General features: G+C 56.9%; 1 protein-coding gene across 3 annotated transcripts; it reads right to left on the minus strand.

Moving 5' to 3' along the window:
• Positions 1–15,085: 15,085 nt before the first annotated feature.
• Positions 15,086–67,837, minus strand: ST3GAL1 (ST3 beta-galactoside alpha-2,3-sialyltransferase 1). Of its 3 annotated transcripts, none has more exons than XM_070392377.1 (9): positions 67,518–67,837; positions 51,136–51,288; positions 36,818–36,872; positions 25,499–26,378; positions 23,830–24,026; positions 22,662–22,841; positions 21,332–21,377; positions 19,219–19,338; positions 15,086–17,813 (listed from the first exon to the last, which is right to left on the minus strand). In XM_070392377.1, the coding sequence occupies exons 4-9, from the start codon at positions 25,808–25,810 to the stop codon at positions 17,640–17,642; spliced, it is 1,029 nt and encodes a 342-aa protein (XP_070248478.1). In that variant the 5' UTR covers positions 25,811–26,378; positions 36,818–36,872; positions 51,136–51,288; positions 67,518–67,837; the 3' UTR covers positions 15,086–17,639. The 3 variants fall into 3 exon arrangements, with proteins under 3 accessions (XP_070248478.1, XP_070248479.1, XP_070248480.1); XM_070392378.1 differs by lacking the exon at positions 67,518–67,837 and adding an exon at positions 58,226–58,267; XM_070392379.1 differs by lacking the exons at positions 51,136–51,288; positions 67,518–67,837 and adding an exon at positions 37,166–37,184.
• Between the last annotated feature and the right edge of the window lie 73,337 nt (positions 67,838–141,174).

Here is a 141,174-nt window from a genome sequence, read left to right on the forward strand (position 1 = left end):
CCAGTCCTCGGTGATGACTAAGGCCTGACCACAACCTCTGCAGAGAGGCCAAAGAGGAAAGTGGGTCAGTTCACGCCTTGGAGTTGCTCTGAGCCCTTGTCATGTGCCACTGTGGCTGTGTGATTAAGCAAATAACGAACCCTGCCTGCTCCCAGTTTCAAGTCCACAGCGGGGACAGTAATTGCACCTCCTTCCCTCTTTCATATCAACAAGGAGCTCCCCAGTATCTCTGCCTTAGAGGTCAGAGAGCGAACGTCAACTTCCACCTTCGTCTGGCGGACAAGGCAGCCCCCATTACTCACTGGAGTGACAGCAGAAAAAAGCAGGTTTCAATGAGGTCCAGAGTCCCCATAACATAGTGCAAAAGTGTCTGGGTTTCAATGTCACACCAAGAACCAGGAAGTGTAAAGGGACTGAAAATAGGTCACCAATTGATGGCAACACCATGATGACAGAAGTGTTAGAATTATCTGAAAACGGTTTTAGATCAGCAGTCCAAAAAATGGCTTCAGCGAGTAATTATAAACATGCTTGAAACAAATAAAAATATAGAAAGCCTCATCAAAGAAGTAGAAAGTCTCCGCAAAAAAAAAAAAAAAAAAAAAAAAAAAATAGAAGATATAAAGAAGAACACAATGGAAATGTTAGAACTGAAAAATATGAGTGGAATCAAAAGCCCAGTGCATGGGCTCAGCAGCAGAATTAAGGGATAACCCTAATCTCAGGAGTCGTCTTCACCTTCTGCCATGCACCGAAGGCTCCTGAAAACTGGGGACTAGGAGGGCCATCTCTGTACCCCAAAGGCTCAGCTCTGGGCCTGGATCATCTCGGTTCCACACACACACCACACACCACACACCATGCACCAATGTTACCCACAAGCCACACACATCACACACACACACACACACACACACACACTCCCTCCTCGACCTCCGGTCTACAGCAGGGAAGCGGGATAATGAGAGGGCCTGCGGGGTGGGGTGCAGGGCGGGGTGGGAGTTTTCTTACCTTCGGTTTCCTTTATCACCAAGGCATTTGATTGCATATTTTCAATAACGTTGCTCTGATAAGAGGCCTATATTCACTCCCTGTGTCTGCCCTGGCAGATCCCAGGACTCCGGGCTTAAAGCAGCAGCCATGCTCCCAGCTCGGGGGAAGCTCCCTCCAGCTGTGAGCAGGGCTGTTCCCCTGGGGGCTCTGAGGGACAGTCCGTCCCGCCTCTCCCAGCCTCTGGTGGTGGCCGCACCCCCCGGGGGCCCTGGGCTGGCTCACGCACCACCCCAGCCTCTGCCTGTCTTCCTGGGCCTCTCCTCTGCGCCTCAGCTCTCCTCTCCTCTCCTCTTACACACACCTGACGTGGGTTTAGGGCTCTACCTCAATCCGGCAAGATCTCGCGCAGACCTTACCCACACCTGCGCAGAACCGTCCCACACAGCCGCACCCCAGGTTCCGGGCGGTTGTATCTTTTGGGCTTGGGGACACCCTTCAATCCAATACGGTCCCCGGGCTTCCCCAGACTCCCAAAGGGGGCCTCTCTGACTATGACTGGTGACGCTGACTCAGCTCTCTGCCCCTGCCCATCCTGTCTCTGACGTGAGCGGGATGGTGGCCCTGGGAGATGCCAAGCAGGAGGGGCGGCCGCCCTCAGTGAGCTCAGCGGGGATCCGAGTTCTCTGTGGCCCCTTCCCCTTGGGTAATGGGGTCTCCTACTTGAGAGTAGAGGAGGGGTCTTATTGCCGCTGCCCCAAGCCCCCTGGGGACAGATAAGGAAACTGAGGCCCACAGTGATTAGCCTTCATGCAGGGACTCACTGCCCACCCTGAGGTCCCTGCAGGGACTCCTTTCTGGGTCTTTGTGTCACTGTGAGGGCCCCGGGTGAGAAAGAATGTCTGGTTGAGAAACTGGAAGGAGTTCCGTGTGGCCCAGCTGCCGTGGGCACCGAGTGAGGCTGACAGCAGACAGGGGCAGAGCAGAAGATGGTCAGAGGTCAGAGGCCAGAGGCCAGAGGAGCCCCTGCCTTCCCCCCAGGACCGCTGCCTTCCCTGCGATCGGTCCCTCAGCGGGGACCCTGCCACCTCCCCGGTCAGTGCACCCCTTCATGGAAGGCACCGGTGGGAGGAGCCACCAGAGCTCAGGTGGCCTTCTCAGAGGCACAGCCTTCCTGGGACCAGGTCTCAGAGAAGGTCACGTCGGAACCCCCGAGCCCCTCCCATCCTCTCTCTGCAACAGACAGAACCCGGATTCCGGGAAGGAGCCTGAGGTGCCCAAAGTCACACAGCAAGTGAGCGGCAGAGCAGGACCGAGCCCAGCGGCGCTCGGCCTCTGAGTGGAGCCCCCGAGTCCCCAGCGCTCACTCTGCAGGTGGCCAGCTGGTCTGCCACAGGGTTTCTTTGCTGGCTTGGAAGGACACAAACAGGGCTCTGGTTTTGCTCACAAGCTGAGATCTCCTGAGGCCGAGTCTGCTGGGCCCCTCAGGGTGGCCTCGGAGTGGGGATTCTGCGCATGATGTTCCTGGTGGGAACCTCAGGCCACGCAAGCCAGAGGCCAGGGGAGGGAAGGGGAGGGGAGGAGGGGAGGGAAGGAGAGGAGAGGAGGGGAGGGAAGGAGAGGGGAGGAGGGGAGGGGAGGCCAGGGGAGGTTTCTCTGGGTCTGAGGGCGTCTCCCCAACCCCTGGAGAGCAGGATGTGGCTCTTGGCCCTTGGTTCCAAGGGTACTTCTTGTTCTGAGTTGCTGCAGGAAGGCCCAGTGATCCCGCAGAACCTACTCTGTATCCCGGTCCCTCCTCTTCCGCTGTGTGGCCTCAGGCAGGTAGCTGGGCCTCTCTCTGCTCTGTGCCTCCGGTGTGCCCAGCTCAGGGTACACAGGAGTGAATTCCCCTCCTGCCCCCCACCCCCCCACACCCCCCCCCCCCCCCCACCTCACCGCCCTTCCCTTGGGACAAACAGGAACAGAGCCGCTGGGAGGGCTGGTGAGAGAACTCTCTGGCCCAGAGGGTGTGTCTGCAGTCTGGTTCTCTGGCCCCGGGGCTCCGGGAAGAGTTCCAGGCCTGAGAGCGCGTACAGATTCCTTTCCTCACCCACCCAGCCTCGGGTTTCATGGAAAACAAAGCAGAGAAGAAAAAAACCAAAGCGGCCTAACTCCGGATTCGGTCAGTTACTGCGCGGATTTCAAAGTCGGTGACAATGGGGGTCTGCGCTTGACCGCTATGCAGTGGTGTTGCGGAGAGATAGTCCCATCTCTCGGAGCCTCCCTTTCCCCCTCCTGTGGTCACCAGGGGTGGAATGACAGGCCCTGGCCCTGTGCTTAGGGACGAGTCCTCGGTCCTGGAGAGCAGACCATCGTCCTGGCCTAATGCCCAGGGCCGAGGGCGACAGAGACGGTGGTGCGGCTCTGGGCAGCCCTTCCTCACACTCGGCCACCTTGTGTCTTCTTGCAGCAGGTCTTGGCCCTTAGCTCTGTTTCCTCGGCAATCCAGAAATTTCTCTCACTTCTCCGTGTGATCGCTCAGCCACACCCTTGCTGGCTGGCGATCTTAGGCCGAAGGAGGCTTCCTGGGGCATCGGCTTTTCCCCTGAGCAAGGAGGGACCTGCTGGCTTCCGTCCAGGCTCAGACCTGCGGTGCCTTCTCCTCCTACCATAGCCTCTTCTTCCCCGGCCCGAACGGAGCAGGACGGGGCTTGGCCGTCCGGCATCCGTACCCCTGCATCTGCCAAGAGACTCTGATTTTCCATTAAAGACTCATTTCTCCTCACTGTGGGCCGGCTGCGGGGCCACGCCAGGGGGGGCGACCCCCTCCTGGCCGGGCTGGGGGCCTGTGGCCAAAGCCTGGCCCTTTGGATGCTGATCTCCAGCAGAGCGACCCAAGATGGAAAACTGGCCCAGCCACCTGCTGAATAAGCCCCGCCCCTTAAAGATGTCCGTATTCCTCACCCTGGGAGCCACCGCTGTGCCCTTTTACGCGGCAAAAGGGACTTGGTGGGTGCGACTAATGATTAAGTTCAGGATCTTGAAATGGACCAATGTGCTCACAGGGTCCCGAAGAGAGGAGGGCAGGAGGGTCAGAGACAAAAATCAGAGGTGCTCACGCCTTCCACCCTCCCCACCCCCGCCCCACTCCCAACCAGAGCTGTCTGCCTGAGAGAGAGAGAGAGAGAGAGAGAGAGAGAGGACGCATGGACAGGTCATCACTCCCCACCCACCTCGGGACGTTTAGGCCTCCCACCCCCCTTTGACGGCTGCCAGGCCCACACAGGCAGCAGACAGCAGTGGGCGAGCTCTGACAGGGTCAGTCCATTCTCCCACCTCCTTGCTGTGTGCCTTTGGGCACATGACTTAGCCTCTCTGGGCCGTTTCCTTGCTGGTCTGAGGGGTGAAGAGCACGCTGCTCGGGAAGCACCGAGGGACAACTCAATGCCATTTTGCTGATAGAGCTTAAATCAGTGTCTCTACGTTCGTGGACCCGCTAGTTAACTACTCTGAGGGAGAATCTAGAACGATCCTAGTTCCTTCCTAATCTAGGCCCCGGAGGCAGGAGCCTCTTCCTCCTCCTCTCCTTCACGTTTTCTCTTCTCCTTCCCCGCCGGCCGAGGAGGAGGCCACAGCTCAGCCTCGCTGGGAGCCAAGTGAGCCGGGAGCCAGGCTGCCCGCCTCCTCCCCAGGGCCCCCCAGTCCTGCCTCCCACAGAGAAGTCGGCCTCGGGCACCGGCCAGGTGGGCTGTGGCTTTTCCCAGAAATCTCCAGGCTGTGCCAGTCCTCCTGGAATCCGAACTGCCCTGTGCCAGGGGAAGGCCCGGCTGTGGTGCTGGCAGCCTCCAGGACCGCAGGCGGCACCGGGCGGAGAGGGGCGCGCGGGGGCAGGGCCAGCAGCCTCTCCAGAGTCCGTGATGAGGGCTGTGCCCTGGGCTCCCACCAGCGCAACGCGGAGCTGGAGGCAACGTGACCAGCTCATGGATAAATAGAGATTCATGCTCCCCCCTCTTCAGGCCATCACAGAAACACATGCAGGTGACACGTCAGATCAGTGAGGTTAGACATGCTAGTGCACATTGTGTGTGAAGGGCCTAGAACACGTTTTCTTAAAACCAGTTAGCGTTATGCACTGCTTTACAACCTCTTACCTCCTGACCCACTCATTCCACTTCTAGGGACTCACAGTCAAAAGGCCAAACCACGCCCAGCCAGTGTTGCTCAGTGAGCACCGACCCAGGAACGAAGAGATCGCGGTGCAATTCCTGGTCAGGGCACATGCGGGTTCGATCCCCAGTCCCATCGATGTTTCTATCTCCCTCTCCCTTATTCTCTCTAAAAAAACAAAACAAAAAAACAAACAAAAAGCAAACAGATGGACAGATGGACAGTTACTCATGTAGAAACATCACCAGCTCAGTGTCATTTGTAAGAATAAAAAAACTAAATGGCAAAAATGAGGGGATCAGTTAAATAAATACATGTTGGTGATTCCTCTGATAGCATGCTAAGTAGACTCTGAGATAAAAATTCTTATAGGACTCTACCAGCATGAGAAATTGTCCTGCTGAAGGGTTATGTAAAAATAACAAAATCTGAGGGTACATATACTACACGATTTAGTAAGGATACACATATACACACACACGGTTTTAGAAGAATACGCCGGAATGATAAACACGGTCATCTCCGTGGCCGGGCTATAGCTTTTCTCGTCTTTCTCACGGTTACCTGTGTTTTCCCATATCACATTGTACCGCCTTTATGTCACTTTAAGAGCAGAATATGCGTAGGTTGTTTGTTGAAGGCCCATCACCAGAGACACACAGTCTCATTCATTCACAACACCTGCCAGGTGCCCGCTCTGGGGGCTCCCGCGGCTGATGGAGGCCTGGAGACAGCGCCCGAGAGGGGCTCTCTGGTTAAGGCAGGGCCCACGCGGTACGGGCCCAGCGACACAGAACCCTAGCGAACCCCCTTTTCCTATAAAAAGCAGCAGATCTAGCTGCACACTCCGCCAACAGCTGCACACATTTAAGCCATCGGCCCGTGTGTCAGCTGACCTCACCTCAAGCCGGCTTTAGACCTGCCTACCTGGGAAGGACTCCAGGCCTCCCAGGGGGACGCTTGTATTTTTGGAAACCGAGCGGATCAACAACAGGCGAGAGCATTTCCTGCCTCTGCTCTTCAGGGACCTGGTCCTGACTTCCAGAAACCCAGATCCGACCTCACAAACCCTCCCTCGCCTCACCCCTCTTGCCCACATGTAGGCGGTTCTCTTTCGCCAGGAGGCCCGGCCGTGTAGATGTGAGGTTGAGAGCAGCGTATAGACCCCAGAGAGCCGAGTCGGAATTCCAGCTTCACCACCTACAAGCTATACCACCTCGAGCAAATCAGTAAAGCTCTAATAGCTCAGTTTCCTCATCTGAAAAATGGGCGTGACGCATGCCTCTTCCACAGAAATGGATTGTGAGGGCTCATCAATTTTAGTATTTACCGAGTTCTCATGGCAAGTGAGCCCCCAATGCAGAGGGGAAGAGGCTGTGCGGGAATTCTGCTAAAGAAACAAACCCCGCCCAGCTGGCGTGACTCAGTGGTTGAGTGTTGACCTATGAACCAGGAGGTCACGGTTAGATTCCCAGTCAGGGCACTTGCCTGGGGTGTGAGCTTGATCCCCAGCGTGGGGCGTGCAGGAGGCAGCCGATCAATGATTCTCTCTCATCATTGATGTTTCCATCTCTCTTTCCCTCTCCCTTCCTCTCTGAAGTCAACAAAAATATATTTTAAAGAAAAAGAAGAAAAAAGCCCCGATTTATGGTCTCTGCCGATTTCTGGGTGTAAATACTCCCACCATCATTGATTTGAAACCACCAAGTGTTTGGCTGGATGGCAAGATTCCTGCATATTTAACCCGTGGGTGTTAGGATCTGACAGTCAGCACACCATTTGCCCAGGAGGCCAGACTCGGCCAGGTCTTCAGAGGCGAGCGGTTTAGTGGGAGGAAACCAAGAGCTGTTTGCCTAAGATTTGCTGTGCATCTCCATAGAGGCTTGTGATGGCCCAGACAATTCCTTACTTTCTAGAAAACCTTTGCTCGCCATGGAATCCCCCGTCCCCGCAGCTAGGAGGGACCTAATACTATGTGTCGAATGAATAAATAAATGTCTTTAATAAAACACACAATGAGTGGAAGCTGAGTTCAGTGCTGCGATGGAGACTAACGGGGAATCCGTCTTTCTGAGAGGCGGCCTCTCTGAGCAAGACACATGCAAGAATTAAATGAGACAACACGTTCAAAGGGTGCACACCACGTCCACTAGGGAGCAGCCCCTGTCTTTGTCCCTGGGGGACACAGCTCATGAAGGTCCCGGCTCCAATGGGGTGTCACTTCCTGTCGCAGGACCTTGGCTTCCTGTGCCCCCCAGTATTGCCCTCTGGGGAGAACCTCATGGTGGCCCCGCCACAGCAACTCCCTGGACGGGGGTGGGGAGGGGTGAGGGGGGGTGGCTGGTCTCTCTATCATCCACGTTGCCTGTGGCTGAGCTCGGGCACCTGCACACTCCCCATCTGCTCTGGAATGACCTGGTCATCGGTGCCCAGCGTAGAGGACGGGGTCTCCTCTCCTTCGGGCCCTGGAGCCTGAGGATGTTGGGGGGAGCCTGACAGGCGAGGACTGGTTTGCGTGAGGTCGAAGATCAGTTCTGAAGACCTGTTTGGATTCCTGGCTGTCACCTTGGGCCAGTCCTCCCCTTGGGGGTCTCAGTTTCCTTTGCAGAGTGGACATGAGGCTCCGAGAGGCTGGGGGCCCCACGGTGGGGTGAGAACTGGGTCCTGAACCCAAGACCAGCCGGCTCGGGGCCCAGCCTCCACCCCTACCCCCCACCCCCACACCCACCGGAGGCCACAAGTTCTCTACCACGTGAGGTTTGCACCCCCCCCCCCCCCCCCCGCCAAAGTCCCCACGAGATCAGCTGTTTACGAAAGGCAGGTCCGGAGGCCTCCGGCCCCGGTTACTCATTACCTTATTAAATGCTGATACGGCAAACCCTCATGAACAGGCTACGGGTGCTAAGTCACCAAAAGGCCGAGCCGGACAAACAAGAGCCTTACTGATTAACCGCCCTGCTGTCCAGGCCGCCAGCTGCTCCGGCCCTGGGAGGCCAACACCTCAGCCAGGAGCAGGGACCAAAGGCCGGGCTTGTCTTCTGGCCCGGCTGTCAGGGCCGCTCAGCCTTGTCGCCCAGCCCTGGAGCCTCTGAAAGCTCTGTTTTGGGTGTTTTTCAGGGAAGGCATCCCCTGAGTCTCACTGAGGCCCGCGGTGGGGGTGGGGGAATGATGCTCCTCCCACTGCCTCCAGCCCGGCCATTGGGGGGCTTGTCTGTCCCCTGGACCCAGGGCCTCAGCTGCCACCTCTGCCCGGGCCCTCGTGCACACGGGCTCGGAGTCAGGGACACTGGCACACACTCTGACACCCCTAAGACCAGCCCTCGGGGCTCCTTGGCTTCACAGTTTCCATGAACAAGGGAAGGGACAGGTCCCCCCCCATCCCCCCGCCCCCAGAAGCAGCTGGCAGCTAACAAGAAGTCCCCGAGGCACTGTCCTGGTGGATGGCTGTATGAGCTCCCCATGGCCGCTGTAACAAATGGCCCCAGCAAGGGCCTCCTCCGGTGAAAGTCAAGGTGAGGGCAGGACCCCGTTGCTTTGGGAGGCTCGAGGGGAGGGTCTGTTCCCAGATCCCAGACTCGGCTGCTGTTCCCCGGCTCAAGGCACCACCTGGTCTGTTCTCACACCTGCATCCCAGACCCTGGCCCTTGCCCCAGAGTTACAGGATCCTGCGACTACACTGGGCCCGACCGGGGAAGGAGGGTGGTCCTCCCATCCCAAGACCCGTAGCTCGATCACCTCTGCAAACTGCCCCTCGCCAAGTGAGGTGACGTTCTCGGGGTTCTGGGGTCAGGGTGGGGTCATCCTTGGAGAGGGGCCATTATTCAGTGGGCTTGAGCTCTCTCTGCAATGATCACTGATGGATTCTTGGTCCTAAGGTCACCAAGCTTCCCTCCGACCCCCAGCCACAGGCATTCAGACTTGTCCTTCCTCTCTCTCTCTCTCTCTCTCTCTCTCTCTCTCTCTCTCGCTCACACACACACACACACACACACACACACACACACACCAGCCCAAGGCCTCTGTGAGGACAGGATACTTGGCTGAAGTTTGTGGAAAGCAGCGAAGGACCTCACCTTCCCAGCCATGCATGCAACTCTCAGATGAAGTGAGAGGCCCATTTTTAAGTTTGCAAGGCCGCCCCTCTGCCCCTCTCACTGCCATTTCCCTCCACGTAGAATCCAAATCACACGTGAGCCCTTTGGTTTTCTTCTTTCTCTTCTTTCTCCTTCTCTCTCTCCTCTCTTGTGCTTTTCCCCTCAAAGACCATTGTCACCATATCCCCCCTCTCACCTGCTCTTCTCCAGTGGGATCGCTCACCCTCCTCCGGCCAGTAGGGGGTGCTGCCTTCCTCTCCTCCACTGGCAGGCCTGGGACTCCCCCCAAATAGGAGGAGGAGGAGGAGTTGAGGTTTCTGCCTTGTGAGCTGGGGTGCTTGTTTTGGGAAATCTGAGCTGACCTGTAAGACATCAGCTTCCCCGAGACCACCATACTGCGAGGAAGCCCCGACCACACGGAGAGGCCGTGAGGAACGCCCTGGTCACCCGCCCCCTCTCTCCACGCTGAGGTGGCATCAGCCACCTGCTGTTGAGATGGTTCAACCCTCTGAGGCCGAGACCCTGACGGCCTGGAGCAGACACAAGGCCCCCTGCCGAGTTCTGTCCCAATTCCAGACCCACACGATCGGCCAGCAAATGAAAGCCGCGGCCTCACAGCGTCGGGTCTGGGATGCTTTGCTGCCCAGGGACGCAGCAGCTAGACCGTCCCTTCCCTGCTCCCAGAGGCAAAAGAGACCCCCCCCTCACCTTCTTAAGCCAGCAGGCCCGCCAGAGCTTGTGTGGGCCTGGTCTCCGCCCTTGGGGTCTCAGATTTCTCCCCAGCAAGGCTCCTTAAGGTGTTTTTCTAAACAAAGCTTCTCTCTGAGGGGTGTTTCGATGCCAGCAATTAAGATAGCAACGTGCTCTATCGCTGCCAGATTTCTGAGGGCTTGGCACACACGGATGCTCAGTGAGTGTTTGTTTTGAATTCCATGTTTCTTCTTTGAACTCCCGAGGAGCCGGAAGGTGAGCAGAAGGCGGGGTACAGGAGTCACTTTAGGATTCCACGAACAGGCTCACGTCGGACCCCGCGTCTGTATCAGGCAGGATCCAGCAACAGAAGACCCCGCCCGACCAGGAAGTTTAACAGAGGACATTGAATACAGAGAATTGGGAGCAATGGTGTCAGAAGTGTCGAGAAGACTTACCTGTAGGGTTGCCAGGTCAAATACAGGACAGCCAGTTATGTTTGTATTCAGATAAACAACAAACGCGCGCGTGTGTGTGTGTGTGTGTGTGTGTGTGTGTATGTGCGTGCCATGCAATATTTGGGACTATTTGTACTAAAAAATAATTTGCCATCTATCTGAAATGCAAATTTAACTCAGCTTCATGTATTTTTATTTACTAACTAGAGGCCCAGTGCACAGATTCGTGCACTGGTGGGATCCCTAGGCCTGGCCTGCACCCTCTTGCAATCCAGGACCCTGTGAGGGACGTCAGACTGCCAGTTTTGGCCTGAATCACGCAGGCCAGGCCAAGGGACCCCACCAGTGCACGAATCCATGCACCGGGCCTCTAGTATGCATATAAAATCTTTGGTTAATCTCTTCCCTCCCTCCCCCTCTCCCCTTCCTCTGAGATTCAACAGTCTGTTCTATGTTTCCATGCCTGTACATTGAGCATCTGCCCCCTGGTGGTCAGTGCACATCATAGCTACTGGTTGAACGGTCGAACGGTCACTTAGGCTTTTATATAGATACTAAACATTTTTAACCAGTTCTTAGGCCCTCACCATGTGTGTGGCACTCGTGTTGAGCAATTCATTTTCATCGTGTCCTTCAATCCTAACTAAACTACTAGGAAGAAGCCGTTCTTGTCCACATTTTACAGATGAGGACATTGAGGTTCGGAGACATGAAGAAATTTGCCCAAATCCACCCAGAACGCATGTGGCAGGGTCAGGCCTTTGCTACCTCAGGAGGAGGCACGTTGGCCCTGTGGGCAGGTGGGCAGAGGACAGAAGTCAGAACCACAGATAACATCAGCTCATCAGTGTTGGGCTGGAAGGCAGCCAGCTTGATCTGGGTGCACACACTTTGGCAAAGGAACCCTGCACCTACAATGCCTTGTCACCCTCTCTCTCCTGAAGGCATTACGTCCATCAGTTCCTTCCTCCCAACATGCAACACTGCCTCTGCCAGGCACTGTGCTGGGCACAGAGAACACAGGGGACCTCTGTGTCTCTCCAGGGAACGAGGCGGGTAGGGAAGCAAAGAGGGGCAGCTGGCCATGCTGGGGCCACTGGAAGCATGACGAGACAGGGGGTGGGGGTGCAAGGAGGGAGGGGTGACAGATCCTCCAGCCAAGGCTGAGCAGGCGGCCATGATTTCCCAGCGGCCCAGCAGGCTGCTCCTGCCCTGGTACTGCCAGCTGGTGCCCAAGTGGAAAAGAAGGCAACCCTCTCGCCAGGGGCTCAGAAGAGCTGCAGGTCAGGGAGGGGGCTGGGCTTGGTCTCCCAGGGGCTGCCCCGCCCCCCGCACCCCCGGGAAGAATTGGACCTCAGCATCCCCCAGGGCTCTGCTTTCTCCAGGCTCGGCCTCTCCGCCTCTGTGCGTCAGGACTACGGGCTCCCACTGCCTCCCAGACAATGACCGAGGTGCCGCGCCTGAATGTTCCACCTTTATCCGGAAAGGTCAGCTGCTAGAGGGAAGCTCGATCCGGTAACAGGAAGTCTGATTTCCAGGACGTTCCTTGCAATCTGGGCTCTATTTCGGGAACAATTCTATGGGCTCCGATTTCTTTAGAAAACTCAAATGAAACCCCCGCAGGCCAGCGGACAAAGGAAGGGCTCAGCGTTTCTCTCTCATTGTTCCTGGTCCTGATCCTCCCTCCCCCCTCACCCCCCTCTCTCTTTCCCTCCCTTTCTGACCCAAGGCCTGGCTGCTGGGGGCCATGTGACCCACCATCCAGACTGCAGGGGGACCCCCGGCCTGTTGGACCAGAGACCAGGCCCAGACGGTCTCTCGTCCCTCCCCAGCCCAGCCACGGAGGGCAGCTGGTCTGCTCTTCCTCCTGCTCCCAGGACCCCGGAGGCTCTGCCCAGGTCTCTCACAGCACACAGTCAGCCCACCTCACAGGCTCACTCCATCAAATGAGCACATTGACAAGGAACATTTTGTACGTGTGACTTTTTTATTTATTTTAAAACACTTTTAGCCCGGAGCGTGGCTCAGATATTGAGCATTGACCTGAGAAAGGTTCGATTCCCCATTGAGGCACATGCCCAGTTGGGGGCGTGCAGGAGGCAATGGATGGATGATTCTCATCATTGATGTTCCCCTCTCTCTCCCTTCCTCTCTGAAATCACACACACACACACACACACACCCACACACATTTTTAGATTTAGGTAAAATCCACGCAACACGTCATGGACCATCTTCAAGCGTGCCGTTCCGTGGTATGTCAACTTTTCACAGTGTGGTGCAACCACCCCTCCCCCTGGTTCTGGAACATTTCCATATGACCTGAGCCCGTTCCTCCTGTGCGGCCACCAACTGCTTTCTGCCCCTGTGCACCTTCCAGTTACGGGTGTTCTCATGGCATCGTGCTCTGTGGACCCCTGGGGTCTGGCTCGTTCACTCAGCAGGATGTTTCTACGGTGGGGGTGGGAAGCCAGGGACCACGGCCCGTGGAGACCTCAGCCAGTGCACTTGCTCGAGGTTCTCGCCTTTGTCCACTTGGGTCAGACTTTCTCCCTTGACCCAATTTTCTGGGCCGAGGGGCAGCCATCCCCTTACCTGTAGGGTGTTGGACTCTGCAACACTGAATGCCATGCCTCGTTAAGTTCTGGCCTTATGCCTGGGGGTGTGTTTCTCACGTGGTTTTCAAACACTTGCTGGGTCCCCATAAACCCCGGGTGGAAACTAATGGGCCGAGGGTGGGTGCACTGCGCCCCCTGGTGGCCACCATCAGTAGGAGGCCTGGTCTGTGCTCTTGGCCAGGGGCAGAAGGGAAGGTTTCCTCAGCTCTGGGCTCCGCCATGAGGAACAGCCCAGCAGCCCTTGGGAGCACATCATCGCCAAACGGCAGGGGCTGGGAGCAACGCCCGGAACCCAGGGTCCCGGCTCTGAGGGGAACGGAGGTGGTTAACCCTGACCCGGCGCTCCTGGGCTCCGCAGCTTGCTGTGGGAGTCCTGACTGCACCCCTCGCTCCCGGGTGAGTTAGTTCACCCCCTGAGGCACAGTGTCTTCAGTAGGTTCTCCTCTCGCCAGAACGGCTGCAGGATTCAGTGAGCGTAACGGAGGCGAAACGCTTGGTCCAGTGGGTGGCGTGCAAGGGGAGCCGTGGTCATTATAGATCGTCTCCACCTTTCACGGTGTTGCCACTGGCTCCTGCCCCTCAATTAGCCGGTGACTGTCTGACAGCAGAGACCTCGGCTCATCCATCTCTGTGCATCCTCGGCCCCAGGGGCCCTGGGTACCTATGTGTCCAATGAAATGTATGTGGACGTCAAGTATGTTCGTTTCCACACATTCCCACGAGGTAGACAAACCAGGGACCATCACTCCCTTCACGGGAAGGCCCAGGTCTGGATCCCCGCTGGATCCCTGGGGGTGCCTGGCTTCCAGCCACGCCCTCTCCTGGGGGTGGGGGTGGGGGACTTAGAAAGGGCGGGTATCTTCCGGCAATCCACAAATCTACGATACCTCCCTGCCTTGACCAAGTTCCAGGAAGCCAGCCCCACCGCTACAAAACACAAGGGGCAGGAGGTCTAGGAATCCATGGGGCCCTGGGAAGTTGAACTTGGACACCCACGGATCTGAAGGTGCCTTCGGGGCTTTCAACATCCGCAGCTAAGGGTTCTACACGAAGGCCCCAGAAAGGACGCGCCCAATGGGCTGATAGCAATCACAACCCTTTGCTTAAGGTGGTCTGGGTGCCAGGACCTGTGCCAGGTGATGGCATCAGCGGGGCTGCTGGGCCTGCCAACAGGCAGACTCCCCGCCCTGGCTGCTGAGAGGCACCTGGGGCAGGTACACCTATGGCGCTCCTTGTCCAGCCCCCGCCGGGATGTCTGGGTGAGGACCGTGTCTCTGTGGGCGCCCACTGATGTTTCTGGACTTCACGCTCCTCCCCACCAGTTTGTCTTGGCTGCACCGTCCATCTGCCTGTAGTACTTCAGCTTCTCCCCAAGGTCCCCAGCACCTTGCAGCACCTTCCCCCTCCCCTGGCAGACTTTGTTCATCGAGCCAGGGTGTTTGCAACTAACGTGTGCCCTTATCCTGGGACTTTAGTGACACGTGGAGCTCACATACAGCACCTGCCCTCTCTACTTCCTCCCTCCGCCTTCTCTCCATCACCTGGAACAACCCCATCCTGAAGGCCATGCATTCAGACACCTTGTGCCCAGTTTCCCAGCTCTGAGCGGCTTCTGTGAATGTCCCTTGTCCTGACATCCACGACTGGTCTCCAGCTCTGCTCTGTCCCCCCTCCGTCCCCACCAGCTTCCATTGCCTCGTGCTCCCTCCCTTCAGCCTGTCCCCTTCTAGGCTCTTCAACTCCTCCCCGCCTGCCTCTTCCCTCCCTGCACCTGGGGTGGCTGAGCAAAGGCGCCCGGCTCCACAGAAGGGGCCCCTTGCAATCCGTCACCTTCAACCCCCGCCAGGCCCTCCTGGCGGAACACAGCGCTGGCGTGTGTCTCCCCGGGCCTCCGGACAGGCTTTTCCCCCTGACCTCACCCCCTCGGACAGCTGACACTGCGGCCCCATTTCCCGGATGAGACCGCTGAGGTTCAGGGAGGTTGGGGGAATCCCCGGTCCTTCATCTTTTTAGGACTGAAATACCTGCCGAGTGGAACGGTGAAGGGCAGCGTGAGGGCCCGGCCCTCCTAGAAAAGCAACACACCCCAAACGATAAAATAGCTCTTTTTTAATTCACTGTGATTCAGATCATTGCAAACGTCCAACAATAAATAAGACGCAGCCGAGGCTGAGGATGGCGACTCGCTCACTTCACTCAAAACGCATCCAGGTCAACGCTCGGCTGTGAAACGTGAGAGCAAGGCTGGGTGATGGGGTGCGGGGGGTGGGGTTGGGGGGAGAAAAAGCAACTTTTAAAACACCAACAACCAACCAAACAAGATTGCCAAAAAAAAGAGGAAAAAAGTGCTCGGGAAACTTTGGCCTTGACATGACAGCGGCGTGACGAACATGAGGTCTATGCCGCGGGGGGGTGCCTGACCAGGCCCGGGCTAAAGCTGGCGCCCGCCTTCTCCCCAGCAGGGAGGTGTATCCGGGGTATCGGTTTGGCTGCAGGTGGCTCCTGCACAGGGCCCCCTGGGGGACCTGAAGGCTGGGGTGTTCTGAGCTCTCTGCCCCTCCCCTGCCGCGGCCTCTCCGGCTTCAGGCTCAGCAGTTTGCTGGGGGACCGGGCCTCCTTGTCAGGACCTGCTCTGACTTAGCCAAGCCCAGCGCAGCAGCTGCTGTTCTGACCGACACGCCTGGACACCCTCAGCTCGCAGGAGAGGAGAGCGCGGGAGCCGCCCACTGCTCCACTCAGTGACCACCTTCCTTCAGGCCTGTCCCTGGGACGGATCGGCCGGCCGCCAGACGCTGGCTGAGGTCCCCCCGTCTCCCATCGAGGGTAGCCGTGACCTCCAACCCGTGATGATGCGGCCTCACAGCCATTTCCGAGCCTTTACCACTTGCGTTTGGGAGGATGTTTGAGCTAGAACAGGTGTGTGGGGTGTTTAAAGCCTTTCTGGATCCTGCATCTTTGAGGCTGTGATGAACACGCCGGAGCCTCCCCAGGAAAGTGCTCGCATGTACAGACTCAGGAGAAGCCGTGGTGTGAGATTCCCGGGGACTCTTTCTTAGGAGGTGCCTGATACCATCTGTGGCCCCTGAGCTCCCACAGTTCCTCCCTCCCCATGTGCAGAGGGAGAAACTGAGGCCAGGAGAGCAGGTCCCCTCACACGCCACCGGGAGCAGCGGGGCCTTCGGGGAAATGCTCTCTCTGGGAAAAATGGTTTTCCTGATGACATGTCAGTAATAGAGCCAACGGCCGCGGTCCTCCTAGGCCTGGACCCCACATCTCGCCCGCCCCGAGGAGGTGCCCCTGGGTCTGGGAGAGGCCCAGCCAGGGGCTGAACCCAAATTCGCAAGGAAGTTGGGCTGGGAGAGAAGGAGGTACAGGACATTCTGCACACCCACCGACCTGACACCCCAGGACTTGCCCACCAGCGAGCCCCAAACCCTAGGCACCCCGAACACCCACAGAGCTTGCCGGAAGCCGCCCACCCCGCAGCAGCCGGGTGGAGCAGGAGAAAGTGAGTTAGAACCCGGACCACCAAGAGCCAGAAAATGCACACGAGGTCAGCTGAATGCAACAACAACCAATCAATAAATAATCAGGAGGGTGACGAGGAAGAAAGAGTGTGCGAATGAGGTATGACTGCCCCGCTCCGATGGCCACGCTCCCAGGATGCCCCCACCTCACCCCGGGACCCCATGCAGGTGGCCAGCAGGACCGGGCCCGAGCGTGGCCCTTGGGGAAGACGCTGGCTGGTGGAGACCCTCCCGGGGGCTTGGACGGTTACGGGCACGGAGTCTGACAGTCTGTGAACGTGAGAGACGTGCCAGGGCTGGTGCGCCTCTGGGAGGCCCGGGTGCCACCTGAGCTCTGTGCCACCTCGGGGCCGGCTCAGGAACCTGGAAGAGTCCCCAGCTGAGAGCGAGGGGGCGGCTGAGGTCTCCTTTCCTGAGTCGGGGTGCTGGCCTCACCTCGGCCAGGGCATGCATTTCTCCCCGAATACAAAGGCACATAGAAGGGGTCAGACCCGCCCTCGGGCCATCATTTTAACCACCGAGATGGGTCCTCGCGGGAACATCGTCTTGGGGAGAAGACGTCTGTCTGCTGGACTCGGAAACGCCTGCCCGAGCGTGAAGACCTTCGGGGGGAGCCTCTCCTGCCACCAGAACGAGTTCGGGGAACGGGGGGAGTGGGGGTTGCCACGTGCGAGGAAGGTGACGCCCGGCCCCTGTGCCAACACGGCCCGCATGGCTGTCCGGAGCCGCCCCCACTCGGAAACATCCAGCGACAATCAGAGTCTGGCGTCAGCCCCGGGCCCCCCAGCAAAGCAGTCTCTGCCCGTCCTCCCTGGGAAATGTCCTTTCTTTTAAAACAGGGGGGGTCTTCAGTATCTGCCCCTCCTCCCCCATCTTCCCGGCCGTATTCGGAGAACGGACGTCCCTCAGGTCGCCACCTTTTCCGGCCGGAGAGAGCCACAAGGGTCGCCCCACCCACGCCGGCTCTCAGACTTGCTCGGCAGCCCGGTGACATCGCTGAGTAGATGCTGTCAAATGTTGGGGTGCGAGAGGCTGGCCCTGGGAGCCCCCGGAACGGAAGGAACAGCCCCGGCGAGGAGGCTGCGCTGAGGTGGCCGTCCTCGACCCTTCACAGCGTCATCTCCCCTTGAATATCCGGATTTTGTGGATGGACGCCAAGGTGGTGGTCACGTTGGACTCAAAGTCTCCGTCGTGCACCCCGGTCTTGCGGAAAGCCCCCGCCGACGGGTTGTTTTCCCAATAATGGTGCCAGTTCCCTCTGCTGTCCGCCCCGAAGCCGTACAGGTCCACCTGTGGGGGCCAAGCAAAGGTCAGGGCTGGACAGCGGGCGGCAGGTAGAGCTGCAGGACAGGAAGCTGCAGGCATCCTGGCATCTGTGCACCCCTTTCCCAGGAGCGCAGAAAGCCTTCTCTAGGTTCCCGGGATTCCCAGGGGCACAGTGTTGAGTAAAAGTCAAGTTCGTGTGGGAAGGCTCAGGGGGAGGCGACTGCACGTGGGTGGTCCTGAGGGAGCGGGGTCTCACCTCTGGGGCAGTACAACCTCTTCTCCAATGATGGGGGAGCCAGGGAAGAGGAGCAGAGTGGGGACCAGGCTGCCCCACCCCCCAGCCCTGCCACCCCCTGGAGGACCCTGCAAATGCTGCATCCCTTCTCTGAGCCTCACTCTCCTCATCTGGAAAATGGGACCAAGAGCAACATCCACGGTGAGGCAGGGGGTCCTTTACTCCCTCAGGCTGATGTCCACCTGCCAGGAGCCCTCCCTGGCCAGCGGCGGGCCATTACCCGTGGCCAGTGTTTACTGAGCCCTTCTCCTGTGGCCCCTCCTGCTCCTCTGCCCTGGGAGGCAGGGAACAGCCTCGATCAGGGGTGGGGAACCTTTTTCCTGCCAAGGGCCCTTTGGATGTTTGTAACATACAGAATCATCAACTTAAAAATTAGCCTCCTCTGTTTGGTCAAACATTTCATTAACTCACCGCTAATGCCTGGGCAGGGCCAGACCAAATGATTTCTTGGGCCTTATACAGCCCATGGGCCAGATGTGCCCACCCCTGGCCTAGGTCAGGGACTGAAACCCGGCGCCACCTGGCGGATGTCAAAGGAGCTCCAGGGGGCGGGGCACACTCCCCAGGCTCTCTGGCAGTCAATCCTGGGGGCAGTCGAAGTCCTGGGTGCCTGGCTCCCACTCAGAGATTCTAGCGGGAGTGGGCGGGTGTGGCCAGAGAGCTGGGGTCTAGCTCTGAGGTGGGAGCAGCAGCTTACACAGGCCTCCTATGCCAACGGCTTTGTTTCACCCCCAAATCGTGCTTCCACCCATGGGTCCTGGCTCTGCCTGGGGAGCTCACACAGAATGAGCCAGAACGTGCTCCCGGGAAGGTTCTTGGAAACCACCACTCCTCCTTAAAGCACCCCCGAGAGAGGACTGCCAGGCCCCCGGGGGCTGGGGCAGGATCAAGGTCAGCCAACCACAGAAGCTCTCACAGGGGCTGGGGTCAGGATCAAGGTCAGCCAACCACAGAAGCACTCACAGGGCCTGGGGTCAGGATCAAGGACAGCCAACCACAGATGCTCTCACAGGGGCTGGGGTCAGGATCAAGGTCAGCCAACCACAGATTCTCTCATGGCTTCTCGGGAACAGTGAATGAGGGACCCTGGTGCCTGGCTTGGCCGGGAGGGGGGGGCCTGGGGGAGGGGCGTACCTCGTCACAGACGTGCAGGGAGAAGATGACCGAGAGGATGCCGGTGGACGGGTAGCGCCCGTGGCCCTGCAGCCAGCTGTCGAAGACGTACTTGATGAAGGCTGGGTGGTAGATCAGGATCTGTGGGGGAGCACATGGCTCTCAGAGAGATGGCTGAAGAAGGACACACTGACTCTAGGGGCCACATGCTTGTGGCCACAGGGACAGACATGATGGGAACAAGGCCCCGGCACCCAGGGGGTCTGCATTCTAGCGGGAAAAGACCGACAGGAGCCTCACTTGGGAAGTGACAGAAGATGCAGGGAAGAACTCTGGGACCAGGGAGAGGGATACAGCGAGAGAGGCAGGGAAGCCCTGGGGCGGGGGAGAAGGCTCACTGAGCAGGTGACTCTCACAATCACACGAGGCCGGGGCTGAGCGAGATGGTGCGGCTGCAGGCAAACTCATGCACGGAGCCACCCGTCCCTCTGGTCTGGGCCCAAATGGTCCCCAGTCCCTAAAAGGGCCTTATGTGCTAGCTTTTCCCCTTCCCCTGCTACAGATGAGGGAACCGAGGCTCAGAGAGGCTTAGCGACGTGCTCAAGACCACACAGCCAGTGGTGGCCGAGCTGGGGGCGTCCTGGTATCAGGCAAGGCCTTGGTGCTGCTACTCACGGCAGCTTTGAGGACAGCGAGGGGACTTTCCAGGCAGCAGAGGGTATGGGTGTGCAGGAAGCCAAATGCAACACTGCCCCTGACCCCGAGAGGTCTGGAGGGGGGCCTATGCTCGCCTTGGGTGACCCCTTCAGCTCATAGCCTGGCGTTGAGCCACTGCCTCCCTGGGAGGCCCTCCCTGCCATGGGATTCACAAGTGGCTCCTCCCCCGCAGCAGTACCGCCCCCCACGCTGGCGGGTGCTGCAGGCAGGGGAGGACCCCAGTTCTGCATGACCCCAAACCAGCTGTGGGTCCCCGGGCAAGTTGCTTGACCTCTCTGACCCCGATCTCCCCATTTAAATAAGAGCATGCAGGCCTGGCCGGCATGGCTCAGTGGTTGAGTGTCGACCTATGAACTAGGAGGTCAGGGTTCAGTTCCTGGTCAGGGCACGTGCCTGGGCTGTGGGCTTGATCCCCAGTGTGGGATGTGCAGAAGGCAGCCGACCAGGGATTCTCTTTCATCACTTATTTTTCTGGCTCTCTCCCCCTCTCTAACTCTCTGAAATCAATAAAAATTTCTCTCTATATATAAATGGATAAGTGACTGTCCGACCGGTAGCTATGACGTGCACTGACCACCAGGGGGCAGATGCTCAACACAGGAGCTGTGGCGCTGCAGTGACTTGGCAGCAGCAGTTCTCGGGTGGCGCATCCCAGAACCAGAGAGGAGGGAGCCCGATTCCGGGGTGTGTCACCCAAAAACTGCCCTCTGGCAACCCGGGACCCCTTGGGGAATGTCGGAAAGCTGGTTTCGGCCTGATCCCTGCAGGCCAGGCCGAGGGACCTCACCTGCCAGAGGACCCCACTCACTTTGCACACACCCTTTGAGCCACAGCGCCGCCTCAGGTGCGGCAGGCCGGGGAGGGACCTCCGGAGGTTGGCTCCAGGGCATCATGTCCGACCCATCTCGCCCAGTCCTGCCCCGCCGGCCACCTTCTATTTCCTTTCGATGTGCACGAATCCGTGCACTGAGGCACTAGTATTTAAATAAGAGCATGTGGGCAAAGGATCAGGGTGGTGGCCACTGCCCTGCCTTCATCCTTCTGCTCTCTGCCCAGGTTTTGGCCTACACACACCAGGAAACGATGGAGACATGGGTGAGGTCTAGAGACATAGGTGAGGTCTGGCTTTGAGAAGCTCACACAGTAGTTCTCAAACTGCAGCCCCTTTGGCACCCCTGGAGGCCTTCTACAATCCCAGGTAGATCTGGATGGGGGTGGGCGTTGGAGGGCTGCATCTGTGAGTCTCCCAGGCGATGCTACTGGCCTGGGTTCCCAGGGTAGGTCCCTCCAGCAGGGACTCCATCGGCCCAGCGCCCAGGGCTCTCTGAGGCCAGATGCTGGCAGAGGAGGGGAGGGTGCCCTCTCCACCACTTACCACCAGGCAGAGCATCACAGGTGAGCCCGAGCCGCCACTCACCTGATCCTTCTTCACTTTGATCTTCGAGGGGACAGGAATGTAGGTGCTGGGGAGAAAGAGCAGAGGGTCAATGTGGGAGGGGCCGGGCTGTCTACTGGCAGCTGGGGAGGGGGGTGACTAGAGAGGGAAGCCGGGCCAGGCTGAGCAGGTATACGCTTTCACAGGGGCCCCCAGCCACCGGCCCCTGCCACAGCCCTGCAGTGGTCCCTTACAGACACCAGAGGGCGATCTTGGCTCATTCAAGGACCTTCTGCTGTGTTGTGGGCCTTCTCCCAGAAAGGTTTAGGGGACTTGCTCCAAGCCCCCCCCCCACCACACACACACACACACACACACACACACACACACACACACACAGCCTGAAGGCGCCATGGAGGCCAGAGCACCTACCCCACGGCAGGGGTGCCGGCTGAAGAGGCCCACACTGCCTCCTTTTCATCAGGAGGGTCTAGGAGCCTCCAAGATGAAGGCCCCTGGCTTCACTTTGGATCTGACTCTGGCGCAACTTACACTTGGGAACCCAGGGACCAGGTGGAATTCCCCTGCCCGAGCGTCTCCCTCCTTCCCTCCCTCCTTCCCTTCTCCTGAGGGCACAGCAACTCCCCCCCCCCGCCCCCCACCCATCCTGCACCGTCCACACTGAGCCTCACACAGGCTTGGCCACCTGGACACGGAAACCACTTCTCTTCGGGAACAGAAGGGACTTGGGAAGGGGACAGGCGTGAGCCTGGCTCTGGCCAGAGTCCCACCCCGAGCACGTTGCCTGGCCAGCCTCGCGCCCTCCCTGGCGGAAGGGAGGCATGATCAGGACAACTGTGACGCTTCGGTCAGACGCCACGTGCCCGTGCGTGTGGTGTCGGGAAGATGTGCACACATGAAGGATGACTCGCGCCCCAGCCGCCATGCTCGGCACCCCTCCTCCCAGCTGCGCCCCAGCCCACCCAGCGCCATTTATGGTTTGGAGGCAGGTGGCTGTCACCACGAGGAGCACTCGGAGGTGAGGGGTGGGAGCTAAGATGCGCTGGGCCCTTTCCAGCGGCCCCTTCCCCAGGAGCTGTCAGGTTTCGGGAAGCACAGCGTGTGGCCCACTTGGGGGTCAAGAGGAGGAAAAGGTGGAAGTCCGGGTGTGTTAGAGCGATGGGAGGTGAGGGCCGGGAGATCGGAGGGTCAGAGGTGGCCTGTGGGGCGGGTGCATCCCAGGAGGAAGTGTGGGAAAGGACGCACTGCGGGGAACAGCATGAGCCAGGCTGAGGTGCAGAGAATAGCACGGCGGGCGGCCAGGAGGCACCTCTATGGTGAAGAGGAGCAGCGATGCCCCGGGGGGACCTACTGGGAGATGGTGCCCGTGGTGGTGGCGCTGACCACCCACTCCAGGTCCAGGGTCTTGAAGGGGACCAGCACCATGCTGACGTTCTCGGCCAGCTCCCGGAAGCTCTCGGGGTACACGAAATGGTGGGTGGTCTTGCTCCCCACATCGGCCTCGAACCCCGTGGTGGGGGCCTTGTTCATCCTGGAGGAGAAGGGAGAGAAGAACACGCATGGCTCACACAGTCCCAGATCCCGGGGGCCCGCTGGGACCTCGGGCCAGCGCTCAACTCCGCGGCCTCCCCCTCTGTGAAGTGGGGACAGCGAGCACACGGCTCGGGGGATCTGCGGGTTTTTCCTCTTCAGGATCTCAGTGCGCCGCGTCACCGCGCCACTGACCACCTGCTACTAGTGAGCGCGAGGCCCTGCCCTGGCCCAGGGACGCCCCTGGTGAAACTGCAGTGACGGCCGTGTCCAGCGGTATTTTATGGTCCAAGAAATCTGAGCACAGAGGACGGGGCCCAGGACACACAGCCACCACGGGCAGCCCCGGACTCTGGTCTGTCGGGCCCTGAACCTGACTGTCCCCCTCACCACGGACGGCCCCAGTGAGCCAGGTGTACGCTGAGGCTTCGGGAGGCCAGGTGAGTGGCCTAAGGACATACAGCCAGAGATCACAGGGACGGAAGATTCTAGAAGGCACCTGGGGATCACCAGCCCCTCCCCCGCACCCCCTCACTGCTGTTGTTTCTCGCTCTGGGCTGAGGGCATGGAGGTCACAAGAAACCCAGAGAGACGTGGGGCATCTTCCTGGAACATCTGTTCACTTGGTGACAGGAAAAGACAGGCTGCAAAACGGGATGCATTTCAAAGATCAAACGGGACTCTGTAAGTGAATCTTGCCGTCTCGCCAGGGCTCTCGGCGCCCAGCTCCGCCCCCTGCATCCAGAGAGGCACCTGCGCCTGTCTCCATCCTGCAGCGCAGATGGGGAAACAGGCCCCGAGGGTGCCGCGAGGAGCCTGAGGGGCTCAGGTAGGTCTGGGCACACCAGGCTGGGACCTTGACCTCCGGGCCCGGAGCCCAGGTGCCGCCTTCAGCCCCGGGGGTCTGGGGTGCACAAGGGGGGGGTCTGGGGTGCACAAGGGGGGTCTGGGGGTGCACAGATGTGCCTGGGCAAGGCCCGGCCACTCACCTCAGCACGAAATCGTGACTGTCGATGTGAGGCCCGTACCAGGACTCCCTCAGGTTGCCCGAGTTGCCCACGACGGCACAGCGCCGGCAGCCCACCGACTTCTTCTCCAGCAGGGGGTCCACGTTGTGGGGCACCACGTGGAACAGCTCCTTGAAGGTGTCATTCAGGTCATGGGGCTGCTTCTCCCGCTGCAGCGTCTGTGGGTGCAGGACAGGAGACAGGTGGGCCTGGCTGGGCGGCCTCTGGCGGGGATGTGGGGGGAGTGGGGTGGGGAGGGGGCCAGAGGGGGACCGGGCCGGGGCCCTGCCCCAAATCCAGTGACAGATGAATAGATTTTCAAATGTGGAGCACGCAGCCCGGCCATTGTGGCTCAGTGGCTGAGTGTCAACCTGTGAACCAGGAGGTCATGGTTCGACTCCTTGCCCGGGTTACAGGCTGGATCCCCAGTGCGGGGCGTGCAGGAGGCAGCCCATCCGTGGTTCTCTCTCATTATTGATGTTTCTTTCTCTCTCTCTCTCTCTCCCTTCCTCTCTCTGAAATCAGTAAAAATATACTTTAAAAAATAGGAAATAAAATAAAATGTGGAGTATGCATAAAATGGAATATCACTCAGCCATAGAAAAAGGAAATTTGGATACACGCTATAGCATGAGTGGACCCTGAAAAGATGCCGAGACAGAGGACAAATTTCGCGAGTCCCTCCCATGACGTGAGGCTCCAAGGAGTCAAATTCATAGGCAGAGAGTGGAACGGGGGTTGCCAGGGTCTAGGGGGCTGGGGCCGGGGGAGGGGAGTTGGGTACATAATGTCGGGGGGATGCTGGGTGCAGAAGGGTGATGGTCACGTAACACTGTGATGTATGCAATGCCACTGAGATGTGCACGGATAAATGGTCCAGAGGATGAATATTAGTTCATAACCATCAGAGGGAAACCATCATCCAGGATTAAGCACCGGCTTCTGCTCAGACCTCCTGGGGCAGCTCCAAGCTCCTCCACGAGCAACCACCCGAGACCTGGCAACCGTGCGCATCCTGACGCGGCCGGGCAGGGCTGGGCCCACATCCTGCCAGTCCGACAGGCTCCCAGGCCACGGGGCTGCCGCTGCCGGCTGGGGCTCACTCCCCGAAAACCCCGGGGGAGTGGCCGCAGCCAAGCTCCCCAGGAGGAACTCCCTCAGAGATCCCCACCGGGAGGGGCCCCTGTGCGCCCCAGCATTTCGAAGTGTTCGGGACCACAGTGTCCACACCGAACCCTCTGTTCTCATGTATATACAGCACGTCCTCAACAAGTAGGTTTCGTGTGTGTTTTAATCCTCACCTGAGGATATTTTTCCATTGATTTTTAGAGAGTGTGGAAAGAAGGGGGAGAGACAGAAACATCGATGTGAGAGAGACACATTGATTGGTGGCCTCTGCACCAGGGCCGGGGATTGAGCCTGCAACCCAGCTACGTGCCCTTGCCTGGAATCGAACCTGGGACCCTTCAGTCCACATGCCGACACTCTATCCACTGAGCAAAACCAGCGAGGGCAGTAGTTTTTGAATGAATGAATGAATGAATAAATGGCCAATATTGCGATTCCTGCAAAGCACCTGGCAGGGCCCCAGGGGTGTGTACCCAGGTGCTGGGACCCCCTCCGCACCCCACAACTCGGCCGGTGCACTCACCAGCCACCATGCGTAGGTGTCTTCGTCCAAGAACGCGTTCTTCGCGGTCAGCAGCGGCTGCATGGACCGGTTGAACCTCTCGTCGAACCAGGCCGAGACCCCCTGCTGGCCGACGCAGCGGGCGCAGGTGCAGGGCGGGCGCGAGAAGGCCACCAGCCTCCGGAAGCGCTCCGAGAGCTCCAGGACCAGCTGCTTGGGGAGCCAGGCGGTGGTCGCCATGGTGTGCGAGTAGCTCAGGAGGAAGGAGGTGAGGAAGACGAAGAGGACGAGGAGGGTGAGAACTTTGAGGGTCCTTCTCCTCAGGGTCACCATGGCTGCTCTCCCCACGAGGCTCCCCGGCGATGAGCTGCAGGAAATCACGCCCCACTCAGGAGGGACTTGGAAGCAAAATCCCAGAGATGGAGGCTCATGCACAAGGCGAGGCGTGGATGTCCGGGGGCTCGCAAGGCTCGCTCTGGTCAACTTCACTTCCGCCTGGCGACGGTCACCCTCGGGCACCGGACATCACCCTGGGACACGCGAAGGCTAAGGGGGCAGCAAATCTGTCTCTTGCAGAAAATAGAGGAGCCCGCCTCATCCGCGATCCTCGAACAGCCGATGATGTCTCTCCATGAAGCGTTAATCAAACGTAAGACCAGCGATCGCCTTTCCCTTCCAAAGGGGTGGAGGGGCGATGAATCTCTGTGACGGTGTCCTGTGCCGCCGGGGGGAGGACCGGGAAGAAAGGGTCACGGTGTGGGACCAGGAGGCCTCTTTGTCGCTGTCCTCCGGGGAGGATGTGTATGCTGATGCCCAGTCAGAGCTCAGTCTGACCACATGGCCATCAGAGTTGTGGCTGCAGACAGTGGGCTTGACACAGGCACCGAGGGTTGTCTGTCATCTGCCCAGAGAAGGAGGAAGAAAAACAGGATGAAATTCTATTACCTTGTTATGACATCCTGGCTGGTGTGGCTCAATGGACAGAGCGTCAGCCTGAGGACTGAAGGGTCCCAGGTTCAGTTCCGATCAAGGGCACATGCTCGGGCTGCAGGCTTGATCCCCAGTATGAGGCGTGCAGGAGGCGGCCAGTCAATGATTCTCTCTCATCATTGATGTTTCTATCCCTCTCCCCCTCTCCCTTCCTCTCTGAAATCAATAAAAAATATATTTAAAATAAATAAAAAGCAGCAGTTAATCTGTCCACTTGAGCCAGATTAACCTTCCAAGACTGGCTCTCTCTGCTTTCACCTGGCCAGCAGGGGGCGCCCACCCCTCTTACCATAGGAGCTGGTCCAAGGATGAGAAAGTGCCCCAATCCCATCCAATCAGAGGGAAACACCTCATTTTTGCAGGAAGGGAAGACATGGCTTCCTTTTGCTCTGGTCTGTGTGAGGCTGGGACGAGGAAGTCAGGGTCATGCTGGTCATTGTGTGGGCTCCTCGCAGGAGGGATGGCTGGGCAGGACCAGACAGGAGGCGTTAAATCCCTGATCCAGCCGCACCTGCAGCCCACCCTACGCTCTGACCTTTCAGAGACATGAGACAATAAATCCCCTTTATTGTGTAAAGCAGATTACTTGCAACTTGAAGCAACACAACTGAGCCTCAGCCCACACTTGCTCCTGCCTCTGGGCTCCGGCCCAGGCTGTCACCCTGCTGTCCAGAACAGCCTCCCGACCCTGCTCGGGTCTCACTCATTCTTCAGGCCCGAGCTGGCGCTGACGCCCAAGGGGAGGCCTGCCCAATCCTGGCGTCCGCAGAGTCCTGGCTCCATTCGGCCTGCTCTGTTTCCCCATCTGCCTCCTTCCTCCCGGCGGGGGGCTCCAGGAGGACAGGAACTCGGCCTCCCTCTCGGTGGCCCTGTCCCCTGGCACACCGTGGCATCGAGGAATGCAGATGCGAATGAGGGAAAGGCAAGGGCTGGCAATTCAGAGATCTGAGCTAGAAAGCACGGGCTACGCCCGAGGATTCTGCCTGTGTGCTGTGTGACTGTGGAGAAGCTACCTAACCTCTCTGGACCATTCCTTTGCCTGGAAAAGGGGCTGATAAGAGAGATTCTGCTCACTCTCGGGGCTGTCAATCAAGCAGCCACTCACAGCGCACGTGCTGGGCCCCGTGCTGGGCTGGGCCCTGGGTTAGGAGGTTGAGATCCAGCATAAATGATTCTAAGGTGGGAGCTCCGTGAGCATCTGGGAGAAAGAAGGCAGGTGGGCCTGGTCGGTGGGGGAGGGGGAGCAGGTGTGTATTTGGGGAGAGGGAAGCCATTCCTGAGACCAGGCTTTCTCTGAGGGACGGAGCCCACTGCAGGGCTGAGCTGAGCAGTGAGTGACAGGGCCTCCCTGCATAGGCCGTGGTGATGAGCAGGACCTGTGTCCCAACACCAAGGGCTGAGACAAGTTCACTTAGACAGATGCCTGTGAGCACGCTGAGGGAATGAGACGGATGACAGGCCGGTTCCCGCCACCTCCTGGCTGCGGTGAGCTACAGATGCTCGCAGCAGACACTGGAGCAGAAGGAGATGGAGGGTGAGGCTGAGCTGCAGAATCGGGACGAGGGAGGGGGGGCTTGGAGGAGCACGGCGACACCCTCCTCCTTCCGTCCGGCACGACCCAGTGGCACCATCTCCCAGGCCGGGGTGCCCGCTGGGCTCCCACCCACCAGCAGAGGCGCCTGGGCTGATAACAATTACCGCTTTCGAAAGCCCTGGAAAGAACTACAGTGGAAAAGCAAGAACGCCCCTGCACCCCGCCCCGGGCCCCAGGGAAGAAAGGAGGCGTGCGTGACTTCCCTGTTCTCTACTAAGCGGGGCAGCCCGCCACACACGGGGAGCGCCAGCCCTGGCTCCCTGGCATGGAACCTGGGCCAAGACTCCACGGGCCAAGTTCTCTGCTGCCAAGTGAGCCACGCCTCCCCAAACAAAGGGGGGGGGGCTCCCTGTCCGGTTGCAGCAGCGATCAGTGGTGACAGAGAGAGGGCGGCAGTGAGCTGCCACTAGAACTGTTTCAGTGCAGCAGGCATGGCTCCGTGGCTGAGTGTCCACCCCTCAACCAGGAGGTCACGGTTCGATTCCCGGTCAGGGCACATGCCCAGGTTGTGGGCTCCATCCCCAGTGGGAGGTGTGCAGGAGGCAGCGGATCAATGATCCTCTCTCATCATTGGTGTTTCTCTCTCTCTCCCTCCCTCTCCCTTCGTCTTTCTGAAACCAATAAACATACACACACACATATGTAAATATACATATATATGTATATATTTTTAAAAAGAAAGAATTGTTTCAAATACAGTGGGGCCTTGACTTACGAGTCTAATTCGTTCCGAGACCGAGCTCATTAAGGAGCTTATTAACTCAAATTACTCCATCAACTCAATGCAAAAAATTGGCCGAGTGATAGCTGGTATCTCAAAAAACTCGTTTAGTTGGGACACTCGTAAGTCAAGGCCCCACTATACTTGGAAAACCTACAGTCGCCCTCCCAGCTCCGCGTGAAGCCCCCTGCACCACGGGTGCCGGTGAAATGACTGAGTGAACGTTGCGGACCGGCGGTAACGTTAGCACTTGTAATACAGGGCCGTGGCCGCTGCCCGCCCTGTCATCCTCACATCAGCTGGGCCAAACGGGTACTCATGCCCCTTCCCCTGAAATGGCAAACTGAGATCCAGAGACGGCAAGTGGCCTGTGCAAGATCACACAGGGAGGTGGGGGCTGAGCCCACACTCTGACCCGCCCCTCTGCCTCCTCCTGGGTCTCGACGTAGCCATGGCAAACCCTTCTATTCCACCAATCCCTGCTCTCTCTGTTATCTGCTCTCTTGACGTTTCTTTTTGGGTTTGAAATCTGCTGTCTTTCCAACTTCTTGAGGTAGGTACTGCCGCCTGCATCCTCTCTTCTGCTGTGTCCGGTGCGTTTGAATCGCATATTACATCCATGTCAGTTCTTGTATCCTTCAGGTCTAGCATTTCCACCTGAGTACTCTTTGTCTAAGTGGTAGTTTTCCGGTGAAATTCCCCCTCTTGTCATCTATCTTCCTGCAATTAACTACCACAGGTTATTTTAAAGTCTGCGTCTATGCCTGTGACACTGGGGTAACTTGTGGGTCTGTTTCTACCGTCTGTTTTCTCTCTTTGGCCATGTGGTCTGGCCTTGGCGTGGTACATGCGGACACGGTGTCGGGCAGACATGCAGAGGCTCTGGCTGCGGCGGTCCTTATTCCGGGAGGAAGCCTTTTCCGCCTGGCGGGCAGGGGGAGCAGGGGCGCATGACCTTGGTCCCCGTGATGGTCAGGATGATTGGGCCTGCACCTTAGTCCCTGGGGATGACCGGGTATTTCGGGTTTGCGCTCACTGAGAAGAGAAGGCCCAGCCCTTCTCAGCGCCGTTCTCAGCGCATGGCTGGAATGCCTACCAAGGCGCCTCTTGCTTGCCCGCTGTGATCTCTCTCTTATCTCCCCTGCCGCCCTGGGAGATGGCCAAAAGCTCCGTCTAGGCTTTGAGCCTCGCGGCGGCTGCATTTGGTTCTTAGGCTCGGATCCAAGCACCTTACGTCCTGGCAGACGCCTGCAGAGAAAAGCGAGGTGCAGCAAGATGCGTCTCCCCGTCCTCCCGCGGGGCTGGGTTCTCCGATCTCGGGTTTCGGCTGACCTGGCCGTCCTGCACTCGGCTTCTTATCTGCTGTGTTTGCCTCCCCCGCCTCGTGAGGCCGCCCGAGACGTGGCCTCCGTTTCGTTTCTTCCTCCGTAAGCGTGGCACCGGCCTCGCTGCGCTGCACCAAGGGCCCGCGTCCCACCCGAGTCCGTGCGGGGGAAGCATTGAGGTGCCTGGCACGTCGCGAGTGCCCTGAATGTCGGGTTTCCTTACGAACGCCTTCCAGTGGTTTCCCTCTTCCCTCGAGCACGGGGTGCCCACGAACACCCCCGCCCACCCTTTCTGCCCCACTTGATTGACAGATGTGGAGGCTGAGCTCAGAAAGGGGAAGAGACTTCCAAGGACACACGGCGAGAGGGCTGCCAGAGCTGAGAGGAGAGCGGGCCCCAAACTCCAAGAGAGGAGAAGCCGCCCTGGCGTGGCGCTTCCCCGGGGAAGGAGCCAGGCAGGCACGTGGGCTGAGAGGGAACGAGAGGCAGGCAGAGCTGGAGGGGGGCCAGCTGCAGCCAGGGGTGGGTGTCCTTGGCGGGAGACCTTAGGGATGTCCCATCCCTCATCTGGACGATGGAGGTTAAAAGCGTCCCTGCCTCTGAGGCGGCCATGCAGAGCAGGGTTAATCCATCCATCTGCTACCGGAAGGACAGACGCCTCATGGAGGCTCTCTCTCTGCCAGCCATTGTTCTGGTCACACGGCCGGGGCCCAGGACAACCGCCGGCTGGTGCTGGGTTTTATCTCTATCTTTCAGAGGCGGCCACAAAGGCCCAGCAGCCAGAGACCTGCCAAGGAGCCGGAACTCCAGCCCAGGCGGGGCCCAGCGTGGGTGTCCCGTGGGGCTTGTCCCTGCCCTGAGCCTGGCCTCTGAGGGTTGGGAGAGGGACGGGGACCATCCCCACGCGGAGACGGGGGCAGGAGCCCTGCACGGGGTTTGCGTGCGGCCCAGCTGAGGGCCTGGCACGGCCCAGGGTGAGCCCTCCTCTCCTCGTCCAGTGCCCTCTCCAGCTGAGCCCCACCCGCTGAGTCACCCCGAGCCCCGCTGAGTCACCCCGGAGCTGGTCTCTGTGCTCCTGCAGCTCAGACCCGGATGGACGGGCCCTGCCTCCCTCCTCCTGGCTCGGGAAGGACCAGCTACAGCTGCAGCCACACAGGACCCTCCGGAAAAGAGCGTCGGAGAGAAGCCCACCCGGGAGAGGGAGCCCGAGAGGGGGCGTGGCAGTTCGCACCTGTCATCCCTGCTGGCCAGGGACCAGCTCCAGAGGGAACGCCAAGGGCCCTGGAGATACAACAGTGGCAAGCAGGTGACAAGTGCAGGGAGAGAGAAGGCTCAGTGGAGGTGGCCGTGGAGACGGGGGCTTTGACAGTGATGGGAGAGAGCAGAGAGAATGGGGTGAACCGAGCAGCTCCCCAAAGTCCAGGTGGCGGCACTGGGGATGGGGGCACCTGGCACAGTTACGAAAAGGAAGGTGCCCTTCAGAGCGGCCGCGGTGGGTGGGGGCAGGTCAGGGAAGCCTGTAGGAATGGGCACGCTGGGGTGAAGGCAATGGGGAGCCACTGATAGTCCGTGAGCAGCAGATGGTGATGGCACGGAGGCTGGGCTGGAGGGGGTGCACAGACACCCCTGGAGTCGGGCCCGCCTCCTTTGGGGCCTCAGTGTCCCCACTCCTTCCTGCGCAGGCTTGACTGTCTGCCACGCCCCCACACCTGCTGGCGGCTTGGGAAGAGCCTGTCTTGGGCTTGCAAACCCTTCTCTCCTCACCTGGTCCCTCTCGCTGGCTCCTGTGCGAGGAGCTGGAGGGAAAATAAAGGTTCCGACAGTACAATGAGGCTCAGGTCAGGCGGTTTGGAGGAGCGCCCCGAGGAAACACGACGAACACACGATTAACGGGGATCAGGGTCCTGTGACAGGAGCTGGAGACGTCCTCAGGTTCTGAGTCGCACAAAAGGAATTTAAATCCACCAATCTCCTCGTGTGTGTGGCCTGAGGGCGCTGCATGCAGACATCCAGGCAGCACTTGAAGCGTGAAATGTGGTCAGGAATTTAGGGAGGCCCGTGCTGGCGCGCCCAGGCTGACAGCTGCCCCAGGGGAAAAAAGGGGATGGCCCCGATGTGGGGGTGCAGAAACCATGACAAAAATAGACCATTCAGAACCCCACCCCAGCCGCCTCCCACCTCGTGTCATTAGCAGGTATAGGGGCTCATCACCTAGTGCTTACAGGACAGAGGGTCGGGCAGGCGCAAGGACCTGCTCAGGGTCACCATGGGGTCAGCAGTAGATGGAGGCAGCTGACGCAGGTCCAAGTGTGAACTGGGAAGAGGATGGGGGAGGGGGGTTGCAGTTCCAGCGCCGAGAAGCGGTGTGATCTTGGGCAAGCGACCTGACCACGCCACACCACGCATGGCCCTTGTGTACAAACAGAAACACAAGTACACGTGCCGAGGAGCGCCAGCGAACGCAGGCCACCGTGAGAGCTCTGGCCTGGGTGAGGGCCGGCTCCCCCTCTGTACTAACCCATGAGAGTGGCCGTCCCCGTGTACTCAGCCCCGAGGGAAGCTCTCGGAGCATGTCGAAGGGCGTTAGTCCCGTGAACTCACGGAATTGACCAATATGCCCATTTTACAGATGGGAACATGGAGGCCCAGGGCCGTACACTTTGTAAGGAGTGAAGCCCGAGGAGCCCCAGCTCTTCAGGGAAGTGTCCACCTCTGAGTCTCAGCCTGAGCTGGTCCCACAGCAGGAGCCCTGGCCGGAGCCCACCACTTCCCCCTTCCCGTGCCCTGTCCACACTGTACTCTGCTCTGCCTTCGCCTGCTCAAATCTCCAGCGGGTTTTCTCCACACCTGGATTGAAAACCAAGGTCCTGGCCACAGTCTGCAGGAGCCTGTAAGAGCTGGTCCTGCCTCCTGTCTGACTCTACTTTCTATGCCTTTGCTTTCTCTGCTCCAGCGACACCGGCCTCACACGTGACAACCACAGGACCTGGGCACAGGCTTCCAGCTTCACCCAGAATGCTTTGCACACAGATAGTGCGACGTTCTTTACTTAACTCGGGATGCCAGGTCGCCGGGCCTCGCCTCGGAGGAGAGACTTCCCCTGAACCTTCTGTACCCGATTCACAATGAGCAACCCCTCCCTGCACTTCCCCTGCTTTGTTTTCCCACATACATTCATGCGCAGCCGAAAAGATTCTCCGTGCAACTCGGCTCCCTGAGCTCAGAGACAGTCTCCTGTTCTCCGCTGGGCTGCTGGCAGAGTGAACTTCCATATTCTCTAATAATCACCGGAAAGGGAGGTATCGTCCCCACTTTACAGATGAGCAAACGGAGGCTAAGAGAAGTCCAGATGCCGTAATCTGCCTCACCTCACAGTGAGTAGGTGTTAGGCCTGGGATTCAAACCCAGACGCCTTCAGTGCCTCCGAGGGCCTCCCAGCCCTTCGCACTCTCGGTGAGCTGAGAACCCAAGGCCCCGACTGGTCTTCACCAGGATCACTGTTTAGGGCTGTGTTTGCAGCAAGAAGTCATGAAACATGAGGGAAAGGCTTGCTTTCGGCTCGCTGCACACGATGGATTCCCCCAGCTCAGTGTCCCTGGTCTATGTTGCAACCCATCACATGTGCCGGCATCTGTCTGGGCGCCGTGGCTGGGCCCCGAGGACTCCGGGGCAAAGAGGAAGCCGACACAAACCTGAAGCTCATGCCGCCGGCTGTGCCGTGAGGGATCAAATCCCTGGTCTGTGACCCAGGAGTCTCATGCCTTCTGCCAACGCCGTGAAACACTAACAGGCGAACTTAAGTGAGAAAAAAGTGAATCCCGGTTGGAACATCTTTTCTGTCCTGTTTCCCACATGTTGACGGATGTTACTATCAAGACAAGGTCCTTGCCGATCGAGTGGCCTCTCTGTCCCAGCTGGTGAACCTCACGTCCCACGTGCCACCTTCCCCAGGAACTTCCCTGTTCTCCCCCCGCCCCCCACTTCCCCAGAATTCACAGGAGGCTCCGATGTGTTCCGCGAACTGGGCCAGAAGGAAATATGATTTGATTTTAACAGGGACATTAGCTTTGGTTAGTAAACATAGAACATATTAAACCAGTGAATCTGGGGCAGGCACTGGGGAAAACAGAAAACAGAGAGAGGTGAAAGTGTCTTGACATTTGCATTTTTATGGCTGGAGAGTGAGCACAGCAAGAACTCTCTGGATTTCGGCCAAGTGGAGAATGCGGCCGGGGTGAGCCCGACCGTGGAGGGTACAGACTGTGTCTTATTCAGTTCGGCATCCCTGGCACTGCGCCCTCGGCCTGGCCCCGCCCGGGGGCTGCTTCCTGGGCACACAGACAGGCCCAGTGGTGCTGACGGAAGAGGGGCTTGCTGGTCGACCACCGGGCGGCCGCCTGTTCCTCGGAGAGAAGGCAGGCAGGCGGGCTGAGTCCAGGGGGAAGGAGCTCTGTGAGCGTTCCCCATGGCAAACTTCCAGGCGCTCGCCGGCCGGGAACCAGGCAGACCTGCTCTCCGGTTATTATTTTTCCAGCTGAATGGGGTTCAGTTAATGGAAGACTTAATGACGCCTTCTGGGCCCAGACAAGTTCCTGGCCCGGCAGCCACAGGTCCCAGATCAGGGAGAGGTGAGAGCCGCAGGGCGGCTGGGAGGCAAAGGGTCGGGCGTTTCAGCATCACGGAGGGACTTACGGGGGCCACACTCTCCTGCTGCCTTTGCCCCTTGGGGAACCGAGGCTCAGGGAGGAGAGGTGACCCGTCCAAGGTGGCAAACGAGTCTCCGGTGGCACCAAGACTAGAACCTGGGGATCTTAACTCCCAAAGCACATCCCTCCACCCCCCAGCACGCCCAGCCTGGGGGCCAGACAGGCACCGAACCGACAGACGGCGGGAGCAGTAGGTTTACAGCTGTGAGTAAGCAAAACCGAGTTACTCTCGTATTATTACTATTATTATTATTATTCCATTGTCTCCCACACGAGCAACTGTGAGCCTACACTGCCCACTCCGTCCCTGTGGGCAGAGACAGCAACAAGTGCTCCCAACACAGGAGCGGAGGTTCACGCTGGGTTGTGCACAGTGGAAGGTGGGGTCCTCGTGTGGAAAATCGGACGATTACAGTAACAATCTCACACCAGCCCTGCCCAGGGCCGCCCGGCCCCCTCTGCCCTCTGGAGCCTGTGTTGGGAGGGGGCCCCTCCCGGCTGAGCCCTGTTGCCCCCTGCGGAGGCTGAGCAGCTCGGCTGTCCTCAGGGAGGGCAGCGCAGAGTTCAGCCTGTTACACACTTCCCTTGGCTTCTGCAAAAACAACAAACTAAATATACTGCAAACCACACCGTTCCTCTGCGCAGCCACCCAGAAGGCGGTGAGCACGTGTGCGCCCTGCCGCTGGCTCCCCCGTGGCTGGGCAGGATGTGGGACACCCAGTGGAGGAGGGGGCACCGGGCCCTCCCAGTCTGGTTCCCAGACAGCCTGGGGCCCGGAGAGCCCTCCCTGGGATGGTAAAATGGCCTGTCAGCTCGTTCTTGAACCTGGGTGTGCGGGAGGCTCGGGGTTGGTCCTGACCAGGACACCCAAAGGTGGACGGGGTTGTTTTTCTCAAATGTCACCCACCCCTTCCCACCTCTCTGCTGCAAGGGCTCTGCCAGGTCAGCTACATGATCTGCATGGGCATCATCAAAGGCTCACTGCCTCCCGGCTGGAAGGGGCTGTGCAGCCGCAACTGTACCTGCTCCGCAGCCCACTGTACAGATAGGCAAACCGAGGCCCGGGGAGAGGTAGGGGCTGGCGCGGTCCACACGTTTCTGGGGAGCAGCTGCCGTTAACAGTGGGTTTCACATGCTCTGGAAAGTGGGTCTCACACTCAGGGAGAAGCTAGCGCTGAGCCAAGATTTCTGGGTGAGGGGGGGGGGTGGAGACCCCAAGCCCCGCTGTGGGCTCCCTCCTCACCCCCAGGGTGGTTTGGAAACCAGAGCCCTTCACACACCACACCCACTCCCAGCCTCCGTCCCACGAGGTGCCCTGAAGACTTCAGAGACCAACAGGCCGTTAATCTGCAGCCCTTCACCTAGGGGGCCGGCTCCTCCGCTAAGATTTCTCAGAAACAGCTTCTAAGAAACTTTCCAGGAGAAGAGTGGGTTTCGAGATGGGGACTCGGGCACTCCTGGTGACGGGCGAGGGGGCATGAGAGGCAGGGACAGAATACCGTCAGAGACACGTGGGCGCCTAACCGGAAGATGGGGGGCCCCACGCTGCACCCCGCCTCCACCGCCTGCCCTGCTCCCCTTCCTACCACGAAGTCAGAGGCCCCACTCTCTCAACCACAAAGAATCACCCTCCTCGAAACAGCCTGTAGCTGCAGCCTGCACACTGTCATGGGGGCAGAGCGCCTTTCTCCCGCGGTCCGGTCCGAGGTGGTGACTTTGAACGCAGCCAAGGGGGCCCCTGGGTTAGCCGGGACTTTCCAGTGATCCGGTGAGCACCCCATTCCCTGAACACTGCCCGACCCTGTGGCTTAGACAGGATTTCCTAGTCTGGGAGCCACTGCGACCGGTGCAGGGGAGACGACACCCCACAAACGCCACGTCAAGGGGCCCCTCATGTGGGGGGATGGAGGACGGTCATTTCAACACAGTTACCAGCAGACAAAGCAAGGCAATTGGCTCTGGAGCCAAAGAGAGCTGGGTTCAAATCCCAGCTCCGCCACTTACCAGCTGTGTGACCTCGGGGGAGCTCCTTAACCTCTCTGAGCCTCAGTTTCTTCATCTGAAAAACAGAAGAAGGAAAAAGCTCAGCTGCACCGCAGGGAGAGGGCGTGCAGGTCTCGCCCGAGAGCCCGCAGCGCGCTCAGCCCAGACTCCCAGGGCAACGTCAGGGCTGGCTGAGGAGACAGCGGCACCTGCACCGGGTGGCAGTCAGGGGACCCGAGCCTCGGGTTCGAGCCGCACACCGTCAATGAAAGCTCTGCAGCGCGAGCTCTCGCGGACCACTTCCTGCCCTAGGTAGGTCGGCGGGGTGTGCTCTAGTGCGGAGACCCTCCCGCCCTGGCATGGGCTCACCCCGAGGCAGCTCAGCTTCCCGCCGGACAGAGGAGGAAGCGAGGTTCAGGTCCCAGGGGACCATGTGTCAGGGCGGAGCCATCCTCCCCCCCCCCCCGCCCCCCAGCAGAGGCCTGTGCAGGGGCGGGAGGTGCTCAGAGAACTTGTCCGAGGTCAGAGAGGCCCTGGGGCTTTAGCAGGAGCAACCGGAAGCCACGGGTCCTTCAGCAAAGGCTCATGGGGGCCCAGAAGCTGACGGGCCCCGATGGGGATGCTGGTGACACACGGGAGATCAAGTCCAAGTTCTGGAAGCTCACACATCCAATCAAGCAGAGCAGTGGCATCCGCACACAGTGGGTGGCGGGAGGCAGTGAGTGAGCCAGCCAGGCAAGGACAGCGCGGGGCCAGAGGGACCGGAGTGCGGGCAGGGGAATCAGGGGAAAGTGGGTGCGAAATCACAGGCGGCAGGAGCCAGCACTCAGCCCGCAGGCGGGGCAGGGCCCTGTGAGCCTGAACGCTGCCGAGTCACAGGGATCACGTGACGGGATGAGGTCAGCGAGGGAAGTAAGGCCGATCGTGTCACCCTGGGAGGACAGTGGCTTGTCACCCAACCAATGAACAAAGGTGAGAGGCTGCTCTTGGGGTCCCTTTCTAGTCATGTCCTCTGGGCTGGCTCTGTCCCTGGGGAAGCCGCTGCACCCCTGTGCGCACGGGAGCGCCCCGGTTGACACCCCCTTTCAGTGTCAGAGGGTAAGCCTCGCGGAGAAACGTGTCGGTGGCCTTCTGGACACAGCTCCACCTTCCAAATGCTTCTCTGGGCTTCCAGGTGGAGGTGCCATCAGCCGCGGACAAGCAATGACATCGCGGCCCACAGTGCCTCTCACATCCACGCAACCTGGGCTGCGGGAGGCGTGGGGAGCACCTGCCGCTACAGGTGGGCTTCCGGAGGGTCGCTCGGCTGTCCTGGCAGCTGCAGTCCTGACACGTCCTTGCTGGGCATCGTGAAACGGATGCTGAAAGCGCCTGGAGCCTCCGTCTCCTCCTCCAGAGAGTAGGGACACTTGTGACCCTGAGAGTGGGTAGGAAGGTGGCTCCCACCCAGGCCGGTGTGGCTCAGCGGATAGAGCACCAGCCTGTGGGCTGAAGGGTCCCAGGTTCGATTCTGGTTCAGGGCACGAGCCTGTGCTGTAGGCTCGATCCCCGGTGTGGAGCGTGCAGGAGGCAGCTGATCAATGATTCTCTCTCATCATTGATGTTTCTCTCCCTCTCTCCCTCTCCCTCCCTCTCTGAAATCAATAAAAATATATTTTTTAAAAAGGTGGCTCGAAAACACGGCACATTCTGGGCACAGAGTCTGGTCTTCCCATTACTGATGGTGTCATGTGACGGCCCTCAGCCCAGAGGTGGCCACCAGAGCTGGGAGCAGCAAGAGGACACAGGACAAAATCCATCATTATCAGGAAGGACCGGGGACGGAGTAGGACTCCGAGGGGACCGCCCTCCAGTTTTCTTCCTGAGTCCTCACACTGGGTGGTTCCCGCAAACAATCGGGAGCCTTTTTAAACAGGATGTGAGGAGGTAAATGGGGAGCTGCCGCTGCAGCCGCCACAGAGGGCCCAGGAAGGAAGCCCTGGTCCGTCCCCTCTTTAGACGCCAGCACCGTCAGCCAGCACCCGAAGTAAGTCCCTTTGATGTACTGAACATAGCTGACTTGTTCTGGTCACTAATCACAGGGTGATTGTCCTCACTGAACACCTACTACGTGCTGGGCCCTTCACATACAAATGCGAACACTTACTATGATAGGAGCATAAACACTTTATGTGGCTCAAGCCCGTCCAACCTCCCCAACAGCCTTGTATTAGGTGCCCTCAGTGTCACTCCCTGGGCAGGTGAGCCCAGAGAGGTGCAGTCATTTGTCCAACGTCACACAGCAAGTAGATGACAGAGTCCATCCCTGCGTCCAGGTTGCCAGGCAACCATCAGGGTTGAAAGTGTTAGCTCAGCAAATGCACACCCGGACCTCCCTGGCCAGCAGTAGTTTCCTGCCCGCCGTGTGCGAGCCGTCGGCCGCAGACTGGCAGCGCGTCACCGTCTGGCCTGCGCCAAGCTCCCGGTCGGGCTTTCAGTGGAGCCATCCCAGGGTCACGTCTGGCAGCACAGCGGCTGGACAGCCCCATAGAGGAGGGTCCCAACGCCCCAGCCAGACCCGGGCCTCTGCCATTACAAGCTGTGTGGCTTCTCTGTCCCTCGGGGTCATGACCTCCCTGGCGACTTTTGTCAAGTCCCCAAATCCCAAGCCTCAGTTTCCTAATCTGTCCAGAGCTGCACTAAATCAGGATAAACTGTTGCCTCACGGGATGTTTCGTCTGCGGCATACAGCAGTGGACGGAACTGCCAATCAGCTGTCACTTTTAAAAAGCAGAAAAACCTCACACAAAGATCTGGCCTCTGGCTCCGCTTCGTAAAGGAAGGGAAGGTCCAGGAACCCTGGGCTCGCATTCTCTATCGCGACAATTCCCGGAGTCATCTCCTTTGGTCAGAACCTAGTCAGTGTTCTAGTCAGCCCCAGGCCCCACCACTCCCTACTGCCTTACCCAGACCTCTGTATCCATTGGTGTTACCCTGTGTGACCCCTGGACTGGGTGCTCTAAAGGTCTCCTCTGCTCCATGATTTCCCTGATGTTCCTCACATGCCCCTCGGTGCTGCCCTGCCACCCCCCAGGGTAGGTAGTAGAGGGCCACCACCTTGAGGCTGAGCCCTCCAGGGCTGCCTCCCACCGCCCAGCGGAGGAGAGAGGCCTGCCGCTGGCAGGGTCCCGATGGCCTGGTCAGCAGAAAGGTGATAGCTCCGCAGTGCACCCAGCAGGCCGCGCGCTCTCCACGCTGAGGCCTCCTATAATTACCTGCCGTGTGTAATAAAGCCGCATTTAGAAACCTTAGAAAGGCCCCGGCAAGGAGACCTTTTTCCTGGGTCATTTCCTGGTCCTAGAATTTCAGGTTTGGCCAACGCATCATCTGACAGTTTACTCTCCTCCAGCGAGGCTGACACGATCCGTTCAAGGTCCCACTGTTTGCCCAGCGCAGCGGGAGCCGAAAATAGAAGTGCGGGCTGCAGCCCCACCCTGCAGGCACCCTGGCGTCCTCCCAGTCCGTGGCCGCAGGTCAGGGAAAGAGACAGTGACAGAGCGGGACTGCAAGGGCCCTGCCCCCGGACAGCCACCGCTGCTCAGCCCTACTGCGCGCCCAGCTCTTCCCATAAGTGACCTCAGCGAGCTCCCAGGTTTCGCCCCAGATGTGCAGGGGCGCGCGCTTTGATCCCAGGGATGTCAGACTCCACAGCTGGATTTACAAAGCGGACCTTAGCCTGCTGGGCAGCCTGAGGGGCACAGAAAGGCAAGCAAGAGTGAACCCTGGGTGGGCGAGGGCCAGGCTGAGGCTCCAGCCAGCCCGGGGCTACCACAAAAGGCCACCCCAATGGGCACCAAACCCTCTTCCAGGAAGGGGCTCGCATGCAGACGGGGCGAGCTGCCCAAAGAGGCTTGTCATGTGTGACAACAAACGCCAGGGAGCTCGCAGGCCTCCACCACGGGGATGCCGCTCAGGGCCTCGCGGTGCGACAGAAAAGGCTGCGTCGCTAAGAACGCTCACGCAGAACAGCACACGGGGACGCCCGCTGTGCTGTGAACTGGGGATACCAAGGAGGCAGCGCCAGGACCAGTTACCGTGCTAGCAATCCAGGAACCGAAAGAGCAGCGGGAAACACCCACAAATGCTAAGGAGGTACTTTCCGGGAGGGGCGTGTGTGGGGGACATCCCCTTCCCCCGGGGCCTTCACACTTCTCTTTCTCTCTCTCTCTTTTTTTTTTTTGATTAATCCTCACTTGAGGATACTTTCCCATTGATTTTTAGAGGGAGTGGCAGGGAGGGGAGAGACAGACATTGATGTGAGAGAAACATCGATTGGCTGCCTCCCATTCGCACCCTGACCAGGGCTGGGATGGAGCCTGCAACCGAGGTACGTGCCCTGGACCGGACTCAAACCCCGGGCCTTCCGTCTGAGGGCTGACCCCTATCCACTGAGCCAAACCGGCCAGGGCTACACTTGTCTTTCTTTTCAGAATTTTCTTCAGCGGACAGGGCTACTTTTATGATTAGAAAATAAAACTACCATTAAAACAACAACTAAAAAATGGTGGCCTGTCAAAACCGTCTCTAGCACCCAGTGCTGATCGGGCCTCCCCGGACCGGGACCCAGTGCACACCCAGGGCTGTGCCGAATGAGACAGCCTCGCAGGACTTGGGCTTCCACTTCCCGAGGCTCAGGCCCAAAGCCGAGAGGGAACAATGGAAATCAACAGAGAACAGCAGCATGTGTGAGGATGTGGAACCAGCAACAACAACAAAAAAAAAAAAGAAAGAAAAGGAAAGAAAAGCAGACGGCTTCCCAGGAATAAGGGCTCAGAAACCCCGTTCCCAGACCCCAGGCTCCGGGGGCCCCGCCCAGCGGCAGGCCTATAGGATCCAGCCTCTCACCCAGGAGCCCAGAGCGGCCTTCGCTTGACTTTCCACGTGGCCCCATCTGGGTGGACCCCCTAGCACTGCCCCTGTGGGGACATGTCCCAACGTCATATACGTGAGACGCCACCGCTGAGAGAGGTCACTCAACCTGCCTGTGAGGCTCGGAGAGGTTGCCCACCTTGCCTGAGGCCACACAGCTAGCTGCTCAGGGACAGGGCAGGAAAGGGGGCGCAGGCCTTCTGTGTGACCACCCCTTCCCCGGGAGGCCTTTGCCCCTCACCGCGGCTGGCCCATGAGCCCACCCCTGGCTCCAAGAAGCCCGGGTTCCAATCGCAGCGGAGTCCGTGACTGCGGGGTCTTGCTAGTTCACCCCTAGGAGCTCCGGTTTCGTCAGTGAACTGGAGGCAAACCTCACATCGACCCGGGGGGGACACAGCGAGCCCGGGCTCCCGCTAGCACAGGAGCCGGTCCCCTCTGCCCCCTGGAGTGAGTCCTTCCCTGGTCTCAGGATGGGACCTCAGTGCACTGTCTCCTGCTCTGTCCCAGCCTCCTGCTCTGTCCCAGCCCAGCAGGGGGTACTGGGAAGGACAGCTGGACGGGAGAGGCCAGGACGGACTCTCAGGAGGACAGTCGGCTGTGCTTAGACATCTGGCGGCCCGTCTCCAAACCCCGCTTTCTGGCTTCACGGAGCCGGTTTCTGGCCAACAGGGCTCAGTTCGTGTCTAATTCCAAACAGGCGGCCTGAGCCCTGCCGCCCACCCCCCAGTCCCGTTCTCCCCGCCTGCTTCAGGGGCCCCAGCAAGCAGCAGGGGCCTCCTGGGGGGGGGGGGGCAGGCTAGAGGGGAGCTGCAAGGCCTCCTGGGGGAGGTGGGGTGCAGCCCTTCCTGGGAGGGGGCTCAGTCCCTCAGACACCACAAGGCCCAGACTGGGAGGTCCACTTGGCTTTCGCCAGAAAATAGGCAGCCCGGCTGTCCTGGTGCTCGCCCGTCACAGCCCATGTCACGTTGAAACAGCTGCACACACACCGCTGGGCCCTCCACGCCGAGAGACGGACAGCCCCGCGGTGAAGCACGGGGCCTCGGAGCCACGCTGACCACGTCTGAATCCCGCTCTGCCCGGTCCTTGCTGGGCCCCTGGGCAAACCTCCTCACCTCTCCGTGCCTGCCCCTCCTCTGTAAGGGCGACGGCGGTGCTGAAACCAGCCCTGACCTCAGAGCGACCCCACGCAGATGGGTCGGAAGTGAACGTAAACCACCTGGAAGAGTCATATCAGATCACATCAGCGTGGCCCCCGCCCACCCGTCCCGCCGTGGCCACTCGCCGGGGACTCCCTGCGGTGGGGCCCCCCGCTCCCCAGGTAAGAGGTATGGGACCACTCAAAACATATTTGTTTTGGGGGGTATTTTTGTTTGTCGGTGTGTTTTTAATCCTTGCCAAGAATTTTCTAATGATTTTTAGAGAGAGTGGGAGGGTGGAGAGAGAGAAACATCGAAGTGAGAGAGACACAGGGGTTGGTTGCCTGCCACACACATCCCGACAGGGCGTGGGGATCGAACCTACCACCCCGGGACGTGCCCTGGACCAGGAGTAGAACCCGCAACCCTCCAGTGAGCAGGCTGACGCTCTAACCACTGGGCTCGCCAGCCAGGGCTATTGGTTTCTAATGAGGACTGAATGAGTTATTACCAACCCCAGCTTCACAGATGAAAACCTGACGCACAGAGAGGTGAAGAGCTTGCCCAGGGTCACCCAGCCTGGGAGTGGCTGAGCCAGGACACAGACGCAGGCAGCGTCCTCCGGGCCGGAGCTGGTAACCAGCAGGCCCCGCCCACTGGAGCCTGCATTGAGCTGATGACCCGGCCCCCACTTTACAGACATGGCAACTCTCCCAGCTCTGGGGTCCTCTGGGCACAACAACCCCCGCCCGAGATCTGGGCTCCAGCAGATTGTTCTAGACCAGTGGTCGGCAAACTGCGGCTCGCGAGCCACATGCGGCTCTTTGGCCCCTTGAGTGTGGCTCTTCCTAAGCCTTGGGAGTACCCTAATTAAGTGAATAACAATGTACCTACCTATATAGTTTAAGTTTAAAAAATTTGACTCTCAAAAGAAGTTTCAATTGTTGTACCGTTGATATTTGGCTCTGTTGACTAATGAGTTTGCCGACCACTGTAGACCAAGGGGCGGAGGGTTGATAAGAGCTGATGAAGACGTGTAAGGCTCCCCAACCACGCAGAGCCACCGAATCCACGTGGAGGCCTCCCCAAACGGCTTGACTCATGTGCCGTTTGCTTCAACCAGGTCACATCGTCCTTGTCATCCGGACAAAACGGCATCCGCCACGTGGCCAGGGACCTCATTGCTGCAGGCTCCTGAGGTAACAGGCACGTGTCAGAGAGAGACAGAGAGAGCGCTGGGACGGCCAGGCAACAGGGAAACCGCGGTCGGGGCCTGCGATTCCAGGGCAGGGGTAACAGCAGGCGCCCCGGCCCGGCCCAGGGTGCAAACAGCCCAGCGTCCATTTCCGGGGCTTGCAACACCGCGCAAGATGCCAGCGCGGCCGCCGAGGAGGAACCACGACGCAGTCTGCAGCGGAGAGGAGAGGGTGGGGTGCACTGAGGCTCCGGGAGCAGAATGGGCAGGGCAAGGGGGGGCAAAGGGGAGTGAATGAGGAAGCGGGGGCAGAACCCACGTTTGCTGACAGCGCAGGGCATGGCGAGGGCGGAGCCCTCAGGGCCTCGCTGGGCTTCGTGCTCAGAACAAGTCAGCTGAGTATCAGCCGCATCGGGCCTTGCAGCCCAGTTGCCAGGAGAGGAAGCCGAGGTTGGGAGAGGTGAGGCTCGCCCAAGGCCACCTGAGTTCTGGCTCCTGAACCCACATCAGGCCAGTCCCAGGTCCAGGACAACCGTCCACACACTGTCCCCTCCCGGCAAAGGGGCTGCTGGGAGAGAGGGTAAGGCTGGGACCCTGCCTGCTCTTCTCCAGGCCCCAAGCCGAAGGAGGGGTGTGAGCTGTGGAGAAAGCCATGCATTAGGACCGGAATCCAATCTCCTCTCCTCTGGATGCCGTGCGATCTTGCACAAATTACTTAGCCTCTCTGGGCAACACTGTCAGCTGGGGAAGGCGTGGAGTGGATGAGTTTGACCCACCCTGACTCCCTCCAGCTCGAGTCCTGTGTGATGCACGTCAGCTTGGCACTGGGTCATGAACCAAGGCCCCGGTGTCGGGCTGCTGGGCTCAAATCCCGACTGTGCCCGGAAATGGTGCCCCTGGAGGAGGGGGTTGGGTTTACTGCCCGGGGACCCCAGAGAGCCCACCCGGCCCGAGCCCAGCATGGAGTGCTGGCAGGGAAAAGGCAGGGCCTTGCCCAGGTCATGAGGCTCAGAGGTTCACTGATTCATCCCCAGATCCTGGCTGCCCACCCCGTGCCTGGTGCGGAGCCGGGCACTGAAGCTCTATGGCAACACCATCACACCGGAAAATACTAACAATGTCCGCTGCCCGGCTCTAGGCTGGTGGCTCCGAGGGCAGAGCCTCCTGGGCCACGGTGGCGCCATGAGAACACGCTGCCACCAGGGGGCAGGCCAGAGTTGAGGGCGATGGGCCTAGGGGATGGCCTCCCAGGGAGGTGGCCCGGGAGTTGAGTTCCTAAGGGCAGCAGAGGACTTGCTGGGTGACGAAGCAGGGAGGGGCACTCCAGGCCTAGGACAGCCCGTCCACAGAGAGTGCAGGCAGAGGGCACATGGGGGTGCCCGGGAGCTCCGAGGGAACGATGGACAGGCAGCAAAGGCTTCTGGGGCAAACCTCGTGTGTGTGGGGGGGTCCTCATCCTGACGGGACAGGGCAGCCAGTACACCATTGCCAGGGTAGACGGAGTACAGGCTGCCGGGCCAAGGGGACCCAGTCCTTGCCCCGTGGGACTGAGCATGTCCCGTGGGATTGAACATGTCCTGTGGGATGTAGCATGTCCCGTGGGATTGAACATGTCCCGTGTAATGTAGCATTTCCCGTGGAATGTAGCATGTCCTGTAGGATTGAACATGTCCCGTGGGATTGAACATGTCCCGTGTAATGTAGCATTTCCCGTGGAATGTAGCATGTCCCATGGGATTGAACATGTCCTGTGGGATGTAGCATGTCCCATGGAATTGAGCATGTCCTGTGGGATTGAGCATGTCCTGTGGAATGTAGCATGTCCTGTGGAATGTAGCATGTCCTGTGAGATTGAGCATGCCCTGTGGGATTGAGCATGTCCTATGGAATGTAGCATGTCCTGTGGGATTGAGCATGTCCCACGGAACTGCACATGTCCCATGGAATTGAGCATGTCCTGTGGGATTGAGCATGTCCCATGGGATTGCGCAGGTCCTGTGGGATTGAGCATGTCCCGTGGAATTGCACATGTCCCATGGAATTGCGCAGGTCCTGGGATTCAGCATGTCCTGCAGGAATCTGACAGGTGAATGCCAGGCAATGTGCTGAGCACCAGGGTCGGGCAGGGAGGCTGTGAGCTTCTGAGTGCCAGGCAGCCGCCTAAGGACACCCACCTGGAGTGAACACACTGCCGGCTGCACAGCTGGTGGCAGCCGGGCCGCCCAGCCAGGAAGGTCCCCCTTTAGAGAGCCTTGGCTAAGAGGCCACCAGAGTGACCCCGCTTCGCCCACCCCGTGCCCTAGGTCCCCACATTCTCCATCGAAGGGAAACGAGGCACCCCACCTCTACCCCTACAGGGGCAGAACCCCAGCCAGTGTGCCAGCCTCCCTCTCCCTCTCTCACTTTCCCCCCCTCTCTCTTTCTCTCTCTCTCTCTCTCTCTCTCTCTCCCGCCCCCCCCCCCCAACTGTGTGCCCCAGGGAGTGCTGTGCACCCCTCCAGGATCTGTGTGAGGAATAAACCTTGGTTTGGGGGGGTTTAGTCCCCAAAGTTCCCTGGTGGCTATTTCTGAGGTGCAGCTACAATCACAGTAAGAACCACGAGGGCTGGTCTGGCCTCAACACGGACTCTGGCCGGGGAATGTCGGGAAGGGGGGAGTGGGTGAGGCTGCCACAGTCATCCGGCCCGGGCCCAGGTGAGTGCCGGGCACCCCTAGAGGATGCTGTACATAACACACTCGCCGTCGGGTCGCTAAGCGTTCCCACGTATATTAACAGGTTAATCCCATGCGGCTGGTGCTATCGTCATCTCTCGTGTCCATTTTGCAGATGAAGAGAGCTTAGGCGCTTGCCCAAGAGGGCACAGGAGTGGGATTTGAACTTGGGCCATCTGTCTTCAGAGTCTGCGCTTGTAAAATTACTCTTAAAATTACTCTGGGATTCACAGGAGGTGAGGCGGAGTGGGGATCTTGGCGAGGCCCAGGTCATGGTCAGCCTTGTCCCTCCTGCTATGGAATCTGGACTCTGCCCCAGGGCCATCGGTGACATAACCCTGAAAGGCGGACAGACACAGCTGGGCGCCCTTGGAGAACAAAGATCACTGCTAAAAGCCAGCTGTCCATCAGCCAGGCATGACCAGATAAAAACCAGTGTCTTGAGGGTGACTCAATCGATAAGTTTGGCTTGTGGAGGCACCTGGAAATTTCCATGCCCCTGGCAGCCCCCTGTGCCTGGGACACTGGCACTGCCAAGGCCTCTGGGTCCGGCCGCCAGATAACCGTGACGTCCACCCGCCCCTGGAGGCCAGCGACTTCCCACGCAATTCCCACTAGTCAGGGGCCCTGAGCCTTTCCCTTAGGTTGTCAAGTAAGGAAATGACCACAGACAGCACAACAATAGCCATCGGTGCAAATAAATCAAAACTATACCTTTTTGGAGGGGTCAGATTGGCAAAAATAGAATATGTTTTTATGTGTGGCAGAAATGTTTTTAATTCCTTTTTATAAATTTTTAAATTAATTAATTGTGTGTGTGTGGTGGTGGGGGGGCAGAATTGTAGCCATTAGTCTATGTGTGCCATGAGATGTAAAAGGTTGAAATCCGCTGCTGTAGGCAGACACGTTCTCCCATCTGGCAATTGGGGGTGCCCTATTCCCACGCTCACAGCCCACCCCAGTCCCCCCCAGAGTGTGGCTCGGCTATAAATACTACTAGGGGTGTCGCGTCTATATTTAGCGAGCATTTACTATGTGCCAGGCACGGTGCCCAGCTTTTTGAGTCATCGTCTCATTTAATCCTGACGAACCCTGGCAGGTGGGTGCTATGATCGTCTCCTTTCTCCGTCACCGACGGGGAGCCAGTCACGCAGCCACGAAATACCTGCCCAGCTCCGAGAGCTGCAGAGAGGCGGCCAGGAGGCCCGCCAGGCTTGTTCACCCCGGGGCCCACTCTCTTGAACCCTCTACAACTGGGGGCCCACCGTCCCTGGTGGGTGGGACCGGCCCCATTTCATCAAGAGAACAAAGTCGGCATTAGTAGCAGCCTTCACCGGGCCCAGCACTGCGTCTGTGCGTACAACCGCCTCGTTCATGTGACTGCCTCGCCACTGAATTACTAACATCTTGAGGACATAGTTCTGTCTTATCCTGTTTCACCTCCAGTGCGTGGCCTGGTGCCAGGGACCTGGGAGTGTTTGCTGAGTGAGTGAGTGAGTGAGTGAGTGAGTGAGTGAATGAGTGAGTGAGTGAATGAGTGAGTGAATGAGTGAGTGAGTGAGTGAATGAGTGAGTGAGTGAGTGAATGAGTGAGTGAGTGAATGAGTGAGTGAGTGAATGAGTGAGTGAATGAGTGAGTGAATGAATTAGTGAGTGAGTGAGTGAGTGAGTGAATTAGTGAGTGAGTGAGTGAGTGAGTGAATGAGTGAGTGAATGAGTGAGTGAGTGAGTGAGTGAGTGAATGAGTGAGTGAGTGAGTGAGTGAGTGAATGAGTGAGTGAGTAAATGAGTGAGTGAGTGAGTGAATGAGTGAGTGAGTGAGTGAATGAGTGAGTGAGTGAGTGAATGAGTGAGTGAGTGAGTGAGTGAGTGAGTGAATGAGTGAGTGAGTGAATGAGTGAGTGAATGAGTGAGTGAATGAGTGAGTGAATGAATTAGTGAGTGAGTAAGTGAGTGAATTAGTGAGTGAGTGAGTGAGTGAGTGAATTAGTGAGTGAGTGAGTGAGTGAGTGAATGAATGAATGGGAAGGAAGGAAGAACAGCCTGAACTGCCGTCTCCCCGTCTCCTCTCTTCCAGAGAAACGACCCTGCTCCCGACCCTGCGGCCCTTTCCTGAAAGGTTATCAGCTGCGGAAATTCCACCAGCTCCCACTGGGCCGCTCTATCTAAACTGTCAGGACTCCTCTTATCTCATCGGAATGCCTGGGTCCTGTCTGCTTCAGGGCTACTGATAGCAGCCACTGGGGGAGGAAACGTCCCAGTGTTAGGGAGAGCGTTCAAGCCTGGAAGGATGTTCGGGGACAAAACAGGCCTGGACAGGCCTGGTCTCCAGGCAGTGGGGGCCAGGCACCCCAGAGGGGGCCAGGCATCCTGCCTGTCCTTTGAGCAGCCACCTCCCTGTACCTTCCCCCTCACAACCCCTCTCGCCCTCACTGTTGATCTCTTTTCAGCACTGGATTGAGTCCCAGGAACACCTCCAGGACCATCACACCTAAGCCGCCCACCCCCCCCCGACCCCCGCCTGCCCAGCCCTGACATTCATACCTATTTTGTCCCTCAGCCTCTCCCCTCCCCCACTCCTTGCTAGGATGTGAACGCTCTGGGTCTTTGTCTGCCTAGAACAGGGCCTGGCACATAGAAGGAGCTCAGAAATCTTTGTTGATGCATGAAGCTAGCATTCATCAATACGAATTCTGCATCTCCCCTGGGAGCTGGGAGCTGGGGACACAACGTGTTCCAGGTAAAGCCTGTGCTGGACAGAACACCTGTGCTCACCCAGTTCTGAGGTGTCATCCTTACTGTGCTCGGGGTTCACCCAAAGTAAACCCCCATCCCATCCCTACACCTCTCACCCCACCATTCCACACTCTTCCGGGACTTCCAGACAGCGTATCTTTAGCTCATTCTCTCCCTCTCCTCCTTTCTTACCTCCTTGCCTCTCTCTTCAGCCCCCCGGGACCCTGCGGCCATTGTGGGGGCCCCACATGCCTCGTCTGCCTGGGACTGGGACGGGCTTAAGCTCACATCTTACCTACCTGGTTGCATACATAAAACTAGTAAATCCCAAGGCCCTAGTGGCTTGGTTTCTACATGGACTCACATACAGAGACCACAGGTCGGCTGCCCAAAGAGACCTTAAAAGTAATTCCATTTTTATAGATAGATAGGGAGGGAGGGAAATAGACAGATGTCCTCACCAATAATCATGTAGAATAGATCACACACACACACACACACACACACACACACACACAATCTTCCGCTGAGACCAGACTGAACATTCCAGGCTTTGCGCCCACACGGTCTCAGTGGCAACTGCCATGTGACAGACATGCCACAGCCATGCCTGAACCGCTGAGCGCAGTTGGGCGCCAATTAAACTTTATTTACAAAAAATGTCCACGTCACAGCGGTTTGCTGACTCTCCCTCCAGGACACCCCCAGGGGGCATCAGGCCTCCTGCATGGTGGGCGCTTGTCACAGAGGATGTCCCCATGCAGGCTACTGCTCACCAGTTTTCATGAGAGCTCCCTTTCCCTTTAGGAAAGAGAGGCCTGCGTTTCTCCCCGAGGGAGAAGGAATTCCCTCCTTGGAGACTATCCCACGAGAACAGGCCAAGTTACCAAGAGACCATGCAAAGGGGACACGTCCCTGCCCCCACCAGCAAGACCAGAAACCAGAAAGATAACACGGCTCACCCCTGCGGGGAAGGTTCGTGAGTCATTTATGTGCACGAAACGGGGGCCACATACCCAGCCCGACGAGCTCGGGGAGGCCTGCGTGGCGGCCTGGCAACCTCAGAGGCTGCAAGTACCCGCCTAGGATGGTCTGAAACGTAAACTTTCTGACTAAAAGTGGTTTGTGGCGGGTAGTCCTGTCCTAGGGCAGTGTTTTCCCTACCAAAGGTCCATCTCCACATGGACTGAGCCGGTCTGTGGTCTTTTTGCCTCGAGGATAACACGCCTGATAACAGGCCTTGGCCAAGACAAAGTCATTTCCCTTTTCCCAGCCCCTCCCAGCACAGGCTCTGCTCTCCGGAGACCACAGATCCGCGCATGGTTATCATGTTCACTGTTGACCGCTAACTTCCTACACCCCCCTGTGTAAGTACAAGATGCATGTGTCCATCATTTTACTTTTTACCCCATCCCAGAAGTCCCCCCGTTTGCTTTCTCCCGCCTCCCTAACCTATCACCAATGGAGTCCGTGTCACCCACTGACATCTCCTCCTTGGACTGTAATGTATGAAACAGGTGCAGAACTGCCATTCACCGGAGCACTGGCTCAATCCGGTGAGGTTTTGCTTCTGGGGAAGAGTCCTCAGTTTGGCCCAAATCAACTCACAAAAACTCTCTACAGGTGGGGCCGTTTCTTACGTTGACATGTACCTCAGTCGGTGGAGGGACTGTCCATCTCTGGTCCTCCGATGGAACGGTCCTGGCCACAGGCTCAGAGCGTCCGGCCACCGCAGCCCCTGGCGATGCCGGTGAGTCCTGTCGGCATTTCCAGGTCAGAAATGCTGAGTCTGAAGGTGGGGCCCGCTGGACGGAGAGAAGAGAAAGTGTGAGTGAGTTTGGACGCTCCGTGCGCCCACTGCCTTTTGAAGGTGAGTCAGGGAAACAGGAATTCACCCACTTCCCCGATCACCCAGGACTTCACACATCAAGCATTTCCTAAGTAAACAACTGTTTTCTCCCAGGCACAGACCCAGTGCCAGAGGCAGAGCGGTGAGTGAATCATAACCGATGCCCTCAAAGGGCTCAGCCAGGTGTAGAAGGTAGACAATGAGCCCGGCTGGTGTGGCTCAGGGGTTGAGCGTCGACCTATGGACCTGGAGGTCACGGTTCGATTCCCCGTCAAGGGCACATGCCCGGGTTGTGGGCTTGATCCCCAGTGTGGGGTGTGCAGGAGGCAGCCGATCAAGGATTCTCTCTCAGCATTGATGTTTCTATCTCTCCCTCCCTCTCCCATCCTCTCTGGAATCAATAAAAAATATATTTAAAATATCAAAAAAAGAGAAAAAGATGTGAAAAAGCGTGAGATCCGGGTCAGCACCAACCCCGCTGAGGCCAGACGGGAAGTGGCTTTGGAAGACAGTCTCTGGGGTCAGAACGGACTCCCAGCTGAGCTCTGACCGCGGCCCAAACGCTGAGACGTGTGCAGCCCTGGCCCTCCTGTCCGATCCCTCAGGAAATCAGCCAGGGCCACGCAGATCATTCCCCGGTGACGACCGGGCAGCTGCAGCCCCGACAGCTCAGGCGAGTCAACCTGCCCAGCATGACAAAGGCAGTCGGTGGTCCAGGACCCACAATGGAACACCCCATTCCTCCCCCGGGCTCAAGTCCTCCTCTTCGCCGCTGGGATGAGAGACGGCGGTAAGGCCCCAACTTGCTCACCACACCTCCTACGCACACCCCTTTGCCGTGGAGTTGATTTCTCCATCCGTTGACTCTGGGCCAATAGCAAATGGGACCCGAATAAAGGCTTAGAAAGTGCACATGCTCAGAACTTCCTGTCTCGCTGCTGGGAATGAACCACGCTTCTGCCACATTAATACCCTGAGCTTGCCCTGCCCCCGCCCCGGGAGGGTGAGAAATCACACAGACAGAGGCCCCAGGCATCCCAGCTGAGCCCCCAAGGTTGTCTAACGGAAAAGAAGAAATGCCCAGTCAACCCACAGACTCAGGAGAAATAACAAATGCTTGTTGATTAAGGCACTCACGTTCGGGGCTCTTTGTTATGTAGAGGAAACTAACTGATACAACCCTCAAGTTACCTGTACGGTGCTGGCATGTTAGAAAGGTCAGCCCGTGTGGGCGATGGTCAAGAGATGATGAGGACCGGAACGCAGGCAGGGCTGCGGGCAAACGGAGGAGTGAGAGACTCAGAGCTATTTTAGAAGTAAAATCACCAGGACTTAGCTACAGACTGAGCCCAGATTTGTCTCAAGGCAACTGGTGTTCACTATAAACAGATTCTATTTAGGGCTCACTGGTGGGGGCGGTTGTTTACATAAAAGATACACACAGCGGCCGGGGCGGAGCAGTTAGGGCTGCGTGTCCGGGGAAGGAGAGCTGGGGGAACGGGTCTCTTCTCCGTCCCTGCTGTTTGAAAGAAGAATGAAGGGTGGGAGGGGGGGCTCACTAACCTGGCTTGTCAATGCTGCCTCCTCCCATGCCAGCCCCACTCTGAGCAGCAGCCAGAGGCTCCTCCTAAACTGTCACCCAGACCTCCTCTTCCCTTCACAAGCCACCCCGTCCCCTGCCCCTGTGCCTTCTGCTCAGTCCTTGATTTCAGCATCCATGGCACTCCCCAGGGACACTTGCTGACCACTCAGACAAGGCGAGGCATGGCCACCACACGCTCCCAGAATAGAGCAGAGGTTCTCAACCTGTGGGTCGCGACCCCCTTTGGGGGGGTGAACGACCCTTTCACAGGGGTCGCCTAAGACCATCGGAAAACACATGTATAATTACATATTGTTTTTGTGATTAATCACTATGCTTTAATTATGTTCAATGTGTAACAATGAAAACACATCCTGCATATCAGATATTTACATGATGATTCATAACAGTAGCAACATTACAGTTATGAAGTAGCAACGAAAATAATTTTATGGTTGGGGGTCACCACATCATGAGGAACTGTATGAAAGGGTCGCGGCATTAGGAAGGTGGAGAACCACTGCTATAGAGATCCGTCCCACGGGGCCAGGAGTGTGTCTGCCCCCACCGCCACCCACCACCACCCACAGTGCACCTCCTGCCACAGGGGGGAGAGTCCATTACTATTTCCCCAATGAGAGGTCGCAGGCTCAGCTCTTTGAGGGTAGCTGGCTTTGGGGGGCCACGTTCGGCTCTTCCAGGCGAGGTTCAGCTCTTGAGAGTGGAGCCTACCTCTCTACTATACGTAATCAAATGAAGTCAAACTTCCCTTAACAGAGCACGAGGCTGGGACCTAGGTCCCGTCCCTGGGCACTGGGCTGGCCCTTAGGGCCTGAGGCTCACCTCTGAGGGGCTGGGCTCTGCCCTGTGGGTCTGGGCTCAATTCAACAAAAGAATCCATGTGTCACACCCCCAAGATGAATCTCTGAGACCCGCCTTCCACGTTCCAAGCTGGGTTAGGGACCTTGCCACCTGGGGTACGTGTAACTTCCTTTATTCATTAACTTATCTCATTTGTCTATCCCTTCATTCCTTCATTTACCAAGAACTTACTAGGTGTCAGACATCACCTCATTCTTTTATCTATTACTCTTACTAGACTGAGTGCCTTAAGTGTGGGCGGAGGGGGCAGTATTCTACTTATCACTAGATGTGCCCACCCCAAACCCCCTATGGGTATGGAGGACAATGACACATGAGTGACTGAATGAAGGAGTGAAGCTGGTAACTCTCTGAGTATCACTAGGATGTGGCTGATTTCCCACTAGCAGGAGCCTGTAGCTGATAACTGATAATTACTGGTAACCATGATAACAGCCAAGCCCCCATGCACAGACACACGTGTAGGGACGCAGCATAAGGCCTCAGGGGGAAACCCGTCGGTTAAATTATACACAGAGCCCCGCTCCCTCCCAACGGGGGCCTCAGGTGTCCGACTCCACAGCCTGGTACCGGGGGCCACCTGTGGCCTTTGGTTAGAGCCTTGGAGCAAAACATCAACCTGGAGCAATTCTGTCGTTGGCCTTCCTGGCTTTTAGAAATACAGTCGGCACCCAGCAGGCACAGCTCAGTGGCTGTGCATCGACCTATGACCAAGGAGGTCATGGTTCGGTGCACGGTCAGGGCACATGCCCGGGGTTGCTGGCTTAATCCCCTTTGTGGGGTGTGCAGGAGGCAGCCAATCCATGATTCTCTCTCCCGTGATGTTTCTATCTCTCTTCCCCTCTCCCTTGCTCTCTGAAATCAATAAAAATATTATATATATATATATATATATATATATATATATATATATATAGTTGGCAATTGCATTACCCCAACTGGCGAACTTACAACCATGGGACTCTTAAAGATAGGGTGCACCCAAGTGCACCCCCCAATCCCAGCCTCAGTTTCTCAGCTCCCCTCGCAGGGCCCTGGGGCGCTGAACTCACAGGGAAGGTCATTGTCCCACGACCTCCCCTGCTGGTCCCAGGAGCAGTCTCATCAGCTACTTAGACTCTCCTCGCCCTTTGCTTTATCCCAAGGGCCCTGAAAACTTTTCTAAACGCCACGTGGCAGCTCTGCGCCACGCCTGCCACGCCTGCCACGCCCACCACGTCCCAGGTTTTCCTATATTCCCCCGTTTCCCGACCCTTCCACGAGGACTTCCAATCAGAACGAAACTCTTCAAAACAGGTGAAGTGTGCTTACACACACAGCCCTCCAAGGAAGACGAATCTGACATAAACCCCACTTCCAGGGAGGCCCAGAAAGGTCCCGTGACTCTCCAGAGTCACCAAGGGGAAACCGAGCCCCAGAGAGGCAGGCTTAGGGGTGGCACGGCTGGTGGCTCCAGGGTGTGGCCCCTGGCTCAGTGCTCCGACCCGGACTTCAACCCGGAGACTCGAAGGCAAGGAAACTGTGCAGCTGGTGCACAGAAGATTAGGACAAATTCCAGTAAAAAAACAAAACAGTCCCCTCTCCCTTCTGTTCTGTATCCGCAATTATTCCTTCTCCGCCCTCTCCAGCCTCCGCTGTGCACAGCCCCTCGGGCAATGCGACGCCCGTTCCTGCCGGGCAGTACAATGCAGTCCCTCTCAGGAGAGCGTTCTCCAACCTCGTTTACTCCTGGGATGGAGCAGGGTCTAGAACAGGGGTGGGCAAACTTTTTGACACGAGGGCCACAATGGGTTCTTAAACTGGACCGGAGGGCCGGAACAAAAGCATGGAGGGAGTGTTTGTGTGAACTAATATAAATTCAAAGTAAACATCATTACATAAAAGGGTACGGTCTTTTTTTTTTTTTTTAGTTTTATTCATTTCAAACGGGCCGGATCCGGCCCGCGGGCCGTAGTTTGCCCACGGCTGGTCTAGAAACTAAACCCCCTCGCCCCAGCCAGGCTGCTTAATAAACCACCGCTTTCCCCTCCGAGCAGCTGTTCACAAGGCCCGGCCGGATACACCGCTGCACTTTACATTACAGGCCTCTCTCCTTCGCGGCCTCGGGCCTGTCATGGTCCCAAACGGGGTGGCCGCCTCCGGCCTTGCCAGCCAGGGGGGCCCGTCAGGTCTGGCTGCGTGAGTGCGGGAACAGCCTTTCTGGGTGTTCGTCGGCTCGCCGGGAGCATAGAACACAGAGCTGCTCCAGTACCCTGCGGGCTTGTACCGAGAACGAAGTGAATAGAAAAACAACATGCGATCACTTCAATAATGATAATCAGGCAAACGAGCAGTAGCAGGTACCGTTTCTAACTGTTTGTACTCAAAACCCCAGCTAATCCGCACAGCGGGCCTGCGGGGTGTGTACTGTTATTTGCATCGTTTTGCAGGTGCATGAATGGAGGCTTGGAGAGATTAAGGAACTCGCTCAAGGTCACAGTACAGAGTGGAGCCGGCAAGGTGGGCTCCACTGTCAGGCGGGAGTAACATCCGCACGTCCCCAGCGCCCCCTCTCCGCCCCCCTCCGGGCCAGCCTGTGCCCTGCCCCGGTGGGGACAGCAGTTCACTCCTGGGCTTGCCCCCGAGCAGCCACCTGTGTGGGGAGGGAACACAGGCACACGAGCAAGGAACCAGGCCTCCCCGGGCCCCGAGGGAGACGGTAAGTGAGCAAGTGGGTGGTCTCAGAGTCCGAGTTCCTGCCCACAACACAATGATCGGGGAGAATGAGGTCGAGACCGAGGCTGCCTGGCCCGGTCCATCTGCCAAGGGGACGGACCAGAAGGGGAAAGGGCACGTCAGAAGCTGATGGAAAAGTCTGGTGTGGCTGGGATGCCAGGCTCATGGCCACGCAGGGAACCGGGAATGCCGGTGCTGGCGCCGAGGGCGAAGGGAGCAGAGCGGAGCCGCTGGGATGGTCCCCTCCAGGGGAGGCCGTGCCTCCGGCCCTGGGGCCCAGGCTGAGGAAGCCAGCCCGCCCGCCCGCCGGGGCTGAAAATGAACCGGAGCAGAAGCTGGCAGGAAGTGGGTGTTTGTTCTCTGGCGTGCGCCCTCCCTCTCGGAAAGCGGCCAGCATGCGGGGCCTCAGAATGGGTGCTAACTGCTGAGGCCTGGCTGCTTGGCTAGGGGCGGTATTATTATTAACAACAGCTACCACGGAGCGGCTCAGACAATGAGGCCAGCACCCTGCTCAGCATTTCGGGTGCATGATTTCATTCCCTCTTCACAGCAGGCCTTGGAGGGTGGCAGGCCCACTGCCATTTCACAGATGTGGAGACTGAGGCTCCAAAGATAACGTCCTTTGCCCAAGGCCCCACAGTTAGAAACGGGCAAAGCCAGGGCCAAGCCGAAGCCCAGGTTTTCTCTGCACCACCCAGACGGGCTGGGCTCTATAAGGAGGTCCTGCCCACCTCGATCCCACAGGTTCGTGATGGGAGGGGCGGCATGGACCTCCGTGACGGGGCCCCCTGTGGTCACCCATGGCTCCCTGTGCCCTCAGTGACCAGGATGGACATCTCCAACTGGTTTCCAGTTTCTAGTTTCTCAGTCCCCAACTATAATCCGTCCCACAAGCCCGGAGAGACGGAGCCACCAGTTCTTACCTGGGAGCAAACACTCCACACAGGACGCCCCACCGTTCCCACCTGGGCTGCCTGCCTATGGGACGGAGGCCGGCGGGTTTTCCTAAAACATGGGTCTCCCTCACAGTCTCTGCCTGCCCTCTCCCAGGAAAAACCCGCGATCACGCCTTATTTCTGAAAGAGTGCCGGTCACGTAGGACCCACGGAGGGGGGGCCTCGACCTTTTCCTCTTCCTCCGTCCGGGCTCCTCCATGGGACCCATCCCCGGGCACCAGCTCTCTCCACCCTCAGCTGCTGTGAGCAGCCCCCGTCCAGCCCCCAGCTGGGCCCGGGGCGCCCCCAGCCTCTCCTGTGTCATTTAGCTCCATCTCCCCCAGCTGGGAGGGCGGGCAGGCTGTGCACAGAACACAGACGCCGCCTGCCACAGACCCACAGCGCATCGGATCCCGTGCTCTCCCCCCCCTCCCTCTGGCTCTGGCCCCCACAGGCCCCCTGCCCCAGGGCCCCAACAGGAGGCGCCCCCTAGGCCGGCCTCCCTGCTGGCGAGGAAGGAACGCTGGCGCTGAGAGGGCTCCTCGGGGCCTGACCAGCACTTTCCTCCGTGTCCACCCAGAACTGGGCTCCTTTCTCGGATTCGGGAGGAACTGTGAAATGTGTTTGTTTTCTAGGCGACCGCAGCCTCATTAGGGAGGCATGAGTACACACTTCTGAAGAAAGATCAGAGGAAAGAAAGAAGGGGGGAAGGGGAGGGAGGGAAGGAGGGAGGAAGGGAGGAAGGGAGGGAGGAAGAAGGAAAGAAAACATCTACTAACCACGGAACGCTTGGCCCAGAGGGGCGGCTGGTGTCCTGCAAAGTCTGTTGTGGTGAACATGACCCGAGGCCCCTGGGAACGGTCCTATTTATAGCGCTCTGAAACATGGCTGCTGAGCGGGGACTTTGTTCTTTCCGCCTCTCATCTGGCTCTCAGAACGAAGTGAAGGAAGTGGGAGGGAGGTGGGCTGGGGTCTGGTTAATGCAGGCGGCGAGACCAGGAACCTGCGCCTTGTGGGTGTGTCACAGGGGCACCTGGGGACGCGGAGGGAGGGGGTGCACCGCAGCCCCCCAACTCGTCCTCTTCCAACCTGGGGGACCTTAGGTCAAGTGGCCGACTTCAATGAGCCTTCGTGCGCTTACCTGTCCAAACACCTCTAACCATGACGCCCTAGAGCAGCGGTTCTCAACCCATGGGTCGCGACCCCTTTGGGGGTCGAACAACCCTTTCACAGGGGTCACCTAAGACCATCGGAAAACACATGTATAATTACATATTGTGTTTGTGATTAATCACTATGCTTTAATGACGTTCAATGTGTAACAATGAAAATACATCCTGCATATCAGATATTTACATGACGATTATAACAGTAGCAAAATTACAGTTATGAAGTGGCAACGAAAATAATTTTATGGTTGGGGGTCACCCCAACATGAGGAACTGTATTAAAGGGTCGCGGCATTAGGAAGGTTGAGAACCACTGTCCTAGAGCCTTTAGAAGGTTAATAAATGAGTCCAGAATGACCCATACGTGGTATTCCCTGGGCAGAAACTCGGGAGAGATTTATTTATTTATTTATCTAATATATTTTTATTGGTTTCAGAGAGGAAGGGAGAGGAAGAGAGAGAGAGAGAAACACCAACGATGAGAGAACCATGGATCGGCTGCCTCCCGCACGCCCCCACTCCCCCCCGCCCCACCCCCCACTGGGGATCGAGTCCAAAACCTGGGCATGTGCCCTTGACCGGAATAGAACCTGGGACCCTTCAGTCTGCAGGCCGACGCTCTATCCACTGAGCCAAACCAGCCAGGGCTCAGGGTAGATTTTTTTTTTTTTTAATATATTTTATTGGTTTTTTACAGAGAGGAAGGGAGAGAGACAGAGAGTCAGAAACATCGATGAGAGAGAAACATCGATCAGCCGCCTCCTGCACATCCCCCACCGGGGATGTGCCCGCAACCCAGGTACATGCCCTTGCCAGGAATCAAACCTGGGACCTTTCAGTCCGCAGGCCGACGCTCTATCCACTGAGCCAAACCGGTTTCGGCAGGGTAGATTTAAAAAAAAAAAAAAAAAAAAAAAAAGGACACATCCATGCCAGAATCCACAAAAACCAACAGGAACTTGCTCCGAGGAAATGGAGGCACAGAGAGGTTGAGTCACTCTCTCCAGGTCACACAGCCAGGAAGCAGCAGAGCCAGTGCTTTTATGGAGTGAATCAATGAATGACTCAGGAGATGAATCACTGAAGTCTTGTTGTGGGCGGAGGTTGGACAAGGGCACTGCTGAGCCTCCTTGCAAACACCAGGGCTGCCCAATTCCTTCTTGTTTCATGCTCTCTGAGTGTGCAACCTCCGTGGTTTGTTATTCAATTGACTCACACACCTCTCTCCCACCCCCTCTAGTAATGGTGACAGCTTAGGTATGACACCGTGGCTCAGGTTCGGAGAGAGATCTTTCACCAGGGGTCCCAGGGGCAGGTCCCGGGCCCTGCAGAAGTATTCCGATATCCAAAGCTGTCCCCAGGGCCGGCCCATCTCTCCTGCCCGTTTAGGTGCTTGTCATTACACACACATCGGTTTAACGGATACAGTCCTACAGCGCACGGAGCATGTTGGCTTCACTCCATCTGCTCCCTGCCATCAGCGGAGACAGAAAAGTAACAGGAGGCCTCATGTCAGAAGCAATTCTTCAGACCACTCAGGGCGGCGTGGCTTTCACTGGAGATTTCTATTAGGTGGTGGCGTGCCACCTCTGTCTTCTAACCAGCTCCTTTCGCTTTAATTTCCTTTTTTCTGCCCAACGACTGACGTTTAATACCAAGACCGTGCTTTAGACACCACCAGGAACACTCTCCACAAAGACACGCTTGCCTGTGGCAGCGAATGTGTTTCCCAAGCAGTGGTCTTGATCCATCACCCTCCCCACCAGGTGGGAGGATTAACAGCGTTTCCAAGGAGCAAGAAGAACAACACATCTTCCTCTCTCTTGTGAAGACGTTCCTGATTAAAAGGGAATTGCCAATGCTGCGACGGCAACTTCCCGGTCCCTTTTTCTTGGCGCAGGTGCCCCCGGGGCACCTGTCTAGGGAGTTGGGTGGGACTTTCCCCTCCGACGACCACCTTGCTGCTCAGGGTGCTGCCTCCGACCCCCTGGCAGACTCACAGTCCTGCCTGCACCCCCAGGCACCGCGGGGCTGTCCCCACTCCACTGACGCCAAGAAATAAGCGCCTGCCATCAGCCAGGCAAGGCAGGACGTGGGCATAAAAGCCAGCCAGGGTACCGCGGGCTAAATGAACCCACCCAGCTGGGCCCAAGTGGCGAGTCAGGGGAAAGGCCTGGACGCGCAGCCTCTGGGAGGATGCGGGCCCTGGGGACGCGGCTGCTGGTGGAACACTTGGGAAACAGTGTGTGCAGAGAAATCAGGACCTCCTTCCGAAGGGCTGTTCCAGAACTTGGATCCACTTGCTACGCCCATTGGGTGGGCCGGCGCACATCCTGGGCTGGGCTTAGGCCAGACACCCACTGTGCCCTGTTTCACATCTGCAACTCCGAGGGGGGCTGCCCCATCCTTCAGACTCCCCCCACACACTTCCCTACCACCCCCCGCCCGCCACACACACACACACACACACACACACACACACACCTCCTCCCACCCCCACCCCCACCCCTGTCTAGACACAGGATGATCCTGGGAGCTACACAGAGGGTGCCTGAGGTCTCCGGCTTCGGGCAGAAAAGGCGCAGTTAGGAACTGTGTGGCTCTGCCACTTGGCAGCTTTGTGACCTTGGGCGAGTGGCTTAACTCGGAGTCTCCGTTTTCAGGTCTGTAGAATGGGATTCGTGAAAAGGAGCAGTGGAGGAATGGTGGCCACGGAAGATCCGGGTAGAGAGAGAGGGGGTGAGTCCCTTCACCTGCGCCACCAGGAGGAGCCTCCTCCCAGGTCACACAGAAGAAGTGACCTGAGGGCCAAAGAGGGTCAGGGCTGCGGACGCCAAGGGCTGAGAAGGCAGAGGTCCCCGTTCCAGAGGCGTCTCAGCTCTCAGACCCCTGGGAGCTCTCTGCGGTCGGTACCACGGGGGTCCACTGCGGGAGGGACAGAGCAGGTCCCCACAGACTGGCCAAACAGTGTCAGGGTGTGTGTTCTGGGCTCCGGTAGAGCCTTCCAGAAAAAAGGGGTGCGTGTTCGTGTGCGTGCGTGCGTGTGCGTGTGTGTGCGCGCGTGCGCGTGTGTTTCCTTTTCTTTTCTTGCCACTGAGCCTTTCATTTCTGAAAAGGTAAAAGCCCAATTAGATGGATTTTTGTCTTTCATGTGGAGTTGTTTCAGGCTTTCTGAGCGTGAAACCCTATTTTGGAGCCGGTCCACTTCTCGCTGAGAGAAGCAGCCAGGTTTGCTTTGGTTCTGTTTTTTCTGGTTGGGTTTTTCTCAAGAGCCCTTGGCTAAGTAAATACACATGAAGGGGATTTTTAGTCAGTCAGTTCCGGCTGTTCGTGCAATGTGGGTCCAAATGGATTTCTTTCTTTCTTTTTTTCGTAGCAAAATCTAGTACAATGATATCTAGTTGGGCTGGATTTTCTTACAGGCATCTGGGGAAATTCAGAGAAAGTATTTTCTTATACTGTACACCAAACATGAACCTTCCCAAAGTCCTCTCTTAATTCTGCCACACAATTTGGAACTAATGTTCTTTTTTTTTTTCCTCAACCCCCCAGAATTGCTGTAGGTGAGCTTTAACTTGTATTTCACATGCTCTACACGGCTCCACAATCAGAACTGGTTAGAAAGCTTACGTATTCGAGAGGAGAAAAAGACACACACACACACACACACACACACGGTCAGAAGGAATGGTCCAAACATTCTCAGATGGTCTTGGGAAGAAAAAAACTTTTAACATAAAAATATTCAAATCGTCCTGTCTGAATAGTGGATAGGCGAAGAGGCCAGGCCGGCCCCCCACCAGCGCTCGGGAATGAAAACCAACATTTGCACAGTGACTCTGGCTTATGTTTCACATCAACCGTCTCGTCTCCAAGACAGATGAGGAAACCCAGATGCACAAAAGGCACGTGAGTCAGTCCCTGGGTCCTAGGTGACAACCTTTGGACAGAACCCTTAATACCAGGCTATTCTGCGTTTCATGAAGGACACGTAGGATCTTACTAACATCTTACCCTCACGAGGGGCGACCGAGCACAAAGGGTTGAGTGGAGCCTCCAGCCACGTGGCCCTGGGCAGGGAGCAGTTCTCCCGCCTCTGCAGCTACCCTTCCACCCCCACCCCCACCCCCACCCCGGGGTGGGCTCAGCTCTTGGTGGCACAGGGATCCTGGGGGCAGGCAGGACAGAGCAAGGTGGCAGTTTATCCTCCCGGCTCCTCCCTGCCGGGTTGAGGAGGGGGCTGTGTATCTCTTCCAGGGGCTTCTACCGGCGCCCACTGGCCAGTTCTCCTGGCTCCCCTCGCCCATCCCTCCCTCAGCCTCCTCTGTGATGGGGCCCAGGTTCCTCTGGCCTTTGGCACCCTTTCGGAGTCCCCACAAATGTCCCCTCCGCCGGCAGGTTTTGGGCCCCAGCGTCCCAAACTTCTGGGCTATCTCTCAATATCCCCGCTGAGGACTGCGGGAGGATGACTTAGCCAGGTGCTCGGGGAGTGGGGAGGGGAGGCGGGTGGGCACACGGGCGGTGGCTGCCCCCGATGCCAGGGATCCCCGAGGGTCCTGAGGAAGGAGCTGGCGGCAAAAGTAAATGCGGCGGAGGCTGTCTTCACAAAGGAAGGCTTTACTGCCCCCGGGCGACTTCAGCACGATGCCAAGCCTCTCACTGGGCAGAGTGAACTTGAGACCCAGAGCCTGGAGCAGTTGGGGGGCCCCCGGGAATGGAACCTCGGCGCTCACTGGGGCCCAAGGCTGGGGCCTGTGCTCAGATCAGAGCAGGAGAACACGCTCGGACCCTCGTATTCTGTGCACCCAGTGCCCAGGCCCGCTCTTCCACTGGCCTGTCCCACGCGTGTACATACATGCAGCGGGACTCTCCGGGAAGCAGCGTAAGGTCAAGATGACCCGTGGATTTCATTTCCCACTTTCTTGGGCGCCTTTACAGCGTGGGAGGGGCCTGGGGAGAGGGTCAGGGTTAGATCTCAAGGCAAAAGCTGGTCCAAATAGAACTCCTTTGAGTCGGCAGCTGCCACCAGCAAAGGCTCAAGAGAGGTTTACTGACCAGGTGACTCAGAGAGGCCCCTTTGGGGGGCGGGGGGAGGGCTGCTTGGTGGAGAGCAGAGATAGAGGCCTACCTGGCACAAAGCCCCCCACACACCCCTAGGCTCCAGGACCCTCACTGCCACCCCACCCTTCCTAGGGGACCAAAGGTTCCCACCAGCCAACTCTATGGAGATCCCCAATTTCAGGAGGGGTGCTGAGGAGTCTAGCCAGGAGAGTCCCCACCCTGTGCCTCAAAGGGAGGACACAGCCCTGAGGTCAGTCAGCAAGGAGGCTGCTGTGAAGTTAGCGTCCCCCGCTGGTGCAGAGCTGCTCGGAGCAGAACCCACAGCCCCTAGGAACCCACAGCCATCGCTGGCGCCTCCCTGTTCTCTCAGCCAGTGCCCAGGGGGTGCTGAGGCTGCCAGCAGCGAGGGGGGCAGATGCTGCTTGCCAAGGCCCTGGCCTCCCCCACCCTACCCCCACCCCCACCCCCGCACAGTGGTAAAACCTGGACAAGATGCGAGCACAGCTGTTTCCAGGCTTGTGAGGTTGTTCAAAGGCCGGGGGAGAAGGACCCTACTCATCCTGTCATTTATTTATTCAACCGAACGCTGTATGGTGGCATTCCTTTCCACCATATGCATGTATATGCTCACACACTCAGTTACATAGAACACGCATCTGTGAGGAAGTAGTAAGGGTCCCCTTTTACAGATATGGAAACTGAGACTCTGAGACACCAAGTCTCATGCCCCAAGTCAGAGAGAGAGAGAGAGAGAGAGAGAGAGAGAGAGGGAATGGGAGACTAGGTGAGCCCCAAACTTTACACCCAGATCTGGGCAGAGGCAGCGGGCATGAAATGGTGAACTAGGGTCCGTTTTTTAGCCAACCGCGGGTTTCAGAAAATGGCGGGGCCATGCATGGTGTTTGGGGGCAGGAAGAGAAGGTGAAGGGAGGCACCTGAATGACCCCAGGCACCCAGCTGCTGGCTGGCACCCCTTCTCCACCTCAGAGCCAAGCGCCAGTTCCCACCGCAGCCAGCAGGGGGCAGTGCACCTTGTCTTTCGGAACCTCTGGGCTCTCTCCAGCAGCTCTGGGGAAAGAACATCAGGAGGTTCTGCCAGCAGCTTCTAGGAATGGCCCCGCTGAGAGCCCCACATGGAGTGGGTGCTCAAGGCGCGTCAGACGCCGGAAGGGCTTGCCCAGGTAGAGTCATGTGTACCCAGCAGTTCAAATACAGCCGAGAAAGGGGTGCCCAGGCCCCTGCCAGTGCCTCCCAACTTAGAGGCGTCTGGAACAGCATTTGTACCTACTACATGCGGGTTGGGGATGACCCTGGGTTATCTCACCTCCCCCGCGGGAGAGAACCAGCCCCCAGCATGGCGCACAGCAGCAGAGCGAGAGCAGGCGCTCGCTGTGTCCCTGGGGGAACCCTCCCGGCACAAGTGCACTGGGCATGGCGGCCCGCGGTAGGCAGTTAGACACAGGAGCACAGCAGGGCCGATGGGCCAGGTACCAGCAGGTCACCAGGGCAGAAAGCAGCACCCCCCGCCCCCCCCGCGCCCCTCCCTCCCCCCCCCGCCGGCCAGCCAGATGCCTAGCAAAGGACTATGGTAGGGTGACCTTTCCCCCCTAGCATATTGCTGGTCATGCCCTAGAGCAGTGATGGCGAACCTATGACACGCGTGTCAGGTGACACGCGAACTCATTTTTTTGGTTGATTTTTCTTTGTTAAATGGCATTTAGATATATAAAATAAATATCAACAATATAAGTCTGTTTTACTATGGTTGCAAATATCAAAAAAATGCTATATGTGACACTGCACCAGAGTTAAGTTAGGGTTTTTCTAAATGCTGACACGCCGAGCTCAAAAGGTTCTCCATCACTGGGCTAGAGATAACATGGAGGCCTCAGTAGTATTTCAGCTCCAGGCCCAGACAAGCAACCAAGCCAGACCAGTGGCCCCGGGGCTGACGTCGGGACCAGCTGCACTGGATAATGAGCCTGCCCTGGAGCCCGCAGAGCCATCCGTGAGGCCCGGGACCCTGAGCGGACACACCTGGGAAACTGCTGGATCCTCTTATCGAAGTCTCCCCCCCGGGGACCGCTCCCCAAACCTCCATCCTTACTGCCCTGAGGACAGAGGACTGGCTCCTGGAGCGCTCCCTCCTCTGGGCCCCTTTCCCTCCTCCCCACCCACCCCCCAGGCACATTACCATCACCTTCCTCACTCCCAAACTCCTAGGGCCCTTCCTCTGCCTCTGTAGCTTGTATCCTCAGCCCACTTCTTCCACAAATTACTTCCACCTCTGTGACTTCCTAAACAAATGCTCTCCTTCTAGTTTGCTCTGAATTCCTTCCTAGCCAGAACTCCAGCACCGAGGCTGCTGAACCCTGGTCTGTCCGGTCAGACACCTGGTGCCCTTCGGCACCTACAACACAAGGAGGATGAGACAGGACAAGCGAGGGGTCCCGGGAGGTGAAAGCCATTAGGAGACCTAGGGAAGAGGTCAGGGCCCTCAGGGTCAACGCTGTCTCCCTCTACTGGACACAGGAGCCAGGGAGACAGACGCAATGACTCACCCAGCCCCCAGCCAGCCACTCTTGCACTTCTGGGCGCACATGTCCCGGGCAGAGCGCCCCCACCAGGCCTGCCGCGTGGTGGGTGCTGGCAGGGGCTCTCTGCCAGGAGGGAGGAGAGACCCAAGGGCTCCAGACAAGCAACAGAACCGAGGCGACCCATACACCCTTCCCCGAGCCCAGGCCCGGGTGTCAGACCACGGCACGCTGGCTGGGGGAGACAGATCTGTGCCCAGCCGGCGCAGTCTCAACCCCCACCTCAAGTTCAGCGGCGGTTCCTCTCTCAAGGTCAAGCTCAAATGCTCTCCCGCTGAGTAAAAGGAGCCGAAAGTGGCGCGGCCGTCCCAGTTCGGAATCTCACTGTAACCCCATCCGGGCGATCTGCCCCCGTGTCCGGGCTCCCGCCCCCTGGGGCTCTGCCAAGGAGCTGCCCCGGCCCCGCGCGGGTCACCCAAGACACTCAAACAAGTTGTTAACTTTTGTCCGGTTATTTCGCGGCCGCTGCGGCGCCTAACGGGGCGAGGGCGGACTCCGAGTTTCCAGTGGCACCAGCGCCACCCCTGCCGAGCTCGGCTTCGCCCACCCCAGTCCCTCGCGGCCCCCCACGCCACGTCCAGCTGCCCGGTCCCCGGCGCCAACTTCGCCGCCGCATCCCCAGAAACGCGGGCCGCCGGCGCCCCCTCCACGCGGGCGAGGGCCGCCTCGCGGGTCGGCGCCTGCTCGCCGCGGAGCGGGAGGCGGAATCCGGAGACCGGAGACCGGAGACCGTCCCGCGGCCGCTGGCCTCCGCGACCCCGGCTCGACTGGAGAGCGCCTGGGCCCCGCCGCTGGCGGGGAGTCCTCCCACCCGCGCCCCGCCGGCCGCTCGCTCCTCCCGCAGCCGCCAAGGGGAGATTCCGGCCCGGCACCCCGTGCAGGGTCACGGGGGCCGCCCCAGGGACCGCTGCCCGGGACCGGGCATAAGCTCCCCGCTGGGCTTCCGGCAGCTCTCCCGGGAAAAGCCGGAGACCCGGCGCCCCGGCCGCCTCCCCGACCCCCCGACCCGACCCCAAGGATCCCGGCGGCGCCGGGGCGAGGGCAGGGTCGCCCTACGCGTGTCTCCTTCCCGGCGCCTGGGGTCTCGGATCCCACTTCCAGGTCACACCCTCCTAGGCCCCTCCCCACCACTTCGGTCCCCGGGTCCGGGCGACCACCCCGGAGAACACAGGCGGGACCGCCCGAGCCCCAACTCCGCGGCCGCAGCCCCGCGCCCGGGCGGCGGTCGGCCCGGCGCGCGCACTCACCGCGGCGGGGGACGCGCAGGAATTCCCGCGGCTTCGGGCACGGGGGCTTCGGAGAGTGTCCCGAACGCGCGCCCCTTTCCCAGCTCACATCGCCCCTTCCTTCGCTCCCTCCTCCTCTTCCTCCTCTGCCTCCTCTTCCTCCTCCCTCCGGTCTTTGTCTTTGCAAAGTGTCGAAACTGTCTGGCATAGTGGAGCCCCGCCGGCGGAGGCTGGAGCCTGGAGGCGGGGAGAGGCTGGGAGCGGTCTCGGGAACACCTTCCCCCGGGTGTAACGGGAGGGGCAGGCCCGGCGGCCGCGATCCGGAGCCCTGGCGGCAGCGCGGGGCGGGCGCCGAGGCTGCGGGGCCCTCCCCTTCCTCCGCCCAGCGCCCGCCCCTGGGCCCCCGCGGCCCCGCCCCGCGCTCGGCTCGGCTTTCCCCTCTCTCGGGGCTCCCTGCAGCCGAATGTAGGGCTCCGCAGCCACGTGGACCGCAGCCGGCTCGGCCGAGGCCGGGCCCGGGAGGCGCTGGAGGCGGCGCGGGGACCCGGGCGCCGCTCGGAGAGGGTACGGCTCCGCGCCACCGCGCGCTTCGGCCGCTGCAGTAGATGGCAAGGCGAGGGCAGGGCGTCCAGGTGGCCGGGGGCCTCGCGGGGTCAGTCCCCCCCCGCCGCCCCCGGGGAGGAGGCTGCGGGCGCCCACCGCGAGGACGTGCGGTGCCCAGAAGAGCCCCCGTGGGGTGCACGGTAGCTACAAGGGGCCGGTCCCCCTGCTGGCGACTGTGCAGAGTCGCCCACATGCTCGAGGAAGTGGGAGACCCGAGGTGGGACTGAAAGAGGGGAAGGGGAGGAGCGAGGCGAGGCTGGGGCGCTGGTGAGGCCCAGCTGGGCCCAGTTCAAGGCCATCCCAGCTGGTCCCCGCCCCGACTCCCCTGCCTGCCCTCTCACTTCCTCCCAGATTCCCCTTCAGCCAGGTCCAGAGCAGGGGGACCTCACGCAGTGGCGGGCCCCAACGTGCCCGGGACCTTCCAGGGCCAGACCCTGGGGGCAGATGTGAGGATTGTGCGCCCTCCCTCCTGTATAGGGAGGTGGGGGAGCCGGGAAGGCTGGCTCAGTGGCCGGATGCCAGTGTGAGAGGCCAAGTGCTGGACACGGATTTAAGAGGCATTAAAAGCGTTCTGGTTGTGCAGGTCCTGTCCCCTGACCGGACTCCACCTCTTTCGCAACTTGTCTGAGAAACGCTGGAGGACAGAGGTGCAACTTGGAGAGGTCCGGCGGAGAAGTCAGGCTCCTGCAACCTAGGGAAGAAACCATCATTCCCGGAGATGCTGGTGGAGGCCTCCAGGCCAGGCGCTGGGTCGGGCTTTGTTTTTCTTTGTCCATGATCAGGTGTTTATTGCCATGATGCAAAGTTGGTTCACCATTCACAACTTAACTAATGTTCTACTCCACAAAAACAAAATGAAGGGTCAGAATCACATGAACATGTCACTAGATGAAGAAAAAGCATTCGATCGAGTCCAATATCCAGTTACGATAAGAACTTTCCGAAGAGTAGGGTAGGAGGAAGCATACCTAACTGATAATAAAGGCCGCACACAAAAACTCACAGCTAACATCGTACTGAATGGTGAAAAACGGAGAGCTTTTTCTTTCTGTTTTTCTTAAAATTGAAATTTTTTTTATTTTTATATTTTTTTTCAGTTACAGTTGGCATTCAATAGTACATTACTTTCAGGTGTACAGCATAGTAGATAGACATTTATATAAGTTGTAAAGTGAACCCCTGATAAGTCTAATAACCCCAACACCATAATTACAAATTATTGATGAGATTCCCTAGGCTGTACTTTACATCCCCATGACTGTTTTGTAGCTACCAATTTGTACTTCTTAACCCCCCCCCCCACCTTTTTCACATAACCCCCCAACCCCCTTCCCCTCTGGCTACTAGTATACAGACTTCTTCGTTCAAATACTGCGCTGTCACTCGCCCGGCACAAAGCCTGGGTGCAGAATCCCTAAGCTTCCTCAGCTCTTGTGCTGGAATTTCGTCATCTGCGACATTGGCCTACCAACTGTCTATCATGGAAAGTGGTTGTGGTGATTAAGTAAATTCATACACGTCAGACCCTTAACATGACCTCCTAGCGTATAGTAAGTGCTCGGTAAAAGTGGGCTGTGTCCATGATGGACTTCTCCAGGCCCAGAGACACCCAGTCCTGGAGATGAGGTGCTGGGGAACACTTCTGGGCCTTGGGGGAGAAAAGGAGAGATGCTCAGAGGAGAGAGAGGTGGAAGAGAGATGGATTTGAAGGGGGCGGGGAGAACAAGAGTCGGGGGCGAGGGAGACAAAACAATAAAACAAAAAGCATGTGAGTCTAAGAATTATGCAAAGAGTCCTGCCAAGTTCCTTGGGGGCTTGGGGCCCGGCCAAGTCTGCTGCCCTCTGCCAGTTTGAGAGAACAGCGTGGGGTGTTTAATGACCCTTATGGTTTCTATTTTGATTCTTGAGGGCGGGGTGGGCCTTTGACCTCCCTAGAAGCATTTCTCAGGCTTTGCCCTTTCTGAGATGTCAGGCAGGGTGTTCGCCCACTGCAGCTGGCATCCCAGGAATGCTTGCGTGTGAGGGAGGAGGGGAGTAGGGGCATGTATCAGGAGCATCCGCTGCTGCTCTGGCCAAGGCGGCATCGCCCAGCCTCTGGGAGCTGGGGCCTCTCAGATCAGCACCTGGACCCCAGGCTCCCGGGTCACTGTCAGCTCGAGTGGCGTCCTCAGCTCCGAGTCATCCTGGGAACACAAGGGCCTCCTCCTGCCGCCCTCGGGCACCGCTGCCCACCGCGCCCTGTTGGTGGATTTCCGTGGTTATATATCTGGTGGCTCTGCCTTCTGTGGACAGGGAATGGGTGCCGTTGATTGCGAGGTCAGATAATATCACGCACAGGAAAGCGACTGGGCAGTTTGGAAACTAGGAAATGCTGTAGTAACAGAAGACTCTCCTGGGGGCGCCTGGGGAGGGTCACACAGGGCCGGTCAGTGGCCCTGGATCAGCCAGCTGCTCCGCGTTGAAGCCAAGGACCTGGTAGCTCCCACTTCAGCCCGGGCCCCCCGCCGGTTCCCCTGGATGACTCCACGGTGAGACGGAAAGCGTCCTGAGAGACTGCGGTGAAACACGCATAAGTCATCGCCGTCTCCATGTGAAGCGCCGGCCCTCAGGCGCAGTGTTTATTTGGTGGGGGCGGAGGGGCTCTCTCCATCTCCCTGCTGGTACTGTGTGTGTCTCACGGGAGCGCGCCTCTCCCTGCCCCTCTTATCCTGGAGCAGCCACACCTGGCGGCCTGCACCGCGCACAGGAGTGTGCCTCAGGGATGTGTGGGTGCACGCTCCTCCCCTCCCCGCCGAGTGCCTCCCCACAGGCCCTGTCGGAGGACAACTGGTATTAGTCACCACTCGGGGTGTCTGCACACACAGAGTCCCCCGGGGGAGCCCCAACATTGACTCAGCGTCCCCCCTTCCCCTCCCCATGTTGTCAGAGCAACAGCGAGGCTCCGGGTGAGGCTGCTTAAGGAAATGGGTCCCAGCCCCCACCCCTCCTTGGCACCTGGGAGTGGAAAGACCCTGATGGGTCTGGTGCCATCTGGGTGATGGCGCGGAAAAGCCAAGGCCGCCTGGCTTGTCAGAGGTGAGCTCAGAGCGGCTGGCACGTGGCGCTGGTGTTTTGGACAGTGTTTTACTCAGGGCCCTTGGGGCCGTGAGGGACGGGCCCAGCTTTCCTTAAATAAAGAGAGGGAACGCGGGACTGTGCAGACTGAGCTGGAAGTAGGGAGAGGGACAGCCGGTCTGGCTTGGCCCTCTGGAGCCCTGCCACTGCCCCCCCTCATTTCCCCTGCGCCGCCCCCCCTCATTTCCCCTGCCCCCCCCCCCCCCTTCTATGGGAAGAGTCCTGCCCATAGGTTTTCTCTGTTAGGTCCTGGAGCGGGAGGCGGAGGGGGCGGGGTGTCTATGGCCCCACTCCCTCCACACCTTGGCAATTCCTTCAGCTTCACACCCCGCCCCCCTGCTCATCCACTGTGGGTTTTAGTTTTTCTAGATGAGGAATCTGATTGGCAGGCCTCCCAGGTCCTGGACCAACAACCCAACAGTGATGGGCAGCCCAGGCGGCATGTGCCACCTTGAGAGTAAAGAGAGCCACACAGGAGATTTCTCATCACAGAGAATGTAGGACGTAACCCCTGCATCCCCTTCCAGCCCTGAGAATCTTGGGGGCGTTTGAGTCCGCAGAACCAGACACGCTACACGACTCACACATCAGCGCCAACAGCCTGTGAGCCAGCGGGTCGGCGGGGTGGGTCTTGACCTCCTAGATGTCTTGGCCGGAATGTGGCTCAGGAAGGAGTAGACTTGACCTCCATCGGGACCAATGAGATAGAGAGAAACATATTGGGTTTTCTTAAGCGTGAGCCCTGGGGCACTCCTCTTTATTCCCAACTGCACCTGAGCCAGAAAGGGTTGTCATAACCCCACCCCGCACCCCTTCTCCCCGTGGCAACCATCAGCTGTCCTCTCTAGCGAAGGGTCTGGCTTGGTTTTGTTTTGTTTATTCGTTTGTGGGTGTGTGTTTTTCAGATTGCACATGGTATTTGTCTTTCTCTGTCTGACTTGCCTCACTTAGCATAACACCCTCTCGGCGCCTTCACGCTGTCGCAAATGGCAGGGTTCTATGCTTTTCGTGGCCAGGTAGAATGCCGCTGTGTACCTGCACCACATCTTCCCCCACTCACCTGCTCATGGGCACCGAGGCTGCGTCCAGGTCCTGGCGACTGTAGATAATGCTGCATAGGGGGGCGCCTGTCTTTTCAAATTAGTGCTTTTGCTTTCTTCCAACGAATACCCGGGAGTGGAATTGGCTCAGCCCAGAAGTGCTGGTTAAATCACACGTTCCTATGTCCTTCACATCGACAGCAGCAGAGCCTCCCGCGGGCCTAGGCTGCTGGACCCATCAAGGACCGTGGCCGCCGAACATCCTGTCTCAGATGTTACGAAGCCACAGGCAGTCGCGTTTCTCAGGACTGGGAGACGCAGGAGCACAGGTGACGGGTGGTGGAGACCACCTGACGTCCACCTGGGGATGCTGTGGAAACAAAAGAGGGACCAGGACGGAGCCCCGAGGACATGGCGACTGCCAGTAAATGCTTCTGGGATGAATAATTCATTCCGGAACATGACTCTCTACAGATAAGCTCTCGGGTCAGCGGTTTTGGAGTCCGGCCCCAAATCGGAAAGATCGCGGCGGCTGAGCCTCAGGTTTCTCCTGGAGCCACACAGGGAACCCTGAGCGCCGGCTGCTCTAGCATCAGCGCCACGAGGGTGCCTGCAGGAGGCCTGTTCTATGCGCCGGCTCCCGGAGCCACTCCCACCAGGTCGGTCGGTCGGCCTGCGGGGGTCCAGGCGTCCACCTGAAGGACAGCTGCCTGCTGTGACTAGCTCCAGGCGCTGGTGGGCAGCCCGGCACTCAGCCCGCGGCCACGAGGCCCCGTGGATGGGCTTTCCCATCAGAGGCCCTGGCTTCCCGTCCTGGCTCTGCGCCTTTGCCCCACCTGCCACCTAACAGTTTTCTTCTTTTGACACCAATGTTCTCGTCTGTACAATTAGGAGGCTGAGTTGGAGCCATGTTTTTAAACTGGTTGTGATGGGACCCGGGGTTCACAGGGGCGCCTATCTGCGTTCGTCCACTTAGCCAACCGTCATCGAGTGCTGGCTCTCCGCTGGGCCCTGGGCCGGATACCGGAGATATTACAAAATCAATGATCAATTATCATTATGAAAGCTACTTTGAGAGAGAAACAGAAGAAGGGACAAGAGAGGGAGCCCACGAAGGTGGCGTTGGTGGCTGTGTGGGTCTGCCGGGGGGGCCAGCTGTTCCGGGCATTGAAACCACTGACTCGGGTGGTCTCTAAGGGTCCTTGCAGCCGGAAACCTTTCGTTCCGTGATTTTCCTTTCCAAAGATTTTACTTCGGAGTCGGTCAAAATGGGCAGGACGCAATTACCGCCTTTGAAATCTGTCTGAGACACCAAGGCTCACAGATTCATTGTTAAAAGGCAATTGTGGGGCTAAAGCTTTAGGGATCAAAACTGTTTCGTCTCCTGGTTGTATGACATTTAAAAACCAGCCTCTTAGCCTGGGAAATGGAGCGAAGGAACAGAGAGGGCCGTGCCACAGCCCTGCGTGCAGGAGGAGGCAGCCTGCACAGAGGCGGAGGGCGGGGCTCTGCACTCTCCTACGTGGGTGGGTGCGGGCACAGCTGTCAGACCAGATGATTGACACCCTCTGAGCCTTCCACTTGTCATCTGCAGAATGGGCACATGGTACCTGCCTCTCAGACTCACTTGAAGGAGAAAGACTATATGTAAAAAATTACTCACTCGGTGCCAGATACTTAGTAAGCATTAAATAAATGATGGCCATTATTAATTTAAGTGTCTTTCTTTCTTATGCGCATTATACTCGTCAACATTCCTGAAAATGTTTTATAAATGAGAATGGAAAATTACACGCTTTGGGAGTTGCCAAATGTCAGGGCTCCGTGAAGCCGGCAACATCTCCAGGGAAGGAAGCCTGTGATTCCCTCTTCTCTAAACTACGTGCCCAATGGCTGTGGCCTCCACATTTTGAATTTGCCTCCCCACCCCCACCCCCAGAGGGAGAGCAGGTTATTTTTATACCAGCTGAAACCAAGCTTCAATATCTACATTTGGGATGTGTGTCCCATGTTTTAAAAGAATAAAGATGGCACCCATCTATGTTGTTGAAAATCAAAAAAGAGGCCCTGTGTTTTTTCTTGTTGTTTAGTTTCTCTGTGTTTTGTAGTTTAATGGATTACCTTTCCTTGAGACTAAACCTGCAAACATCTTTTCCCCCCTCTTTTATTTTAATTGTGGGGTTTTCTTGTTTGTTTGTTTTTATTGATTTGAGAGAAAGAGGAAGGGAGAGGGAGAGAAACATCCATCAGCTGCCTCCTGCACGCCCCCTAATGGGATCAAGCCAACAGCCCGGGCATGTGCCCTGACTGGGAATCGAACCAGCAACCTCTCCACCTCTTGGTGCATGGGAGACGCTCAACGAACTGAGGCACACTGGCCGGGGGTCCCCTCTTTTGATAGTGAAAACAACACAAGAATGTGTGCTTGCTGGAGGGCCTCTGTCACTCAGTGGTTTGTGCAGCTGCAGGTGTGAATGTGGGCAAAACGTTTAGCTTCAGCTTACTGATGTCTAAAACGAGGGCAATGATAGTATCGAGCCTCTCGGACCACTGAGAGGGCTAAATGGCCATCGCACGGGCCGTGCACAGGGAACGCGCACAGGAACTTGGCTAGGGCTATTTTTGGTATGTGTATTGACTGATTAAATATTTTCGTGTTGACATACATTTTGAACTGCAAACTCATAAAAGAGAAATTAATGTTTGCTTCTCGCACTTAATGACCTGTGTTTAATGATTCTGGAGGCAGCTAAATCTACCTCGAGGTCGTGTTGAAAACCATGGCCCCAGTTTTAAGAGACGTGACATCTGCTACTAATTTGAGGAGTCGATTTGGTAAAATCATTGACGTCATCAGGGTGCCTGAGGCCCGAGGCCTATAGGCAGACCTGGAAGGAGGCAGGATCCCATCAGGCAGTAAGATAATTGACGAGGAAGGATTCAGAACTTCATCCATGAAATCAGGTGACAGTATCTGTCCCAGTTAGGGTTAGGGAAAACCCCAAATAACAGGAACCAGGTAAGATTTAGTTCTGCCCGTGACAATTCGCAGGCTGCTGTGGCATTCGACAGTCAGGGACCCAGGCTGTTCCACCGCAGTGCACACCACCCACCCCTAATTTACCTCCTAGTCCAAGCTGGCTGCTCCAGCTCCAGCCATCGCATCTTTATTCCAGGCATTCAGGAGGTCGAGCATGCCCGTGGCCTTTAAGGACATCTCCTGCAGATGGCCCACACCACTTCTGCCTCCCTGGCATCCCCAGGCCACGCCCAGCACCTCGCTGTAAGGGACGCTGGTAAATGTAGTCTTTAACCCGGGCACGAGTGCTGAGGGAGATGGGACAATTAGCAGCCTGTGCTACAGGGGTTAAGGGGTTAGGTCACTCCGCTTAGATCAGGGCAGGAGGGCAGAAACTAATCCCACGTGCAAAAGTGTGGACTTGGAGATGCTTGTTGCCATAGTAACTAGAAAAAAGATGGAGTCTGCCAACTGTCAGGAAGGAAAACAGTTGTCCTTGTACCTCAGACCCTGTGTTCTGGCCAGAAATCTCTGGTTGATAAGCTCAGGTGCTTAGGATGGTACTTTCTTGTGATGTAAAAAACACACACACACACACTTGCTTATTCTCCTAGTGCTAAATGCTTTTCCACCGGGGAAAGTTTAGACCAGTGGTTCTCCACCTTGGCCGCACATTAGAATCACCTGGGAATCCTTTTAAAATCCTGATTTCTGGGCCTCATCCTCCGGAAATTCCGTGTCTTTGTTATGGGGTGGGGCCACAACATTAGTAACAAAGAAACAGAATTTCCGTAGGGTGGGGCCCAGAAATCAGGATTTTAAAAAGATTCCCAGGTGATTCTAATGTGCAGCCAAGGTTGAGAACCACTGGTGTAGACACACAGCGGGATGGGCAGTGAGTAACGGTGGTGGGGAAGTCAGCACGTGTTTGGTATCTGAAGTATGTGGTACAACAGTGAAAACAAGTGTTCCTTTTTGACATGTTACAGACATTAGCTTGAGAATGTCAACTTAAAATGTCACCAAGTAGTAGTTGCATTTAGACACGTAAATTGTCACTGGAAAATGTAAACAAAATATTAGAGAGCTTACCCCATTTAATTGTTCAGGGGAATTGAGAGTCTTTAAACCTCGTTGTGAGTTTAATTATTGCCTCACAACACGTTTTGGATACTGAGGAAGGCACCTGCCTATCACATCAGTTTAAATGTGAGGGTCTTTAATGAATTGTTGTCTGGGCCCATTGTTTTAAGCAATTTAGTTTTTGTTAAATATTGGAAAAGGGGCTCCTTGATTGTAATGGTTAAAATATAGTCTATGTTTAAAGAGACTGGCAAGTTGAATTGAGGGACCTAAAGAAAAAATGGATTTTTAAATGATTTTATAGCATTACATTTTAAAAAATCAACCTTAAATCGTTTTCTATGTGTAAAAGCTGCCTGATAATAATAACTCAAACTGACAGCTACAACTTTTTCCCTCTCATTATTAATTATCCCTAATGCCCTTTTATGTGAATAAAAGGAGAATTCCTTTTTTCCTTTAGTAGTGAAACTCTGTTTATGTCTTCGTTTGTTGCTCCAAGTTACACCTTATGGGGAGCCCAATTTGGCCCCTGTTTTGAGAAATGACTCTCCCTCCTTCCATGTAGTTTGGGGAGCCCACTGGTCAAGGGACCCGCCTCTTCCTTGGTTCCGAGGTGGCAGGTGTCACAGGCTAGTCCGGTCGGTCACACATGCCACCTCCCTGCAAGGGGGAGCTTCACCTCCTTCCCCCGGAGCACCAGCCTTCCCCGCCGGCTTCCTGTTCAGCATAGAAACAAAAAGGGCAGATTCAGAAACCAGATTTTGTGTGACCCTGGGCCCATTCCTTAACCTCTCTGAGTCTCAGTTTCCGAATCCATCTAATCAGCACCGTGTTAGCGTCCCCTTTAATGTTGTAAACATTAAGCAAGCACCTACAAAGCTCTTAAAGAATGACATATAGTAGGTGCTCAATGCATGCTTATTAGCATTAGTACCTAGTTGATGAGTTTTCCTTTCAATTATGTGAATGAACCCAAACTTTCCCATTCGATTCCTTTCATGTCTTTGGTTTTTAACTATGGACTATTTCTGTTCCTTGCAAGCACCGTTTTCTGGCTGAAATAACCCTGGTATAAAAAAAAAAAAAATTCCTGACCAGCTGGCGTGGCTCAGTGGTTGAGCGTCAACCTATGAACCAGGAGGTCATGGTTTGATTCCCGGTCAGGGCACATGCCCAGGTTGTGGGCTCAATCCCCAGGGTGGGGCATGCAGGAGGCAGCCAATCAATGATTCTCTCTCATCATTGATGTTTCTATCTCTCCCTTCCTCTCTGAAATCAATAAAAATATATTTTAAAAATACTCATCATTCTGGTTTCACATCTATCTATGTAGCCAGTGCACACGCACTCTCCCCCTTCATCTCGCCCTCCTGCCTGTAGCTATCCTAATTAATAATAATGAGGGTGAAATTACTTTCTCTTAGAATCCCACTGAGCAAACGCTGAGGGGGAGCTTGTGTTACTACTTGAGCAGAGAGAAGAATTCCAAAGAAGCTGGGGAGAGGGGAGAGGAGAGGCAGGCGGGGCGGAGGGGCATGTTGGAGGGCGGGTTGCTGAGCCGGTCCCCTCTGGTCTTGTTACGCTCAGGGACTGTCACAGGATCCACTGCACCAGGGTTGGACTATTGGGGAAGGCAGGAGGGAGAAGAGCGTGTTCAGTGGCTCCCATCCTGTCCGTCAAAGGTTTGGTCCCTGGGGCACCCTCTGTCCTGCAGGTTCTGGGCCAACCACACAGTGAGAGGCCTGGAGAGGGTTGTCCTGGTGGGAGGGGCTGGAGCCTGCAGGGTTGGGGTAGATACGTGCCTCTGGGGGCAGAGAGGGAGGCTGTGAGGAGCCGGGCAGGGCCTGGGCCCAGGTGCCTGCCTCACCTGCCCGGGGAGTTGTGGAACCCTCTTGACTTGCACATCTCCCGCAGTTCCCACGACTGTATTTTCCTCAGTCCCAGCTTGTCCTTGGCTGCGGGTCTCTGTGATTGGAGGCAGGTCTCCTCATTTCCAGCACTTTTCCATTATTAAAGGGATATTACGAAGATCAGATAAGCCAATAATCAGGAAAGGGGCGCTTCCAGGCTTACTCTGCGGGTTGGTGGGATGCTTTCCAAGCAGCGCCCCAAGGGAGGACGTCCCCACGCCAGCCCAGCCGTGGACAGGAACCCCAGCACAGACGTCACCTGGGCAGTGGGGGCGCTGCCTCCCACGGAGGCCACGCAGGTGGAAACGTCCGCTCACGGCGGATCCAGAAAGTGAACTCTCCTTGTTCCCTAACGTCCTTTTTGACAAAAAAGGGTGTCTTCGCAATTTACAAACGATGCCACTGACCGAAGACGGCAGCAGCAGCTGACAAACACTCTTCTGGGCCTTGCTGTGGCTCAGGCCTGGTAAGCACGGACGGTCTTTGATAATTTTGATAAAACACAAGGTAAGAAGATGACCACTTACGAAGCTCCTTTTTGGTACCAGTGCCTGCGCCAGGCGCTGTCCACCCATCAGAATATTGTGAACATATATTAGGTGCTTCTGATGGCCCAGACACCGCTCAGCGCGCTGTGCCGCGGGCTCATCCAATCCTCCCGGCAGCCCTGGGAGAGGAACGGGTGAGACTCTCTCTACTTTACAGTCCGGGAAAGTGGGGCTCTGAGAAGGTGAGTAACTAGCCCCACGTCGCACAGCTGTGGGGGTGGAGCTGGGATGACCCCTCAGGCGCCCGGCTCTGGAGTTCACACCCCATGCTCTGTACTTGCTGATGCTTGAGACTCACTTGCCCCTTATGTGGCCCCTGGGCAGCCAGGCTGCCATCTTGCCTGCAGGATCAGCTACCCAGCTGCCCCCTAGCCCTTGCCCCATCCTCACCCACCTCTTCCCACCCTATGGCCCTTGCTAGTGCCAGGAATATCACCCTTTAGACCCTCACCTGCCACCTTCTAGTCCCATGGCCCTGACATCGCCACCTCTCTGAGCCTCTGTGTACCGATGGGCACGGTGAGGGGAACCCTGCCTTTACCAGGGGCTGGGGAAGAGCAGGCAAACCCCGTAGGGAAAATGCAGAGAGTGGAGAAGCAGGCTTCCAGCTGCTCCGTGGAGAACAATGCAATCGTCAATGAGTAACGATGCAGAATAAACGCTGTGTTTTGCGAACTCAGAGCTATAAAGCGACTCTGGCACCCTGTACATCAGTATCAGGACCATCCCACTTTCCTCCTCATCCTCTGAACTCCAAGTGAGATTAATTGGTAACTTACCTGGACGCCCTCTGAACGCCCAGCCCAAATGCCCTCCTGCAGGAGCCAAGGCCACCGTGGGGACGGCGGAATTTGGAGGCAAAGCGTTTGGGTGGTTGCATAAGCTTCGATGTGCTCAAGAGTCCGGACCAGTCAGAAGTTCAGATAAACAAGTGACAACAGAGAGAAGTTGCGGCGTGACCTATGGCTCACATGATGAGCGGGCGAATCCACCGCCAGAGAGAATATTGATCTCATTGGGGAAGCAAAGTATTTTGTCCTGGTTTCCAGGCGGGCTGTTGGCTGATAGGCAAAGCCATTTCTAAGCTTCAGAGGCCAGGTGATGTTCTGAAAAGCTTGCAAGGCTCTGCGTTGATGCCACGCTTCGTAACGATGATCGTTGCTGTTATAACCTGTGTTTCCAGGGGTGACAATTCTCCCGGGAAGTCTGAAAGGCTACCCGTAGACAAATGCCCCCCATGCTGTTCTGGTGTTCAGGTCCCCGGGGCTCTTGCAGAAACACAGGTGACTCAGTAGGTCCAGACCGAGGCCTGTGACTCTGCACTGGAACCAGCTCGCAGGGGATGTGGAGGCTCCTGCCCACCAACCACACAGAGGAGCGGGGCCCTCTGCGCACACCTGTGGCCCTGCCTCCGGGACCGCCCACCCTCACCTGGGTGGCCTAGAGCACGAGGAGCCCCAGGTCAGGCCTAGGGCCCGTGTTTGCCGCGGGGCCTGCGGCACATTATTTTGGCTCCCAGCGTCTCAGCCTCGTCCCCCGTCCTGTGCCACAGAGCTCCGGGGAGTGGCCGACGAGATGACGTGTCTACGTGGATCTGAGTCTGATTACTCTCAAAGGCAAGTCCTCACTCAGGTCCCCAAGAAAAGCAGTTTCCTTTCCATCAGCTGCCGCACCCCTTCCTCTGCGGGGCTTTCTGGACGGCCTCAGGCCTGGTCCCAAAGGCTTCTAGAAGGGGTCCCCGGGTCTGCGTTTCCAGCAGGGGAGCCCCCTTTCTTTTGGAAAGCCTTGTTCGAATCTAGGGATGACTCCCCAAGGTTCTCAGGTCTGGGGTGTGACTACAGCGAGACGACGCTGTCCGAGTCCCTAACCCTCCCCACTCTTGCTGCATCGAGTTCTTTGCTGCCCGAAAGAGCTGCGTTTCATTCTCCAGGACACAGGCCCGGCTACAGGGAAGAGGGGTTGTGTGGGACTCCCTGTTGTTCGTCCCTGGTCCTGCCCAGCTTCCGGTTGTCCCGTTGTCCCAAAAGCCCCTGAACACGCCCCTCATTAAATCCAGAGGCCACCTGGACGGGCGGCAGACGGGAGCCGTTTTGGTCTATTTAAAAGGGTGACTCTTTCTAAAGAGTTGATGGTTCAAGAAAGTAGATGCTCCTCAGTGACCAGTGAGGGGGACGGGGACAAGCACCTGCCTAGGAGCCATTTCATCAAAGACCCCTCTGCGCCGGCCGTGGCCGTGGGGTTGACGCATGCTCCATCGAGTCCTCTCAACGGGCTCCCATTTCACCGATGAGGAAACCGAGCCTCCAAGAGGCAACTGTGCTGCCCCAAGATGACACGGCTATTACGTAACAGGAGCAGGTTAGAGGCTCCTGACCCAGCTCAGCACGCTGGACGCTTCCCACTGGTCATATCTGAGCTGGGATGGGGGTCAGGAGCAGGGCTGCCATCCTCAGTGAGGGGTGCAGGGCCTCCGTCACCGCTGGGGGCCAGACCCTGAGAAGCTCGGAGTGAAGATGGAGGTGCCCTCTGCCTTCCTGAGGTTTAGGATAGAGAGCTAAGATGTAGAGCCGGGGTGGGTACCTGCAGGACCCAGGTCAGGGCCAGTGTGGCTAAGTGACCACCTACGAAACGGTGAGTGGAACAGGTGCTGGCGGGGGCTGCGCAGCCGGGGGCCTGGGAAAGGCCCTGACATGGCGTGTCTCTCCCTGGTGGCTGCTGTGGGTGGGTGGCCTAGCCAGTCCCCCACCCATCTAGCCATTCCCGGTATTAACGTAAAAAAAACACATCAAACCTGTAAAGAATTGATTTGAGCCAAACTGTCGATAATCGTCAGGAAGCAGAATCTCAACGTATTGAGATAATGCTCTGGAGAATGGTGTGGTTTTTGTTTTTTTTTGGTTTGTTTTTGTTTTTACCTTGTTTTATAAATTACAATCAAAGAGGGAGATATAAGTGGGTCACAGGAACTCCATTGGTGATAGATTATGGAGGCGGGAGAAGACAAGTGGGGAAACCTCTGGGATTGGATAAAACATAAAATGATAGACACACGCTTCTTTTACTCATGTGGCGGGGGGGAGTTAACAGTCAACAATTAACTCAGTGACAATGAGGGAATGTGTGGTCTCTGCAGAGGGGTGCCTGTGCTTTGAGGGGCCCTGAAAAAGGAAAGATACTCTGACATTCCCAAGATACGTATGGTAGATGCAAAAAGGCAATAGGCTCTTTAAGGTAAAGATTGACCTTGTAGGGAAGATACCGGCCTAGGACGTGACTACCCACCGTAACTGCTTTTAGTAAAAGTTTTACTTTCAGGCCATCCTTTGTGGTTACTCTAGGTTTCTGAGTTTGCAAGACCGCCATGTAGGCCTTCCCTGAGCTGTCAGGTTAGCAGGTGGCCCCTTTTCGTCTACACTGGAGACAGGATCACACCTGAGTCGTTTTTAGACATTCCATCCTAAAATAAAGTCAGGTACCTACATGAATATTTGCTGAAGAAACAGCTGAGTGAGTGAAAGCAGCTCACTCCATTCCCCTGGGTACGTTTCAGGAAGCGGTTCATCCACTTTCAAACACATCTGACCCAAGCACCTCTCTGGCAGACCTGCCCTGGGCCTCAGCACACGTCTCCAGTGCTGCTGCCTGCTGCCTGCTGCCCTTCCCAGGTGCCTGACCACCTGCTGACCTTCCCAGGTGCCTGACCACCTGCTGCCTTCCCAGGTGCGTGGCCACCTGCTGCCTTCCCAGGTGCCTGACCACCTGCTGCCCTTCCCAGGTGCCTGACCACCTGCTGACCTTCCCACGTGCCTGACCACCTGCTGCCTTCCCAGGTGCGTGGCCACCTGCTGCCTTCCCAGGTGCCTGACCACCTGCTGCCCTTCCCAGGTGCCTGACCACCTGCTGACCTTCCCACGTGCCTGACCACCTGCTGCCTTCCCAGGTGCGTGGCCACATGCCGCCCTTCCCAGGTGCGTGGCCACATGCTGCCCTTCCCAGGTGCGTGGCCACATGCCGCCCTTCCCAGGTGCGTGGCCACATGCCGCCCTTCCCAGGTGCGTGGCCACATGCCGCCCTTCCCAGGTGCGTGGCCACATGCTGCCCTTCCCAGGTGCGTGGCCACCTGCTGCCCTTCCCAGGTGCCTGACCACCTGCTGCCTTTCCCAGGTGCCTGACCACCTGCTGCCTTTCCCAGGAGGATGACCACCTGCTGCCCTTCCCAGGTGCCTGACCACCTGCTGCCTTTCCCAGGAGGATGACCACCTGCTGCCCTTCCCAGGTACATGGCCACCTGCTGTCCTTCCCATGTGAGTGACCACCTGCTGTCCTTCCCATGTGAGTGACCACCTGCTGCCCTTCCCAGGTGCCTGACCACCTGCTGCCTTTCCCAGGTGCCTGACCACCTGCTGACCTTCCCATGTGAGTGACCACCTGCTGCCTTTCCCAGGTGCCTGACCACCTGCTGCCTTTCCCAGGTGCCTGACCACCTGCTGCCTTTCCCAGGTGCCTGACCACCTGCTGCCTTTCCCAGGTGAGTGACCACCTGCTGCCTTTCCCAGGTGAGTGACCACCTGCTGTCCTTCCCAGGTGCGGACCTTCTTGAAACACAGACATAGGACAGGCCGAGACAGTTGCTTTATTCTCTGCCAGACACCAGCCCATGTCAGTCAGGCAAATGGCATTTCAAACAGATCAAGTTCAGCAAACTAAACCCTGCAGTGAATTAGAAAAATCCTTTTGATAAAATAAAATAAAATAAAATAAAATAAAAACCTCTGGCTGAAGGCTGGAATGAGCAGGTGATGGTGGGCCAAATTCCATGGATTCCTGACAAATGTTTAGCTGACAATGAGGGTGAGGGGAGGGTGAAGGGGAGTGAGGTGGGGTATCTGCTAATCTGCTCCTTTCTCAAGGAGACGCATCCGGAAACCACACAGGCCCCTGGAGTCCAATCATTTGTATCCACACGCTCTACACATACACCTAGAAATCACGCTCATATGCATGTGTCTACCATTTATCTCCAACCACTAGACAGCGAGAGCATTTCCATCTACTGAAAATGTATAAATTATCTGTTCCCTTAAATTATAGATGGCGTACTGTAACAAGCCCATGAGAATGGCGAGTGCGTGTTAGAAAAGTGCAATCCTGTCTGCTAGCACCTCTCGGCTGCACCGTGTGCCACGCTCTGTGCTGGGCCTCACGCTCATTATCCCCTGCATGTCCACAGCGTCCCACAGAGTGGGGTATGCAGTGGTTTTCGACTTGCTCTCTTAAGATCAGAACCAGTTAAAAAAAAAAAAACCACAAACGTTCCATGGAAACGCCAATGTATGGAACAGATGACATTTGCCTATGAGGTCGCAGCAGACTGGCAACCTCCTAAGCCACACCCACTCCCCACCCCCGCTCGCACCCCCACCATGTGACAGGCAGGCACGGGGCCCTGGACACTCGCCAGCTGTGTACGTTGGGGTGAGTGGCTTAAATCTCTTGACCCTAGTTCCCTACCTCTGATGCCGCCCCCAGAGTTAATTGTGAGAATTCAGTGAGATAATGTGCTTACAAAAACAAAAGCAGGAAAACCTCCCCCGTGCCTGGAAGTGGGTGCGAACCACGATCTGAACGGGATCTGCCTGCGGTGGGGTTCGCCAGAGGCGTCGCTGGCGTGGTTCCCGTGGGAGCGATTGCATCCGGTCCTCGGTGCGGTTATGGGACAGGAGGAGGCCACGCCAGGCTGTGGTGTGAGTGCAGTCCCACGGAGGGTGCCTGTGGCTCAACCCCGCCGGGCCCTGTGGGGGATTGTGTGAGCCATACTCCCCAGCTGTCCAGCTGGGGCACTGGAGCTGGGGTACCGGTCTGATCTGCCAGCGCCCCTCAGCTCCAGGCTGTTTCGAGGCACTCGGCTGTCTGCACAGAACAGCCACGTGGTCTCCCGCCACCTCTGGGCAGTCCCCGTGGGGTGAGAGGGCCTTGCCGGTGCTGGTGGGAGCTGGTGGGAGCTGATGGAGCAAGTGGGAGTGAGAGCCCGCAAGGAGCCAGGTGCCTTGAAGTGGGACAGTTTCCCTGGGGGCAGGGGTGGGGCCCTGACAGCAGCATTGGAAGCACACACACCTGTGCCTCCTGCCGTGGATGGAACCAGGTGTGCCCGGAGGACAGTGGGAGCCACGGAGGACAGTGGTGGAACCACGCTGGAGAGTGGCGCACGTGGAGACAAGCTGGTCCAGGCCACGCCGGGCTGGATCCTCAGCTAGTGCCCGGCCTGCCGATGCTCACACCAGCTCTGTGGGCACCTTGGACTCCTCACCCCCATTTCCACACGGCAGCCCTGACGCCCAGACAGGTTGGATGACTGCCCTGGGCCCCAGAGCAGGCCAAGGCCAGAACAGACATCTAGGGCTGAATTTTCAGGTTCACTCACCACCCTGCCCTCCAATTAACCCGGGAGACCGAGAGCGGGGAGGGGGACTCCCGCCCGGCTAATTGGAAAGAGGTGGCGGGGATGGTTCCCGATCTGACCTGTCCAGGTGCTGCCCTGGACCTTGTCCAGCTGCCCAAACCTGGAAGCAAATGAGACTTGAAGGAGGGCCAGTCTCTTTTGTCCGCTGAATTAACCTGTCGACTCATTTCCCGTCCAATTCCAAGCTGTGGCCTAGTCGCCCTAATTAACATCATAAGCAAGGACGTGTCCGATGGAACGTTCGCATATAAACTTGTCCTCCAAACCCATTCCAGACACTAATCAGCCCCCGGGTTATCCAAGGGGCTAGTCCGCCAAGTTAGACCCTGGGACAGGCTCCGGCTCTCCCTGGCCTCAGAGATCAAGGCCGCCCATCACGTTATCTCCCTTATTAGTATCACCAGCTGCCGGAGGGGACTGCAGGACCGTCCATGGCTCCCCATTGTTTTAACCATTTAAAAAAAATTTTTGTATTGATTTCAGAGAGGAAGGGAGAGGGAGAGAGAAACATCAGTGATGAGAGAGAATCATTGATCGCTGCCTCCTGCGCCCCCCACACTGGGGATTGAGCTCACAACCCGGGCATGTGCCCTGACCTGGAATTGAACCGTGACCTCCTGGTTCATAGGTCGACGCTCAGCCACTGAGCCACGCCGGCCGGGCTGTGTTAACCATCTTTAAGTGTGCAGCTAGAGGCATTAAGCACATGCACCACCAACATCTCCAGAACTTTCTTGATCTTCCCAAACTGTCACGCTACCCCCACTGCATGACAACTGGCCTGCCCCCTCCCCCAGCCATGGGCAACGGCTGACAGTGCCGCTTTCCGTCTCTATGAATGTGACGACGTTAGGTTCCACCTGTAAGAGGAACCGCACAGTGTTTGTCCCTTTGTGTTTGGCTTATTTCCCTGAGCACAATGCCCTCAAGGTTCATCTGTGTTGCAACATGTGTCAAAATCTTTCCCTTTAAGACAAAACTATACCCCATTGTGCATGGATCCCACGCCGTTTACCCTTCTCACTTGCTTCCGCCCACTGGCTGTTGTGAATAATGCTGCGAACATGGTGTCCTCACTCTTTTATTATTATTTTGTTGCTGTTAATCCTCACCCAAGGATATTTTCCACTGATTCTCAGAGAGAGTGGAAAGGAGGGGGAGAGACACAGAGAGAGAAACATCGATGTGAGTGAGACACATCAATTGGTTGCCTCCTGCACACCAAGGTACCTGCCCTTGACTGCAATCGAACCTGGGACCCTTCAGTCCTTGGGCTGATGCTCTATCCACTGAACCATACTGCTTAGGGCCTTCATTCCATTTCAAAAGAACAAACAGTGGGCCTTGCTCCTGGTGGGGGGACACGCCTGACATTGGCAGGTGTGTGCAAGGGACTCCTGGGAAGGGCTCACTCTGCAGGGCGGGGTGGTTCTGACTGGCCTACAGCTGGTGCTGGCTGGGGCGGGGCGGGGGGGGGGGGGGGGGTCGGAGGGGGGGTTGTTGTCTGGAGAGCAGGACCCTGAGGGCTGGAACTGCTCTGTGAGACAGCGCCCAGCATCCCAGAGAGAGGAGCCCTCTCCCTCTGCAGCTGGAGGACCTGCTGCCCCCGCAGGACATGGGTGGGCCTCCCGGGGGTTCCGGGCTCTGCACCGAGTGGCCTGCATGGGCTCCTGGCTGAGGGCGGTGGCAGAGCCAGCCCGTCTGCAGGACAGCTTGCAATTACCGAGACCTTTGGCCCAGAGCACCCTCTCCATGAAGGGTTCCCACGGTTGGTGGGGGTATCGTTTCCTGCTTCTCTGAGGCCAGAGAAGCCAAAGTTGCTGGAGCCCTTGGATGGGTTTCCCCCGGGGGGGGGGGGGGGGGCGGGTCTGAGGTCCTCCGGGAGGAGGGAGAAGAGAGGCGTGTCCTTGCTGGCTTGTTTTCCATGTGCAGCTTAGACTCCCTGGAGAAGTGAGCTGTCTACCTACTGCTCCAATCTCTCCCCCTGCCAGGCCCCCTGAGGACAGGCTGGACCCTGGTCCCCCTGCATCCTTCCTGCACAGGAGAGAGCTGGCGGGCTCGGGGCCTGGCGCCTGCCCTTCCTGCTGGCACTACTCTCCCCTTGACTTTGACCTTGCTGGAAGGGCAGGCGGGCTCCTGCAGGAATCAGTGGGGCTTTTTCCTGAGAGAAAGTCCCCACTCAGGCCACTGTCAGGGCTGAGAGGCTGTGACTCGATGAGGTCGAACATTTGGGACCACCCAGAGGATTTTGTAAAGTTGTGGGGTTTCCTGGGGATCGAATCATCTGATGACTCTTGGTGACCAGGAGCACCTGGAGTGCAGCCTAGATCCCAGCATCCTGGGGTGTTGGGGACGAAGGCAGACCCAGCCTCTCCCCCGGAGGGTGTGGGAGCCAGAGACAGAGGCTGCAGGCGACTGTGCAGGACATGGGTGGGCCCATTCACCAGGGTCTCTGAGGACCAGTCGCATTCGGATGCCTGGGAGCAGAGGGCCCCGGGCAGCCCCAGCAGGGGGTGGAGCTTGGGCCTCTCTGCCGGCCACCTTCGCTCCTGTGGCTGCTGAGCCTGAGGGCCAGGGGCACTGCAGAGAGAGAGGGCGGCCTGGCCTGAGCGGGTAAGCGCCTGGTCCCAAGTCTGACCCAGTGTGTGGGATGGACGCTCCGCTCCCATATTACTCAGCAACTGCAGTTACTTCTAAAGGTGACCTCAGGGTCACGGCTCACCTGAGCTGTCACTCCGGGGTCGGGGAGGGAGAGAGGACAGGCCGGTCTGGGTGAGGCCATTGGGTAATTACGCCCTGCCAGATTTAGCTCTTCAATAAAGAATTACCAGAAAATTAAATGATGATCGGAAGGCATCCGTCCAGAGGAATCCTACGGTTTGTCCGCTTCCAGTTTTAGCCTCTGGGCTGTTCGACCTTCCGGTGTGTGTCTGGTCCCCGGGCTTTGGTTTGCTCAGTACGTAGTTTTCCCTCCCCGCTGGCCCACGACTGTTGCCGTGAGCTGTGTCAGGCACGGGGCACGCGGGGAAGAGAGGGACACGTCTGTCCCAGCTCCACGAGCTCCGTGTGGGGACCATCCGATGGGTGGGAGCCCGGGACCCTGGAGGGCAGAGTGCCTGGAGGCTCAGGGGACAGGACCTGTGACAGGGAGGGCGGCAGGGAGGCATCTTGGGAGAGTAGACTCTAAGCTGATCCTTCCTCTACAGGCAGAGCACACGCACAGGCCCGACGTGTGAGCCACAGAGGTGTGGGACAACCATTCCATCTGACCACCTGGGAAGTGAAAGGGGAGAGATAAGAGGGCACAGGAAGGACGGGCTGGGGGTGGGCTCCACGTCTTCCGGTGGGTCTGGCTTCAGATTCCTTTCTCGTGGAGGCAGGTTAGTCCCTTCTGATACAGACAGCAATGGGAGGTGCTGCCACGGCCAGAGGGCCAGCGTGGCAAGAGCTTGGAGCAGGATGCTGCGGGCTGGGGGGGCGAGGGGGGAGCGCAGTGCTGCTAACTCTTGGTGTTGGGGGGCAGGATGCGCCGCAGCCGCGTTCATCCAGGAGGGAGCATGGGTCCAGCTAAGGAGGTGGTGATGGGCAGGGAACTGAGGCTCAGAAGCAGACATCGCTAATTCTTTTTTTTGTTTTGTTAATCCTCACTCGAGGGTATTTTCCCATTGATTTTTAGAGAGAGTGGAAGAGAGAGGGAAAGACAGAGAGAAACATCGATGTGAGAGAAACACATCGATGGGTTGCCTCTCTCATGTGCCCCCACCAGGGCCGGGGAGCAAGCCTGCAACCAAGGTATGTGCCCTTGACCAGAATAGAACCCGGGACCCTTCAGTCCGCAGGCTGACGCTCTATCCACTGGCCAGGGCCAAGCACCTCTCGTTCTATTTGTAGAGGAGAAAAGTGGTTTCAGAGGTAACGGGAAACATATCTGTGGGCCCCAAATTAAATCAGGTCATTTTATTCTTAATCCTCTGGTTTCGGGAAAGGAGGAGGTGGAGAAAGGGGAGCAAAGAGGCAGAAAAGAACAGGGGGGTGGGGGGGAGGACTGAATGTAACTCCCGGGGCATGGATTCTGAGGGACCCCTCTGTGTGCTAATAAAAGGGGGGTGGCCCCGGCACAGACACCGGGGCCCCGTCTCTGGTTATTCCAACCGGTGGCTCAGCTTCCCAGGTTCCCTGAGGTACGACCACTGGTTTCCTGTCATCAGCGTCCTACCCCAATAGAATCCCAACGTGGCCTGTGCCGCCTCCATGTTCATGTGCTGCTCCCCCAGGACATCCTCCCCCGATGACCTTCAGGTGACCCTGAACTGTAAAATCTGAATGCTAGTCCCCTGACCCCAGAAATGTGGGGGGTTTGGGTCGTGGGTTTTTTTTTTTTCCTCCCACAGAGAGTTAGAGATTTGCAAATAAGCTGTAGGAGCAGCAGGTGGGGTGTCAAGTCACCGTCCACTGTGCTACTCGTTACTGTTTAATCCCGGCGCCCGTGTGTCTAATTGGCATTATAAAATGTCTCCGGGGAGAGAGCAGCCCCAAACACTTAGTAGCTGTAATGATCCTGGATAAAAATAATGAGCTGAAAGAAAGCCTGGCGTTTAAAAAAAATATGATGTTCCTTAAACGGTAAAATCTATTAGAAATAAATGGGGAAGAGCTCACGTTGAATGCACACCTTTTACGGGCCAGACACGTTGCCTGTATCCCTCTCAAAATCGTTTTCAAAACAGGACCTCGAGGTGGGTAAGATTGCTCCCATGTTTCCCAGGGGAAGATGAAGCTTCAGCGAGCGCCCAGGGTCACGCAGCTGTAAAGCAGACCCGTCTGACTCCATAGCACCCGCTCTTCCCGTGACACGGGACACGGGACTGACTCCAGACCAAGGGCATTGTCACATGGCAGGGGGCCAGCGTGTGGGCTCAGCTGCAGTGGAAATTCTGGTTGGACACAAGAAGGGACTTCCTGATCCTGAAGTGGTGGGACGGATGGACAAAGGACAGATGGCTTTAAGTTATTGTTTTGATGGTGATTGTAGGGCTTGGCCAGGCAGCTCTGTCATTATACTAATTACTAATTACCTGCTAGGCATTGTCATGGTATTTTCAAAAAGCAATTGCCTTCTGAACTGCTAAACCCTGTGAAGTGGGTGTTACAGTTTCTGTTTACATAATAAGGACCCTAAATCTCTGGGACCTACCGGACCTGCTGAAGGTCACGCCCTTGGAAGTCAACCCCGTAGGCCTGAGAACACATCCTTCGAGAAGTCAGGCAGGTCTGTACGTGCACTTTCTCCCACGATGACGGGGGCGGGGGGGGGGGGGGTAAGAGGGGATGGGGGAGGATGACTCCTCAGGTGTCCATCAAGGCTTTGTTTTCTAAAAGCAAGATGGCGGCAGTTCAAGGACAGTTTCCAAATAGCGAAAGGATGTCTGGGGATTAGATGTTGGTCCACTTACCAGGGCAGAGCCTGGTGAGGCGCTGATGCTGGTGGTGTTGGCGGGAGGGTTCCAGGAGGCCACTGCGCCTGACTTCCCTGCATCCAGGTGACACCGGCAGCCTCCGCAGAGGGAGGCGCCTTTCCTTCCGCAGGCCAGACAGGGCCCCGTGTCCCTCGGTGCCCGCCCCAGGCAGGCGGTCCACAGACGCCGCCCTCTCCACCGCTCGGGGTCACCAGTCCTCCCAAGTCCAGGTTCATATGCCGCCTCTTCTCAGCTCCGATGGCCACTGCCCTGATTTAGCCTCATCCGCGTCCTCCCTGAGCCTCTGCTCCCCTGGAATCAGTCTTCCACTTTGCCGCCAGAATAATCTCATTTTTTAAATTAAAAAAAAAAACTTTTTTTTTTTTTTTTAGTTTCTTATTCAATAAATACACACTCATTCTCAAAAAGCTGAAAGATGGGGAAAAAATCATCACAGAGAAAACCAACCTCAGATTCTGGGTTATTTTCTCCCAATTGTTCCGATGTGAACATAGCGGTGACAGCTGGAAATAAATGACTCTGCTGGCTGTCACTGGGGTGAAAGGGCCCTGGGGCCTAAGACACAGCACATCAGAGGAAAGACCAGGTCGTCCTCCCCCCGCCCCCTCCCAGAGGGAATCGGGGCCCACTCGTGGAAGTTCAGTACGTTCCTCCTGTCCGGCCAGAGAGGCCCCGAGACCAGCTGGAGAACCTGCAGTGAAAGACTATTATTCGTTTGCCATATTTTCTAGAATTCTCCTCTGCAAGGACATTACACTTCCCATGGACAGAAGGTTTGGCCGTGCGATTTGTTCTGGCCAATGGAAAGGACGTGGGGGTGGCCGGCCAGTGAAATGCCAGGAGAAGTGGTGTGCACCAGCTCTATGCCCGTTTCCATGTTTCCCGAGCTCTTCCGCCCCTTTGCATGGGTCTGTGTGTCCTGGACAGGGCTGCTCCTCAGGGCTGGAATGCAGGGTGTGGGGCAGACATGACCCCCACTTGCAGCTTGAAATGGACGTGACTGTGAGCAAGAGATAAACCTCTGCTGTGATCTGCCAAGGTTTTCCTTAGGGGGGAGGGTGTCATTCGTTCCTGTAGCACAAGCCTGAGGTGACTGGTACACTTCTGTTAAGTCACGCAAGATAGACACATAGACCCCGGGCAGATCTAAAAGCTGACGGTCAGGAAAATCCTACTAAAACGTTGAGTTCAAGGACATGTGTGGAGGGGCTATAAGAGCAGAATGTGCTGAGAGAGAGCATGTTCTTGTGTAAGTGGACGATACTCTGAGGGAGAAACCAAGGAGACGAGATACACTCTTGACCATGTGAGCCGCCGTCTATCTAGTGCTTCCTGCGAGATGATGGCTCATGTCCTTGGGTCGCCCCCCCCCCCCCCCCGCCCCCGAGTTCTAGAAGGCAGATGCTCACTGTCAGCCGCATTCTATAGATCGGGACACTGAGGCTGGGAGAGGTAGTAACTTGCACGCTCACACAGCCCTTCCACACAGAGCTGTATTTCAGACACGGGTCTCTCTCACTCCAGCACCCACCCACTCGGTCTCCCAAGGGTGACTCCTGGACAGGTGTCTGCAGGGCTGGCCAGCGAAAGGGAGCTCCTGGCCGAGTGGGGAGGCCGGGGATGGTGGCAAGATCCACCAGAGCGACGCGATCTTGCAGCCCCAGAAAGCACCGGTCTTCCTTGCGTTCTGAGGGAAACCCCTCAAAGAAAGCTGTGGTGGGTTTGTCACGGTTGCAAAGTCGAGATCTAAAATTAGAGGCGAAGTCAGAGCGTGCAGAAATGTCAACTACGTACACGCACATGCAAGGTTTTCCCCCCCATGGAACAGTAAAGCCGATCCTATCCGTTATAATGAGTTGGGGCGCAGGGGAAGGAATCCACGGGAACTAGTGGATGCCAGAAGGGGAATTTCTGGGAAGAGACGGGGGTCGTTCCCAGAACCAGGAGACGGAAGACACTGGGGCCTCAAGAATGTTGGAAGCGGGAGCCCGCAACCCAGCAGGGCTCTCGGGCCTGCTCCTGGCTCTGCTTCTCTTTAGAAAACAGCTCCTCATCCAGCTGCCGTCAGCCCTCAAGCTCCCACACCGTCTGTCCCAGCCACCTGGAGGGAGACGGCTGTTTCCTTTCCAAAAATCCGGGGAAAGGCTTTGATTGGGGTGCTTCATTCAAATATCCACGTGCAAGCCATCTACCAGAGCCCGGGGGTGTGGTCACGTGCACACACATGGCAGCCCCTCTGGTGCTGCTGGGGGAGGAGGCGGGAGGTTCTGCAAGAAGAGCTGGGGGCAGGGCAACCATCCCATAAGCACGTGGGCACCCAGAAGACGGACAAAACCAAAAGCCATAACAAGAGTGAACATAAGGGACCCTGCCTCCCAGTGGCAACCGACTGGAAGAGCCAAGCAAACCCCTTACCATCTTTTCCGCATGCACGTTCTGCTACAAGGTCCAAACCATTGTTGTAATGTACCCCATGAATCCCAGAAGGACGCCTCAAGAAGTCGAATTAAAGAGTCACATTTATTGCAACCCGGGACTATGAGGGGCCATTCCCAAATCTCATAGCGAGTAAGATGGTCACAGCTCCAAGGTTATATAGGCAACAAATCACAAAGGTATTGATTACATCCCAGGGTTTGGAATGAGGAACCTGGCTCGCAAAAAAGCAGTTTACAGGAGCAGAATTAAGCATGTTAATTATAGTTTTGGGTCTCGGGGTCACTGAATTGACAGAAATACATTATCTAGAGCCCTCGGGTCTGGAATGAGGAACCTAGTTTGCAAAAAGCAGTTTAAACGGCATGTTATAAACACATTATCTAGAGCCCTTGGGTAACCTGGGTTAAACTTAGGCATGTTATCTAAATTACAGTTTTGGGTCTAGAGCCCTCTGACCTTGGGATAACTGTGCTGTCCTTCCCAGCTGAAGGAAAAATGTGCTTTCTAAGACCAGTAAGATAACAATCAATGGGATAGTCATTCAATCCAATGGGATGATTTATACAATTTAGAAAATCAAAATAACCTGTCCATTGTTAAACAAAGCAAATAGGTACCATACTTCACCATATCCCATCGGCCAAGTTCAAGCACAGTCAGCAGAGACCGACTCCAGGCCTGAGGTGAGAGATGACAGGAGGAGGGGTTCACCATCCCACCACGGTCAGCCCTTTTCCCAGTGGAAAACCAAGCCCAAACAATACCCACAATTCCGGGCGTTGGTTAAGAATTTGAGAGTTTGCAGTGCGCACACTGAGAAGGGGAGGGGTGTCTCCAACACACTCCACTCAACACGTGACACCCCTACTTACACCCGTGCTGCCTCTTGAATAAAACCCAAACTCCCAGACTCCGTGCACGTGGCCTTCTGTCGCCAGGCCCTGACCTTCTGTCCTGCTTCCCTCCGAAATGCTCCCCAGAGTCACCTGATTCCAGTGTGTCCATCGGCTCATTGATTTACTGACTCCGTCGTTACACATTCACTCAGCCAGGCACTGGAGAGAGACGCATGGGTAAGACCTTCTTGCTGCTCGGGGGACCTCACAGCCTGCGAGGAGGGGAGTGAGTAACCAGGGACCGTCTACGGGGTGATATACCACGTTAAAGGGAAGCCTGCCAGCACGCAGAATCGTAAGGACAGTCTGCACAGGGCAAGAGTGGGCAGGGCACGTGGTAACTCGGTTTGGCTCCCAGAGCCCAGGGCCAGTGAATCCCAGGCGATGTCTGTTCCAGCTTCTCCCAGAACTCGCCCCCTAAAACTCCGTACCACCTCCATGCGACTGTCTTGGCTGACTCCTTCTTTAGCTTCCCCTGGTTCCCAGGAGAGGAGGTACCATTGAGACAGGAGTGTGTGCCTTTGCCTCAGGCCGTCCCAGCCCCTGCCCTCCTGTGCGGCTCGGTGCTGCCTGTGGGGATGGCTGGCGCACCCCCTCTGCTGTCCCCCAGCCCACCCACTCCGTTTCCATGGCCACCAACAGCGCTGCTTTCACCAGGCAGGCCTGCCTGCCACGCGTCTGGGCCTTTGTGCCGTTGTCAAAATTGACATTTCACTTCCCAGCTGTTGACTCGCCTTCTGTTCTCGCCTCGTGTGCAATTGCCCGGAGGATCTCTTTTCTTTGGGGTGCACTGCTTACCTGGTAACGAGGCCACGCTAGGAAAGAGCGCTCAGTCTGTGAAATTAATTACGGAGACAAGCAAGGCCTCTGCGGGGCTCTGCACCCAGGGCGTTCTGGCTGCAGAGAGAGGAGGTGCCAGGGGCTGGGTGAGCAGCTGGGGGGCAGGCAGGTCCCCCGATTCTGGCGGCACATGGGCGTGTGTGAGTTCCTCTGTGTGTACAGGTATGTTTACAGACACCCGTGGGCCTGGGGCCGTGTTTGCAGCATGAAGGTGACCGTGCGTGCTCCATGCTTCGGGAAGGCAAGAATTCACTCCCGCCCACGGTGCTGACCCATAGCAAGGGACACTGGACTCTGACCCCGTGCCCGGTTCTGAGCTGGCGCTGGGCATTTGAATGTGAATGAGCTGAGATTTCCACCCTCAAACGGCACCTACACCCAGGAGCAGGGTTGCTCAAGCCTCACATGATTGACATCTGGGGCCAGCGAGGTCTCTGCTGGAGGCAGGGCGTCTGGGACACAGCCAGATATTTAGCAGCAGCCTGGCCTCTCCCCTCGAGGTGGGAGTAGAAACTCCCGCTCCAGTGATAATCGCAACAGTCCCCCAGATAAGATCCTTAGTGACACAGGCCACGTCCCTCTTATCACCTAAGTCACACAGTCACGGGTTCTGAAGATAAGAATGAACCGTGTTTGGGGAGCCGGACTTAGCCTATGGGGGGTGGGGGGTCATTTCCAGAGCCCAGGGCAGAGGTGGGACCAAGTAGCCTGGCCTGGAGGACCTTGTCCCACCTTGTTTTATTTATATATAAATCAATGTATATATTGACTTCAGAGAGGAAGGGAGAAGAAGACCGAGACAGAAACATCAATGATGAGAATCACTGATTCGCTGCCTCCTGCACGCCCCCTACTGGGGATGGACCCGCAACCCAGGCATGTGCCCTGACCCAGAATCGAAACTGTGACCTCCTGGGTCTTAGGTCGACCTCAACCACTGAGCCACGCCGCTGGGCTCTTGTCCCCCGTGGAAAACTCAGAGGTCCCAGGCCGATCTGCACTGCTTCCCGACCTCTGCTCTCCATCTGGGCCTCTTGTCTCTGGGGCTGGGTCTCAGGAACCAGGCTTCCCTGATGCCACCCACCTGGGTGGGGGTCATGCCTAGACCATGCCCACGCTGGGGGATGAGCCTTCCGAGAATTCTCATTTGGAACCTTGAGACTGGCTGCTCTCGTTCTCGACCCCGCCCGCCCCCCCCCCCCCCCCCCCACTCATCCCCGACGTGTTCGTGTATCCACATGTCTTTTTAATGATTATCCATTAGGGGTACCAGTCCCAGGCACCATTTCAGGGCCTGGGGATACATCCGTGAACAAAACAGGTGAATGGGAAATGTGCAGTGAGTGCACATATGGCAGCAGGCCACACGTAAACATTCTTTATAGCTCCCCATCCCTTCCAATGGGGCCACTGATCTTTCCCTGTGTAAATCCAGCCCGTCTGTCTGTCCTCCAGAGATCCAGCACAGAGCTCCTTCCAGCCCACAAACCCAGCCCTGCCAGGCCTCACTCCACGGGGTCCACATGCCCGCACATGGAGGAGGATAGAGAGCCTGCATTCCTGGGCCTGCCTTCAAGGTCAAACACAATTTGATCCCTGCCTGCCTCTGGGGAGTCTCCTCCGTCCTGGCAGCTTCCTCTGCATTCCCATGCACCCCAGTGTCTCTGCTCCCGGGTCCCTCTTCCTGCAGCAAGACCAGGACTCCAGACCTCTGGCATCTACAGAGGACCCCAGCATCTTTGCCGGCTTCTGGGGGTAAATCTCTACTGCCGGGCGCTGGGCTGGGGGAGGTGTGGCTGCCCCAGGCGTTGGGGTCCTGGTCCTACATCCTGGGCTTGGGTTTGCTGATGGGAAGTGGCCAGGGGGGTCTGGAGGCAGCAGGACCTAATACATAGACAGGTTCCATTGCTGACTATCTCTGGTGCGACTATAAACGGGCCACTTCAACTTCTTCACTGGGGAAAGGGGCCAACATGAACCTCAGGGGCACTGGGTCCAGCCACCTTTGCAGTTGCTGGGCAAAGGGCTCAGTTTCTCCATCCCTGCAATGGAGAGCACCAGAGGGCCGCTGGGGCGAATAGAGCTCACAGGCAGGTGGGCGGCGGCACACGGCAGGGGCTCTATAAGTAGGGATTATTACTATTGCACGATTGTGTGCATTCTGCCACTTGTCTAAGCGTCTCCTGTCAGCAGGGCCCTTTACGACAGTCCTCACCTCGTCAGTGGGGTCTCCCAAGGTGCCCTGGAGCCACCGCAACCAGAGTAGGGGGGCTGTGCCTGCAGCAACAAGACCAGTCTGCCCGGGTCTGAGCTGGGACTAGCTACAGGCCTGTTTGTGTATATTCTGCAAACCGAGTGGAGGGATGGACTTTCTTGGCTGCAGCTAAACCACCCCACTGGGCCCAGGGCCTGCCCCATCCGTGCTCACTGAGTGAACGCGTTGATTCTCAAGTTCCGTTTCCACCGCACCCAGCGGTCATTCCCAGAACCCCCTGGGCTCCCGGCTCTGTGGTGGCGAGCACCCGAGGGCCAGGTGTGATTGGCATCTCTGCAGGGGGAGGAGATGGGGCTCAGGGGAGAAGCTCCTCCCACCAGACATGCTCTATGGAGGGCAGGGTGGGCACCCACAAGACGTGGGGGGAGGCCAGCCAGGAGCCGGGGATCAGCCCTTCTCCGGCCCTCCACCTACCCCGCAGACCCCCGCCCGGGAGGCTGGCACAGGAGCCAGTGGGCATGCACTCGGGGTGGGGGGTGGGGGGGGGACGGTGGTGGTGGCTGGGGCCTCCTCTTGTCTGTAATCTAAACGACATCTCTGTCTCTCAGCCTGGTGAGCACGGATTTCATTTCTTTGAAAACGCTCCTGGGGCATCAGCCACTGGGGAGACTTATTGCTGAAATGAAAGCTTCAGGAACGTGAAATTGGAAAAGGTCTGCAGGGGGAGAAGGGAGCCCTCGCCGTGGCGCAGGCCTGCTGTGTGGGGGACTCGGGGGTGTTCGTGGGTGACGATGAGGAAGGGGGCACGGTGCATACGCCACCTCCAATCACCCCTCTCACTGGAAGGGCCGCTGGTCCCCTTCTGGGCCTGACCCCGCCCCCACTCCACATGCATATGGAGAAGGTACATATCTTCCTACCCCCCAACCTCGGGCTTCTGTTTTTGGGGGAAAGGCAAGACTCTAGTTGTACAGAGATAGCAGCTGCCTTGAAATAGAGGCGCTGGGCAATGCTGAGAGGAGAGACAGGGGTTGGCCTTTAGGAGAAAGGAGGAGGCATGGAGCTTCGGGACAGAGGGTGGTGCTGGCTCTGCTGTGCCTCAGTGGACTCATCTGTGAAATGGGACACTGGTAACAGCACCGATTCGCCAGGTTATGATGAGGGTGTTTGGAAAGTGTCACCTGTTAGAACAATGCCTGGCGCTGAGCAAGTGTTTAAAAACCCTGTTAACTGTCAGTGTGAGTGAAAGCCAACAGGGAAGGACGGTCAACAGAGTCAGGCCCGGATGCTTGCCATTTGCACCCCGTGACAGTTTGAATATGAAGAGTATCGACTACACATCTTACATCCTGGGAGGTCACAGGAGGGTGTTCGAAATGAGGGACACACCATAGCCTAGGAGGACAGTGTTAGATTTTTATAACGTGCCCCAAACTGACAAAATGCCCCATTGCGGCATTCCGCAGAAGGGTGTCATTTAAATAGAGCCAGGCAGCCCGTGGCCAGCCTGTAACCCGCCCTCCCCGTCTCCCAGGTCACAGCTGAGGGCACAGCCTCGGAGACGCAGGGACGGTGCCCACAAAGCCAGGGCGGCCGGGCGCTTGGCATCTTCCCTCCGGAGCACAGAGCATTCGGAGGCGGGTGACCTCCCCCTAATTAGGAATATGGGGGCAATGGCGGCAGCGCCAGCTGGAAGCCGTGAGTAAATGAGCCCGTGCTCCAGGTGACTCTGCTGGGGTAGTGAGAGGTGCACGCGGTACTGAGCAGGAGGAAGACACACGGAGGCCTTCTCTCCTTCCTGCTCTGAGCCTGGCTGGTCCTGCGTCACCAGTGGCCCATCCTGAGGGGGGTGTGCAGGGTCAGGGTGCAGAGAGGAGGCGGCGACCCTGAGAGGGGCATGTAGGGGTCAGGGTGGAGAGAGAAGGAGCCCACCCTGAGAGGGGGGTGTAGGGGGCAGGGTGCAGAGAGAAGGAGCTGACCCTGAGAGGGAGGGTGTAGGGGGCGTGTCGGGGTCAGGGTGAAGAGAGGAGCAGGGTGGGAAGGTGATTCGAGTGGGCGGTGAGGGGAGATGTCTGGGCAGGCTTCCAGGGAGGCCACCTGGGCCGAGTCCCCCCGTCCCCCCACCAGGGCCACGGCCCCTGTGGCCCCGGCCTCCGTGCGTGCAGGCCGCCCACCTGGCCTGAGCCACCTTCCTGGTTAAGAGCTCAAAGGGCCAGGTGTGTCCCAGAATAGCTCTGGTCTCCCGTGACTGTGGAGCCCGCAGCCCGGGCGGCCTGGCTTTTCAGGTTTGCGCCCAGGAAGCAGGAGGAACGGCGAGGAGCCGCACCGATCCCTTCCCCACACCCAGCTGATGCTGACCTTCTCCGCTACTTCCTGTCTGCGTTTCCCTCTCAGTCTTTGCTTTGCCCTTTAGAAGTGATGCCCACAATCAGACCCCTCTCCGGCCTGCAGGCCACAGTGGGCGCTGAGTGGAGATTCACTGCAGGGATGATTTTTCCTCTTTTCTGTGAGAGCCGATGCCACAGGCCTGCCTGGTGCGGGGAGCAGGACTCAGCCCCATGACCCCTTCCTGCATCCACCCCAGACACTTCCCCGGGAGTTTCTGTGACGGAAAACACCGTGGTCTTTTCCAAACACCAAAGAGTGGGTCACACGCTTACTCTCGAGATGCAGACGTGTGATTGCAGAGCTCGGGGGTTTACGGGGAGAAACCCAAGCCCAGTGACCGAGGTCCTTCCGTTAAAAGATGAAACCTTCCCGGTCGGGGAGGAGAAGTAACTCCCTTCTACCCTCATTCTTCTAGTTTTCTGGCTGAACTTTTTTTTTTTTCGAATCAGGAAGGAAAGTTTGCTTAGAAAGTCACAGGTAGACCTGAGCCCTAGAAGAAACGGGTTCAGGAAACAACTTATAGCTAAAGAAGGGCCTTGGAGCTCAGGGGAGGGAAGGAGAGAGAAGACACACCTTGAGGGACCAAAGATGGAGAGAGAGAGAGAGAGAGAGAGAGAGAGAGAGAGAGAGAGAGAGAGAGAGAGAGAGAGAGAGAGAGAACGCCCTGGAGAAAGCGGCCGTGGGAAAGGCATGGGCCTGCTCCATGGACAGAGCCGAGCCCTCCATCCGAGGGCTTTTATCTGGAGGCCTCAGGGGCGGTCCCAGTGGAACGTTCATCGCCTCCCAGGTGTGCCCCCTCGTGCTCTCCACTGATTGGTCGGTGCCAGGGGTCACGAGTCAATGCAGCTGGCCCTGAGGGCGGCCACGGGTCTCTACATCTGATTGTGCTGCTTCCCTGGGCCTGGAGCCGAAACACAGCTGAGGCCTAGATGGCGTCTCCAGGGGTGAAAGCCTGAGGAGTGGTCCCGCACGGACCCAGAGTTTTGCCCGTTGCTAGGCACCCAGGGCTCTCCACCTGGCGATCCCCTGCACCTGGCCCATTGCTCCTGCTCTGCGCACGCCTGTTTACCCGCCTACTACACCCACCCCCCCCACCAATTCTTTAAAGGAAGAGGGGGCAGGGTCCCTTCTGTAGCCATCTACGTTCCCTTTCAGAGCCCAGAGAGCTTGCTCTGTCAGAGGGGAAATGAGGCCCAGGCGAGGAGGTTGAGATGGGGTATAAGTCAGCAGGGGGGGTGGTGCGTATTCTTAGACTAGACATAGGGCTTGTAACCTGTTGGAGACAAATTGTGTTATAAATCTTAATGTTACTGGGGCAAAAGCTAGAACAAGAATGATGGCGAGTGGTCCGATGAAAGGGAGTGGCCCGTGAGGGTGCCAGCTGTAGTCTTTTTTTATTTATTTATTGTTTTATTGCTTAGAGTATTACAAAGAGTATTACATATGTCTCCTTTTGGAACAACAGCCGAAGGGCGCTGTACTGTCCCTAGGGATTGCATTGACTCCCAGTGCCACCCCTGTCTTTCTGGAACACGTAGGAGGAAGGGCTTGTCCGTTCAGGGTGGGCCAAGGGCGGGGGCCTGGGTGAGTTCTAGTTTCAGTTTTTCAAACGCCAGCTGTTGTTCCCCTTATCGAATTAGGGCTCCAGGTCGACCTCCTGTTATGCACAACCTGCAGCCCCCGGGGCGGCCTACAAGGGCCCACAGTTGCCATTGGGTACAGGGAGGGAGCAAGCCTTCCAATGCCTGTACCCGATCAAGGTGAGTGAGCCCCCATTCCCGAGGGGTGAGAATTGTGCCCCAGGGACCTCCTGGGGGTTTAATTGGGCCTTTAGCTCGCCGAAGAGACTTCATAGTCCTGGGGGGCTCGGGAATTCAATCTAATTTAATCAAATCGATGGGAGACAGATTAACTGGAGAAAATGACCACTTTTATTACGTATGTACATACGGGGTGTCCATAAGCATGTGGGACCCAAGACACACTGAGCAGTTGAGGCTTAAGTGTGTTCTGGCGTAAGAAGGAGGCGAGGGTGGGCACTTCGGAGTGAGAGCAGGCAACTCCAGGGGGTAAGAAAGAGCAGACCCGGGGCACATGCATTCTTGCTGGTCACCCAGAAACCATGGGACGCAGAGGGGCGTCCGGCAGGCAGACTGTGCGTGGCTCCTCCCTGCCTGCCTCACTGGGCTCATATTAGGCTAAGAGGACAGCTCCTCGAAGCAGGTTTTTCCATCTAAATTCCATTAGGCAGGGAAGGGAAGGGCCAAGATTCTCGCTTAGTCTTTTGTTTTTTAAAAATAACCAGCTTAATATAATCAATATCCCCAAAAGGCATATTTTGGTGTGGCAAAATTTGTTTTCCCTCAATATATCAATTAAAATAATCAAATAAAAATAGTCTTTATATATATATATATATACACACACACACATCTATAAACAAAAAATTAAGTATTCAAAATGCATATACCTATATTAGTAAAATATTAACAAGATAATAAAGACCAGACCACAAGATACCAAAATGTTCATAATATTTATTATACCTGAAAATAGCAAAAAAAATCACTCCTGCCGTTCATGTTCATTTAGCACCCGGAGGGAAGAGTAGGAAAGGCAGGGAATCTATAAAATGGAGTCATGTAAACCAAGCCGCTAAAATGATTAACGGGATGAAGGCTGAGGTATGAGGAAAGACCCTTTTCTCATTCTACCCAGCCTGGGAAGCTAAACCTTCCGAGCTTTCCAAGTCCTGCATCCATGCCTGGATCTGCATCAGGCCTCCGATCAGCCTCTGCTTACCCCCTAAAGGTCTCATGATGGAGACCCCTGACATCCCTTATCCAGACCACCTGGCCTCTGACTGACAGCCCTCCTGGACCAATCGCAGGGCTAGCAACACAGGGCTGACCGTTCTCAAGGATGTACCTTCTACTACAAGAACTCTACACTTTTCCTTCTCCTTCAGAGTGAAAGGCCCTTGAATAAATCTCCTTGCTTACTTCCAGCCAAGCCTCTGGGTCTGTTCTGCGTTTGCTGTGCTCTGGGAACAGTTCCAGAGCTGCTATTCCGAGGCCTGGAAGGGAGGTTAGTAAATGTGTTTTGTAGTAATTAGCACTCTTCACAAATTATTTTCAGCTCCCTGCCCTCTGGCAAGATTGCAGGGCTGACTTCTCTAGGTGTGTCCACGTGACTGGCTGTGGCCAATAACGGAGCGAAAGTGACAATGTTACATCTGGGTGGGAGCTTCACACGCCAGCGCCAGCGAGCAACCCCTCCTGCTTCCTTCCTCCTGCCAATCACTGGTCATGAATCAGGGTGGCCGTCCCCTCTGCCTCCCTGAAGGGAAGACAGTGTGAAACACAGCTCCTGGCCGAGCCCCCCCACCCGCCCCTCCACACCATGTACCCGGTGCAAGAGAGGAGTAAGCTCCGCATTGTGAAGCCCCTAAGACAGCGGTTCTCAACCTCGGCTGCACATTAGAATCACCTGGGAATCTTTTTAAAATCCTGATTTCTGGGCCTCATCCTCTGGAAGTTCTGTTTCTTTGTTACTAATGTTGTGGCCCCACCCCATAACAAAGAAACAGAATTTCCGGAGGATGAGGCCCAGAAATCAGGATTTTAAAAAGACTCCCAGGTGATTCTAATGTGCAGCCGAGGTTGAGAATCACTGCCCTAAGAGTTTGCGTTGTTAGTCCAATAGGCCTAGTCTATTATTTTTTTTTAAATCTCACCTGAGGATATTTTTCCATTGGTTTTTAGAGAAAGTGGAAAGGGAGGAGAGAGAGAGAGGAACATTGATGTGAGAGAGAGAGACACATTGATTGGTTGCCTTCGACACGCCCCAACCAGGACTGGGGATCCAGCCTGCAACCTAGGCACATAGCCTTGACTGGAATCGAACCCGGGACCCTTCAGTCCCCAGGCCGACACTCTATCCACTGAGCCAAACCAGCCAGGGCAGGACTAGTCTATTCTGACTGACAGAGCTCCAAGTCTGAGCTATGCTTGTCCACAGGCCGAGAGGGTGTCGCTGGGGGACAGGGCACCTACTGGGAGTGGGCACTGTGCACGGTCAGGGCCAAGATCTACTGGTGCAGGTGAGCCACAGCCTCCAAAACGTCCACACCTGCTGCAGCTGGAACCTACAGTGAGGCTGAGAATGCGTTGGAGCGGCTGACAGTGCTGGCTGCCGCGAGGCGCTGCCGCGAGGCGCTGCCGAGAGGCGCTGCCACGAGGCTCGTTTTATGCACCCAACTTGCAATAAAAATATATGTGCCAGGATTTTTATACAGCTCTGTCTCCCTGGAAAGGCTGGCTGATTGGCAGCCCTGGCTCTGAGCTGGGTGCCTGTGGGTGAGACGGGGGAGGGGCAGATCTGCCTGGCGCCGGCTTCCATGTGGAAATCATCCGTCAGCTGTCGTGTCCCTGGTCTCTTCCGACCTGTGACCGTTTCCTAAGCTGCTTCGTTCACGCTCAGGACGGCCTTGAAGAAGGCTGGGCTTGCATTCTGCTTCTCCATTTATTTACTTATTAAAAAAAATTTTTTTTTTTTTATTGATTTCAGAGAGAGTGAGAGAGATAGAAACATCCATGATGAGAGAGAATCATGGATTGGCTGCCTCCTGCACGCCCCCTATGGGGGATTGAGCCTGCAAACTGGGCCTGTGCCCTGACCTCTTGGTTCCTAGGTCGATGCTCAATCACTGAGCCACGCCGGCTGGGCTGCCTCTCCTTGTAGAATCTGTCTGATTCGGTTGGAGTTACAGATTTTTGAGACGGCATCACGGGGGTGAAGTGTGCTTCTGGCTGCATGATATTAGGAAGTGTATTTTCATATCATCCTAGTCCAGCGATGTTCAACGGGTGTGCCCCAGGAATCGTTAGAACACGCAGTACCTGACTGCTTAGTCGAGGGCACTACCTCTTCCCTTAGGCTGTCAAATAAAAAACATGACAACAGCCAACACAGTAGCCATCTCGTGCGAATGAATCAAAATTATACCCATTTTTTTAGGCAGATCAGCAAAAACACAGTTTTTGATGCGCCACCGAATCTCAGTAATCATGTGGCCAGGAGATGGAAAAGGTGGGAATCGCTGACCTAAGCTGTCACCCGGACAGGGACTTGGATCACGCGGTGGAGGTGGCGTGGCCGGGTTTTTCCAGTATTTTCTATACCGTATTCTTGGGAAACAAGTACCGAAGTCTAGTCTACAATCCAAGGGGGTGGGGGGAGATTAAGCTGTGCCCCTGGTGGGGGGGGGGGGGGCGGGAGATAACATTTGGCCCCTGGAGGGAAGGTGTGGGGAGCCTGTCACTCTGGGACCGGGGCCGAGAACTCTCTCAACCCGGCTTCTCCTGCTCGACAGCGAGAGCCTGCACGAGGCGCCCCTGCTCGGCTCGGCTCCAAGGGCAGGTGCGGGGCTGCAGGTAGGTGACCGGCTGGGCAATTAGAGAGGCGGGGACTGGGCTTCCGCTCCACCACGTGCTGCGAGCGTGGCCTTCGATGAGCTCCTGACACTCCGTGGCCTTCAGCTGCCTCGGGAGGGAGCGGGGCGACAGGGCCCCGAGAAAGGACCTGTGAGGCCGCGGCACGGAGCTGAGCCGGGACACACGGTGCGTCCGGCTATTACTCCGACCACACGTAGGCTCAGGGGGAGGTCAGTCAGAGGCACTGTTCATGGCACCCAAAGAGTTCACAGACCGATCTCCCCGCCCGTGTGCCTGAGAAGCTGTTTCAGCCCCGCTCCCTCCTTTGCTGAAACACGACGCCTACAGCGGTCGCAGGAGAACATGGCCCACACCCAGCCTGGCCATTGAATTTCGGACAATTACACTTTCGGTGAAGAAAACAGAGCAGGCCCTGCATGTCGGGGGCGAGCAGCTCTGGACCAGCTCCCCACTAAGTAAAAGACAGCCCGCCAGCTGGTGCCTCAGGTTCCCCACTTCCAACAAGCATGACCGTTGCAGCTGCTAACACGGCGGCCACCCCAGGGCAAACGTGCAATTTCTGAGTGAAAGAGCCGTTCCCCATCCTGGACTGCTTATGGCAAAAGTGGAGATGAGCACACAGCCACGATCGGTTATACCCAGCGCGGCATCCACAGTCCGCAGCACAGATCATGCCAGTGGCTTGATTTCAAATAATACAGCTGGCGCCCACACTAGCAGTAGGTGCTGACGGCTCAGAAGGGTGTTAGCATCTGCCTGTAAAAACTTAAATGTGTGTACACATGGAAAGGCCACTGGGTAAAGCTCACGAGGTATGGAATAGCACGCGTTTGGTGTTAGGATGGTGGCAGTAAAATTGGTGCAGATTTCGCGCCGGTGTGTGGTAAATGGCTAAACTCTGCTTTTTAAGAATTGCACACACAGTGTAGACAGCAACTCATCAGGCTGTTCCTGAACCTTGAACCAGCGAACAGATCCATGGGGCTCAAAGCTGAAGAACTAGCTTCACGAAAGAAAATAGCAAAATGCATGGAGTCGGTTCTTGACACCTTAAATATAATTATGGGGGTGGCGGGGAGTGAAGAAAAAATAATCTAATGGGTGTGGTTAAGAACCTCTAGGTCATAGAGTATTTCGTAACAAGATGTGAGTACAGAAGTAGAACAACATATAAAAACACATGATAGATTGTTCAGTGCAGACAACGATTGGAACCTGGCACACATCTTGTGGTTGTGACAGGGGCAGGAACAGGATGGTGGGGGACAGCTGGAAATGTAAGAAATATGAATCATGCTCTGCTAACTGTGACTGTTTTGTTCTGAGTAAAGAAGGCACATCCTAACCTGGCTGGGAGTTGCACTCGGGACCTGGGAGCTCACCTGGAAGTGAGGCCCCCCCTCCCCATCGGGAGCTGCCGGTGGTCATGGAAAGATGACCAACCTTGTTGCAGAAACCAGAGCCGCCAGCCCTTTGAAGACCCCCAGCCTTTGTACACCCGCAGGCCTTTGCAAATCACAGACCTGTTAACTGCCCAATTGGCACGCCCTTTGCCTACTTCCCAGGTAACCTTCATCCTTCTACGAAATATAAGCAGCTGGCTTATGGGGGTGCAAGCAGATTTCTGTGGATGGCCTGCTGCTCTCCCACGCTGCCGGCAGGACTGGAATAAACGCTCATGTATGATTCAACCCTGTCTCTGCTTCGTTGGCTCAAGTAGTGACAGGCAGCCGGACCCATTGATTGTCCGGTTGCATATTCCATTGATTGTCCGGTTACAGCTGGAACTGTGAGAATCCACAAGCATGTGTGCAGACGCTAGGAAGGAACTGCAAACAGAAACTCATTAGGTAAAAGTCACACGGGCACGCTCTGGTTGCAAGTGTCCAAACAAATCTAAAACAGACCTAAGTGTCGCTCGAGTCTCCCGTGCTTTGGAACGAATGAACAAGGGCCCCCATGCACACGTCTGCCACCTGCAAATATTGTCCCGACCTCCTCCTTCCTTGATGTGCCCCTCAACGCTCCTAAATAAAGCGAGTACAGCCCAGCCAGCCATTTCTAAAGGGCGGGGAGGAACGCGTGCAGGACCCTGGAAGGAGAGAAAGAGGGAGCGTCTCTGCTTTTCATTTCTCTGCAGCTCGTTAGCGTCTCGGAGCCCTGCTATTGAAACCTGAGGGGACACGCATTGAGGTGAATCTATCGCCGAGCCTGGGCGCTCTAATGAGCGCATTGATCAGAGAGAAACTCGAGAAAGCACAGGCCGGCGACACCTGAGTGAATATAAATTTAGCCCCGACTGAAGAGCCCGCAGACCCGCTGCTCCCCGCTGACTGCGTCGGGGAGGAGAGAGAAAAGCAATTTCAGTCTTCAGTCTTGATTCTCTTGGCGCTGTTGGCAGTTTCGAAGGAGGAGAAGTTATGACTATTTTACCTCTCAGAGCAACGGGAACTTGTCAAGGATTCCTCCCCTGGAAGTGACAATCAAGGACGAGTCTACTGGGGACCGCATTTGAATTTGAGATCAAGCCATTTGCCTGCAGGAGGCAGGACTTTCACTGCCCATTAGAGCTGTCCAGGTTGGGCAGGCTGCCTCAGCAGGGAGTGAGCGCCCCGTCACCAGAGGAGTGCAAGCAGGGGCGAGTGCTTCGGTTGACAAGATGCTTCTGAGGGGCTCAGGCATGAAAAAGAGGCTCCGGGAGAAGTGAAGGGCTCGATGCCGGGTCACCTTTCCGACTCTAACGTTGACCCTTGGGCGTTCTGGAAACCCAGCCGGTGGGAAGATTAGGGGCACTGGGTTTTGGAACCAGACACAGGGAGTTTGGGGTTCTGGCCTCACTAGTTACTATGTGACATCGGCCAACTTCCTGTCCTGGTCTGTATGAGCCTCAGTCGCTAGTCATCCATGGAGATCAGACTATTACCTGCTCACGGGTCTGTCATGAGGGTTTAAGTGAGATGATGCAGGAAGGGAAAGCGCTCACCCTGTGGCCGGTGTAACGTGGTCTCGATAAATATTATCCTGAGTTTGACTGTTCAGTGACTGTTCTTTAATTCAACTACCATACACCGACCCCTTCTTAGGAGCTTGGCGCTTTCACCCCCGGTTCTCATACTCCCGACATGGGCTGGATTGTGGCCCCCAAAAGTGCCGTGTTGAGGTCCAAGCTCGGGGAACTTAGAATGCGACTGTTTGTGAACAGGGTCTTTAAAGAGAGAACGCAGGTAAAAGGAGGGCATATGGCTGAGACCCAACCCAACATGGCTGGGGTCCTTACAAGAAGGGGAGGTTGGGACGCAGACACCCGCAGAGGGACGACCACGTGAGGACACAGGGAGAAGACGGCGGCCATCCGCAAGCCAAGGGGGGAGGCCTCAGAGGAAACCGACCCTGGTGACATCTTGGTCTCAGACGTCCTACCTCTAGAGTTGTGAGAAAATAACCTCCTGTTGCCTCAGCCACCCAGTTCGTGGTACGTGGTTATGGCAGCCCTGGTGAGCTGATATACTCCTCCACCACCTAGGGACCTCCGGCACCTGCACTGTCCGGAAGAAGACACTGAGGTTCTGAGAGGACCAGTGACATCTTCAAGGCCGCCCAGCTCCCTCCAGGCACTGTTGTTTACAGCCACTATCACACTTAAAGTGGCTGGTAGGGTAATTATCGCAGTTAATAAAGGTGAGGGCCCCCCTGGTGACAGAGCAGAGACCCAAATGCAGCCTCGGGGACTCACCCCCTTTCCACGTGCCGCCCCTCCTCCATCCTGCCCTGAAGCGCTATTCCTTGCTCACCCACTTCCCCTACATGATGAGGCTACGACTCTTTTTCTCTCTCTCCTTCCTCCCCCTCCAGACACTGGCACACCAGCACCTCGTGATTCCCGCAGCCTCTTCACAAGAGTATTTTTGACACAAACAATAGCCCGGGTTTTGCCTTTGGAGAGGCGGCCGCACAATCCCGCGGGCACCGTGACTCATTTTGATCATCGTCTCAGAGCAGCTCCCTCTGTGTGCCCGGCCCTGACAGGCCTCTCTGTGCTGGGAAATCACACTATTTTTATGCCCTTTCATCTCCTTTGAACAACCTCCTGGTTTAGCGCTCCGGGCCCTGGATTCGCAGAGAGCGGTGAGGGAGCGGTGAGGACAAGCTTGGCCAGCCTGAACCAGAGGTGCGGGGAGCCCCGGCCGGGCCCTCAGCTTGTCCGACACTCCCCTCCCGGCTCCCTGGTCTCTGTGGGAGCTCCCTGGCCGCTGGTCAGGCCCACGAGCTGGCTTCTCCCACGTCCCACTCCAGCCTCCACGCAGGGTGCGGTCGGTCAGTGTTCCCCAAGGGCCGGCCTTACTCACCCGAGTCATGTTATCGGAAGGTAATTACAAAAGTGACATCTCAGCGTGAACGCCGGGGAGAGGTCAGCCTCCCAGATCGCCCGAGGCCAGCAGGCCCACAGCTTCTCCTGCTTCCTTAAGGGCTTGGCACGGTTGTTGGTACTTAGGTTCCACTTAATGCGACAAGCGCCACGGAGGGCGGACATGAAACGCGCCATTGTATTCCCTTCCAGGTCTTTCTTCTGGTCTATACAGTGGGTTCCTTTGTCATGTTAGGAGCTTACGGTGGGGCACGGGCTCAGGTCGCCTGCCCTCTGCAGATCCAGACCGAGACATTGGGCCCACGAGAATGACAGCCAAATGGGGAGCAGCTCCGTGTCCTTCACACACGAGCCACGCGGGCAACCTTTGACCCTGATGGCTGGGGCCACGCAGCGCTGAGCTAGAGAAAGAGGTGAAGGCGTGGGTGCCCTGTGGATGCTCCGACGTCCCCGGCACACTTTGGCCAGGCCCTGGGGCGGGGTAGCGGGGGCCAAGACCACCCACCCCAGCAGCAGAGTGGGTGAAGGTCCGCTGAGACCCGTGGCTGCCGTGCGGGGAGGAAGGTGAAGGAGCGAGAAGCCCGGGTGTGGGGCCCGGTGGGCTGGGTCATGGCCGATCCCCTGGGCGTTGCCAGGAGTAAGGGGGAACACAGAGAATATAAAAGGGCCCAAGCCCCTCACAAACACTACAGCTGGTCGGAGCCCCCAAGATCTTCAGGTCCGAGTCCCCACTGCTCAGCTGGGAAAACACAAGAGTCGGGGACCTCACAAAGGCCAGGAGGTCCCCGTGGGCAGAGGAATGGTCTGAGCGTGAGTGTGCCGACTCCCTGGACCTCCTGCATCCTGGAAGCCTGCTGATCGGACTTGCCTGGTCTGCTGCTAAGAGTCCAGCCACTCCACTTGGCAGAGCTCTCTGCAGTGAGGAATGAGCTGTGATCTCCCAGGGTTCCCTTCTCTCCCTTTGACTTGCAAATTAAAATGTGTCCTGGGAAGAGCAGGTCTCTGAGTGGAGAAACCTCCCTCCTGAGCAAGCCTTCCCGCTCAGCCAGGGGTTGCGGACAGATTTGCTTTCTCCCAAGGAGCCATCAAAGCATTGAGTTTCCCTTCTCTGCCCCGGTTCTACCTTAGAGCTCAGAGGTCAAGCCAGGAAATGCAGTGCAATGTCACCTTCTGGCCAAGCAAATAGACAGCAGATGGTTCGCTCTGGGGTAGGAGTCAGCAGCTGGGGAGTTGAGCCATGGGGGGCAGGGCCTGGCTCCACAAGGGGGCTTGGGTGTGACATCTCAGGCCTGTGACCCCAGGTCCCAACTCTTGGACACCAAGTTCTTCGTCCACAGAGGGGTGAGGCCGCAACAGTGCCACACGTAACATTTCCATTCCCCGGGGTCCCTGCCAACTCCGTGCTGAGCGATGAACACCAGTGTCAGGTCAGCTGCTTAGAAAGCCCTGCCCTGGAGGGTGTGGGGGTGAAGGCAGAGCTTGGAGAGCAGAAGAAGCTGCTCTCGAAGGGGACGTGCGGGGTCACTGGTGCAGGGGACGTTCCTTCAGAGGGAGCTGCTCAGGCCCAGCGCAGAGGGAGATGGGCTTCAGAAGGGACAGATGTCGTGCAGCGTGGGGCCTTGCTCCCCTTACTCTCCATCAGCGACTCCCCACCAACGTGCGGCAGGAGAGTGTGGAACATGCGACACCCGGCTGAAGTACTAAGGAAAAAATCACTAAGAAACTGTTAAAAAATAAGAATAATATGAAGTGACATGAAGAAATAGCAAATAAAGTTTCAGAACAAAAAAAAAATTATTTGCTATTTCTTCACGTCACTTCATATCACAATGCCCTGTGCTGGCAGATTCGGGAGCCCTGACGGTGCGCGGCTGGAGGCCACGGCGGGGCTAGGGGAGAGCCGATGAGTCTGGGAGGATCATCAGGGGACAGACCACCCTGGCTCTGACATGTCCCTCCAGGTTGGTGGAGGGCGATTTCTGTAGGCATTTATTTGGAAGCTCTCAGATGCGTGTGTGTGTGTGTGTGTGTGTGTGTGTGTGTTTAACACATTTTTCTTGATTTCAGAGAGAAAGGGAGAGGGAGAGAAAGATTTAAACCTCAATGATGAGAGAGAATCATTGATTAGCCGCCTCCTGCATGCCCCACACAGGGAATTGAGCCCACAAACCAGGCATGTGCCCTGACCGGGAATCGAACTGTCACCACCTGGTTCATAGGTCGATGCTCAACCACTGAGCCACGCCGGCCGGGCAATCGGATGTTTTAAGGGAAGGAATGTCCACCTCCAGTCGAGGTGGAGAAACACGGATCAGACTCATCCTCCCACTTAAAGAAGTCAAACCCCAGACACATACACGGGGGAAGGGTTTTCAGAGATGAGAGCAGGCCTTGCGGGGCAGCAGTCCGAGAGAAGGGCACGCGAGGGGAGCCCCACGCACGCTCCTGGGCCCGACTGGGAAGTCCCCGGACCGCGGCGCAGGGAGCAGGATGAAGCCGGTCGGTGGGCCCCGGGTCTGGAGCTGGAATTGAGAATGCGTGAGGCCAGGGTGGCTGGATTCTCGGGCAGCGGTCCAGAGAGGAGAGCACTCTCTGGAGAGAAGGCTCTGGAACTCCGCAGAGGCTCCTGTGCACCCCATGGGTGGTGGCTGTGCCGGGCGGGCGGGGCCCTGGGTGGGTAGTGCTTCATTCTCTGTACCCTGACCTCCAGGCAGTGCCCCTGGGAAGCCTCGTTCTTCCCTGGATGTCCAGCCTGCGGCTTTCTGAGGTTCCACAGGGCAATTCCACTCATTTCGCAAGAATCGAATGAGGTCGAATCCATAAGGAACCTGGCTCATTGCTGGGCGCGCAGATCATGGTGTCTATTCCCATCCCCCACCCCCCACCTTCCTGCCCTCTCCCTCTCTTCCTTCCTCCCTCCTCTCCTTCCTCTCCCCTGCCTCCTCCCCAGCACCAGGCACTGGTGTATTTCAGCACCTCGGCTGCTTCCAGGACAGCAGCCGGCCCCTAATTACTTCGCCTGGTGTATAATGTCCGCGGCAAATTTATTTCCTCTCACGCTTCTTGTAAGTGTCGCTGAAGCAGAATGAGCGCCTCACGTCCCTCGGGGCGAACAAATGAGACGGAAAATCTGCAGGGAGCGAGGCTGGCCCGGGAGGCACGTGTTTTTAGAAAGCCGTCCTCTTCTTTGTCTGAAAGGTGCGGCCAGAGGGGGGCCTGTCTGGGGACCCGAGTCCCTCCTCCGGTCCTGGAGGCCCGTGTCCCTGCGGGCAGGCCCAGCCCCGAGCCACAGGGAAGCCAGAGGGCCGGGGCCTCTGGCCGCAGAGTGCGGCAGGAGGGACAGGACCTTGCCTGATCCGGTCCAGGCGGTGGAGCTGGCGCCTCTCAGGGCCAAGGCCGTGGTGGGTGGGCCTGGGTGGAAGGTGGGACTCACCTGTCCAGGTTCTTTCTGGACCGCCAGGTCCCTTCTCGTTCCTCTAGTCTAGGATGCTTCCTAGCACCCAGCCAGTTGGTTTCGATTCTGTTTTTATTTTCAATTCATTAATTCAGCAAAAATTTATGGCCGACTTCACGGAGCCGGGCATCCTTCCGGGCACTGGAGACTCAATGAATGAGGCTCTGTCCTCGCCTCCAGGTGCTCCCAGGTGGTCGGCAGGCGGGCCCTGAATGGGCTCTTTCAATGCTGCGTGGCTGGAGGCAGGATGAGGGGTAGTTTGGGGACGACAGATAAAAACAACTGCTAGGCCTCCGTGGGGGGCCTCTGTGAGTTTGTGGGTGAACCGAATTTTAAACAGAGATGGTCAAAGAAGAATTAGAAGGAGGAGGTAGCAGCCACAATCTGGGGGGAGAAGAACCTGAGTGTGAAGGTAGAGGTAAAACTTGAACTCAGGTCTGCTTGGTCCGAGGGCCAACCTCGCTCCTCTTGGCCACAAGGCCTCCAAGGTGAGAGCCTGTGGGTGAGGGGTGATGTTCTGCTCAGCACAACAGACATCCGGGACAGCTCCCTCCTCAAGTCCAGAGCCCCTTCTCCTGCAGGAGTGTCTGTGTCCAAGACCAAACATGAATCCAGGTAATCATCTCGACAGCCTGTGCACGTGGTCACGGTCAGGGCAGCTCACCCAGGGCCCAGGGCCCACGCCTCTCACCTTCACCAGCTCAGTGTCCTCGGGGCGACCGTCCAGGACCCTGGCATTCGGAAATGCAGGGCTTGCCGACTCGCAAAGCGCTTCCACGCACCTGCGGTCCTCGCCAGGTAAGTGCGCAGCCTCGCCGGGCACCTGCCCAGAGCCAGGCCACATGGAACGTCGTTTACACCCATGTTTTCATTTACCGATCCTCGGAGCACTCACAAAACAGGTAGGGTTTTGCCATCTCCCTTTTCGAGTTGAGGGAATTGAGGCCCAGAGAGTGTAAGAAACCTCCCCGCAGTCACACAGCTCATGAACAGAATGAAACAGGAAGCAAACCCGCGCCTGTCTGCCTGGGTGGGAGGCGGGCCTTCTCCGCTCAGGGCTCGGAGCCTTTCCCCAGCACCAAGAGGCAGCCCCACAGCAAAGAAAACACACTCATGACTAAACCCCTCCCAGGGTCTCACAGGGATCCGTGTAAAACCTGAGACGCGGTCTGAAAAATTCACAGCCTTTATATGGACGGAGAGACCGGCTTAGGGACAGGTCCTGCCCCATGTCTCCATCAGGCGCTCTGACCGCCCCATGGCGGTGGGACCCAGCTCCTCGAAGCCCTGCCTGGAGCTACGGGTGAGTGGGTGCCACAAGGAAAAGGGATTTCACTGCACAAACCTCTGCTCAGTCCACCCCTCCCCCCCCATGGAGGCCGCAGCCTTAGAGAGTGCTGAGGCACCGGCTGCCTGTGAGGGAGTGAGTCCCCTGTCCCTGGGAGTGTGCAAGCATGCGCAGAGCAGGCGTTGGTCGTTGGAACAGGTAACCTGGAGCCTGTGCTACCCCAGCCCCCTCCTCGTCCAGGATCCCGGGTGCTGTAAGCCGGGGGACCCAGAGTCTGGGGGCTGGATTCCAACCCGGCTCCTTGACCTTGAGCAAGTCCTTCCAACTCTGTGCTCCTTTCTTCCTCTGTAAACCGGAGCGTCCTGGCGTGTCGGCTGCGCCAGGGCTGTGGTGAGAATGAATGGAATTCTCTGCCCACAGTGCTCACTCAGCACAGGGACAGCTCGAGGGCCCACACGTCCCCGATGTGTGACAGTCACCTCTGCCTCTGCCTTGGTCGGCAGCACATCAGCCCACCTCAGCTCCCACGGCACCCGCTCCACCAGGGCGAGCTGCAGAGCGAACCTTTTACACAGACATGCGTCCTTTGTCTGAGCGCGAAATATGTTCAAAACGCCACGTCCGATCCGGCACAGGACTCCTGCAATAGGCACCGTAGGGAGTCAGAGGAGAACTGAACGTGTTCCCTTTGTCCTTGCTTTTTATCCAGAGCCCATGTCAGTGGACAGTGGGGGGCCCCGAGTTCATAGCCGGGAGGGGGTGCAGAGCAGAACTGACCCAGAGGAGGCACTGCGAGGAGAGAGATGGGCTTCAGAAGGGACAGATGTCGTGCAGCTGTGGGCCTTGCTCCCCTTACTCTCCATCGGCGACTCCCCACCAACGTGCTGCAGGAGAGTGTGGAACATGCGACACCGGCTGTTTAGTCAGCGGCACTGACCTCTCTCCCCTTAGATTCTCAAGTAAAAACTGACAACACCCTGGCCAGCGTGGCTCCGTGGCTGAGCGTTGACCTATGAACCAGGAGGTCACAGTTCGATTCCCGGTCCGGGCACATGCCCGGGTTGCGGGCTCCATCCCCAGTAGGAGGCATGTGGGAGGCAGCCCATCAATGATTCTCTCTCATCATTGATGTTTCTCTCTCCCTCTCCCTTACTCTCTGATATCAATAAAAAAAAATATTTTTTTTAAATGACAACAGTCAACACAACAATAGCCGTCCGTTGTGAACAAATCAAAATTACATCTATTTTTTTTATTTTTGGTCAGATCAGCAAAAAAATATATACTTTTTGATGTGCCACAGAATTCTAGTAATTAACATGTGCCATCAAATGGGAAAGTCTGGACATCGCTGTTCAGTATGATGGCGCCCTGGACTTCTGCAACATGGTGCCTGGCTTCACGTGGCTTCTCTGTGTGCCTTAGAGCCGTGGTTCCCAGCCTTTTCCTGGCCGTGTCCCACCTAAGCATCTCTAACATCCTGATACCCTCCCCCCTGTGACATAGAATTCTTATTATTCAAAAAGTGAACTCATAGTCACGTGGAAGAAGCTGAAAAGGCCATTAACTTGGTCTAAACAAGCTTCCAGAGAACATGGCACCCGTGAAAGAGAAAAATGAAAGAACGAAAGGACAGCTGAAGTACTGAGGAAGAAATCACTAAGAAACTGTTTAAAAAATAAGAATAATATGAAGTGATATGAAGAAATAGCAAATAAAGTTTCAGAACATATAATAGAGAACTGAGATGCATAAATATGTCACAACATATGTTTTATATGCTGTATATGAGGCCCCTAGAACCATAAGAAATGCAAAAAAATTCGCTGTTAATAACTCATTCTCCAATTGCCCCCCTGTGGGGCGTGCGCCCCATGTTGGGGACCACTGCCTTAGAGGGACACTCCCAGAGCCCCACGACAGGGGCGGCTCCCCCAGGGACCTGCTGCCTGCCTGCCTGTGTCAGCTCTGACCACTGTTAGAAAAATGGACCCCCACATGGGCCTTTTTCTCCAGGCAACTCATTTCTAAAGCAAAGCCACGCCTGGGCGCATCTGATTGGCCGATCTTACATCATGTGGCTGTGCCCCACCAGGTACCAGGGACCTGACAGCAGGGGAGGCGCTGTCCGCCCAGCCACAGTGGTGCAGCTGATTCACGGGGGAGGGTCCGGCATATGCCGCTCACATAAAACGCAATGTGCTCGAAGGAAGCCCCATATACTACGGTCTGGACTTATAAGACTCAAATGAGTGACTTTTATTTCATTGTTAAATGCTTTTTCCCCTTCTTACGCTATCAAACTATTCCTCACAGGGTCTCTGGAAAGAGCAGCCTCCGTCTCCCATGATGCTTTTAAAACGCAATTGATTGCACACATTTTATTAGCATTCCTCCGCTCAGCAGTGCAGCCCACATCCTACACGGCGCACAACCACGCGAAGACCGTGCCAGCTGGAGACGTCGTGGGCTTGGTATTTGCAGCTGTCTTCTGGGGGATGCTTTGGACAGAGTCCAGTGGTCCAGTCAACTGTGGGTTTTAAAATAGCTTAATTTCTCCAAATCAGACTCCAGGTGAAATACGCTATGGGACCTCCTAGGCGGAGAGGTGATGTGGGCATCGGAGAGAGAGAGAGCGGCGGGAGAGCGGCAAAATCCGAGGGGCGCCCCCAGACTCAGTCATCACGATCAAGATTTTAACGTCCGATTATAAAAATAATCCTCCCCGGCTGGTTTCGCTCAGTGGATAGAGCGTTGGCCTTCGGACTGAAGGGTCCCAGGTTCAATTCTGGTCAAGGGCATGTGCCTAGTTTGTGGGCTTGATCCCCAGTAGGGGGCGTGCAGGAGGCAGCCAATCCATGATTCTCTCTCATCATTGATGTCTCTCTCTCTCTCTCTCTCTCTCTCTCTCTTCCTTCCTCTCTGAAATCAATAAAAAATATATTTTAAAAAATAATCCAAATTAACACAAACCATCCACGATGAACAAAATATCAGGAATATCAGCAAAGACAGAGTCTGATCTGCGTGCGCATCGGTCCTGCCTTGCACCCCTCCCCCCATCCCCTCCCCATCAGACCTGTCTTTATTGAAGAAGCTGAGATTCTGTTCATCGCGAAGTTTTTGCATGAATTTTGATGTTGTTGACTGTTGAACATAATTGATCTTGATGAGTGAATTGGGCGGAGCCCCACTCAATTTCACCCAGAGGGGGGAGGGGTAAGTATTTCTCTGTCCTGACCCTGGTCCTTGCCCTGCGTAGGACTCGATGGAGGAGAGGCCACAGCTCTGGACGCTGGGAGCATGGCCCCCTCGCTTTAGGGTAAAGGAGGTTGGGTGGGGATGGGGTGGGGGGGGGGGGGAGGCCTCACCATGGTGGTAGCCTGCTACAAAGCTTCCCAGTGGGGTACCAGCGGCTCAAACACTGACGGGTAGTGTGTTCCTCCCAATGGCTGCTGGCGGCTTGTTTTTGGAACCTCGTTGGCGCTCAAGACATGCTGACTAGAGGAGTGAGGAAAGGAAGAGGTGAGTCCTCAACTGCATTTTCAAACACCTGCAGAAATCTCCCCGTGAGCCCTCGGAACCTCTGCACACGCGCCCTGTCCAGATGCCACCTGGTGACCCCCTCCCTGTGACCGCGGCTGTCGGAAGAGGATGTGCTTCCCTGGCCTCGAGCATCGCCCCGGTCCGTGCAGTGGGCAGTCAGGAAGAGCAGCAGCCACCAACAGCACGGCGCTCGCTATTCATGGAGATGCGGCACTTAATTTTTAAACACGGAGCGATGGTGAACGGATGGAACCAGCCTTCTCTGCAGCAGGTAGTTCACTCCTCGCACAAAGAAGCCGCTGTCCCTGTGAAGAGCACTGAGAGGCATCAAAGAACAGCAGCAACAACAAAAAATAACAGAGGCAGAGAGCTGAGAGAGAAGGCGACGCCAGAGGAGGGGAGGACAGGACTGTTCCTACAGGCACACCTGGCTGAGGGCATCTCTAATGAGAAGAGGAAGTAACGCTGCAAAACGGAGCGCGTGCTGAACGCATCCTTCGGCTCAAGCGCCCGGTGCAGAGGTCATTTTCTCAGCGCGGTCAACTCATTTCTCAGCTAACCTTTTGATGTGTGTAGAAAGCCCTGTGAAAAGGGGTCCCCTCGGTTGTGGGTAATCTGAATTGATTAGCCTGACGCTGAAGAATGCCCTAGGAATCCTGGTGCCTGTGTGGGGAGAACCAGGTAATAAACCCACGCGGTGCAGGCCCGCGCCCGAGCGAGGCTGACTCGGGACGTATGCGCGTGTCTCTGCTCGTGTTCAGCACCCACTGTGTTGGGCCTGGAGGAGGGGAAGTGAAATGAACCTCTGTCCTTGCCCCGATGTGATCACAGTCCGCGGGCGAGGCAGGCATCACGTCAGCGTCAGCCCAGCCTTGGGGGGCCGTGCAAGCTCTGTGCCAGGACAGAGGACCCTCAGTGCAGACCTGGCAGAGTCCAAGGTGGGTGAGTAGTCGGGGGTGGGGGGGTGGGGGGTGCAGGGAGAATCCGCAGTGTCGGGGCCATTCGGATGGCGTGTGGGAGGCATTACAGGGTAGGTCGCCGGGCCACTCAGTAGCCTTTGCAGGTGAGTGGCCTCCCGTGTTAGTCATCTTCCAGGCGGCTCAAGAGTGCACAGGGACAGCCCTAGCCAGTTTGGCTCAGTGGATAGAGCGTCGGCCTGTGGACTGAAGGATCCCGGGTTCAATTCCATTGAAGGGCACATGCGGGTTGCTGGCTCAATCCCCAGTAGGGGGTGTGCAGGAGGCAGCCAATCAATGATTCTTTTTCATCATTCATATTCTCTCTCTCTCTCTCTCTCTCTCTCTCTCTCTCTCCCTTCCTCTATGAAATCAATAAAAATGTATATGTTTTTTAAAAAAGAGTGCACAGGGACCATCTAGATCAGCGGTTCTCAACCTGTGGGTCATGACCCCTTTGGGGGTCAAACGACCCTTTCACAGGGGTCGCCTAAGACCATCGAAAAACACATATATAATTACATATTGTTTTTGTGATTAATCACTATGCTTAATTATGTTCAATTGGTAACAATGAAAATACATCCTGCACATCAGATATTTACACTACGATTCATAACAGTAGCAAAATTACAGTTATGAAGTAGCAACGCAAATAATTTTATGGTTGGGGGTCACCACAACATGAGGAACTGTATTAAAGGGTCGCGGCATTAGGAAGGTTGAGAACCACTGATCTAGATGGAGACCCCCTCACCTGTCCCTTCCTCATCCGCCCCCCCCATGAGGAAGTCCTGCCCGCTGTTGCCTAAGGGGATGGCGAAGGCTTAGCTGGTTGAGAGGCCTGGTGCGCCTCGCTAAGACTCCTCTCACTTCTAAAGGTATCGGCCCTGAGAGCGGCATGGAGAGACCGCATTGGGAGTACCAGATGGTTGACCTCAAAGAGGATGGGGTGCAGGGAGAAGACGAGTGAGGCCATGGCTCTCTGACCACCCGAGGTCAAAGGGCTTACTGTCCCCTGAGATGGGCTCTGATTCTCAAGGGTGTTAATCAGGTAGGGGGTGACCAGACCCTTCTCTGCTCTAGCTTTTCATTTATTTACTATAGGCCTGGTTCACGAAAATTCGTGAACTGGGGGAGGGGTGTCCCTCGGCCCAGCCTGCACCCTCTCCAATCTGGGACCCCTGGGGGATCGGGCCTAAACCAGCAGTCGGACATCCCTCTAGTAATCTGGGACTGCTGTCTCCTAATCGCTCGCCTGCCAGCCTGATTGTTCCCTAACTGTTCCCCCGCCAGCCTGATTGCCCCCTAACTGCTCCCCTGCTGGCCTGATCACCCCTAACTGCTCCCCTACCAGCCTGATTGTTCCCTAACTGTTCCCCCTGCCAGCCTGATTGTTCCCTAACTGTTCCCCCTGCTGGCCTGATTGTTCCCTAACTGCTCCCCTACCAGCCTGATTGCCCCTAACTGCCTCTGCCTTGGCCTCCGCCACGTGGCTTTGTCTGGAAGGACGTCTGGAATGACGTCGGAAGGTCGTTTGGCTGTCTGGTCTAATTAGCATATTATGCTTTTATTAGTATAGACTTTTAAATATATTTTTATTGATTTCAGAGAGGAAGGGAGAGGGAGAGAGAGATAGAAACATCAATGATGAGAGAGAATCATTGATCAGTTGCCTCCTGCATGGCCCACCCTGGGGATCGAGCCTGCACCTCAGCATGTGCCCTGACCGGGAATCGAACCGTGACCTCCTGGTTCATAGGTCAACGCTCAACCACTGAGCCACACCGGCCGGCTGTACTCTAGGCTTTTAGAGGAGGTGGGGCAGCCTCTGGTGAACGATGCTGTCCAGGTGATCATTCCCCAACCACATGCATAACGTGTGCCCAGCTCTGTGCCACTCACGCCTACGACAGCTGGAGAAGGGGCAGCGTGCCCCCCATTAGGAAGAGGAGACTGTAGCTCAGTCCCATGTGGGAGATGAGCTGTGGCCTAACTCAGGTCTCTGACTCTGAGGTTTCATGCTGTTTCCACGGTCATCCACTGTCTGATAGGCTCCTTCCTTCTCCCCTGCCTCGATTTCATTTTTCATTCCTACTCATTCATCCATCACACATTCCCTGGAACACGTGGGCCCCCACCTCGGTCCCCGAGGGTCGTCTGATGCGAATCCTCCAGCCCAGAGTGGAGCCCAGCAAACACTGCGTGCTCGGTGTCTGTGTGGCTGGCCTCGTGGAAGCCCTGGGGATCCCGTGATGGATACGATAGGGCTCCTGCTCCACAGACCTCTGTCTAATGCGAGAAACAGATGTACGAGCAGAAATTGCCGTCCACTGAGATAAGTGTTACAGCGGGCCGTGTGCAGCCCCCGGGACCGCATTCCCCCACGTCGTAAAGCCGCTGATGGATCCCCGCGCCTGTTCCCAGCTCTGACGCCCCGTGTGCCTGGCCTGCAGAATGAAAAGTCAGGCAGGCCTCGCGGGGTCCCCGGCCTTCGCCAGTGCCCCCAGCTCTCAAGATCTCCATTGTCTGCTCTCTGAATTTCTTACTAAATCAGGGGAGAACCGTGAAAAGTTTCCATTTCCAGGCTGACTGCCCCATGAAATAATAATAAACCTTGTGCGGAAAACTTCACTGGAAATTACAGAGTCCCCGTGTCACCGTATAAAGGATGCCACCGGAGGTGCTCCGTGTCTCGCACGATGGAATAATTAATCACTCCCAGAGAGCTGGCGACGATGGCTGCGAGGCAGTACAAGTTGGATGCACCCATGAAAGAATCGAAGGGAGAGACGATTAAAAAAGCATCGGCACGTGTCTGGGGAAAAATAAACATTGAGGCGATCAGATAAAACCCTAGCGTGGTTGTCTCTGGGAGGGAGAGTGACACATGGTATTTGTGATCCTTTCCATGTTTTCATGGATCTTGCACACGTTCTGCAACGAGCGTGGACTGCCCGTTGTTTTAGAAAAGGAACCTTCCTTTCCACAGAACTCCCCGTGCCCCTCAGCCGCTGTCAGCCGGTCCCAGGGAGCCCAGGATGGCCTCAGTCCCTGCAGCCCCTGAGAGGGAATTCCTGGGGCGCCCCCCTCTCCCACGCCCCCCACCCCCGCCAGCCCAGCAGGCAGAACTGCAGGGCTCCTTCCTGCCCAGCAGCTTGTCAATGAATCGCTCTCTGTGCTGGGCCCTGGCCAGAGGGGGAAAGCACGGGCGGGATCGACAAGGCGGCCGGCGATGGTTAACGGCGGGTCCTGGGAGAGCTTGTTACTTGCACCGACATTACTTCTGGAGTTTAAAAGAGCCAATCAAGTCACACCAAAGGCACTGCTGCTCAGAGATGGAAAAGCAGACAGACACTGAAAGTAAAATAGAAAGAGGGGACGAAGGATCATCGGTGATCCCGTGCCCACGCCTCTTAGGCTCATTCTCCATCGGTGTGAATCCTGCTTGAGATCCTCCCCCAAGTGCCATCTTAAACCATCTCATTTCCCCTTAAAATGAGGCCACGAGCAGTTCCCACGCCATTAATGACACATACACTCACCAATGGAGGGAGCTTACTCAGGGGCAGGCGCGGGGGCCAGGCGCTCTACCTGCTTAACGCCTCTAATGCCCACTCCCGCGTGTGGGGTCACGGCAAAGGCGATGGGTGAAGGGACAGGCTCCCAGCTGGTGGCCTGGGGGTCCATCTCGGCTTTGTGGCCCCCGAGCTGTGAGTTTCCCGTGGCTCCCGTAGGAATGACTACAAACTTGGTTGTGTAAAACAGCAGAAATGCCCTGTCTTGCACCTCCAGCTAGAAGTCTAAACAAGGTGTCCTTTCCAGCTTCTAGTGGCTGCTGGGGACCTTGGTGTCCCCTGGCTCATAGAGGCATCACCCCCATTTCTGCTTCATCTGCACGCACACTCCTCCCCGTGTGCGTCCGTGTGTCTGCGTCCTCACACGGCCTCTGAAGGCCGCCAGCCATGGGCGTTAGGGCCCTCCCTAACCCAGGATGGCCCCCTCTCAACTATTAGATCTGCAAATACTCCATCTCCTCAGGAAGCCACATTCTGACATTCTGGCCGGACATGAATTTGGGGGACGCAGTGGCTCACCTTTCTTACCTGCCAGATGCAGGGACTGGTGCCTCTCCTATGGGGGTGCAATGGTCAGGTGGGGGTACCCAGGAGTACAGATCTCTCAGAACAGCGCTGGCACGGTGTGGTGATGGCTGGGGTGGGTGGGTTAGGAGGATGTGGAGGAGGCTATGGGGTACATGGTGATAGACGGAGACCTGACTTTGGGTGGCGAACCCACAACACAGTGGAGAGATGATGTGTTGGAGAATTATGCACCTGAAACCTGCCTAATTTTGTTAACCAGTGTCACCCCTATAAATTTAATAAAAAGGAAAAAATATATAAAAATGTAAGGAAAAGAAAGAGAGCGAAAAGGCTTTGGCATTAGCCGGGGCTGCTGGGACTTCCCACCCTGGTGGCCAGCTGTGGGCGGCCGCGGGTGCGTCACTCAGCTCTCGGGCTCCTTCCTGAGCGCAGGTCGGGTCTGACCACCCACCTCGTGGGGCCCTGGGAGCCCAAGCCAAGCGACGTGGAGCTCCTGGCCACGAGGGAGCACGTAGAAATCACCCCGAAAATGACAGCTGGCGTTATTTCAGAATTAAATCTAGCCTGCTGATTTGACGTGTTCATTTGTTTGTTTTAAAAATGCCCGTCATTGTTTTTCTTATCACAGAAGTCATTTGTGTTCATTACGGAGCCATTCGAGCACAGAGGGAAGCAAGGAGCGGGCATCCATCACCGCCATGTCAGCATCCAGGAGGCAGCCCTAATCACCTGGAGTGCGTCCCGCAGGGACGGGTATGAATGTCCACGGACAGCAAATGTGCCTTCCACGCGGTGCGCCCCCTTTCCTCGGCGGCCTCCTGTGAGTGCCTCTCCATGCCGATGTGACTTTCACGCCTCGAGCGGCTGCACGGCCACATTCCGAGCCACATGCTGACGTGGCCGTCGCCGGTTCCTAGCTCGCCTTTGCTGCCTTTCGACAATGGGTCCGTTTCCACAGGGGCGGCCTGGGCCAGTGGGGTCGGCAAGGGCCTCTCTGCACGCAGCCCACTGGCCACACGGAGCTTGAGAACGCCAACGGATGCATTTGCAAAGCTCGCCACGGTTCCTGGTTCCTGGAGCACCCCGGGGCCTCATCCCAGGGGGTCCTGGCTGTGTGGAGTTGGGCTCCCTTTGCAGGGTCAGGAGAGTGAGGTTCTGAAAGGCCGAGAAAATATCCCAGGATGCCTGGAGCTGAATGCAGGACCCCTGTCTCTTAGCACAGGCTCCATCTGGACACACACACACACACACACACACACACACACACACACGGGGGCTGGATGGCAGGGCGCCTCATTCCCACTCTCTTCACCCTGGCTGCTCCTCCGGCCCCCGCCCACCACAGGGAACACACAGACACCCCCACTGGGTGGTGAGAAGAAGCTTCCAATCCTTCCCTCCCTTTAGGCCTTCACTCTGCACGGCTTTGGGCCTCTGCTTCCTTCCATAGCCTCTAAGTCTTCCGAGGTGGGTTTTTCTTTCTTTTTCCTTTAATATTTTTATTGATTTCAGAGAGGAAGGGAGAAAGAGAGAGAGGTAGAAACATCAATGATGAGAGAGAATCATTGATCAGCTGCCTCCTGCATGCTCCACACTGGGGATTGAGTCCAAAACCCGGCATGTGCCCTGACCAGGAATTGAACCGTGACCTCCTGGTTCACAGGTTGACACTCAACCCCTGAGCCACACCGGCCGGGCCTCATAGTCTATTTTCATTTCATCTGGATGTCAGTTAGATGCCAGTTAGGAAGTAAGACTGATTTCTACTTACTGGCTTGTCTTTGCCACACACAGACACACACACACACACACACACACACACAGAGACACACACACACAGACACACTCCTTTCTGCTATTTTACAAATAAGTGTATTGAGACAAATCAATTTCCACGGACTCACCCAGTTAGTTGGGGGCGGGGGCTGAGAGGCAAGCTCACTCCTGTGGGTTCCCAGTTTCCTGCTGCTCCATCATCTCGTAACAGTCTGTCCCTGACCTCATTTTACGACACCACTTATTCCTACCATCTTCCCCATCAGACCGACACCTCCAGCCGGCAACCAACCCCGTCACACGGCTCCTTGCGTGCGTGCGAGGGATGCGGCTGGGCCCAAACGAGGTCAGTGGCAAGTATGAAACGCACACCATTTCAAAGGCTTTGTGCAGAGAAAAGGAGGTCAAGTAGCTCATTAGTCATTTTTATGTCAGTTACATGTTGGAATGCTAACATGTTAGACACATTGGATCAGCGGTTCTCAACCTGTGCGTCACGAACAATGAAAACACATCCTGCAGATCAGATATTTACATGACGATTCATAACAGTAGCAAAATTACAGTGATGAAGTAGCAACAAAAATAATTTTATGGTCGGGGGTCACCACCACATGAGGAACTGTATGAAAGGGTCGAGGCATGAGGAAGGTTGAGAACCGCTGCTGGACTGAGTAAAATATACCATGAAGTTAATGCCGCCTGTTCACCATCACGACTCTTTAACGTGGCTGTTAGAAGGAAAAAAATAGCGCGTGTGGCTCGCATGACGTGTCCAGTAGACGATGTTGACAAGCCTGTGTGGGCCAACGATGAGGGGTGAGGGCTGCATTTTGGTTGGTTTGCTGGGTTTGGTTTTATTTCTCCATTTTGTAATCGCAATGAGGCGGTTCCCCAGCAGCTTGCCTGTGTGGCCCGTGTTCAGTCCCTCTGGGATCGCTCCCCGTTGATCCCGTGACTGAGGGACTCTTTGTGATCCTCAGCATTTGGCCGATACACTCCCTTCAAGCTTGGAGGCAAAACAAACACACGGGTGGCCAGCTGGCTTTGGAAAGGCGGGTCCTTTCAGAAGGGATATGGAACGTCCATCGCTCGAGGCTGTCCTTGGCCTTGTGGACTGTCTGGGCCCAGAAAGCTCTCAAGCAAAGAGAGAGAGGATCTGAAAAACGCATCCTGACAGATCTCTGCCCTGGACGCTCTCGAGTTCCGTGGGGCCGCACATCACGGCATTATTTCTACGTCCGTCTTACACCTTCCCTGTCGCGTGTCCTCCTCACGCCGCGTGTCCGCCAGTTCTCACTAGGGCGTATTCTGTCCAGTTGTCCAGGACCTGCAGCCGGCCCCACCCTCTCCCTCCACCTGCACGTGCAGGGAGCCCGGATCACAGAGAGAGTCCAGTCATCCTGGACATCAGGGGAGGGAGAGGCCTCTGTCGCCGGGTGCCTGGCTCTGCAGCACGGTGTCCAGCTCCCCCACCAGTTCCTAGGAGCACGGAGGAGGCCCGCCCGCAGGCCAGGCCCACACGCATCGCCGGGCACACTGCGGTCTCTGCAGACGGTCCCCCCGGGCACTGGCTGCTGCGGGGATGCTCCCTGGGGCTGTGGGCCCTGGGCCCTCCCCGCAGTGCGGGGTCTGTGCGCCAGGCGTGGGCCACGGGGCCTGGTCAGGAGCGCCCCCCGGGAGTGCGAGGCGTTCCCGGAAGCCGCACTAATTGTTTACACGGAGTCTGTGTGCAGTAACTCGCCTGGGAAAACATAAAGGCGTCTCATTCCTGACTCGGCGGCCGGGAGAGGCCGCGTGAGACAGGCAGATAGGGAATGCTGGGGGCGCGCCTGGAATTCCAGGCTTCTCCCAGGCTGGACTCCCTCCTGCTGCCCCTGAGTGATGTGGGGGCGGCGGTGTCAGGCCACACGGGGGGGGGGGGGGGGCACATGCGGGGGCTCTGGGAGGCCTTGCCCAGGAGCCCTATCGGGAAGTGAACACCTGTCACCTCAGTGGGTGCCAGCCCCTCCTGACACTGCCCTTCGCTGCCCTGCCGCCTGTATGGGGGACCTCTTCCCCCTCCTCTCCAGAGGCCCTGGGGGGCTGGCCTGTCTGGGCTTGGATCAGAGCTCCCCTCTCCCTCCCCCCAGTCATGTCCTTCCCGCCACCCTGCGAGATCACGCTTCCATCCAGGTTTCCGGCTACATCTGCCGCTGGGGCACCACCATGCCGGCTGGTGGCAAGGTTATCCTGAGAAAGAAGACACTTGGGCGATTCGGCAGCTGGATACGCCACCGCTCATCCGGGATGACGTGTCCATCCCAGGGTTGGCGGGGCCCAGCGACCCCTGTGCCGGGTAACGGAGCACGTGCCAGCCTTTCCCTGGTGGGAGCTGGAGGCACCGGCTGCCGTCATGTGTCAGACCCTTCATCCACAGGGCGAAGAGTTAAGTCGAGGGCAGGGCCACAGCTGAGACTGGAGCATGCAGTGACCAGGGGAGAGGATGAACTGGGGTGACCAGGGGAGGGGATGGACTGGGGTGACCAGGGGAGGGAGTGAACTGCGGTGACCAGGGGAGGGGATGAGCTGGGGTGACCAGGGGAGGGGATGAACTGGGGTGACCAGGGGAGGGGATGGACTGGGGTAACCAGGGGAGGGGGTGAACTGGGGTGACCAGGGGAGGGATGAACTGGGGTGACCAGGGGAGGGGATGAGCTGGGGTGACCAGGGGAGGGGGTGAACTGCGGTGACCAGGGGAGGGGATGAGCTGGGGTGACCAGGGGAGGGGATGAACTGGGGTGACCAGGGGAGGGGATGGACTGGGGTGACCAGGGGAGGGGGTGGACTGGGGTGACCAGGGGAGGGGGATGGACTGGGGTGACCAGGGGAGAGGGGTGAACTGGGGTGACCAGGGGAGGGATGAACTGGGGTGACCAGGGGAGGGGATGAGCTGGGGTGACCAGGGGAGGGGATGAACTGGGGTGACCAGGGGAGGGATGAACTGGGGTGACCAGGGGAGGAGGATGAACTGGGGTGACCAAGGGAGAGGGATGAACTGCAAGGAGGAGCTTGTGTGAACGCCGGGACCGCCTGGTTCGTAGCAAGGAGGCTCTGGCGTCCAGCAGCCAGAGGGCAGGACGGCTGACAACTTAATGATCAGAACTTGAGCTCCAAGAAAGGAAACCCCCACCCAGGCAGGTCTGCTCGGCGAGGCCCCGGCCTGCCTGGGAGGCATCGGGGCTGATGTGTCCTCCGACGTTGACCCTCCACACTCTAGAGCAACGGTTCTCAACCTGGGGGTCGAACGATCCTTTCACAGGGGTCACCTAAGACCATCGGAAAACACATATATAATTACATATTGTTTTTGTGATTAATCACTATGCTTTAATTATGTTCAATTTGTCACAATGAAATTGGGGGTCACCACAACATGAGGAACTGTATTAAAGGGTCGCGGCGTCAGGAAGGTTGAGAACCACCGCTCTAGCACCTCTGGGTACCTCCTCCCTGGGAAGGGCTAGGACCCGCCTTTGCAGGAAGATGACATAGAGGCCTGGCCCCACAGGGAGCCTCCACCGCCCTCGGATCTGCCTCCACCTCCCTCATTGCTGGCTGCTGGGCTGAGGAGGGGGAGGGCGCTGAGGGACCAGGACCGGGCAGCCATGTCCGCAGGAGCCTGGCATCGAGGCGGAGGGGATGCAGAATTGCACGAGCCAGTTCGTGGGTTCGGGAGCATTTCCTGAGACACGGAGTCAGTCCTGGAACGAGCTCTGGGAGATGCTGAGGAGACACCGGCTAAAGCAGCAGAGAGAAGATAGTGCTCCCCACACCCACATCGGCAATTCCGAGGTGCTCCCAGCAGCGAGGAAACCGTGGGCTCACCCGAGGCCCTTGCCGGATCCTGCCCTCGTCCCCGTCCCCTCTATTTCACAGACACCGACGGCAAGAGCAGCTACCAAGAAACTTCCCGCAACCTCACTTGCATCTCAAAGTCTGTTGCCAGGGGAACCAACCCGCCACTGGTGCCATCCATCCCCCCTGGAGGCAGAGCCCCGCCCCAGGGCAGAGCTGTGGACACCCCTCCCGGGTCCCTGCACACACAGGGGTGACCAGCAGCGACCTGCCCCAGGCGACTGGGACCGCAGCCACGTCCCCCTCCACAGGCGCCTGTCTCCAGAGCCGGTGTCCTCCGTTAGCGTCCCGCCGTGTTTTCCTGTTTCAGACATGGCTGTGTTTCCGCTCTGTTGGCAGAGTGTCTACCTTTGCAGGCAGGAAACCGAGCGGGCTGGACGCGCCAGACACTGTGCCTGAGACGATGAGCTCCGTGCCTGTGAGTCCTGTGCTCGCGCTTGGATGTATTCATCTAGCAAACTCCCAGGGAGCGCTTACTCCGTGCCAGGCCCCGGGCTGGTCCTGGGGATGCGGCAAGGACTGAAGCTTAGATCTCGAGTCCAGATGCACGGTGCAGCGGGACACAATGCCCTCGGACAAGGAGGCGCTGTCAGTCGTTTGCAGGCAGATAGAGGCTGCTCCGAGCTTCCACTCAGCACCCACGAGAAGGGCTGAGCAGCACTTTTGAAGACAGAGGCCCCGGAGGCTGCTGTGCCCTGCCCCCCCCCCCCCCCCCCCCCCCCCCGTCGGTAACAAGCTGGCATCGTCTGGTACGGAGCTGGCATAAAACCCATAACTGATCTCTTCCTGTTCCGCCGATTCCGCTGGGAACCCCACCGCCGGGTACAGCCAATGTGCCACGTGACAGAATACCAGCTGGCGCTCTCTGCCTGAGACACAGGCACGCGAGGCTTCCTGGCAGCCTGTGGGCCAAGCCGGTGAGGTTGGCAACCTCTCCCTCCCGTGCCTTCACCGGGTGAGCATGCCCAGTGCCAGGCGGGAGCCGCGCAGGACCCCTGGGCGAAGCACCAAGATGAGGCCTGTTTCCCCTTCCCGCTTCCCAGCACTGGCTCCCGCAGTGCCAGGGCTGCAGCTGACACCCTAGCCAGCGGGCACGCACAGAACCTCCACGCCGAGAGGCTGAGGGAGGAGGGCAGACAGCGGTTTGGGGCTCAGCACGGTGGAGAAGAATTATAGGCAGGCAAGGGAATGGAGAGGGGACGGTGAGTAATTAACGAACAAATGCGCACTGTCGCTCCCCGTGAAAAGCAGAAATGATAACATGCGATGGATGCATAGGCTGATGGTGGGAGGGCAGAGGATAGTGGGAACTCACCGGCCAGAGGGCTTATGGCAGCTGTGGGCAAACTACAGCCCGCGGGCCAGATCCGGCCCATTTGAAATGAATAAAACTAAAAAAAAAAAAAAAAGACCGTACCCTTTTATGTAATGATGTTTACTTTGAATTTATATCAGTTCACACAAACACTCCATCCATGCTTTTGTTCCGGCCCTCCGGTCCAGTTTAAGAACCCATTGTGGCCCTCGAGTCAAAAAGTTTGCCCACCCCTGGCTTATGGTCAAAAGCTGTAACAGCAAGAAGCTGGGCGATTCTGGGAGTCGGAACCTATTCCTTGCTACACACCTGGCGCCCAGCCCAGGGCCTGGCACGCAGTAGGAGCTTCGTGCCTGTTCGCTGTGTGAATAAGTACGGATTGACTGAATCACACACACTCAGCTCGGCGCCTGGCACATGGTGCTCCATCGTTTCCAACGCTCAGAACAGCTTCCGGCACTTGCTGTGCATTACCCTGATTTTTCCCTGCCTGGAAACGTAGACACTCTACCTACAGATTTACTATAAAAATATGCATTAAGTAGGAAGACACAGGTCTCCCAGCACTTCCTCTGCAAATATTTCCTTCGGAGAGAGAAAATGAAAACCACCTGTCGATGTGAGCGGAGACCTGAGACCGAGTGGACTCGGAGAACGGCGGACCCGGGCTCTCCGCCCCGCACGGCGCTCCGCTGAGATCACCTTCCTCACGGCCTACGGGCTGCGGGTCCCCTTTGGGAGTCTGGGGAGAGCTCAGAGGAAGCACTGCACACACCCATCACCAGACACAACCTCGGGACTTCCCGGTCCCCCCGAAACGACCTGGGAGGGGCCACCTCCCCGTGACATAAGCTGCCGGGTGAGACCTGGGCAGGACGCGGGGACCTGGCCCCTGACCCCATTTCTTCCTCCTCGGGGAGGAAACAGCAGGTGAGCTCACCGACTCCACCGTCACGGATACTTAACTGTGTCCGTGTTCAGGGCCATTGTGTTTGAAAATAGTTTCTTGAGGTGTGTGTTGCATGCCCGGACAGTCACCCGTTTTCGGTGCACGGTTCAAGGACCCCTTAAAGCAGACTTACAGAGCCGTGCTGCCGCCGCCCCCGTTGATTCCGGGCCGTTTCCCTCACGCCCCACGGAAACGCCACGTCATGCCTGCCGCCATGCTAGCTGGCCCCTCGTTCACTTTCCGTGTCGGGGGACGCACCTTCTCTGGACATTTCAGGTAAAGGAGCCCTGCAGTGCATGCGTGGCCTGTCGTGTCTGGCTTCTTTCGCTTAGCATGTTGTTTTGAGGTTTATCCATGTGGTAGCGTGTATCAGTACCCTGTTCCTTTTTATTCCAAACTGCATCCCCAGGGCCTGATGCTGAAGGTTATGGTGCACGTGTGTGCATGTGTGTAACAGGAGTTGGGGCCATGCGGGGAGGGAGGGACGCGTTGGGCAGCTATATTGGGAGCTGTTTTAGTATCCGCTCATTTTTAACCCTTAGTGGCCCACGTGCGGGGGCTCTCCGTCAGCCGGGGACACAGAAGGCAGGTGGTTCTTCCCAGCTCAGAGCGAGGAGCGGCCAGAACAGCCTGCTGGGCCCGTGGCCCCACGGCCTTGGCACCGTCCTCTGGAGACAAGAGGACCTTCCTCTGTGCAAGCCGCGGCCCTGGGGCCCATCTCCCCGGCAGACCCGAGTCTCTTCTGTGTTCGGCCCAAATCCAAAGGCTGGACGTGCTTCTTCTCACCAAGACCAGAGGGCAGAGGCTGCTCTGAGCTCCGTCCGGCGATGAAGGGTCTGGGTCTGAGCCGATAGGGAGCCTGGGAGGCGCCATCCTATGACCCACCTGCCAAACCTCATGCCCTGCGGCGGCCCCAGGGCGGGGTGAGTGGTGTCCCGACCAGGGCTCAGCTCTGAGCCCAGCGGAGCACCCAGGCTGCCCAGAGCGACGGAGCCCGTACCGAAGAGCCAGCCGAGAGGCCTGCAGACACCCTGTCAACCAAGCCACACGTTCGTCCCAGGTGCTCAAATTCACACCCACAAGGGTCCCGGGGGCTGGACAAGGACTTCTGTGCGTGAGTCACAGGGTCTGGACAACAGGAGGGGGCGACAGCAGAGAAGGAGTCGCCTGGGCCAGCGGCTTGCCGTCAGGCTACAGCCCCAAACGAAAAGGGGACTTAAATCCCAGGGACCGGGCAGCTGGCCATGTGCCCTGGGAGAGCTCTGCCTGCTGGGCAGGAGGAAGCTGCGTCCGTGCCCTGGACTCACTGTTACTGGGTAGATGCCAGGCCGGGGCACGGAGATGCCAGGAGGCTGCCTGCCCTCGGCCAGGACCGTGGAGTCGCTGGCCCCACTGGCCCTTCTGGGGTAGGGCCTCCGGTCTCCCACGGAGCAAGCTGAGGGCAGTTGGGTGGGATTTCTTATTTTTGACGGGAAGCCTTTTCCCGCTTCCTTGAGCGCTGGGCTTTGTGGTTAAACCCGTGGGGTTGAGTAATAAGGAAGAAGTGAATCATGAATCTTCCACGCCTTCTGAATCCTCCGCCCTATCTGTCCCCGGCGAGGCCGCTTTACACCCTGGTGTTACTGAGGGACTTCAATGACTCTTTTATTTAGGAGGGACCTCGGGCTGCCTGGTGATCACTCTTATGAGATCTTTATGGGTAGCAACAGTGTCCACATTGCCATCTGGCATTCCTCTCTTCCAGGAATCAGCCTGCCGTGGATTCTGAAAGGGACAGCTGTGTCTCCAGCAGCAGCAGGCCTTCTGGCCACCGCCACGCTGGCTCCTGGCTCCTCGCCAGACTGAATGAGCTCCCCCAGTTCATCCCTTCGCCCTGTTTGGGCAGCAACCCAGGTGGACAAACCAAGCCTGACACATTTCCTGGCTCTCGAGGGCTCTCAGGAGCTCCGCCGGAAAGTGCAGAAATCCCAGAGATGGCAGGTCCGGCCATGGATGGTCCCTCCCCAGCCCCGGACTCCCTCTTGGGGGGTTCCCCCTGCACATCTACCTGGCACAGTGGTTTTCATGGGATCTCACGCAGCTCCGACGGTCAATGGCTGATGAATCCTATAGACCTAGGGCCCACCCGTCTCAGAATGTCACACAGACAGAACATGACTCCAGGCTAGAGTCCACGTGGCTTTCATATCATCACACCATGCGATGGTCTGAGACCCAAAGGGTTAGGAGCTATTCGTCCCTTTAGCAGGCAAAGGAGGCCCAGAGGGACCAGGTACAAGATCTGGGGTTGCTCAGGGTCCTAGTGACAGGGCAAACTATCTTTCTTAAAATATCTTTTTATTGATCTCACGGGGGAAGGGAGAGGGAGAGAGAGAGATAGAAACATCAATGACGAGAAACAATCATTGATTGGCTGCCTCCTGCATGCCCCACACTGGGGATCAAGCCTGCAACCCGGGCCTGTGACCTAACCCGGAATCGAATTGCGACATTTGGGTTCAGAGGTCGACGCTCAACCACTGAGCCACACCTGCCGGCAAAGCAAAATATCGTGACAGTTTTGGCTCCAATGGCTGGGAGGTGATGTAGTCAACCTTGGCCTTGGCCAGACTTTCCTAGAACCCGGAGTGATGTCCTGTTGATCTGGGTCCCACAGAACCAGCCAGGACCGGTCTCGGGCTTCTTCCCTCTTCAGGCCCTGAGCTTCTCATGTTGTCAGAGAGCTCTTTAGAGCAGCGGTCGCCAACCTTTCGGACCTCACGGACCACCATGGTCCACGGACCACCATGGTCCACGGACCACCGGTTGGCGACCGCTGCTCTCGAGAACAGCCGGAAACCCGAGATTGCCTTGTTTAACGGCAGGTAGTTTAACGGGCTGGTTGGCTGGTGAGTGCCAGGTGGCTTGCTAGAACCCCTTGCTTCTCCTTCCCTTAACTGTCCCACCTGCAGAGTGAGGGGTTGGACAAACAGTCTAGATAAATCCTGATTCCTGGTGAGTCCAGGGTCTTGGAAAAGGAAAGTGGGAAAACCCTGAGGAAGGGTCAGTGCCTACTGCCCTGGGTCCACCCCTGAGCTCCCATCACGCCGTTTCTGGGCCGATAAGGGCCAGGGGTCAACAGGGTGACCCGTTTCATCTTGTGGAAAACCCAAATTGGTTGAGTAAGGCGGCATAGGAAGAAGTGGGAGACTACCCTTAGGCCCAGGGGGGAAGAGTTTTGTGGGTGCCGGATTTGGGCGTCGGAGCACACAGGCCACGTGGTGGCCAACTTGAGCCCGTGGTGGAAGGAGCTCATCGCGTCTAAGGGACAGCATGGCTGAGCTCCCATTGGCCTTTAACCAGTTCTTCCACAGGGAGCTCTGGGGCCCCTTCCATGGGCAAACCAGACTTCATGGATCGGCACGATGATTCCTGCTTTCTACCTGAGTAAATCAATGCTCAGAGAGGGTGGGGAACTTGTCCGAGGTCTCACAGCTAGAACATGCTGCGTCCAGGACTCAGACCCAGATCCGTCCAATTCCAACTGCGTCTCCTCCATGGATTAGTGCACTCTGCCTCTAGTGTTCCTTTCTGGCAGAGGCCGAGTGAACATTTTTACACGTGTGCATGTATTTTTTTAAAAGACCCAAAACCGGTAACTGAAAATCAATCTGACATTATCTTTTTTAAAGATTAGAAAATGAAGGTCGTAGAACTGTTACAGGGACACTCATAGAGCCCTTTCCTATTTGTTCCTGAACTTGATCCGGGAACAGCTACTGAGAGCTCTTCTAGATGCCTGAGAAGGCGACCTCAGGCCTTTCCCGAGATTAGCCCAAAGCGGATAAGGATCAAGTGCTTTCATTACAGCTATTAGAGCTGGCAGGGGACACCCGCTCTGGGCCTCATAGCAACTGGACAGCCAGTCCCTCACGGCAGAGGAAGGGCTAAATCTGCCCCCCACCCCCACCCCGCCACCCCCCCGCTGCAAAGCAGGAGAACTCTGCATTCTCAGTGACCGTCCTCCACGCGTCTGTTTCGACACAGCACGTGATTTAACTTTTTATTCCTTCCAATCTCTAATGCATCGCATGGCATGTCATGTGACCAAATGAAAAGCAAGTAGAGATAAGAAACGTACTAGATGGTGCCCAAGGGTGTACAGTCCTTAAGCTGTTCCCTTAACTGATCTAAGTCTTTAAGATACATACAGGGTTACCTGTTGCTAGATGTGGTCTGGGCGTGGCAGGGGACAGACATAACGGATGGGGGCTTGATCCTGGACTTTATTCCATGGGTAATGGATACCCTTGAAGGGGGGTGAGGGGTAGACACGCCACTCAAGCAAAGTGTGGAATGAGGGAAGATGCAAGGCTGGAGGCAGGGCGACAGGCAAGAGGCCAACGGAAAAATGACTTGAGCTCTTGCTCAACTTCCCTAATGAGCTTATGCCTAACTTGCTGTAATTCAGGGCTAAGGACAGTGCCTGCTACTTGTAGGCCCACAATAAATCCTGGTTAAGGGGCTGAGCAATGTCATTTGAGGGGCTCCAGTGGAAAGGTGAAATCTCAAGCACAGCCTTGGTAGAGGAACCAAGGGAAGATGATGGGTATGAGAAACGGGGGGGTAAAAGTCGAGAGACCTTGGTAATTGACAGAATCGGGTGGAGTCTGAGATATCTCCAGGCTTGTGGCCTGGGGGTTGGGCTTCTCACTGAGTGAGATGGGTCAGGTGCTGGGGGACACTGTGGGTTCAGGACGAGGTTGAGATGCCCGAGGATCTGTAGGTGGGGATGCCTAGACGTGGCCTCGGAGCCTCTCCCCTCAGCTCTGGCCCTTTGCACATGCTGCCCATCTAGACCTTCCTCCAGGTCACTCTGCCTCACCTGGGACCCCAGGTCAACCTCACTTCCCAGGGCCAGGCAGCCAGGTTCCCTGGCATCAGGCTCTACCTAAGGAACCAGCACCTTCCTTTCTGGACATGGCCCTCAAGTGGCAACCACCCCCACGAGTGTGGTTAATAGATGAACGTCTACGGCCCTCTACAGCAGCGGTTCTCAACCTGTGGGTCGAGACCCCTTTGGTGGTCGAACGACCCTTTCACAGGGGTCGCCTAAGACCATCCTGCATATCAGATATTTACATGACGATTCATCACAGTAGCAACATGACAGTTATGAAGTAGCAACGAAAATAATTTTATGGTTGGGGGTCAGTCACAACATGAGGAACTGTATTTAAAGGGCCAAAAGGTTGAGAACCACTGCTCTATAGGGTCAGCTCCCTAAGCCAGGACCATGTCTCTTTCTGGTCACCAGTGAATTCCTAGTAAAAGGCACATGCCTGTATCTAGTAGGCACTCAATAAATATCTGTTGAATGAATAAATGAGAGAATGAATACATACTATAAATAAATGAGTGCATAAATAAACAAGTCCCAGGGGGCTGTGTCTCTTCATACATCTGCTCTAAGTCCCAGTGAGCTTCCTCTCGGGCTCAGGAAGGCAGTCACGCAGAGCAGGACCCAAATGACTCCCTGGGCTTGACCCCATGTGTCTGTCACCTAGTAGGTCTTGGTGAATACCCGCCGGGGGATGCCTGGCTTTCCTTATCATCGCATCTTAATGTCTTTAGGCAAGAAGTGCAACCTCTGGGGGCCCCGATTTGCTTACTTATCAAGCGGAGAATAAGGACATCTGTTTCAGCTTATTTTTTTTTTAATGAGAATTTGATGAGATAACATACCAATGCCAGGCACATAGTAGACACTCAATAAATGCTTATCATCGACAACTGGGCTATGTGACGTAAGTTCCCAAGAACTTACAGAGGAAATAAAGACGCAAAGAGTGCAGAATTGCCGGGGGCGCGCGCGTGCGCACACACCCCTAACCACATTTCCCATCAGCTTTCTATAGCTGGTCAGACTCCTAGAAAGAGCCCAGCTGTCTTGCCGTGAACAGTCCCAATGTTTCCAGCTGTGAGTCAAACACAGAGGAGTGGCTGGGTTTGGATCTGTGCGTGTGCAAGGGCAACGCCCACCACTCAGTAGATACTCAGCACCCCAAGGACCTCGGTATGCTCAGCTCTTTGTGCATAGTAGGTGCCCTGTGCAAGGAGGAGCCAAGGATAAAGGGAGAGAAGAAAAGAAGGAAGAAAGGGGCAGGTGTGTGTGTGGGGGGGCGGGGTTCTGTGTGGCCACCAGGCCTGGGTCTCGGGGAGAGCCCAGCACGCAGATCCTGTCAGAAGGCTCCTTGTCTGAAGCGCCTCCCACCTTTGATTGATGACCAGCACCATGTGGAGCCCCCACATGCCGGCTCAGTCTGGCTCCATGCGGGCTGCTGGGCCGGAACATTGATCCTGCAGCTGTTGCTAAATTATCAGGATCCTGGCCACCTCCCTGCCACTTGCCAGACTCTATTAATGGATGCAAGAATTCGGTGATCACACAAACGGTAAGACATGCAATGCATTTGTACAGCGGTCTAGAGTTACTCCTCTCTCCACAGACCACAGCTCTGTCCTGAGCCACCCACCCCCGGGACATCTGGGCAGGCACTACACGGATCGTACTATCTCCCAGCCTTGCCCACCCTCCTGCACCACCTGCCTGTCAATCAGTAAGCAGCTGGTCCCTGGATTTGTGCAGGAAGCTGCCCAGTGTCTTCACTAGCAGAGAAGTGCAAACAAGGATCCCGGAACGCTGGTGACCCTTGAACCCACGGCAGGGCCAGAGTTATGCACCGATTGTCTAGTCCTGACAATGGGGGCTCAAGCTATTTCCTGATCTAATAGTCTCAGAGTAAATCCTTCTAATATTTACTGACCTTTAAGATAGTCTGTTACCGCAATTACCTGCCTAAGAGCTAGATGTGTATCCAACATTGAATAAAAGGCTGGCGAGGCCTGGGCACCAGTGGAAGTCCTTCCCCTTGAGTTGGGCTTGCCCACCTGGCCCCCCAATATTTCCAAATGATCTCTTGTCTCGACTCTTTCATTTGTGTGCGGTTCCTCCTTCAGATCCTGAACCCTGAACTACTCGAGGGAACTTACGCAATTGGGAAGCCATCCTAGAGCACAGATGAATTGGTGTCGGGTTGACCTGGATTAAAATCTCAGCTCTGCCCCAACTGGCTGTGTGACCTTGAGCAAATTACAGATCTTTTCTGAGCCTCAAGTCTCATCTGCAGGACAGGAAAGAACAGACCTCACTCATTCGTGGCTGTTTGCTGAGTGATGCTTGCAAAAGATCCACCTCGTGCACACAAGAAACAATCCACGAGGCTCCCCTCACCTCCTCCCATCCATGGTCACGCCTCAGAAATTCACAAATCCTCACAGGGTGGCCATCTTTCCATGTTCCTCTCAGCACACATCTTAGCACACAGTAGGGCAGCAGGTCTCACACCTCAGCATGCTCGGGCCACGTTACAACGCACATCCTCTTGCTCGCTTCGGCAGCACAGAGACTAACACTGCGCCTTCTCGGTGCTGCTGATGCCTCGGGGCTGCAGGGCCCGGGAGTCTGCATTGTAGAGACAGGACAGAGGTCTCCCCTGTAGAAAGGCCCATTTTCAGGAAAAACCTCTGGTTACGTGGTGCCCACTGGTTCCTGGGTAGACGAGCTTGTGGGCCTGTGATGTAGCAGGAAAAGAATGGGAGTTTCAAGGGGGGTGGGGAGGGAGGGTCCCTGCACAGGTGTCTTCTCTGGATGGGGAAGGTTTACAGGCCTCCATCTCCTTCCCCTCAGGATGGCTATCGTGCCCAGATCAGCGCCGGGTGACACAAGAGGAGAGCCATCGTGGCTCCGTGACCGTATCTTGGTGCTCCTAATTCAAGGCTGCTGGCGGGACGGCTCTCCCGGCATCTGAAAACTCCCTTGGGGCAGCCGCCTACAGCGGCCGCCTACATGCCAGCAAGTGGTTGCTGGGGAACTCTGTTCTAGAATATTCTTGTGTCTCCTGACCCGTATAAGAGAGCCTTAGCGGGGACGTCAAAGGAGTCTCAGGCACCGCCGAGCCCCTGAAAGCCTAGGCCTGTGCTTCTAGTTGTTTAAAATAAAAACTACGTGCGTTCCACGGCTCTCCCTCCGCCCCTCTCTCCTGTTTGCCCTGCAGCCTTGAACAGCAACCCTGGCTGTCTGGCTCCTGAACTGTGAGCGCAAGTAGCCAAACGTTAATAAAGGCAGAGCGCAAAGGGATTGGGGTATCATTGTGCATAATAATCGAGGGAGCAGGAGCCTGCCTGTCTCCAGGGAGGTGCAGCCTCACACTCCCCAGGGAACCACCACCATTCCCCGCAGGTCACAGGGGAAGGGGCAGAGCAGCACAGTGGGGTGAGCACACGGAGCCCAGACAGGGACCACAGAGGCCTGTGGGTCTGGCCTGGGAAAGGGATCCGATCAGATAAGAGACACAACCCGGGAGATCTAGGCAATGGCTGGCGAAGTTGATCAGTTATTTTGAAAAGCTCCTGGTCCTTCCCAAACCCAAGATAACATAATCCCAGCTGACAAAGAGCTCCCTCCTCTCTTCTCTCTTCTCTCTCTCTCTCTCTCTCTCTCTCTCTCTCTCCCGCTAACATGCGCTTGAAAGAACATGATTTCCACAGGCAAGAAAACCCTTCTCTTTTGTCAGTCCTCACCTGAGGACATTTTCCCATTGAGTTTACAGAGGGTGGAAGGGAGGGGGGGAGAGACAACAAGAGAGAAACATCGAAGTGAGAGAGACACGTGCCCCGACCCACACTGGGCATAGAGCCTGCAACCGAGGGATGTGCCCTTGACCCAACCTTGACTGGAATCGAACCCTCGACCCTTCAGCCGGTGCTCTAACCACTGCACAACCGGCTAGGGTGAAACCTCTTCTTTTTAGCTCCGCTAGGACTTTGTGGCCACTTCTTTCATGTTCATGAAACAACAAAAACAGCCCAAATAAGGGCAGGAACCAAGCCTCACCTTCCAGAAGTGAGGCTGCCGCTGGCAGAGCAGCCCCGTCATCCCGATGCCCCCTGGGCTGTAACTCGGCGCTGCCCACACGTGGAGTCTCAGGTAGAAAGGAATCAGCCTTCTCCTTTGCAGCAGAACAGTCAGACAGAACTCTAGCAATCGCCTAGGAATATAACAATTGAACAGGAGCGCGTGTGTGTGGCTCCTTGCTCAGGGCCACGGTTGCTGGGTAAAATGGGTCTCGGGCGGTTCTGATTCTGTTCACTGGACAGACTGCTACCTCTTAAACAGCAGGCATGAGGCCACTTTCAGGAGTTTTAATCCTTGCACACCTCACTACATGGTAAGATACACGAGGCTTAGAAAATGTATATATCTACCTATCTATTTTTAAAATATATCTTTATTGATGTCAGAGAGGAAGGGAGATGGGGAGAGAGAGAAACATCAATGATGAGAGACAATTATTGATTGGCTGCCTCCTGCATGTCCCCCACTGGGGATTGAGCCCACAACCCAGGCATGTGCCCTGACCAGGAGTTGAACCGTGACCTCCTGGTTCCTAGGTCAACGCTCAACCACTGAGCCACACTGGCTGGGCTATCTATTTATTAAATTGAGATGTGAATGACATTCAAGCTCCCATTTGCCTAGTATATTAACCATTTCACAAATTAAGAAGGCATTTTGGTTAACTTCTGTTTCTTTTGCAGATGAATCTAACAAAGCTCTCTGCAGTACTCCCAGCCTCTGGAGAGCAGCCTCGATTCTCCAATCAGGGAAACCGAGGCATAAGCAGCCCGACAGGTTCTCCCCGATGTGCTATCAGTCCGGAGCCACGGGGAGGGGGCCGGGAACGGGGAAGGCTGGAGTTCACGCGAGGACACCCCGCTGATCCTGCTGATGGGCCGGACAGAGGCCGCCAGGCCTGAAGCACAGGCCTTTATTCTTTGATCCAAACTGTAGATCAGAGCTGATCAGCCCCCAGCGATGACTCACGTTACAGCTTCAGGCTGACTCAGCACTTTCTGAGCCCACGCTGGTAACAGATCCTCCCCCTGCAACTGCCACTCACGGTTTCCAGGGGAGGGGGAAGGGGACGCCCTGGGAGAGACGAGGCCATGGGAATGCTCAGGGGACCTGACTTCCACTTGCCTCTCCCTGGGGAGAGTGCTTCTCTCTGGGGCTCCTCCTGCCAGTGAGGCCTGTGTGGTCCCATCTTTAAAAAAACACCTCAGGAATGGAAGATTTTAAGAGAAAGGAGGATGTAGCAATAACATTTGTGAAAATGTTAAAAATAAAAAGGAAAGGGAAAAAATGTATCCCAGTTTTACTGATTCTTTTAATTATTTATTTAAAAAATATATTTTTATAATTTCAGAGATGAAAGGAGAGGGAGAAAGAGAGAAACATCAATGATGAGGGAGAATCATGGATCGGCTGCCTCCTGCACGCCCCCTACTACGGATGGAGCCCACAACCCGAGCCTGAGCCCTGACCAGGAATGGAACCCCAACCTCCCGGTTCATAGGCTGACGCTCAACCACTGAGCCATGCCGGCCGGGCTGATTTCACTTCTTGACCCAGACATAGAAGTGATGACGAGTG

This window comes from Myotis yumanensis, unplaced genomic scaffold (assembly GCF_028538775.1).
Source record: "Myotis yumanensis isolate MYYU_CA2020_CCGP unplaced genomic scaffold, mMyoYum1.0.hap1 SCAF_15, whole genome shotgun sequence".
Taxonomy (NCBI): Eukaryota; Metazoa; Chordata; class Mammalia; order Chiroptera; family Vespertilionidae; genus Myotis; species Myotis yumanensis.

Excerpts from the sequence above, each read along its gene's own strand:
- ST3GAL1 (XM_070392377.1), bottom strand. The coding sequence starts at position 25,810 with ATGGTGACCCTGAGGAGAAGGACCCTCAAAGTTCTCACCCTCCTCGTC. Across the intron at positions 21,378-22,661 it reads ACCACGGGCACCATCTCCCA|CACCTACATTCCTGTCCCCT; the intron begins GTAGGTCCCCCC and ends CTTTCTCCCCAG. Across the intron at positions 19,339-21,331 it reads TCAAAGTGAAGAAGGATCAG|ATCCTGATCTACCACCCAGC; the intron begins GTGAGTGGCGGC and ends GCTCCCCCACAG.